This window comes from Mustela lutreola, chromosome 14, assembly GCF_030435805.1.
Source record: "Mustela lutreola isolate mMusLut2 chromosome 14, mMusLut2.pri, whole genome shotgun sequence".
NCBI classification, from domain to species: Eukaryota; Metazoa; Chordata; class Mammalia; order Carnivora; family Mustelidae; genus Mustela; species Mustela lutreola.
Window position 1 is genome coordinate 70,802,269 of NC_081303.1, and position 143,343 is coordinate 70,945,611.

Sequence of the window (143,343 nt, forward strand, 5' to 3'; positions counted from 1 at the left end):
GGACAGGTATGCATACTGCTTGTGTTTCCTCTGCTCATGTGCACGCTCCATTGTCCCAAAGGACCTTACTTAAACAACACAAGTTGAAAGATGAAATGATTAAGAATTTCAAGATGGTGACAGCAGAGTATCCAACCAAGTGAAGGGCCCTCTGGACATAGGGTTCTGTTTGACTGATCGGGCTGCCTGCCTCTGTAGCCAGGTGTGCCTCAAGGAGACCTGGTACTTTACACCAAGCCAATACCATCTCTGGGAGGCCAGTACAGGGACCAAGCCTTATTCTCATGGATTCCCCAGCCCCTCATATGTTTGTATACATCAAAACTCAGTCCAGCAATTTTCAGTATTTCAAAAAAGAAAAAGATAGGGCCCCTGGGTGGCTCGGTCGGTTAAGTGTCTACTTTCAGCTCAGGTAATGATCCCAGGGTCCTGAGATGAAGCCCTGGGTTAAGCTCTTGCTCAATGGGGAGCCTGCTTCTCCCTCTCCCTCTGCTGCTCCCCCAGGGCTTCCGCTCTCTCTCTCAAATAAATAAAATATTTAAAACAAACCAAAAAAAGACTACAGACTCCCAAATGGAGTCACTTGTGCTAAGCCCATGTTGCCAAACCGGTACTTAATAATTAACTTAATTACAGTTTCAATCTCTTCTAGGTTGAACCAATCAATCTGGAATTACCAGATTACCTCATTACTAGCGAGGTAATCTGCCTGACAGAACTCTGCTGCCCCCTAAAGGAAAGTGCCTGAGATATCCACTTTTTGCTAGTAACTTTTGTCCTGCTCTCTTCTGCTTATGAAAGTCTCTCATTTCATATAGCTCTTCACAGCTCCTTTGTATCTGCAGATGGGATGCCGCCTGACTCCTGAATAAGGCCAATAAGAGCTTTAAAATGTACTCGGTGGATTTTTTTTTTTTAAGATTTTATTCATTTATTTGACACAGAGAGATCACAAGTAGGCAGAGAGGCAGGCAGAGGTGGGTAGAGCTCTCTGCTGAGCAGAGAGACTAATGCAGGGCTCGAACTCAGGACCCCAAGACCATGACCAGAGCCAAAGGCAGAGGCTTAACCCACCAAGCCACCCAGGCACCTCTGTAAGGACCTATTTAGAAACTGTCCCTGCTCCCCTTCCCCCAGGGGATTTACTTGGAAACAAGTCCCGGAAACCAGCTCCAGGTAACAAAGCCCAGATACAAGGGTGGGTCAGGCTAGGTGGAGAATTCAATCAGTGAGGGGGGTGGTGCACACTGTCTCCCTGGTTACCAAGGAGTATGGGCCCCATCCTTTGGGAGCCTTTGGGCACCAATCCCAATCAAGGTGTAATAGGCTAGTTCAAATGTCTACTAGGATAAATTGTAACTCAATTGGTCACCTAGCATCACTGTGGAGTTTCCTGTGTGTGTTACAATCTCATTGGCCACCTGTGCTTGGCCAGGCCCGGCCGCATGGCCTTTGCCCTTAAAAGCTAGTCTGTGAAACAGAGAAGGGTTGCCCTCTCTTGTAAGAGGTGCATCCCCGAACGTTCGGTTAGATTCTTGATGCTTGCGTGAAATAAAGCTTTGCTTGACCTTCACTTTATATCAGTCTCGTTTCTTTAATCACGGACCCAATATTGGGGCATAACACCCCTCAGTGGAATTTTTAAAAAACATTTCATTTATTTATTTAGAGCCTGCAGGAGCAGGGGGAGGGGCCAAAGGAGAGGGAGAGAAAGAATCTCCAGCAGACTCCTCACTGAGCGCAGTGCCCAATGGGGGCCTCAATTCTATGACCGACCCCGAGATCATGACCTGAGCCAAAATCAGGAGTTGGACACCCAACCAACTGAGCTACCAGGTTCATGAAAGAGCCATTTGTCTTTGTGCAAAGATACTCCAGCATTTGCCCCCAGTTCTTACTGTGCATGGCCTCCTGAGAAGGAAGTCTCAAGAGGACATCTTGGCAGTGGTCCTTTTCAGTATGCTCTGCTGAGCTCTGCAGCACCGCCCTCTGCTGGTACCAGCTTCAGTAAAACGTAAAGATGGGGATGAGGTCAGGGCTATGAGAACTTTCACTTTAACTGCAGCAAATCTGGTTAAAATACAGACCCAGTCAGTAGGTCTGAGGTGAGGACTGAGACTTTGCATTTTAAACAAGGTTCTAGGAGATACTGTTGCCCTTGTCCACAGACTGTTTTTTTTTTAGCAGGAAGGTGCTAGATGTCCCTGAGCTCCCTGGTTCTGGGCCTGTTTTCTCCCACTTCCTGCCCTGCTCTGCTCCTGGACACCACACTCCTTCCCTTCTCAACTTAAAATGTTCAGTGGGACATTTGGTCCAATGGTTCCAGCCAGGTTCCCACAATCCCCAGGTGCACCACTATGGCACCAGCTTGTCCCAGAAGGCTGCCCAAAATGACACACAGAAGGTTTGAAAGACAAAGACCTCCTGAGAAGTGAGAGAACGCAGCTTTCATATCCTGGTGGTGGGAACTGGGCCACTAAATTAGACCTGGACCCTATGACCTATGAGCTCATTCATTCCCCCCCATATTTCCCCAGCGCTGGGCCCTACTGGGTGCTGGAAGCTGCTTAATGAGAGCTAACGTTGACTGACATCATCAATGTGCCTGGCTCTGTGCTGAGCGATTTACCTGAATGTGCTCTTTTAAGGAATGGCTATGGATATTGGAAGAAGAAATGTTTCCAAGCTTTTTTTTAAGATTTTATTTATTTATTAGAGACAGAGCACAAGCAGGGGGAGACAGGCAGGTGGAGAGGGAGAAGCAGCCCCTCCCTCCCCTGCCAAGCATGGAGCCCCACGCATGGCTAGATCCCAGGACCCTGGGATCATGACCTGGGCCAAAGGCAGACACCCAACCGACTGAGCCACCCAGGCACCTAGGGATTTGGAGTTAAGATTTTATTTATTTGAGAGAGAGAGAGAGGGAGAGTGTGTGAGAGCATGCGCGCATGTGCGCGCGCACAGCAGTGGGGAGGTGCAGAGGGAGAAGCAGACTCCCCGCTGAGCAGGGACTCTAAAGTGGGGCTCAATCCCAGGGCCTTGAGATCACAACCTGAGCCCTACACTTAACAACTGAGCCACCCAGGTGCCCCAGGGATTTGGATTTAAATGACTTCCTTGACCCTGTTAATTCTACACAATTCTTACCGAGACCAAAGCAATCTTAGAAAGATCCCATCCCCCATCCTTACTTCTTACCGAGGAGTAAGTATCAACCTCCTGCAGTGCCTTGGAGCTAAGTTCAAGGGCAGTCTCTCCACCCAGAGAGAGGTGCTTTCCCCTCCCCCTACCTGCTGCTCCTGCCGCCCCCATCCCTCAGAAGACTGCATGAGGGGGGAGGGGACAGATTTAGTCCAGAGCCACTTGTGTCAGCTGCAGAGTGGTAACCACAGGCCCCTATTCTCGTTCAGCAGCTGCCCTGCCTCTCTCCCCCCCACCCCGCACCCCAGGGTCCTGCTGAGCCCGCTGTGGCCTGTCTCCTTGGGCAGTCTCCTCCCTGACTTCAGCTCCTAATTTCTTCTCCTCTCCTCCGCCATCTTCTCCATTTCCAAGATTCTGTCACCTCACTTTCGATTCCCATCATCTTCTCATCTCTCATTTTTTCATCCTTCTGGTCCACATTATCCTGGGGACTGTTTCTGTCATTCCTTCTGCTCTTCACCCGGACGTTCCTGCCTCTGATGTCTCATCTGCCTATGAGGGTCTGCACAGCCCTGCCAGGTGATGCCTTGCCTGGTTTCTTTCCTATTTCCTATTTGTGAAATAGGAAGTGTGGTCCCCCCAGTAAATGCCTTCTAGTGCTGTGACTTCTGTGCCTGGGGCCCAGCTGAGGCAGAGCTCCCTTTGGAACAGACAGCACCGCAAACACACTGGCTCATTCTCTCAACAGGTATTTTAATGTTATTCCAATGCGACGTTCATGCCTCAAATTCAGAGCTAGGACAGAGAGACTTCACTTCTAAAGAAAGCTACAAATAATCAGGGGTGGTACCACCTCCAGGGGGCACTGAACGGATTTTGCTACCCAGGCAACCATCCAGCACTTCTCCTCTCCACTCTGATGTGGGACACAGAGGCAGAAGAAAATCATTAAAATTCCTTACCTACTGACAAGCCCTTGAAACAGACAGAGTGGCTTTCCCCTGAGGACTTAAGTGCCCTCACCTTGAGTTTTGCTAAGGACAATCCTAGCCTGACCAAGCCCCTACCCCAAGAGGTCCGACGAGGATCCTGTAAGTCTACTTTAACAATTACTTTAGGAAACTTTATCTCTCAACCTCCAAGCTAGTATCGAGAATCATTCCCAAGCATATGGCCCACTGATACACATCTAAAGGGTCCACGAGAAGATTTTTATTACTGGTAATAAATAACCTTTCTCCTAACAATACCTAGCCCCTCAAGGTCCTGGAGACCTCGCTTCCAAAAATCCTTGGAGACTTACATCATCCATAATCCCCTTTATCCTCACCCACTGCCGAGTCCACCCCTACTCTGCCTTTAAAAACTCTGTAATCTGGTTCGTGGTCCAAGTCCCTACTCCACTGTGTCGGGTATACTTGGGCCCAAGCTTAAGCTTGTCAAATAAACCCTCGTGTGATTGCATCGGTGTGGGCTCCTTGGTGGTCTCTCAGACACAAAAACTCCATAACAACTCCATCTAAACAGAGGACTGGGGAGGGAATAGAGAAAGGGAACCATCAGCATCACAGCTGTTGCATTTGGGGACGACCTGTGACTTTTCCCTCTCCTCCTCACAACTGAGGTGCCCTTCTCATGATGTCCATTGAGAGGGGCCTCTGCAAGCACCACTTGGGAGATTCAACGTATGCCAAAGACGTGAATACTAATGTCTCACTTCCTGGCCAGGCAGTGGGTCTGCTGATCTTCCCTACGGTGGAAGTGTGGCATTGGATGGGAGCACACCCTTGACTGGAATGGCAAGGATGTTGTTTCCCCAGAAGACGCTGCAGACAGCAGCCAGGCTTCACAAGGTAGGTGGATTCCAGTGGCGAGAGGGAGCTACATCACCGGTGGGAGCTGAATGGGAGCTGAGTGGAGAAGAGAGGGCCAGGAGAGGCCAAGTCAGAGAACCTCTCCCACAGCAACACCGTCTTCAGTGAAGAGCTCCCCACCCCCACAAACCTTGCTGGGCCCCTTAAAGCACTTACAGGTGCTTCACAAAAAATCATATTCAGGTACCTCTGCAGTGGGTCAGTATCCGCCAGAGAAACAGAAATGACCGACAGCCACCAGGCAACAGTTGGGCTCTCTCCTCCCTGCCCTGAGCCACTTGAGAAGCTGGAAATGGATGAGGTAAAATGGGAGGGTGGGGAGCTTAGGTCATACTTCCCTCCCTAGTACAGAGTTTCTGGACCATGAGATAAGCCTGTGCTGGAGTGACAGGAAGAAGTTAAAAGGGAGTTTTACATCGAACTGTACTATTAAATTACTAGAAGTGATAAAAATGAAACTGAGGGATTTTCCCAAAACATCCTTAAGTGACAGAAGGCCAATTTGACATAGACTTGATAGTGGAAGGAGGGAAAAGATCATTCTTTGATGTTAGCTCCCAACCGAGTTCAGAATATTTCTGAAAATGTGGTAGTATTTTGGATGTGTGTGTGTGTTCGTAAAGCGCTGCTATGAGTCAAACACAATCTTCGATTTAGTGCTCAGAAAGAGAGACATGGTTCTTGCCTTCATGCAGATGATATTCTAGTCTGGAAGTCTACCCTAAGGAAAGTTAGTAATTTAATTTCAGTTAAGACAGTGCTACAGGAATTAGATATGACAACTTCCAGACAGAAGAGCCAGTAAGGACTGAGCTGAATCAGGAAGATGGGATCTAGTTTTGAGGATCAGGGAGAAATTCCCTTTGGAATAATCAGAGACTGAGAAAATGAGCAGGCATTAGATTAGTCAGGGGAGTGTGTGTGGAAGAGGAGCCCTCGGGATGGAAGAAAGGAGCATGAGACAGGGATACTCTGGAAGAAAAAAACAACCTGGTTGCTGGAGAGATTTGAAAAAAAAAAATCCAAAGAAAGCTATATTTCTTTTTCTTTCTTTCTTTCTTTCTTTTTTTTTTTTTTTGGAGGGGTGGTCAAGATACCCCCCCCCTCAGTGTTCCAAGATTCATTGTTTATGCACCATCATATTTCTAGATGCCAGAAGAGAGAGCCATCTTGGGTGGTGGTCCTAGAAAAATAAACAAGTTCTCAAAGAATTGGATGTTCCTTCGCATAATAATCCTGGGGCTTTAATTTCACAAGAGTCAGGGTCATACCAAAGAAAATCTCCGTTTTCCTGATAGGACTGAGCCTGTTTATTTCCTAGGAAAACTAGTGAGAAAATTAGCTGCCAAATTTCACTGGCATGGAGACTTGATTAGTGGTCTCATCCTTTAGACTACAGTTTACTTTTCCCTACTCCCAAACCAACTTTGATTCAGCAAAGGAGAACTGCAGTCACATCAGGCTAAAGCCAGAGCCTCTGTACTTGCAAAAGGCAAGGGGTGTGTGTGTGTGTGTGTGTGTGTGTGTGTGCAAGATACCCAAACAAAAGAGAATTTCATTGAAGGGTTTGGGAGTAACCGGGAGAATTGAGGGGAAAGTAAAACCTGGTGTCTAGGTAGCAAGATTTAGTGGGCAAATTTTTAGGGTTCCCCATCAAGATGAATCAGTTGTAATTATTTTCCAGACTTGTGACACTGCTTTGTGTGCAAATTCCTGTAACTAAGCACTGTTTCTTCTAAAGTATCCTGGGCTTTCAAGATCTACTAGGCGATTCAATAAAGAACTTTATTTGCATCCATGGTAGAGAGGGCATTATTTCTCTAAGAAAAACAGGAAATACAGGAGTTACTCTGGAAAAGGCCAGTAATCCCTTTCCAAACTCTTGTGAGGGGACTGGGAGAAGTAAGGTGGGAGGAGAATCAGCACCTCCCCCTTGTGAATCTCCAAGTAATCAACAAAGATAGTTATTGGTAACAGATCCATAAGTCAGGACCTACAGAGACACTGCCCTAATTCCCACTTCCCACCTCTCCGGCTTTGCACCAGCAGATAAAAAACTGAATTCAGGAAAGCCTAACTCAGGAAAAGGAGGGAAGCTTTGCCACTCCTGAGATATAGGCTGAGATCAGTGGGTCTGGGAAGGCTGGAGAAAGTGTGGCAGGAAATGAGACTGATGGGACTGTGGGGCCCATTTCATACAGGGTCTTGGGAATTTTATCCCAAGAACATTGACAGGCAAATGATGGGCTTTCAGCAGGGAAGGTGCATAGCCAGATTAACAGTTTGTAAATGGGGGAGCCTGGGTGGCTCAGTGGGTTAAGTGTTTGCCTTCAGCACAGGTCAGGATCCTGAGGTCCTGGGGTCTGCCCTGATCCAGCTCCCTGCTTCCTGGGGAGCCTGCTTCTTTCTCTCCCTCTGCAGCTCCTCCCGCTTGTGCTCTCCCATACACGCGCTCTCTCTCTCTTTCTCTCAAACAAATAAATAAGATCTTTTAAAAAAAAAAACCTGTCATCTCTTTTTTTCTCAAACCAACAAACCCGATATTTAGTTGGCCATGTTGCCATTCATCTAAAGGTTGCATTTCTCAATTCCTTTACATGTAGATAAATTTTAGCCATGTCTATACAAGCAGAAATTGTGTGGGATTTCTGGGAAGGGATAGGAAGATATTTTCCATTTCTTTTTTCATCCTGTTTTTTGAGACAAAAATGCATGGATGGAGTTTCAATAACCATTTTGAAACAGAGCATAAGGGCTCTGTTTCACCATATCCTAGAGATATCCCAGATATCCTAGAAATATACAAAATATCGTTATACTGAACTAAACTGCCTACCTCTTTTTTTGTTGTTGTTGGGAGAACAATAAACGTGCATCTTGTTTAAGGAGCTCTTTTTCATTTCTCTTTAACTCATCTAGTCTCAATCCTAACTGGTTTTCATGTGGACTTTCAAGTAAATTTACCCACTTCCCAAAAGGAAACAACTAAAAGTTATAGCTAACTCTTGCACATAGAAATCATGCCATCCATACAGTCTTCTCTGAGTTCTGTCAACTAAACGATGGTTATTTTCCCTTTAGTTCTCTTTTTTACAGGCCAATCTTACTTTTGAATAGAAATTCCAAATAAAATATTACCAAATTGAATTCATCAACATAGTAAGATATGCTATAGAACTTATTCCAGGAAAGCTAAGATAGTTTAACTTTTAAAAAAAATCTGTTTATGCCATAAGTGACTCTAAATCTCACAAAACAAACTGAGGGTTGCTGGGGAGAGGGGGGTGGGGTTATGGACATTGGGGAGGGTATGTGCTATGGTGAGTGCTGTGAAGTGTGTGAACCTGGAGATTCACAGACTTGTACCCCTGGAGATAAAAATATATGTTTATTAAAAAAATCTGTTTATGTAATTAACCACATTGGCTAATTAAAGGGGGGAAAGCAGAAATCACTTCAATAAATGAAGAAAAAAGGTGAAATATTTATGACAATTAAAAAAATCAACCTCTGTAGCTGAGAATTCTCTTAACCTGATAGAATTTCACACATACACACATACCCACACATGGTACATACACATGGTATGTGTTAGCAAAAATGGCAGAGGAAGGTCCTCCAAAAGCTCTCTCATCAATAAAATCAATGAGAAAAGAGGGATAAAAGAATCAGAACCAACTTTTTCAAAATTCTAGAAATGAATCAAAGGCTTATAGAAATTCAGAGAGTCTTTATTCAAGAAGAATGGCTGAATCCCAGTAAGAGTAGTGACTTTGTGGTATTTTAACTTGCCCTACACCCATCCTACTCTGTCTAGCCTCTCTCTTGCCTTTAAAACCAACTGCCCACAATTATGGTGAAAGCCAACAGTATGGCAGCCACTGGCAGGGCCAAAAGGGGTTGGACCTCCTTTGAAACTTCACTCTCAGAGAATTGTCATTGTTTGATCTATCTGGTGGTTCCTTGAAAGACCCACTTGTGGGGCTGTCTTTATTGGACATGACTGGGAAATGGCAGTGTAAAAGCCTTTATCCTGGGGGTGTTTGTCAAACACAATTAGAGGCAACTGATTAACTTTGCAGCTCTCTCAGGTATTGGATAACAGTTCTCGTATTCTTATTTTTCTGTGGAATCGAAAAAAAGAGAAGAAAGCTTCCATGAATAACAGCTAGGTAGGGGTTATAGGTTGGCTATAATTCAGCGGGGCTCTGCCCCACAAATGTCTTTCCATTTCAGTTCCCAGGCAACAGGAGCAGCTTATTTCTCTGTTGGGCTATTCTCTGGTAGAGGGTATGAATACAAAGTAGAAGGGTCTTTTTTAAAACTCAAGTTTGGCTGTGACATTTTCATGCTTAAAATCTTCAAGGATAGGTGCCTGAAGGTGACTATTAATCCCTACATGACTTGGCTTCTGTGAATTTCTTCTGTCTAATTTCTAGCCTGGCCCCTCCTTTGCATCAATGCTGCAAGCTTCCTGAACTACTTGTAGTTCCTCAAATTCACGCAGCTTTTGCTCAAGCTTTTGTATTTCTTGGAATCTCCCTTCCTCCACCCTCCTTCCTTGCCCAAAAACTCCTACTCATTTTTTAAAATTCAAACCAATTGTTGCTTCTCCAAAACCCCAAAACCACTTCTTAGGGATGACACTCTCTCCTTCCCCATACATTACTTCTTTATATCCCCTGTGAGATGGAGATGATTACTACGGAGAAGACTTGGAAATCATCAGTAGGGAAACCCATAAAATTTGTATTTCCCCGTATTTTCTTCAGTCTTGAAAGACAAAGAGAGGGAAGTGAAATGCCCAAGGCCATATAACAAGTTACCTGATAAGTTGAAGCTGGAAGTCAAAGATGTTTTCTCCTTCTTTTGGGATTTGCTGATGCCCACTTGGGCACTCTGTAGAACTTGACATATTTTCTCTTCTATGTTCATATAGGTATCCTGGGATTCTCTTAAATCCAAGACCACTGAATCTTGCAAGACTTGCTAAGATGGCAACTTTGGAACACTTGTTGTTACATCAAGAAAGCCCTGAAATGAGTTCCACTTTTAGGCTTATACCTGATGTCTAGAACCACAGTGGAAACCTCTGGAAGGCTGCATGATGTGAGGGAAAGAGTATAAACTCTGGAGCCAGACATCTTATGTTTGACTTCCAACACCCACCAATTGTCAGTTTTAGAACCCCAGGAAAAGTAAACTTTCTAGACTCAGTTTCCTCTGTGAAAAATTGGATGCTCTTTTCATCCAGATTAAATGGGTTAATAGTAGATAGATCTTGGTAGATCATTCAGCACAAGCTCTGGCATACAGTAAGTACTTAGTATTAGTTGCCTTCTTTTGTCTCATACTGCTCCCTCCTCTTTCCCAGGCACAAGACTTTAATTTGAATGAGGACAAGATCTCTTGGCCTCACTTTTTGCAGGTGTATAATAAGAGGGAATTGATTATGTGCTTTCTGTACCCCAAATAATATCTCTTTTCTATTTTTCTTACTTTTGACAATCTTTCCTTCAGGTCTGTGGACATGGCACAAAGCCTGCCCATGGGTGTGACTTACATGACAGAAGTTTTGCTCTCAGAGGAAGTAGAGGGGAGTTGGGAGGTACCTGGGGAAATGCAAATTTGTGGCTAAGTAGGAGTTCCCTGGGTCTGATGATTTCCAAGATGCTGCTGAGATATAATTCCAGTGATGACTAGAGAGGAGAGGCCAGTCCTGCCTCAAACAATGGTTGTAATTAGCGTGTCTATTCTATAGATATTTTTAACACCTACTGTATGTAGAGTATTGTTAGATTGGGGAAACATGCATATAAATAGAGCAAAATGAAACTTGGGGAGGGGGGTGGGTAGATTGACTTAAACTGAAGAGACCTGGTTTCTGGTCATTGCTTTATAAAAACTGGCCATGTTGCTTCTGGCAAGTCCCTCAGTAGTAAGTGTTAACCTCTAAAATATGGCTTTCTGATAGTGAGATGAAGGACATGGAAAAATAGTTTCTAAGGTTTTGTGTGTGTGTGTGTGTGTGTGTGTGTGTGTGTGTGTGTGTGTTTCCGCAGATTTATAACTTCTCTGAAATTGAGCTCTGTATATTCAAGTACTCTCTGGAAATTTCTATCTGGAAGAACCATAAACACTTCAACTGAACATATCCCAAGCTGACAAACTAATCTTATACTCTTGCTCCCAATTTTGACCCAAAGTTATCTTTACCTCCTATACTTCCCATCTTAGAGACTGATATTGTTATACTCTTGAAGACTATACCACAAATCTAAAGGCCATTGTATATGGGTTCTTCTCTGTCACACCCCATGTTCAATCAGTTGCCAAACTTTACCAAATCCACCTATGAAATGAGTCTCCAATGGACCTCCTTCTCCCCTACCTCACTGCCACTTCTTTGATGGAGATTATTATCTCTTCTAATCATCTTCCTATCTGTAGTTTTACCTAAATCTCTCCCATACCGTGCCTGAAGTGATCTTACTGAAGGAGAAATATGGTTACTCACCTGCTTAAAACTTTTGGTGTTTCCCATCAAGAGGATGAACAACTTTCCAAGAATGTATTTAATTGTTTATGTCTGAAAAAGAGTTTTGATTAGGTGGAAGGAGGGACATTATCTGTTGCTGGAAGGTCTCAGTTCCCTTGGTAGAGTATCCTTAGGAATGAATGAAAGACAAAACAATGAGGAAGAGAAGGGAACTAGCAAATATTGATGCCCATGCTCTATCAAATACTGTACATTATATACACGATGTTGTTTTACCCCTTGGAAAATATATGAGACATTTAAGGTCAGGTTCCCTCCGAAGCAGGCTCTGAGATGGAGATTTGTGAGCAGTAAGTGCACTGAGGAATACTTGTGAAATCACCTGTGAGAAGTGAAGGACAAAGGACTGAGCAGAGGGAGAAGTTGAACTCTGGAAGCAGTGGGAACAAAGGCCTCAGCTGACTATTTGAGGTGTTCCAGAGCCGGGATGGCCCCTAATGGCTGCTCCAAATTGAGGCATGGGGACTAGACTTTTATACCCGTTCAGTGTCCAGATGACCAAGTGTTAGATGCAGGTGGTGTTCATAGATGGAATTGCCTGAGGGTGTCTCCCAAGGAGAGACCTGACTGCAAGCCATCAGGCCCTGATGCTTCTGGCAACTGGGAATGGTTGTTTTGGTTCTCAGTCCCGAGCAACATACCCTAAAATCCATTACATGAATAAACTTGTAGTGCACTATTTTATAGATGGGAAAACTTAGTGTCACCAAGAATGTGACTTATGCCAGGTCATGCAATTAGTGAATGAAATCCCTGTAGTTACACTTCATATTTTTCTGACCCCATGCTCATTTGACTACAAATATTTCTGCAATTAGAAAAGCCTTCATTGGCATCAGGTCAAACCTGAACCCTTAGGGACTTTGTATGGCACCATAAGCTATCACACACATTAATCATTAGAGGAAGAATTAGAGCCAACCCATAGTGGGGCCAAGTATTTAAGGACTTAGAGATTTCTGAGAACAGACAGTGTAAGTTTCAAGATCTGTGGGGCCTCCAAGTGAACGCCAGGACCTGCAGAGCAGGACCATGCTTATGGAAGGCCCAGCATGGGTCTTTGTAGAGGACTGGTAGCTGGAAGAGCCATCAAGGCAGCAATCACAGACGTGGGAGCTGGTGACCAGAAGTGAATGGCAAGCTAGAGAGCTCAAAAGACTGATGATAGTGGGACCAAGGGGAGGGTGGAAAGGGCAGATGGAGGCAGTTCCTAAGAAGACAGAAAGTACCAAAGCAGTCAAGGGTCATAGATACTTAATGATAAATATATTGGGATATGGTGTGCAGAACTCAGAAAGAATGATGAAGGCTTTGCTAAGCAACATGTCTCCCAGGCCAGTGTGGCAGGAGGTGATGGAGCTTATATCCAAGTGCTATTCCTGTTCCTTATTTACTGTGGGACCCCAGACAAGTTATTAGCTGTCTATGACTGTGCTTCCTCATCTGTGAATTGGGGGTAGTAAGGTCTAGATCCAGTGTGAGCTCATGGGAAAGAGAAGCTGTTTCTGTTGTGGAATTCTCATATTCTTCCATGCCCATGACATAGCATACTTATGTGAACAAGCCAACTTTAGAACCCAGGCTCTTAAAGTAAATTCTTGTATTTTGAAAAGTTCAGTAAGCAACATAGGAAGCACTGTTATTGCCCCTCTTTCTCCCAGCTTCTATCTCAGTGCGGAATGGTGGACACTCTGGGATGCGGGTACACATGGCAGGTACTAGCTGGAAGGAAAGCTGAGAAGGACAGCTAGGTACCAGGGTACCACCTGAGCCTGCAGGGTTTTATATTCCAGCTGCTTGCATCCAGATAAGATCAGAATTTAGCATTTTAATGGCCTTAACCCTGGTTCTATCATCAGAACAGGGAGCTGGGAGCCATCCTTCTTAAAGGCTGTACAACAGAAACAGAAGCCTGTTCTCAACTGAATTATTCATTCCTAGAAAAGGATCTCAGGGTGGAACCCAGGGCTTGCCATTTTAACTCTGTTATGTTGCTTAACAAAGCAAACAGTTAAACTAAGGAAAGAAGCCTCTGTGTCCAGGTATGGTCTGTACTGTCACCCCATGGAAGGCCTTCTACACTTTAATGTTTTGAACAATTTCATGATCTTCTTTTGCTCTCTTTTTAAGTCAAGATAATTATTCATACAATATTCTTTAAGAAATCCTTGTTCATTAAACTAGGAAATAGCATATAATCATACATTTTTATGTATTATGTTAAATAACAAAGAACACAAAAGTGTGTGCAGAACTGTGATTTTAGTTACACACATGCTTGTGGAAGGGGTAGCCTACTGAGGCAAGAGGGAAACTCACACCAGCCGTTGCTCAGGAGGGATCATGGCTTCCATGGCGGGCTCCAGCGTCTTGACCATGACTGTTACTTACAACGAGCCCAACTACCGGGTGTTTACTTAGGATGACCCCCAAGAGGCATTTTTTACTTGAAACTTCATAATACAGCAGAATAAATTGAGGTGTCCAACCCATCTCACAGAGAACTCTATAGGTATTTTTATAGTCACGGTTAAATTAAACAATAACTAATTACTATGGTGTATAATTTTGATCTCGACTTCAAATCCTTCCACACGTAGATTTTGCGAAACTGAACTAGGTGTGGCTAATGGTTCAGTTCACATTTTCATTCTGTTTCACATTTTCTCTTCTGATTTTTGTGTAATGGTACAGTTCCTGTTAGGCTTTACATGCTGATGTTTTTCTTTATGAAATGTGATTTTCTGTACTGAGGTGTTCAATTCCTTTATAACAGAGTTTTTAAATACTTGTTGCAGAAAATTCACTTCTCTGCCTTAAATTGCTAAAAGTTTTTAATGGCTTATAATGTGCTTCATCTCTAATTTATGCCACAAAGCTACTGTTGTCTCTCATGGGGAAGCCCAGGAAAGACATCCATTACCAGAGTGCCCATAGCATTCTGGTCCAGTCTCTGAGGATTGTCCCTGATCTTGACCATAAGGTAGTACTTCCTGTGCATCACCTGCTGCAGCTATATGGGGTTCATCATTGAATCACTCATCCCTACTTTCAGGAAATGATGAAACCAAGAGATACCAAATTCAAAATGGCCGCCACACGTCAAGCTCCGAGCTGAGTGCCTTACTTGCACTGATGTCATTTAGTTTCCCACAACTCTGTGAGGTGTTTCCTTATCTTGAGGTCACTGATGAGGAAAGAAAGGTTCAGAGAGATTGTGCAACTTGCCCAAGGTCACCCGACTTATAATTAACAGACTGGGGACTTGAACCCAAATGTCTCTGACCACAAGTGGAGTTCTGAGCCAGACTACTCTAGGGCCTCCTAAACAAGGAGTTGGAGATCTACAAACTTGAAAGCAGTTGCAAAAAAGGTAGAAGATTATGGAAGATTTTACTTACTTTCTCCTTTAAAAAAATTATTTATTTTAGATAGAGAGCAGGGTGAGGAGTAGGGGGAGAGGGAGAGAGAGAATCTTCAGAAGACCCTCCGAAGAGTGCAGAGCCTGACCCGGGGCTCCAACCCAGGACCCTAAGATCATGACCTGAGCAGAAATCGAGAGTCAGATGCTTAACTGATTGAGCCACCCAGGCGCCCCTCTTTCTTCTTTTAAAATGTTCAATACTGTATTATATTCGCAATTTTAAAAAGAAGAGACAGAACCCTAATTTTTAAAAATCCCACTTCCTACATTTCCCACTCTTAACTAGAAATATTATTTGATAAATTTATTCAGGTGGTTGATAACTAAATGTGTAAGTCCTTGTTATGGTTCCATCATTAAGGGATGTTGAGAATCATTATATTTAAAACTGATAGAATGTTTTCCTCGTGGTTAGCATGGGGTCAGGCAAGTGCATGGAGAAGAGGAAGATATTGGACTTCCTTGCTGTGTGTCATTCCAGGGTATCCCCATACTGTCCCTCTCTTCAGTTATGCCAACTAGAGTTCTTCACTCGAGTCCCCTAGTCTACAGCTCCATTTTCCAAGCTGCTCAAGTGTCCTAGCTTTTCCTTCTTCCCTGGACTTATTTCAGGTCAGCCTACATCATTGGCATGTCAGTGCCGGAATCCCACTACATTCATGGCTTGTGAGCATATCAGAAGTTCATTCAGTGACCCATGGGGCATTCAGTCCTCCTCCCCATCTGTCTTTGTCTCCCAGGAATGTGATCACTGGTTAGGAACTGGGACTACTCAGAAAGGAATGAATCCTTTTCCCTGATGAAAAGGAATGAATCCTTTTCCTCATCAGCTTTGCAAGATGAGTGCTCAGTGGACTTGACCAAGAGCCTTCTAGAACTGCCAATGACGAGCCCTTAGTTTGAGCTTTGTATGAAGGAAAGAAGAAGGCTGACCACAGTCATCCAGGATTTGTAGCATGCTTTGCAAGTTATTGTCATGTTTATAACTCTATCTAAGAAGGGAGATCAGAGCTATGGGAGGCAGCTTTTGGCACACAGAAAAAGTTTGAGGTTGGTGACTCAACAGCACTGTTGCTGGTTCCTAAACTCGGTTCCTTCCTAGAAGGAGTGGAATTGCGTGGGCATTTCCCTCTCTGTAGCAGCTTATGCCAGTAGAAAGCAGGCCAGAAAACTATATGGCTGTCATGTAGGATAATTTGGGGGATACTAGGAAGGACCCCCAACCCTACCAAGAATGTGTCTCAAAGAGCTATGGGGACTGTGGGACAAGAGAGACTTAGTCTGTCCAGGGCAGGCCCAGAAGGAAGAGATCCCCACATATTGACTCTGAGGTCTGGAAGGAGGGCAGGAGCATCAGTGGAAGTGACAAGAGTTTGGGGAGGTAAACTCAGATTACAGATGCCCGTGGATATCTCTCCTCAACCTCTAGATTCTAGTGTTCTGACCTGGATCTGAACCCTGGAGAAGGTGCTGATGTAGGAAACATGTGGAAGACCTCGAAGATAGCAATTTCAGCCTTACAGGCTAGGTAAAGGCCAGAAGGCACTTCCAGTGGCATCTTCACAAGCCACACTGGGCCACGTCCCCAGCTTCCCTTTCTGAGCCTTGGTCACTCAGTACATCCATTTGCTCAGATGGGTGGCTACTGGCATGAACATGTTGGGCAAAACCTGGGTCTCGGTCTGGGATAAAGCCACCTCATAACCTGGTTTCCCCACTCCCCCAACCCCCAATGCCCTTCAACCCCTACAGGCCCTACCCAGGAGGGCTGTCTGCTCCACTGGTCTGCTCAGTCTCTGTAACAGACACCTGTCCCATGGGCTTCCTCATCTCACCCAACAGAGCTGAGCTACGGTGTTTTTTCCAGTGATTTCCCCGGGCTGATTTTAGACTTTGCAATCCGGTCTCCTAGGAGATGTTTCAGATTTTGGGGGAATTTTGTATTTTCATTTTGGTTTTGTGGGGTTTTTATTGTTTTTTAATTGTTTTATTTATTTATTTATTTATTTTTGATTTTTTCTTATTCCAATGGAGATGCTTATTATGGGCTCCAAGCAGCCAGGTAGTGTGCTCTGCCCTTGTGAGATCCCTCCTTGAGTTGCTGGCTCATGTTATAGGGGCCTCTTTGGTCAGAGGCCTTGATAAGCATAGTCTTAAGCTGGGATGCCAAGATGTTCAGGGGCAGCCCAGACACAGGCACTTTCAGGCAGGTCACTCTGCAACCCTTGCCATAAAGGGTCAGGAGGGAAAGTAGCAAATCTTTTTTTTTTTTTTTTTTTTTTTTTTTTTTTGAAAGTAGCAAATCTTAGGGGGATGTTACACCCTTCTGTTTAGGAGATAATCTCAATGTGCAACCTACCTTAGATCGGGGGAAGGCTCTTTTCCATAGACATATGGTCTTCCTCAATCTTAGAAAGGAGTTCCATAAAGCCAAAGGGAAGGAAGTGCAGCTTTGTCCCAGTGATGGAAGTCAGGGGGAGGAAATACTGGACAGGGGTCTCCTGTCGCCCATACCTTCATCTGTGCCAGATGTTCCATGGATAACAGGCAATTGACTAACATAAGCCCAAGGATTAGTTAATGTTCTTGCCAAGTGTAATGGAAGTAGTATGGTGAATGGAGAGAGCAGAGACTCTGGAGTCAGGTAATGCAGGATTTGAATCTAGTTCTTCCATTTTGGGCACTCTGAGCCATTAGACAAGTTATTTAGCAGGTCTGTACCTCAATTTGTAAAATAGTGATAATTATACCTGCTTTTTTTTAAATTATAAAAATTAATGAAATAACATAAGTGGAAGCTACAGGCATCCAGGGAGTTTAATTAGGAGGATTTTTTTCCTCCTTACTTTCTTGAGTATTCATGGGGATAATGAATATACTCCAGAGAAAGAGAAAGAGGTTTTGACCTGGAGACAGGGTTCCCAAGTTTTGTCCAGTCCCTGCTTTCCATCACCACCAGATCTGCTTCCTTCATAGAACTGTTACAAACATCAAATAAGGTAGTGAATATAAAGGATTTTGAAAATGGACTTATGAGTGTGAGACTTTATCACTTGTACATCTTTAGTTGTGAGTTTGTTCAAATCTGCTCTTTATAGCTGATGGAAACAGCTTGATGTACCAGATACAGTACAGGATAGACTGATTTTTGAATGTTGAACCAGCCTTGCATGCCTGGGATACGTTCCACGTCGTTGAAACATAACACTTTTTATACATTATTGAATTCGATTGGACAGTACTTTGTAGAGGATTTGTGTACCTATGCTCATGAGAGATATTGGCCTCTAGTTTTTTTCTTGTGATATTTTTGTCCAGTTTTGATATCAGAATAAGTTATATATTGAATAGAATAAGCTAGAAAGATAGGATAGAGTGAGTGAGTTAGTATGCATTCTGATTTGGAAGGTTATTTAATTGTTGGTTCAATTTGTTAATAGAAATAGACTTATTTAGATTGTCTATTTCATCTGTGAGTTCTGGCAAATTATGTCTTTCAAGGATTGATCCATTTTACCAGTGTTATCAAATTTGTGGGCTTGAGGTTGTTCATAGTATTCTTTTATTGTCCTTTTTTTGTCCATGGGTTTGGTAGTGATGCCCCCTCTTACATTTCTGATATTAGTAATCTGTGTCCTCTTTTTTTTTTTTTTTTTAATTTATTTAGCCTGGCTAGAGGTTTACCAATTTTCTGGTCTTTGCAAAGAACAAGCTTTTGCTTTCATTGATTTTTCCCTATTAATATCTTGTTTTCAATTTCATTGCTTTCTACTCTAGTTTTTATTATTTCTTTTCTTCTGCTTACTCTGCACTTAATTTGCTCTTTTTTTTTTTTTTTTAAGATTCTATTTATTTATTTGGCAGACAGAAATCACAAGTAGGCATAGAGGCAGGCAGAGAGAGAGGAGGAAGCAGGGTCTCTGCCAAGCAGAAAGCCTGATGCAAGGCTCAATCCCAAGACCCTGGGATTATGACCTGAGCCGAAGGCAAGGTTTTAACACACTGAGCCACCCAAACGCCCCTAACTTGCTCTTCTTTTTCTAGTTTCCTAAAGTGAAGGCTTATATTGATTTTAGATCTTTTTTCTTTTCTATTATATGCATTCAATGCTATCAATTTTCCTTTAGGCACCACCTTTTTTTTTCCTGATTCCTACAAATTTTGTTAAGTTGTGTTTTCATTTTTATTTTGTTCAAAATATTTAAATTTTTCTCTTGAGATTTCTTCTTTGGCCCATATGTTATTTGGAAGTGAATTGTTTAATCTCCACATGTTTTGGGATTTTCCAGTTATTGTTTTTTTTTTGTTGTTATGGACTTCTATTTTAATCTCTCTGTGGCCTGAGAGCAGACAATGTATGATTTCCATTTTTCCAAATGTATTAAGATGTGTCTTACAGCCCAGAAGGTGGATTATCTTGGTGAATGTTCCATATGAACTTGAGAAGAATGTGTATTCTGCTGTTACTGGGTGAAGTAGTCTATAGGTGTCAGCTGATTTGTGGTGGTGTGAATTTAGTAGTGTCCTGATTTTCTGCCTGTTGGATCTGTCCATTTCTGATAGGGGGATGTTCAAGTCTCCAATGATGATAGCAGATTTATCTATTTCTCATCATAGTTCTACCAGTCTTTGCCTTATGTATTTGAAGCTCTGTTGTTAGACACATATACGTTAAAGATTGTTATGTTTTCTTGGAGAATTGACCCCTTTGTCGTTATATAATAATTTTGCTCTGTCTGAAATTAATATGGCAACCTCTGCTTTCTTTTAATTAATGTTATCATGTTTTCTCTTTATCCATTTACTTTTAATCTTTATGTGTCTTTATACTTAAAGTAGGTTTTTTATAGATGACATAGTTGGGTTTTATTTTTGTTTTGCTTTGTTTTTTTGAATAATATTTCAATTTATTGTCATGGTTAGTCTGTGAATAAGACATGTATTTAGAGCAGATAGTTTTCAATCTGCCCTAACATGTGCCCACATATCTTCACCTGGAAAATGCAGCATTTCAAGCTTCAGTCAGAGTAGATTATTCCTTTTTCACTTTCACAACTTTTTTTTGCCGCTGCCGGAAGTCTTCTTGTCATTTGTTTCGAATTCTGTAGTCAGTGCATCTCTCACTGCTTTTGCACAGATCTGGGAGTTTCAAATGTAGCCGAGTCCAGTCTGTCACCAGTACACCATCATGATGTCTCAAGAGTGAGTGCCTCTGGCCAACTTGTAAGGACATATCTATGGGGAGCATCGTGGGCAGCCCAGCTACAGGAAGATCAGGCCTGAGCAGCAGAAAGGACAAGGCTCTGGACCTGCCAATCCTGCCACTTCTTGCCCTGGTCTACCTCTCTAATGGCCCCTGCTGTCCACCAAAAGCCAATAGGATCTTGTTTTTTGATCCATTCTGACAGTCTCTGTGTTTTAATTGGTTCATTTAGACCATTAACATTCAAAATGTTTCTTGATATTGTTAGAATAACATTACCATATCTGTTACTCTTTTCTATTTGTTGCCCTTCTTCTTTGTTTCTATTATTGCCTTCCCTCTTTTTCTGCCCTTTGTGGTTTAATTGAGGATTTCATTTTCTCTCCTTAGTACATAATCATACTTTTTTTAAAAACTTTTTTTTAGTGGTTGCTCTAGATTTTGCAATATACATTTACAACCAGTCCAAGCACATTTTCAAATAACACTATACTGTTTCATGGGTAGTGTGGGATCTTATGTAAGAAAATAATCCTAATTCTTCTTTCCTATCCCTTGTATCATTGTCATTCATTTCACTTATATATAAGCATTCAGAAGCACGTATATACATAAGAAATATACATAAGCACACATAATTGAATACATCGTTATTGTTATTATTATTTTGAATAATGTGTTATCTCTTATATCGATTAAGAGTAATAAAAATAAGCTTTTATTTTTATCTTCACTTATTCCCGTCTCATGCTCTTTCTTTCCTTATGTATATCTGAGTTTCTGACATATATATTTTCTTTCTCCCTAAAGAACTTCTTTGACTATCTCTAACAAGGCAGAGCTACTGACAAAACATTCCCTCAACTTCCGTTTGTCCAAGAAAGTCTTTGTTTCTCCTTCACTTTTGAAGGATAATTTCTCAGGACTTGGAATTCTAGGTTGGTGGGGTTTTTTCTTTCTCTCAACTCTTCAAATATCTCACTCTCTTCTCTTCTTGCTTCCAATCACTTTTTTTTTTTTTTATTTAGGTTAAAGAAATATGCAACATCAAAGACATATATAGCAACCTCATTTACTGGTCAGTGACATTAGTGACTTTTTGCTGAATAAGACCGTAGTTGTTAAATCCTGGAATACTACTTCCTCAAATTCTGTGTTCTATTCACAACATCGAAGCTACAGTCATGATATACTTTTAAGTTTAATCTGAATTATCACCTTTTCTTTATAATTTTCTTACATCCAGAAAACCAACATAACATTAAATCAGAGCTCTGATTCTATCATTTGCCAATAGGCTCCCACCCTGGCTGATTTCAAGCTACAAACATGCTGTCATTGAAAGTAATACAGAGCCCATATGATACCTGGTATTTTATTTCCACCATAGAGATACAATAGGTGTAAATGTCCTCAAGACCATAGATAATAATAAAATGTTGTGAACTAATTAGGAAGTAATTCATTTTGAGTTTTCCCCTTAGTTATTATTCTCTCATCTACAATTAAATAAATATAGTAAATTCATATAAATCGAATTCTTAATAATGGTAATATTTATCAATCACCCAGCTTGTAAGATTCCTGAAAATTTAACAATCAGCTCTCAGTAGTTGGTACATGCTGGCTCCCACACCCCACCAGGTAGTATTTGGGAAGGATGCTTGGGTGTTAGATGAGGGAAGGAGAAAAGCAGTGAAGATAAAGGGTAAGTTCCCATATATCGCCAGGTCTTGTAACCTTAATTTCCTCAGGAAGGCCCATTGGAGAGTGCCTCAGATCTGTTAAAAAATGTTTTTTTTTTTTAGATTTTTTTTTCATTTATTCATTTGAGAGAGGGAGAGACAGAGAGAGCACAAGCTGGGGGAGCAGCAGAGGGAGAAGCAGACGCCCTGTTGAGCCAGGAGCCAGATGTGGGGCTCAATTCTAGATGTGGAGATCATGACCTGAGCCAAAGACAGATGTTCAACCATCTGAGCCAACCAGATATCCCTAAAATGGACTTTAAAAACAAGAAGCTGACCTTTCAAAATCTCTTCCTGAACACTGGTAAAAGTATCTTCCCAGTATTTTCATTTTTACAGCTTAACTCGTGGAAAAGTATGTCTTTCTTCTGCCTACTTTAGTCCCTCCCCCTCTACAAAAAGTTAGATACAAGCTCTGAAATAAAGGTACCCCCTCAAACACAACCGAGAGCTCACTAAATTCTACCACACTGCGCCATCTGGGAAGTTGGATTTCTGCCAGCTGATCCACCCTTGCCTTCCCCATGTCTCTGGGGCTTTGACATCAGGACCCGACTGCGTGTGGAGGGGTTCAATGAAGTTATGGAACAAATCAGACATGAAACACAAGAACTCTTCAAAGTTTAGTCATCCAAGTTCAGCCTTGAACTAACTGACCCAGATCTGACAAGCCTTCTTTCCACTCTAAGAAGGGTTACCAGACAGAACTACCAGGGAAGGCTGGGGTTGGGAGGAGGGGGGTCAATTTCTGCTCAGGGCTGGGTTTGCTGAACTACTTTCCCGTCTTAGGCAGTCTGAGCATTTGACACGGACTTCTTGGGAACAGCAAAGTGATTTGAAGCCTAAAAGGAGATGAGCAATCTCCGACACTCAGGCAGAAAAAGTCCCAGTGATACAGGAAGCCATCTGGTTCCTGATGCATAACTAGGCGGCAGAGGCACCTCTGCCTGACACGGACCTCATTCCGTCGTGGCGTCTGCAAGCAGTTGTAGGGCTCCTCACGGGCTCCCTTCCCTCTCTTCGCCAGCTGATGGATCCCAAGAGGCTTCTCTCCTTGAACTTCCTGCTGTTTCTCTCCCTGGCTTTTGAGCTGAGCTGTGGAACAGGTGAGTGTTCATCTGTTTGAGGATGTGAGTCCCACCATTACCTGCCAGGAGTCAGCCAGACCATGGTTGGAGAAAAGTCACAGGGGCTGGGGGCTGTGGTTTGGCTGCCTCTCTCTCTCAGGGACTGGCTCTAAGTTCCTTCTGACTCTTTCAAAGAGGAAGGAATATTGTGGGTTCCTGGATGCCAAGGCTCAGCCCCACCAATCCTAGTTTCCAAGGAAACCAGGAGCCCTCAGCCAAAGGCACAGGTAACATTGCAGACCAGGGTCTCAGGATGGGACACTCTGGTCAAGGTTCTGGTTGAGTGGTTGTTTTTGCATCTGGCAAATACCCAGGCTAAGGGGCTGAGGTGGACCGATGGAGCTTGGGAGACGATGACTCCTACTTCCCTGCCCTTGAAGGGGATCCTCACACATGTGAGCAGCCCAGCCAGAACCACGGTCCAACAACAAGGAAGGGCTATAGTGTAGAAGTGAAGTGAAAACCTCAGGCATCAGTTGAGATCAGACAGTGGCTCCAGTGTGGTCATGCTGGTGGCTACTTTCCTGGAAGAGAACCTCCCAAGGCAGTGAGATGGGGGAGAGGCCAGGATTTCTGGAAATGCAAATTGGGAACTCTCAAGGGTCTGGGGAGCTCTGGCAGTAGGGCCAGACACACAACACAGGGTTTGGGGCTGAGCTCTGCTCTTGTCTTTCTGGTTTGTGTCCCTCCTGGAGGTGAGCTGGGGTGCTCTGTAGTAGTATCAGGGCTATGAGAAAAGGTATTTGAGAAAGAAAAGCCATACAAGAAGTGGACTTTGGGCTCACTGGGAATGTTTCAGAGCCTGGAGGCTGGTTAGACTAGGGGAGGCAGCCCGGAGTGGAAGCGGTATTAAGGAAGGGGGGAAATCCTGAGGCTTTGGGTGTTTTGCACTTGGGGTTTTCAAGACCGCAAATCCATTAAGGACTTTTACAGGAAAAGTCCAGAGATACTCTATGGATGTCGGAGAGGCTGTGCATGGGATCTATCTTTTACTAGACTCCTAGACTCCTAGATAAAGAGGACCTTTCTCGACCCCCATTTCCCTCAGAATCAGGGAGACCTAGAGCTCTTGCTTTCTGAGGTCTAGGGAAGGGGTGATTGAGCTCAAGGTTCAGAAAGCCAGACTGAACCACTTTAAGCCACCACAGAGAAAGCCAAACCATCCCAGATGCACTTCATATGTGGCTACCACTTGGGGATATTTCTTAGTGACTATCAGGAGTGATGGGGTTGAACAGTGGGTTGGACTTTTTAAATCTCTGTGTTTACTTGCCAGCTAGCCAGCCTGGCCCACGGTGCTCCCATGGCACCAGGTGCTGGCAGCTGCTCCGCTGGAGGCTTGACAGTCCCTGGTCAGCAAGAAGCAGCCCAGCTCCGTGGGGTGTGTCTACCCAACCAGCAGTGCCTGTCTTCCTTGCATTCCGTTTTCTCTGAAACACGCACAAAATTTTTAGTGTTTTTATTTTTAAATACACACTCTTTTGTGAAACCCCGATTAAACACAGATGGAAATGCTTTGCAAGTGGGACAGGTCAACCATGACAGTTACTCAACCAAGAAGTGCAATTCTTGTAAAATCAGGAGCCACTCTCCTCCTTATCTCTACTCAGCTTACCTCCCAATTCCGTCAGAATTGTAGAATCAAAAGTCCACATGTCCCTTCCCCCAATAAAGTGAATTTTCCATTCCTCCAATGGCATTTAAAAGAAATAGACTTTATTTTTGGAGAAATTTGGGGCTCACAGCAAAAATGAGCAGAAGGTACCAAGATTTCCCCCACTCCCCCACATACATACTTCCCCATTATGAGCATCCCTCACCAGAGCGACGCGTCTCTTACAACTGATGAATTGCCCCAAGGGGATGTTGTATTCCTCCAGGTGGGTCCACCTCATTCACACACATGAAGGATAAGTGTGTGGGCTTCAGACTTGGCCCATCTTTGCTCACTGGGCCATTCTCTCCCAAGGTGCCGATCGAAGCTTCTCAAAAGATTTAATACTGGGATACTTTTTTCTCTAAAGATTTAATACTGGGAAATAAAGCCATCACCTTTGCATCTCCAGCACCAGACTGGAAACCATAATGTCAGGGCTGATTGGTTTTATCCATGGGTTGGTTGACTTTGGACAATCCCATTGAGTAACTATCTATTAAGGACCCCTGATGCGGCAGGCATTGTGCGAGGGGTGGGGGAAGCACAAGGAGCATCCACAGCCTCTGCCCAGGACCTGCCCCAGTATCTGGTATATCAGAGCCCTTCCACAAATGATTGTTGAATGAATAATAATAGTATGCAAAGCCTTGTTTGCTATATTAGGCACTGTTCTAAGTGCTATGTGTATTCACTTAATTCTCACACCACCCCTAGGGGATATGTTATTATTGTTACCATTACAATTTTATAGAAGAAGGAATGAGAGCCACAGAGAAGTTTAGAAGTTTCTCTGTAGTTATACAGCCTGACTTCAGAGACCTCAGTAAATGAGCCTGGATAAACTTGTGTTTGGTGGGGGTGGGAGGGATGTTAAAATTTGTCTCCAGGTCCCATGGTAAAAATTAGAATATGCTATCTGTAATTGGAGCATGTAAGTTGATTTTAATTGAATTGAAATGAAGTGTAGGAATCTTCAAAAGGTGAGAGAAGCTGATAAAACTATAGAAGGAAGTACAGGCACATGGGAGTATTTGATCTGGATAGGAACTCCTTTCATCACCTAAGTTTTCATTTAGTTTTTTTTTGTTACCTAGTTAGTTTATTGCAAGAGTATCACACATACATCTACTTAAAACCTCAGCAGTACAGAAGGGGATGCGATGGAGACAGGACAGCAGCTATCACCAGTTCCTTGTGTGTCTTCCCAAATATATACACTGGATTATTTATAAGACTTGATGAGAGTATTCCTGATGAAGATGTCAGTGTAGAGATGAGGTGTCGCGAGGGTTCAGGGGGATGGCAAGTGGTCTGCTGAGCTTGAAGCCTGGGCTCCTTAGCCAAGCGTTTTCCATCTGCTCCCCTGGCAAGCGGGGAGAAGGGTCACCATCATTTCCCAGACACACTGTCCTTCTCAGGGACGTTAGAACGACGAAACAGAGTACATTCTGATTTTGGAGAGAAGGGTTCTGAGGTTCTGTGTTGCTCGCTCATTCAGTTTTTCATTCTCTTGAGCAGCATGGTTTTACTGAGTTTCTACTGTGTCCCAGGTGGGTGTAAGGACTCTAAGTGGACAAGCAGACACAGTTGCTACTCACAGAAGCTTATTCTTGAGTAAGGGTGACAGGCAAAGAATCAGAGTTAAAAGGGCAAGGAGTGATATGAAGGGGACATAGTAAGGCACTGGAGGCACAAAGCAGGGAGGCCTCGAGGAGGCTAGGGTTCAGAGGCAGAGACGGGACGGAAGGAATTAGTCAGGGAAATAGAGGGCAGTAACCGGCAGTCAGCCCGGGGCATGCAGATGCAAGTCCTCTGACTCAGAAAGACTCAGTAGCATCAAGGAAGGGGGGTGGGGAGAGAATGGCTCTTGGGAGTGCAGGTAACAGAACAAACGTCTCTTCTGGGGCCTCGCTCTGCTGCAAGAAGTGTGAGGCCTGGTAAGACCTGCCCGCGTCCTCTCCCTGAAAGCTACGGCAAGATGGCGTGAGCCCCTGTGAGCGGGGCATGACCTGGCAGTGTAAGTGGGTGGTTCTCATTAGGTAGAATCCCATCTTGAGAAGGGTCGGCCACATGGGGCTCATTTCAGGAAAATATCCATGGGCCCATGTGAATCACTCTACTTTCTAAGTAGAATTAGCCTTGAAGAAAACGAGTTGGTGGTAATGGCTACGAACATTTCCTCCAGACTCTTGAGCAAACAGGGTTGACTGAATCACGGCCCCGCTGGAAAAGTAGCATCAGGCCGTAGGATGTTTCAGGAGTGGGGACTCCACTTGAAGGGCTCTCTGAACCACTTTAAAGTTCCCACTTGTTTTCCACTTGTGCTTAGCTGGTACTGGTTTCTAGACCCAGCCACTCACACGCACTCAGTTGTGAGATCACCATTCTTCATGTGGGTTGCAGGGTGTGAAGGTTGCTTGCTGACCGAGTTTCGATCCCACTCCCCGTGCGTGAGTGTGCTGATACCACTCAGCCTGCCCTCTCATCTGTTCCTTCTTCTCTTTTTTCTCTCTCCCTTCCTATTTTATTTCATTGGTTTCTTTGGTGGTGCTGGGGGTGGTATGGGGGCCCCTCCCGATGCCATATTATATCCTCCCTTCCCCTCACTTCTCTTCATCGTTATGAGTCTCCACCAATCTCACCCTAATTTCACCCAAGTGGACTGCCCATGATTTTCTCCCCATTTCTGGATCTCTAGCCTGATACTAGCTGGGCCCTTTATGGGCCTGTGTTGGGATTTCAGAGCATTTTGATATCAAGAACATCTGGACCAGTTTGTCCAGTTCTCTAACAACCCACGTGAGCCACAAGTCAATGGTGTCCTTTCTAGGCAGTTGCACTACTCAAGCAGGTGATTTTGTTTTACTTCTCTGGCTTCCTTATCAACTAAAGCAATCTATGTTCTCTGAGTCAAGGGCTCCATTTATGAGATTTAGCTTATGGGTAAGTTCAGTTACATATTGGGCAAAGCTAAATAAGAGAGATTTGAGTCAGGTAATATAGCTTTCTGCACTCATATTTTGAACAGATATTTATTAAAAGCCTACCATACACCAACTATTGTTGTAGGTCCTAGACACAAAATTACGAACAGAATGAAATTCTTCCTTTTGAAAAGTTTGCATCCTAGCCAGGGACACAAAAATAGAATAGAATAATACACGATGTATCTTCAGACAGGGGTAAGTGTGGAATCAGAAGGGGCGCTTATTTTGTATAGGATGGTGAGAACAAGTTTCTCAGAGGAGATAACTTCTTGAGCAGAAATCTAAAATAAAGTGAGGGAGTGAGCTACCCAGATATATAAAGAAAAAGATATCCAGAGAACAGCAGAAGCAGAAGCTCTGATGTGGGAATGTTCTTGATGAGGTGTCTGAGCCAGTATGACCATAGGGCAGTGAGTGGAGAGAGAGGGCAGTAGAAGGGTCAGGGAAGGGACGGGGTTGCTCAGAGTCTTTGAAGCCATAACAAGGCCTGTGGCTATTTCTTCTATGGTTGCTAGAAATCCCTGGAAGTTTCAAAGCAGGAGAGAGACAAAATCTGGCGTAGGTTTGAAAGATGAGTCAGTCTACTGTACAAATGCCAGAAGATCAGTTGGAAGCCAGTGGCCGTGCCAGGCTGTGACGACAGTGGCAGAAATGAAGGCGGCTGGAGGCGTTAGGATCGCAGACATATCCTGAAGGTAGAGCCAACAGGGGTTGTTGATGGACTCGATACGGCATATGAGAGAAGGAAAGGAGTCAAGGATGATTCCAAACGTTTTGGTCTCAGAATCCGGGGGAGTTGTAATGTCGTTGGTGGGAGGGGCTATGGAGCCAAGAGTCCCTTTGCTAAGTTTGCAATGCCCTTTTGACCTCCAAACACGGATCCATGTGGGCAGTTTGGGTGCGAGGTCCATCTCTGCAGGCATTCCAGAAGCATGTTAACCCACGCACCTGGATGAGCACGGCTGGGAGAGCGGGGCTCTGAGTACTGAGTCCCAGGATGCGTCCGTATTTAGAGATCTTTAAGAGCAGCAGGTTCCAGTCGGGGAGGCTGAGAAGGAGTAGCCAGTGAAATAGGAGTGAAACCAGGAGAGTGGTATTCCAGGGGCTGAGCGAAGGCCGTGCTTCAAAGAGGCAGTGACGAACCATGTCAGGGGCTCCTGAGAAAGCAAGACGAGGATGGAGGATAGACTCGGCGCGACGGCGCACACAGTGACCTTGATGAGGATAATTCCAGGGAGCGGTAGGGAAGAGCGCCTGCTAACGTGGGTGCAGGAAAAATGAGTCAGGAAACAGAAACAGAAAATATAAACACACATTAAAGGACTTTGCAATAAGGGAAAAGAGAGAAATGAGGCAGCCGCGAGGGATGAACCTGGGGTCAGGGGAGGGGTTTGTACGAGGAGGAACGTTACAGGTTGGTATGTTGTGTGTTGATGGAAAGAACCCACAACATTCTACACCAGTAATAAAGCTGATGGTGCAAAGCGTGGGGGCTATTGTAAGAGCAAAGGCCTGAGGTGGGTGAGTGCTCCATGATGGAAGAGGCTAACCTTAATGGGGGCATAGACCATCCAGCTGGGGCGGTAGGAAGTTCTCTTCTCGTTTCTTCTGCATTTTCAGTTCAGTGAGAAGCAGAGTCATCAGCGGAGGCCATGGGTTTGGGGAGAGAGGAGGTGTTACATAGTCAGCAGTAGGATCCCTTACCCTGATCTGAGAGGGTGGGGTTTTGTGTGTGTGTGTGGTTTTGTGTTGTTGTTGTGGTGGTGGTTGTGGTTGTTGTTGGCTCAGCTCTTTTGAAAAAGAGAAATAAAATAATTTCTCACCCTTGATATTAGGAACGATCTTTTTGAGAACAAGCGTTCCACAGTTTGAACACTGGGCTCACCACGCTCCTAGGTCCACGTCCCTCAGACTTTTTCTTCTTTTTCTGAAATGATGATGCTCTGTAGCCTTGGTCTCCTAGGCTCGCGGGCTCAGAATCTGTTCCAGTTGCTCTCTGACCTTCATAGTAGGTACCTAGCGGTGGTAAGAAGTCTGGTCAAGGAATGAGCAGACCTGGCTTCTAGTCCAGTTACTGGTTATGTGATTTCAGGGATGTCATTTAACTTCTCTACGTCTTAACTTCTCCATGCCTTTACTATAAATCTGAGTTGATAGAATTCTCTCCCAGATCAAAGAACCCCAGTGTCCTAATTAGTCTGTACCTCTCCTTTCTAAGCAATTTTAAGATTTCCATGGGGTTTTTTCAAACATTAAGAATATAGTAGGATTGTTATGACCATTCCTATAGGCTACTAGGGACCTGGCAACCCCGAGGAGAGCCTGAGAGGAAGAGCGAGCACCTTTAATCTGTCACTCCTGATGCACAGAGAGGATGAGATTCTCAAAGAGCTCTGCAATCACAGACTTTCTTCTTCCTTGCACAGGGGAGAGCTTGCTGAACTGCCCAGAGATACCTGGGCAGTTGGGAAACAGTGTGCTGCTGCCCTTGGCATCCGGAGGCATAAGTAAGAGCATGAACAAGAGCGTCCACGTCCTTGTCACCAGAGCAGAATCGCCAGGAAACAGTGTCAAGAAGAAAATAGCTTCCCTGGATCTGCCCGAAGGGGGGTCTCCGCGCTATCTGGAAAATGGCTATACCTTTCATCTGGAAAACCTGAGTCTGGGGATCCTGGAAAGCAGGAAGGAAAATGAGGGCTGGTACTTCATGACCCTGGAGGAGAACTTTTCAGTTCGACACTTTTGTCTGCAGCTGAAGATCTATGGTAATCCTGGGGCTTCCGCAGTCTGCACGGGGAGGGGGGCACCCGAGGTCATTTCTTACCTAAGATTTGGGCATCTCTCAGAAGCAAGGGTATCCAAGGTTGGGCGCGACTTGAAAGATCACCTAGTCCAGGGTCTCTAAACTGTGCTTTAGGAAGGGGTTTCAGAGATTCAAGTCTTTTTCATCCAAATCGCTCACTGATGGTAGTTGATTAGCACTAGTTAGCCCTACCCCATTTCTCAAAGACAAGGAACCCAGCTGCCTATGGACTACAGGGCCTGTGGCCCCAAGAGTCTCAATTTGCAAATAAGACTTGGTTTGAAAATAAGTTTTTTCCCCCCCAATTTTTAAAATGTTTGAATACCACAGATTCAACCCAATCTTTTTTTTGTTGATAAGGACACTGAAATCCAGGGAGAAGTGGTTGGCTTGTGTTTTCACGAGTCCTCGTGGGTGGTTCCCCACATGGGGGCCCAGGAAGAGGAGAGCTGAATCAGTCCATGCACTGCCCGCACACCCCATGCGACCGTATCTACCTGGTGAAAAAGCACCTTTTTCTCATTGAAACAGAGGCTCTGGTTATAAGGTCACTTAACTGCAGAGCTTAAACCAGAATCTAGGTCCATCTGAACCCAAGGCCAGTGCTTTTATAAGCCTCTTTAGCTGCCAGCCCTTCTGGAATGCACCCAGATTTTGTATCTCTTAGACCCAGAGACTCTTTGAATTTCCAGGAATCCTGACAACAGCCATGTGGGTTGTCCTGATTTCTCACAGAGAGACTTCCTTATATTTGAGCTGGTACAGAGAGCCCCACCTACCCAGCATTTCTTTGAAATACTCAGGTGCCTACAGAAAAGAGGGCAATACCCCTCTCACTCTTCCCCTAGTCCCAGCATCCCCTTCCTCCACATAGTTTATGCAGCCTCCCCTCAACCCTCTGCCAGGTACAGAGAGTTCTGACTACTCTTAGAGGGTTGACACATCATGAATTTTCTAGAACAGTTCACTGCCTTTGTCACATCTTGTCACATAAACTCTTACCTTGGAAGACACAGTCTCTGCAACCATGATATTCTTCTCAAGTCCAAGAAAGAGGAGAGCCAGACAGCCTTAGGTTCTGATCTCAGCTTAAGTGATACTATATGAGACACTCCACCTCTCTGGGACTCCGTTTCCTCGCCTGTAGAATGGGAGTACTTATAACTAAGGTTATAATTGTTGAGAAAGTTGTTGAGAAGATTAAAGACTATGATAAATGTAAAATTCCAGAATCATGCCCATCGTACAGTAGTTATTGAATAAGTACAACTTGCTTACTTACCTTGGCTATTTCATAGATTAGAGTGAGATCTCCCCTAGTCCCCTCTGCATACCCACACAGATGCACACAGACACACATACACTCCTATACACACACAGACACATAGACACACACTCAGACACATACCCACCTACCCACACACTCCAGGTAAAACCCCACCACTATGTCATTCTTTCAGGTCTAGAGGTAATACTTTAGCCAATGATAATTAAACCATGCAGATTAGTTTGCAGAAAATGCCACAGGTAAAAAAAAAAAAAAAAAAAAAAAAAAAAACAGAAGATTGGGAGCATCACCAAGAACAAGTGGATTCCTTAACAATAGTGGTGGGAGGGAACCAGAAGATAAATTATTTTTCCCTATTTTGTCCTGAGGTCATACTGGGAAAGAGTATAGTAGAGAGAGGGATTTGGGGGAGCCAGCAGATCGCCACAGCAAATAAATCACCCTGCACACCCACAGGGAGGGGAAAATAGCATTAGGCTGTATTTTCTTCTAACAAGAAGGTCAAGTTAGAATCCCAGGGGGTTCACTTTGGTGATGGCTTCCTTCCTCCCCCTCTTGACAGAGCAGGTCTCCACTCCGGAAATTAAGGTGTTGAACTTGACGCGGGGGAATGGGAACTGCAGCTTGACACTGGCCTGCGACGTGGAGAAGGGGGACTATGTGGTTTACAACTGGAGTGAGGAAGTGGCTACTGACCCACTGACCCCAGCCAACAACAGTACTCACCTCCTGCATCTCAACCTTGGCCCTCAGAATGTCAACAACGTCTACGTCTGCACTGTGAGCAACCCCATCAGCAGCCGCTCACGGACCTTCACCCCGAAGTCCCAGTGCAGACTAGAATCTTTCGGTGAGTGCCCTGGTGGGGGTGGGCGTGGCACATTGAGGATATGGGCTCAGTCCTCACCTGGATTAAATGATCTGCTCCCATAGCCATGGCCTCCACCTCGGTAAAACACTTTCTGTTTTCTCTATAGTTGATAAAAGCCTCCTCATGTGCATTCAGTGAATGTCCTCTGCTCATAACCACCAGGTTGGCATTGTGCTTGGTTCACACTTGAGGACAACGATAAGAAATAATGGAGCCATACCCAGAGTGCAGGCCTCCCAGTTGGGATTCTTCCTCTCCCCTCCTGTCTTGACTCCAAGCCCCCAAGATAGCTAGGTGAGAGAGTGTAGGTGGCAGGTCCCGACTCCCTTGTCCATACTCCACTAATGGTGGGACAGGTCTGCAACATCAATAAGTACTGTTGACCACCCATGCACAGAAATGGAGCAGGGATGTGATACATGATCTCTGCATTCCAGCAACACGTTCTAAAGATAAAACTTGAAACATTTGCTCAATAATGAAAAGCAGGATATAATGAAGGGCCACATTTTATGGAATGGACTGTGACTCTCATAGCAAGTCAGAAGGCCAGGGGAGTCAGCTCTTGGACTGAGACCTGGACTGTGAAGTTTGGGGATAATAACAAATCATATAGTACTCTGTTATTGGCCGAGCACTTTCTATGCTATGATCTCTTTTGATCCTCACAATAGCCATACCATATACATGTTATCATCATCTTCACTGTACAGATGAGGAACTTGAAGGTCGTAGCATTTAAGTACCAGCTCAAGTACAGATAAGGAACTTGAAGGTCGTAGCATTTAAGTAGTCAGCTCAAGTTTCTTCAAATTATAAGCAGTAGAATCAGCACCTGAACCTAGACCTTCTGACTGCTCATTCTCTGGGAAGAACATCATTATTCTGCTATCAGAAGGAACAGAAGGCTGATTAAGTAACCATCTGAGGTTGGGAGCAGGATAGACAGACCACTGACTCTTTTCAATAACAGATCCTGTGTCCGTTCCTCAGGTGGGTTCAGGGACATAAGGACCTGGGTTCTAGGCTTCAAAGCATTACTTATGCCCTGACATTCTCCCCTGCATCCACTATAGGGAACAGGAATCCTTCCAAGGAGACTTCAGCCCAGTGTAGACCTGGTGTCCACGGAGGAGGCTTTGTAGAGTTTTAGAAGGTGGCCTCCAGGAACACTGACGCAATGCTTCTCTGTTTACTTACAAGGATAAGGTCACTTAACCTGTCTAAGACTTAGATTCTTTATCTAAAATAGTAATAACTGACAGATCTTAATGATTTACTAAGTGCCACTTAGGTAGCAACTCGTTTAATCCTTACAGCAACCAAATAGTATGAGTATTACCACTTTATAGCTGAGGAGAGAAAGATATCAAAAAGGCACACATAGAGCAGGTAATAGAGCTGAGCCGTCTGACCCTGGAATCCTCATAGGGGCTAGTGGAAGAGATAATGCACAAAAATCATAGGGTTTTTTTTCTTGGGGGCACAGTCTTCCGTGATTATAGCAACCGTCTTAGAGCAAAGAAAGGTCATCCAGTGTTTTACCCTGGCCTATCTCAAAAAAAGAACTCCCTTCATGCTTCTCAGTGTGGTTTAAGAAGAATTTAATTAGTGCACTCCAAAGTCTTGATAGGTCATGAAGCTTCACCAGAGGCACTTGGCTCAGGACAGTCTAAAGAAATGTGGAGATGCTCTTACTTACCGAGGCTACATGAAGGGCCAAGTACACACAGCATGACCAGATTTATTGAGTATGGAGCAGGCTCCTACAAGGCGTGAAGGAACATGAAGAATAGAAACATGGTCCCATGATAAACCCCATCAGGATCTCCTGTCAGTCGTTAGGAGAAAGCATCTGACATGAGGCAGCCTTTTCACCATCTTGGGCCCCTGTTCCGTTGTCTGTAAAATGAAGAGGGTGACCTAGGGAAGTTCTGTCCAGAGTCCATATTCTATGATTCAGTTTGTACTACGTGCATAAGAAGTGCTAACCAAAGGTTACAATGAGTATTAACCTGCTGAGGCTGCTGGGTCAAAGCATCATAAATGGGGAGGCTGAAACACCCAAAACTTATGGTCTCACAGTCTGGAGGCCAGAAGTCCAAAATCAAGGTGTTGGCAGGGCTGGTTTTTTCTGAGGCTGTAAGGGAGGGGTCTGTGGAGGCCCCTCTCTGGGGCTGGCAGGTGGCTGTCTCCTGTCTCTTCACTCTGTCTTCCCTTGAAGCATATCTCTGTTAAAATTCCCCCTTCTTACAAGAACATGGATCATATTGAATTAGGGCCCCCCTCTAACTAGGGCAGCTATAACAGAGTATGTCAGACTAGATGCTTGAATAACAGAAATTTATTTTCTCACAATTCTGGAGGCTGGAAGTCCAAGATCAAGTGTTGGCAGGGCTGGTTGTTTTTTGTTTTTTGTTTTTTGTTTTTCTCCTTCCCCTGAGGCTTCTCTCTTTGGCTTGCAGAAGGCTGCCTTCTTGCTGTGTCTCTACATGGTCTGTCCTCTGTGCATACGCATCCTGGTGCCTCCTTGTGTGTCCAGATTTCCTCTTCTTATAGGGACACTGTAAGATTGAATTAGGACCTACTCTAATGGCTTCATTTTAACTTAATCACATATTTTAAGATCCTATCTTCACATTCTGAGGTACTAAGGGTTAGGGCTTCAACATATGAATTTGGGAGGGATACAGTACAGCTCATAGCACCACCCTGCTGATGTCATTTTAACTTGATTGCCTCTTTAGAGACCCTGCTTCCAAATAAGGTCACGTTCTGAGGACTTCAACGTATGAATTTTAGGAGGAACATAACTCAATCCATAACACAAATAGAGATCCCTCCTCCCTGCCTGCAAGGACGAGAGACCACAGCACATCAGAAATCACGCAGCTGGTCTGTGGCATGTCATTCCCAGTACACTCGGTCGCCTAAAGACAGAAAGCAGAGTTTTATTAGTTTATTGATTTGTGTTTGAAGATGAATACTACTAACTCTTAAAATACTGTGCTTAGTTTGATAAAACTCTTACTGAGCTTCTCCCTCATTCCAACATTGTGCTAGGGGCTGAGTCCACCAAGACCAAAAAAGACAGGATCCTTGCCCTGAAGGAAAAAGATAGTTTCTGTAAATAACTGACCTGAAATTGTGTGGTGTGATGGGCAAAATGGAAGTAAAAAGAGGGAACAAAGACGGACGCTATCTGGAGGAATCAGAGAGAACAGCACAGAGGATGTGACATAAACTGGACTTTGGAGAATAAACAGAAATTACCCAAGCAGGTAAAAGAAAGACATTCCAGGCAGAGGGGAAAGCAGAGGCAGCTGGGCCTTGTCCTGTATTATCCTATAGGCAGGAAGTAATAAAGCCTCTTAGGTAGAGGAGTAACATGATCAGCTTTGCTTTCAGAGAGAAAATTCAGGGGTGCAGACAATAGGTGGGGGCAGGGCAGAGGCAGAAGAAAGAGAAACTAGTTGTGGGGAAGAGCTCCCGTTGCAGGGATCCATCAAGAGACGACAAGGCCTGGACCAAAGCGGTGACCATGAGTTTAGTGAAGACTTCATACAAGGGACTTTCCTGCCTTGGGATGAAGAGGTAAGGTCTGAGGATTTATTAAGGGTCTCCTCGCCACGCCATTTTTCTAATGACACTTGCCCAGGCTCTCAGTCATAGATTGGTCCTTCTTCCAGCTGGCACGTCATTATTCTACAGTAAGAAAATTCTTCATGTCTCTTGCTATGAAGCATCTTTGTTGCAACGTTCAAGTCTTGGTTTCTACAGAGCGCCCTGGGGAGTCATGAGAAGCATGTTCATGTGGGTCAGTCGTGTATGACCTGCTGCCGTCCTTTTGACCATCTTCTGAAATAGTTGTATCTACGCCAGAATGAATAATACGAAACCTTAGGTAATTCAGCTGAAAGGGAATGCCCCTGGAAGCTCATCTTGAAAAGAGGGCCTTTTCAGTAGATTAGCAGAAAGTTGGCTCAGCAAGTCTGGGTTAGCTCAGAGGAAGAGACAACTGACACCTACTAGTGAGTCCCAGGGGTTCCCCCTTTCTAACAAGGCCTTTCTAATAATGGGAGCACCCATTGATACAGAGTCACCTAGATGTTCCACACACAGAGGCAAGGCCCTCTTCGTGGTACTCCCAGTCCAGGAAGCAACACAAGAGTGGTAGGAGGATGAGCCTGTTACCTCTCAGGAGCCTTGTCACAGGGCCACAGCTGCTGCGAGAGGAACTGAGATGACTGGTCCTTAGCTGGACAGCCATGTGGCTGGACAAGGTTTGCGAGGCCGCGGAAGCATGGGGGCAAACTATGCCACCGCTGGTAGCCTCTGCCCTACAGCATTGGGTGGGACAGACAGGTGGAAGGGGTTTTCTGGGAACTGTGAACTCTGTGAAAGTGTGTACTTGGATGGTCCCAGATCTTCAATTAGTGCAGGGTTTGTGTGAGCATCCTTTACCTGCCCCCAACTCTGAGTGGAAGCCATCATCAACAAGAAGATGTTCTTTTTTGAAGATGGCTGGCTTCTTCAGGTAGTGCCTTGCAGACCGCCTTGCTGACAAAACCACATGAAAGGCAGGAAAGAGATCGGCATTCTCAGACCGTTATGGTCGCATCTCGGATCTCCTGGGAGCAGACTTTATTTGTTTCTCAGCCTTTTCTGTTTACTTCTTTATCTCCTTAAAGAATAAGTTTTGGGGACTTGAGGAGGAAGAGAAGTTTTTGTGTTTCTGTGGCAGTAGACTCTTAGAGAGAAAACAGGCCCTCCAGTATTTTTCTTGGAGGCATGGCTACTTGTCAAGTTGTCACGGTTTAAACCACAGCCAAGAGGACTTAGGACCAAAGAGTGGGGACTCCTCGTAAATGGCACTGGAGTTCTCAGTCCACCTCCTTGGTGCTTCTGGGAGGCTCCACTGGGGAAAAAGGCCCCAATCTCATGCATAGGAATATTCAGATTGGGTTTCTTTGTGTGTGAACAATGGGGCCCAGGGGCCTCAGGAGGATATTTCTCCGATTGCTGAACAGCACCATTCTGAGAGTCCTCAGTGAGGAAGAAGAGGGAGGGCTGGAGTCTTCTGTCACAGGAAACGGTGGTTTGAAAATGGGAACACAGGTGGTGCTGAGGGCACAGGCACTCCCTCTCTTCCTGGTTCCATTTCATTGTTATGAAGCATAGGCTAAGTAGGTCATCACTCATTCCCTTCCATTCCTGCTTTGAGCCTTTCAGAAGTGACCCTGCATTCCTTCTGAGACCTCCTGATGCTCAGCGCTGTGATCCTTCTTAACCGAAGGATAGAGGATACAGGATAGTCTTCCCCCCGGCTTTGTTCTGAGACTTCTAATTTAATTTACCTTCCTTCATCATGTGTTTATTAAGTGCCCCCTAACCCTACCTCATATCAGGTGTGGGGGTGGCAGAGAAAATAAACCATAAGGAACAGGGTCTACCTTCAAGCATTTACAATCTAGGTGTGACTTCTATACCTTACTAGGTAGAAAAATAACATCATCTTAAGAAACGTCTATTAGAATTCTTCTTGCAAGGAACAGGGTACCTTACTTTAAATGTTAGGGGGCAGAAGGTGAGACCCTCCCCAAGGAATCCAGCCATGGGTTAGATGATTCTGTATGAGAAAGAGAACAGATGTGGCTTGTGCAGGTGTAGGAAGAGAAAAAGAGGGTCTGAGCCTGTCAGATTGTGGACACCTGCCCAGTTCACCATGGAATCTGCTCCCTGTGACCTTCCAGCTTTTCAGTAGCGGATTCATACCCATACATTCGTAGTGTCGGTGTTTGGCTCTTTTGTTTGGAAAGTGATGATGGCACTGCGCCTTGCACCCAGGATAGCCCGGACTATGGCAAGCAGAGCCGCGCAAGCAAAGATTTGGAGGACCGCAAGGAAGCTGTTACCAGAAATTGCAGGGATCATGGGCAGCCTAACCCCAGCAAGCCATAAAGTACCATTTTGTCCATATTTATCCAATTTGTTAAGGGCATAGAGTTTCTGACATTCAGTTTCAGTTTCAGATATGAACCTTCTTATCCCTAGATACTAGTACCAAACAGATGAGCCAGACCACCCGGACCCACTAGATCGGGAAACGGAGTCATAAGCAAATAAGATGGGGCCGCAGTGTCCCTGAACACCAGTGAGGGGCCTCTCTGGATGTGAGATCAGACCTATCTTCGATCCTTCCTGTACTGTGCGCCACATCCTAAGACAGCCACAGAAGACATAGCTGTGCGGCCTCTGGCCTCTGAGGGGTTAGCGGCTGGGTGGGGGAGTTGAGGCTGGTGGAAGGAGCTGGCATTTCTGCACCACATTTGTCCTCCAAGCATTGCTCTGGGCACGTCCCATCATTACTTCCTTGGCTCCTTTTTTTTCTTTTTAGATTTTATTTATTTATTTGAAAGAGAAAGAGAGAGAGTAAGAGAGAGCATGAGAGGGGAGAGGGTCAGAGGGAGAAGCAGCCTCCCCATTGAGCTGGGACCCCGGTGCGGAACTTGATCCCGGGACGCCGGGAACATGACCTCAGCCAAACCCAGTCATTTAACCAACTGAGCCACCCAGGCACCCACTTCCTTTGCTCTTTAGAAAGACTCTGTGATCTAAATATTGTTGGGCTCATTTTGCAATCAAGACTGAGGCCCCAGAGGTTATGAGCAGTCCGTCTGAGGTCACAGAGCTATCAAGTGGTGGGTTCAGAATCTGAATCCACCTATCTGGTTCCAAATGACCTCGCTGAAAATGGTCTACACAGCATCAGTAGTGTCGCAAGTCAGGTTCTAAGGCACATGACGTAAACCAAGGTGCTGCAGAGTCCCAGGGCGAGGGAAGAATGAGCGCTGGAATGGTCAGGGAAACTGACACAGAGCGGAGAGGGTTGGCCTGGGGGTCAGCACTGGACAGGCCTGGTGGGCAGCGGAGGGGTGGGGAAGGGGAGGGGGCACAGCACAGAGGACAAGAATGGGCAGGCGTTGTAGGGAGGACGTTGATGGCTCGGGCACCTCCCAGGGCTTTCCTTGTGGGGGTCCATCGCCATAGGCAAACACTCAAATGTCGAGTCTACAGTTCTCATTCTGCTCAGTTCTGCCGTCAGCTTCTCTGTGACTCTGGGGACACCTTTGAATCTCAGTTTCCTCAACAGAAAATTAGTGAGTAGGGTGAGAAAGCGCAATAGCTCCTTTAACAATGAAAAGCCTCTGTGGAGGTATCACTTAAATCTTGAACAGATTCATATTACTTTGTGTCCAAAGACTAGGAGAAACATTAGGGTTTATGAACTATGTCTCAGGACAAAGGCCAGCTTGCCTCTCAGGTTCAGCCGACAGGCAGAAGCTGGGTATTTATGTTACAGGACAAAGGTAGCGGATGGCTTTCATCCTCCTGACTCCCTGGAAACGACAGAGGGCTGCGGCGCAGTCATTTTTAGTCTATGTGAGTGGGTGAGCCTGTAGCTTTGGTCCACTCTGTGAATATCTTGAGTCTGCAAGGACTCTGTTCTTCTGTAAACCACCTATTCCTTTTAGCTTCTCCCTCAGAAACCCACCCCATGCTCCCCAACAAGCAGGCTGATTCCACAATCATCCTTATAAACGATCCTGACACATTAATGTTAACACCTACTATCATGCTACAGTTGACCCTTGAACACACGGGTTTGAACTGGGCAGGTCCATTTATATATAGATTTTTGGGGACAAAGAAAGTACAGTAATGGAAATGTATTTTTTCTTCCTTGTGGCTCTTTAACATTTTCTTTTCTCTAGCGTACTTTATTGTAAGAATACTGTGTATAATCATATAACATACAAAATATGTGTTAATCAACTATGTTATCAGGAAGGTTTCTGGCTAATAGTAGGTTATTAACAGTTAAGTTTTAAGGAAATCAAAAGTTATATATGGGTTTTTAACTGTGTTAGGGGGCTCTGTACTCCAAACCCCTGTGTCATTCAAGGGTCAACTAACTGTAGTTAGATCCTTAATGCTATTACTTTACTTAGAATCCTGGTGCTTCAGGCTGACCCCACTGTTCATTACCCTGGGGTAACTCACCCCAAGCCCATAAGTCTTGCTGACTCTCCAAGAAGTCTGTCTTCAGCATTCAGCCACGTTTCTACCCCCAGACCAAGCTCTAGTATGTGAAGGTCTCCGTGCCTGCTTCCTTTGCACAAAATCGGAGTAATGGGAGTAACTACCTTGTAGGATTATCAGGAGGATTAAAACCATTATCACACACAGTGCACTAAAAATAAAACGTGGGCCAGTGACGATGCTCCGGTAGTTGTCTGTTATTCACTCAGTGAGCTGAATGTCTTGTCTGCTGGGGCATTAGTTCTCATTCACTATTTTCCAAGGTACTGCTCCTGGCTTGGAAGGATTCGGTGAACTGGGTATAGGAGAGAAAGGAAAAAAAAAAAAAGTGGCTCCATGACTTTGCGCCTGGCTGACTGCTACTCTAGGACCTGTGTTAAGCACCGGAATCCAAGAGGAAAATATACATGCTTTTCTTCCGGTTCAGGCTCAGTGGTTTCAGTACAGTTATTTGCATGGGAGGACAATAATAGCACTATTATGTTTATTTTTAAAAAACAAAAGTCAGTTGTTCTTCCTCCCAGCATCACATGAGCGTGGTGTGGGAGTGTGGGGACAGCAGATGGAAGTGTCATGTTCTCTCTACCAAAACGGATGCAGGCCCGCCCAGAGACTTAGAACCAGGGAGACGGGCAAGAGATGTTGACCTGAGACAGACAAAGATGAGTCTGATTTGGGGTATGTGGTCATCCAGGTGCAAATCAAACGTTTGAATAGAAAAACCCCTATGGAAGCTAGGACAGTCCCATAGGCAATTAGGAAAGTCAACACGGTGAGAGAAATTAGGATAAGAGAAGGGGCAGGAAATCATCAGTGGCCTGCAGCTGTTGTCTGAAACCATCAGAATGGATGTGTCCCCTGAGACAATACAGACAGAGAACATGGGGCTTGGTCTCCCCACTTCCGTGAAGGATGTTTTTAAACTTACAGTACTGTTGAGTTTGCCCTTTGACTTTTTTTTTTTTTTTTTTTTTTTTCAGAATCAACACAATGGGGACTTTATGCTGGGCTGTTCATAGGGGGCATCATTGGTGTCATCTTGATTCTCGAGGTGGTAATATTGCTGTTGAGAAGAAGAGGTATGTGTCTGACAATAAAGAGATTCGTATCAGACTCTGCGGTAAATGGGGAACCTCTCCGCACAGGCAAAGATTTGCTTGCCCCATTCCGGCTCTCTGCCGGAAACACCTTTGCAATAACACTAAATGCACATACTTGGGACCTTGTTCAGTTCAGTCTAATTCGCTATGTCCTGAGCCCTAATTAGGCCTTGGGGTTGGAAAGAGGATTGAGCCGCAGGGGTTAGATATGGGAGACGTGACACAGGTCATTCACATTCACTAGCAGTAGCACTGCACAAGGGAAGGTACAGGATGCTGAAGGGGTCCGGCAAGACAACCTGACAATGTTCACCAAACATAGAATCCAGGGGACCCTTGGATCTCGTTCAAGAAAAGTTATAATTACGGACCTAAAAAAAGACGTTACAATAAGATGTTTTCATCCAAGGGTTGAAACCTTTCTACAATCTCTTTTTATTCTTCTACTATCCTTTTGAGAATAGTAAGTTGTTTCTATGTGAGTTAGCAGTGGGGTAATGGAGGCACAGAGAAGCCACACGACTTGTGCAAGATCACCCAGCTTGAGATAGGAGAACCAGAGCTGTAACTATGTCTCCCAAGAACCAGACCACGTGCCACCAGCAAGGCTCACGTGTCCCTGGGAAGACCCACAGCAGAGGGAACACTCTTTACCAAGATTTTTGCACAAATTCTGACTCATCTTGGGAAACTGTACAAATTGTGAGGTTGCTTAAGGCCAAACTAAAAAGTATGAAAGATCACCCGGGGTTGCTATTAAGGCCCAATTCTCCCCTTGCAGTTTAAGTGCCTACAGGGATATGTCTCCTGGCCTCTCCTCCAAGATGTCCCCTGATTCCACATCACAGGGCAATATGTTCGGCCACACTTACATCACCCACCCACACCAGAGTCAGAAGGTCCTGCCCCCAGGCAAGGACAGGTCCCCGGCCTGGGTGTCCCCTCTCAGGGTGAGGACAGGACTTGGTCCTTACACCACCAACCTGACGGCTGATCTTTTTCTCAAGTAGATCAGTGTTCTCACGTGTAACCTTCTCAAAAAAGCCCTTACCACAGCACTCTTGCTGGGTTTGCTTGTGTAAGAAAGTCTAGATCACAGCACAGCTTACTTTTATCTCATTTCCTCCAACTAAGAGTTAGATGGGGAGGTGTGGGGGAAGGGTGATTCAGACAGAAACCGTGATAAGAGCCTAAGGCAGTGGGGGCAGGGCACCCACATTTGGCTTGGAAAATAAGGAAACAATGAGATACCAGGATCAAGAAAACAGAGATTAACGCAGCCTTGCTAACCTATCGAGTGTGGGTGCGGGTACCCTAACTCACACTCTTTCCTCAACCACATTCTGCCCTTCACATGGTTGTGCTCTGAAGGAAATGATGCCCTCCATCTCCACACAAGTCCCTGTCACCCTCCTCTGCACACATAGCCATTCTTGTCTCCAGCCGCCCTGTATTCCTTGTAAACCAGGAACATGAAAGCCTTGCCTCAAACCTGAGGGAAAATCTGTATTAACTGCTGTGCCCTCTGCAAGACTTTGCTCAAGAGGTTCTGTTGGCACCTTCTAACACTGTCCCCTCCAAAGGTTTTCAGATGGTCTCCCTGGCAGTTTCATATCCAGAATACAGTCGTTAAAACATAGGGTTTGGCATCAGACAAACATACATTCAAATGCAGACTTTGCCCTGACAAGCTGTGTGACTCGGTGAATGAGCTCTTCTCTGCTAAATGGGGATGGTATTATGGACTACATGGTGTTGTGGGGACGCATGAGTCCATACACAGAAAGTACCCAATACAGTGGCATCCATGGTTAGACGATGGGTCATGAACAAGTGTGTGATGGACGGATGGATGGATGGACAAATACACCTAAATCTTTTAATGGAGTGAAGGAACACATCAATGTTTAAGCCCTATGGCCAGCAGGGGGCGGCACTAGGAGCAGCTGGGAATAGTCGTTAGGGCAGACGTAAATACATGACGTCCTGTTAACAAAGGATAACTTCGTGCTTCAGGACACAGTCCTATGCACAGCCTACATCTTTTACGGTTGTGATAAGAGGTCATCAAGGGCCCCAGAAACAGAGGGGTGAGAAAGCCGAGTGAGGCAATGCACGATAAGTGGGAGAGTACAAAAGGATAATGAGCCCTATCTCAGAGAACTCAGAATCCTATTAGGAGACTAGATATGCTCATTAAGCAGTAGAGATCAAAATAATTGGATGGCATTCCAATCGCATGTAACATATGCAGGGAATTTACTATGTGCCAGGCACTGTTCTAAACATTTTACAAATAGTATCTCCTGTGATCACCACCGCAACCCTGGGGGGCAGATACTTCAGTCCCATTTCACAGATGGAGAAGTTGAAGTAGAGAGATGGAGTAACTAACCTAAGGTCATGTGACACATAGGGAGGTGGGGCCAGGTTGGGACTTGGACTTGGCATTCGTTCCTTTGGGATTGCTTGGGGAAGGTGGGTATGTGGAGGGGGGTATAGACCACACAGGTCCGAGCAGAGTTTGCGGGCAGGTCAGGCAGAGATAACCACTGTGGTTTCTTTTCCTCAGGTAAAGCAAATCAATACCAGCCAACAATGGAAGCAAAAAGCCTTACTATTTATGCCCAAGTCCAGAAATCAGGGGTAAGTTGTATATTTTCTTTTGTGGGGTGGGCCTGTCCTGTTTCCCGTGGGATTCCTGGCCAGTCCACCTTGCAAAATGCATTAAATTTCAGTGCCAGATGGGACTATTTGTTACTTGAAATAGTGGAAATCACGGGGTAATCTTCTGGTCATTCTTGTCTTCATAAGGGAAAAATGAGGAAGCAAGAAGCACATGACACATGACTCCTCCAGCCCGGGCGTTCCAAATGTCTGTGGTTCTCTGTTACCAACCTCTCTCCTCTCTAGAGACAGGGGTGCAGGCTTGAGGGCAGAGGGAAGGTCCAGAAAGACTGCTGTCTGATGTGCTGGTCTGGAAGTGTAGGAGTTTGCAAAGCACCATGGAGACAGAGGACTTTGGCTGGGGAGATGGAAGGTGATATACAGGCGGAGAAGAAAGAAGGCAAAGCTTGACCGAAAGCGACTGGACCAGGGGAGAGGGATGAAAAACTAGCCATGGTGAAGCCGAGGAGCAGAGCTGTTAGAGGAAGAGGGAGGCTAAAGGAATATGGTTAGATGGGAAGAGATTCCAGTTCTTCAGACACGAAGGCAATTCTAGGTAACGGCATAGGCCAGAATATGGCCATTCAGAAGACTCTAGGACAAATCTCTTATTTCTGCTGCCCCCTAGTGGCTTGGAGGATTTAATGCCTAAGCCAGCACCACCTCTGAGAACCAAGCTCCATTTAAATACAGGAGTCCCAAGAGCGAGCTCCACCTTTGCAATTGCACATTTAGGTAACCAGTTTCAACTTTAGCATAGTGCCTTCCCTGTCTACTCTATCCCATGCTGTTCTTTTTACTGTAAACTATGACGTATATCCCAGCAGCGCACCAGGTATAAATGTCAACTCAATGAGTTACCCTATCGTGTTATCTACTAAAGCAGATCTTCCCACCTTGTTTTTCTCCAACACTTTTCATCTTGTCCCTTTATACTTCTGTACATATTTCAGAATCAGCTTTTCAAGTATCAGAAAAGGGAAAAATTCCTATTAAGATTGCATGGAATCTACAGATCTAGTTGAGGAGAAATTACCTCTTTCGGTACTGAGTACTCTAATACCATAGAAATACCACCCAGATCAAGGAACAGAACATTGACAGCAACCCCCACAAGACCTCCTGTGCCCACCCCTTCATATCTATTCTGTCTCTCCTCACCAGACATATCACTATCTTGACTTCTAAAAATATATTTTAGTGCATGCTCTCTCTCTCTCTCTCTTTAACTTTATAAAAATAGGATTCTATAGTATTTTTCCTCTTGGGTCTGTTTTTAACCCCTCAATAGTACTTTCATGAGATTTGTATGTCTTTGTGCTTGGATATAATGCATTCATTTTCATTACTTTATAGAACATCAGTGCATGAATATACTGGAGTTCGCTTATGTAGTTGACTATTGATGGACATTTGGGTTATTTCCAGTTTGAGACTATTATAAAAATTCAAACTATGAACATTCACATGTGTGTCTCTTAGTAGATACGTGCACTATTTTGTTGGGTATGCACCTAGAAGTAGAATTGTTGAATCACAGTGTGCGTATTCTCAAATTAGCTAGATAAGGCCAAACTGCTTTTCAAAGTGAGCACACCAATTTACCTTTAGGCCAGCTACACATTCTAATCAAAACTAGGTGTTATCAGCCTTTTAAATTTTAGTCATTCTGTGGGATGTGTCTTTTTTTTTTTTAAGATTTTATTTATTCATTTGATAGATATCACAAGTAGGCAGAGAGGCAGGCAGAGAAAGAAGAAGGGAAGCAGGCTCCCTGCTGAGCAGAGAGCCCGATGTGGGGCTTGATCGTAGGACCCTGGGATCATGACTTGAGCCAAAGACAGAGGCTTTAAACCACTGAGCCACCCAGGTGCCCCGGGATGTGTCTTTTTATAGTTTTATTTTGCATTCCCCTAATTATTAAGGAAGTTGGACAATGCTTCTTTTATTTATTGGTCATCTTAATATCCTCTGTCTTCAAGTTCCTGTTCAATCTTTTGCCCATTTTCCTTTGGATTTCATGCTTTTAAGAAAAAAAAAGATTTTATTTATTTATTTGACAGAGATCACAAGTAGGCAGAGAGACAGGCAGAGAGAGAGGAGGAAGCAGGCTCCCTGCTAAGCAGAGAGCTGACATGGGGCTTGATCCCAGGACCCTGAGATCTCAACCTGAGCTGAAGGCAGAGACTTTAACCCACTGAGCCACCCAGGCACCCTGAATTTCAGGCTTTTTAAAAAGTGATTAGTATGAGTTCTTTAAGTATTTTTAGCTTTTTGGCAGTTACATTTTGTTTTCTTTTTTAATAAAAAAATTTTTTTTGGCAGTTACATTTTAGCAGAGACCTTCACCCATTCTGTGATTTGCCTTTGCAATTTGTCAGTGACACCTGATAAAGAAAGGTTCTTAACTGCAGTGTAGAGCAATTCAGTAATCTCTTCCTTTACAGATAATGCTTTTTGTGTCCTATTTGAGAAATCGTTCTGTACTCCTGGGTAATGAAGATATCCTATCATTTTCTAAAAGCTGTGTTGTTTATCTTCCACATTTATATCTGTTATGTACCTGAAATGACTTTTGGAGTAGGGTGTGAGATGGGTCAGGTTTCATTTTTCTTCATCTGGTTGTCCTATCAACCACATATTGAAAAGATACCCCTTGCCTCTGTCAGTGCTGCCTTCATCACAAACCAAGGGTCCGTATACGTGAGGATCTCTGTATTGTTTGGTTCTCCGTCCTGCACCCTTTCCCTGTGTGTTTGCACTTGTGCTGGTGCCACGCAGCCTTTACAAATCCATCATAGATTACAGATTCATCACAAGTTTGATGTCCAGCAAAATGTCTTCTCATTTGTTCTTGTTCTTCATCAAGAGTTCTTGGCCATTTTCATTCATTTGCATTTCATATATATTTTAGATTCAGTTTGTCAAGTTCCACCTAAAAATCCTGCTGGCATTTTAATCAGAACTGCACTGATCACTTTGAGAAGACTATAATTACTTACAGTAATGAGCCTTTCCATTCACAGAAAAAGACATCTTTTCCTTCATGTCGGTCTTCTTAAATTCTCTAAATGATGTTTTATCGTTTTTTGCATAAGAGGACTTGTCCATCATAATTTATTACTTGGAATTTGAGCATTTGAGATTTCTGGAATACTATCATCAACATTATCTTTTTAAAAATCTTGAGTTTCTATATGTTACTGATACATAGAAATACAATTAATTTTTGTATTTTAACCTTATATTTGCAACATTGCTAAACTCACTTATAAATTCTAGTCATTTATCTAGAGATGACTTGGATTCTCTCTGCACACAATCGTATCATCTGTAAAAAGAAATTACAGTACATTTCTTCATTTTCAAGTCACATAACTTCTCTTCCTGTTTTTACTGGCTGAGATTCCCTACCCAGTGCTGAATGGAAGTGTTAAAAGAGGCATCCTTGGATGGTTCCAAACCCAAAAGGGAAACTTTCAAGATCTGATCATCAAGTATGGTTTTTTGCTGAAGGCTTTTATAGCTACATTTTCACCTGACTGAGAACATTCTCTTCTATTCCTAGTTTGCTAAGGAATAGACGTCGAATTTTATCAACACTCTCTCTGCATCTGTTGATATAATCTTTTGGATTTTTTATATTGATCTTTTTTATTTATCCGCGGAACCACAGTGATCTACAAAGACTACACTGCATTCGCATTCCTGGTACAGAAATGATCTAGTCTGGCCCTTTTTAAATATTGCTGGGTCCTATTTTATTAATACTTGGTTGGGAGGATGCTGTTACTGACCGTTTGGTTTCCAAGTGCAACTGGCCTACAATTTTCCTCTCTTGTGATGCCCCAGTGAGATTTTGAACCAAGATTATGCTAACCTGACAAAATGAGTAGAAGTGCAGGCTCATTTCCTAGTGCTACTATAACAAACATCTGCAGACAAGGAGACTTAAAGCTATAAAGTCATTCTCTAACAGTCATGGAGGCCACAAGTCCGAGATAGAGGTGTGGGCAGGGCCATGCTCCCTCTGAAAGTGTTGCTTTGCCTCTCGCAGCGTCTGATGGTTCCAGGCACCCTTTGACACCCGTCGGCTGTAGCTACAGAACTTCTGCTTCCACCTCCACATACATTTCTTCTCCCTGTTTCTCTGGGTCTTCTCCCTTCCTGTCTCTTACAAGAACCCTTACAACCCTTACAAGAAATCTCTGGATTTAATCCAGTGGGACCTGAGTTTGAAATCCTTACCTTAATTACATCTGCAAAGACCCTCTTCCAAGTAAGGTCACATTTATAGATTTTGGATGGATCTATCTTTTGGGGATCACAGTTCAACCTCCTACAGGGTATATTTCCTTTGGGCAGGATTGATGTTATTTTTTCCCTTAAATATTTGGTAGGATTCATGGGTGAAGCTATCTGAGTCAGGGGTTCCTCTGAGGGAGGAATCTTTTAAATTACACTTTTATTATCCCATTCTCTCCCTTTTGTTAATTAAGCAACCTTTTTTCCTGTTTTTTGGTTGCTAACCTGGAAATTACAAAATGCATCTTTGACTCACCAAAGTCTAATAGTTAGTCTCTTCCTGGACAATACGTCATCTTCCCTTTAACGTCACCCTCTGATTTGTGTACATTTTTTGGCCATTATTTTAATTTTATGTACGTTTTCAATGTGGGAGACATAGTTGTTATTGTTTTACACATCAATATGCGTTTACACTTGCCTACGTTTTTATAGTTCTCTTTGTTCGAAGAGAACAAAGAGAAAAAGCTTTTTGCAAAGCTATATGTTATGATATAAAGACCAATAACGTGGAAAATAATAAAATGTTAATATTTCCCTTGCTCTTATTCAAAATGGTGGTATTATAAAGACTAGGGTAACAGGGAAATTATGTAACACACATTTGCTGTCCGCTAGAGAACTCTCATAGGTCTTACCAGGACTGTTGCCTTGTACAACTCTGGGGGACACTGCTTATGAAGAATATGTGAGAGTAACACCCCTGGGGCTGCTTGTAAGTCATGCTCCCTGGACCCATGCCCTAACTGAAGACACCTGCATAAAAAATGTACTAAGTTATTACAACTGTGTTTAAGAGAATTCCCTAAGTCCTGGTTAAAATCCTGAAGGGAGCACTAACCACGCGCTAACCATGTTGTGTTGAAGTGGAAAGACTATAAGTGGTTTCCTTTATGCTTTTTTCCTCCTTTCCAAAACTTCTTAACTAAATATTAAAAGCATAAGTTATTAACTTCTCCCCTGGGCCCCTAAGTCAGGTCATACCAAAGTCCTTGCAGACAGGAAGACAGGCAGGGGTGGATAAAGGTCTCTTAATTAAATTGTTTCACGTTGTCTTCATCTATCTCATTATTAAAAGTACTTCTCCCTTAAATTCATTTTTTTTTCTCCAAAATATGGCATCTATGAGCTGTATGGGATCTTGAAGGTCATCTATTTGAATCACTCAATTGCTGCTTGAGTTATCTTCTCATTATTACTTCCAAAGTGTTGGCTAGCTTCTTTTTACTAAAATATAGTCTGTGAACAAGCAGCATGAGCATCACCTGGGACCTTATTAGAGATGCAGAAGCTCAGGGCTTACCCCAAGTCTTCTGAAAGAGAACCAGCCTTCTAACAAGACAGCCAGGTAATGCATATGCACATTCAAGTGTGAGAAGCCCTAGTCTACCCCAGGCACTTCTGGTAATGGGGAATTCTCTGCATCCCAAGGCAATCCACTCCACGTCTGAGCATCTCTTAGTATTAGAAAGATCTTCACTATTTTGAAACAAAATGTTTCTTCCAAATCCCAATCTTGGCTTAAACCTGAAGGACTCTACAGAACAAATCTAATTCCTCTTCTTCAAGACAATCCAGCAAATATATAAAGAGATTCCCACCTTGAATCTTCTTTCCTCCAATCAATTTTTTCAATTCTATAATTCTGAGCTTCTTCATGTTAAAACCCATGTTTAGTTTCTGGTCTTGCTCTACATCCAGGAGAAGTGGGGGGCAGCACTATGCTAGACCAGAGTTCTGAAGTGTATTGAAAGGATGACTTCCCTGAGATAAGTCTTGTTGCCTCTGTCTTACGGGGATGTGGTCTCAATTTACCCCTACATTGACTTCATCCTGGTATTATGGATTGTAAATCATTTAAAGTAACATCAACTGATTTTTTTAAAAATGTGCCGGGCACTACTTTTGTGGGGAATGGGAAGAAATATGGGAATAGTCTGTTTGAAAAAACAACATGTAAATAAGTGAGAGTGTTTTAAATATCATACAGTTACATGCCAGACTTTAAATATCTGGGAATCCAGGTAGAGGAGAGGTCATTACAAGTTGGGGTAAGGAAAGAAGAACAGCCTGATGAGAAGACCAGGCACTTAAAGCTGACGAGCCTCTGGGGACTCCTGGCTTTGATACTTCGTACACATGCACACAGGAGAGTACTAAGTCTTTTGGAGCCTTCGCTTGTCCATCTGTGACAATGGGATTTAAGGTGCAGAGTTGGCGGGAGACAAATTTGGCACTTGTGGAAAACACTGTAAACACTCAGAAATGTATACTTACTACGAAGTTCCTCACTGGGGCAGGAGAGAGACGTTCCAGGAAACCATGTCAGAGTCCAGAATAGTGGGAGCGGCAGCATGTGCTGGAATGAACTTGGTGTGTTGTAGGTGACAGGAGCCAGACAAATGTTAGGAAGATCCTGTTCCCTTCCACTGCGCTGGTGACAGCCACACCAGTTCCGGTGCACTGCGAGGAAGACTTAAAACATCTGGGGAGTGTTCTTGGTGCCGTGGGCTGCCTCTCGAGGCTGTGAGCTCCGCGAGGCCACTTGGGGAGTCCAAGCAAAACCCTGGGAATTGAATTCTGGGGAATCTGCAGGAGCATTTCCACCTGAGAAGGAGGCTGGGCCCGTGGACTCGGAGGGGCTTTCTGGCTCCAAGTTTCTGGATCTTGTGTTTCTCCGTGGGCAGACTCGGATGGGAATGACTCTGCTCAGCTGATTTCCTCCTCTTTGCGTCTCTTCTAGTCTGTTCAGAAGAAAGCCGAACCCCTGCCGGCTCAGGACCCCTGCACCACCATTTACGTCGCTGCGGCAGAGCCTGTCCCAGACCCTGTCCAGGTGAGGCATCCCTCGGAGGCTCCTCTCCACAGGGAGGGAAGAGGTGGAGGGAGGGGGTGGTGGGACCTGGGGAGAGCCACGATCCAACAGTCCTGAAGTGGAGAAGGCAGGCCCTAGCAAGTGTGTCACAGGGGTCCTCCGTGGCCTCGGCTGTGGGACTTCCGGGAGCCCCTCCTGGCTACTCACACGGGGACACAGCTCTCTGTTCGCTAGTGTTTCTCTGAGAGCTGTCCAAAAAGCTGTCATCAGAATCAGCTGGCATATTTGCTAAAAATAAAGATTTCTGGAGCTTTCTCCCAGGATTCTGTTCAGTCAGAATGTCCATGGTGAGCAACCAGGCATCTACACATTAAAAAGCAACCTCCCCAAGGAGTCCCAGAGCATGTTTACCTTTGCGATGTGCATCTTGATTCCAAGAGCTCCTGACTTCAGCTGCATAACAGCATCGCAGGACAGCTTTGTACAAAAGGCTCATGCGGGGGCTCCATCCAGCCCAGCCGCATCGGAGTCTGTAGGAGCGGAACGGTGCCTGGCATAAGCCCGAAGACAGTGTGGTGCGCGGCCGGGCGGAGCCTTGCCATCTACGCCCACTGCAAGATCAGCATGGGTCCGGTTTCCGACAGCAACTGTTCCTTTTCCTAAAGGGACAGACGTAAATTCGGGGCTGCTATCTTGGCTCCAGTGGGGTTCTGTTAAAGAAAGGATTTTAGAAGATAATTGAGGGTCAAAAGTCCACAGAAATGCCTACATGGACCCCTCCGCCTGAAAGCGCTTCCTGGACAGATACCTGGGAATGCCTGGAGAGGATGCCCTGTCTGCATCTGGAGGTCTAGTCTCAGAGCACTGTCCTCTCCTATGGGGGAAGTAAACATGTGAATCCAACTTTTAAAAGCTTTAAGAAATAATGCAGATTTTTAGCGATGCTTTCTTCATCAAAAAACAGCCTGTTGTATTTCACATTTCACAGCAAAACCTCCTGAATTCCTCCATTCCTGTCTTTCTCTGACTCTTGAATCTACTCTACCTAGAAGACACCTTTGCCTGCAGTCCCGTCTCTCCCCCCTCCCTCTCTGCTCCAATTCTTCCTTCTCTCTTTGGGTCTCACTATCCCTTTCCAAAGTTCAGCGAATTAGGGTTCTCTTGGCTTCCCCAACTGTGCCCCATGCCCAGTAGCAAAACAAATGGTTTTCCTTATAAGGCAAGGTCAGGGAAGAAAGCAAAGAGAAACATCTCCCGGGTCTCCCTGACTGACGGGGAGTGATGGGGTGCACACACCTGGATGGGATCTGGAGCCCTGGGGTGCGCCTCCCAGCAGGTCACTGCACCCCCTGAAATCTGAGACTCTTTCCCTTTAGTCAGCAGCGCAGTTCCCATCTGTAGCCTGTGAAGGTGGTGCCTCTCCTCACAGACTTCTGTTTTGCCCCCAGGAATCAAATTCCATGACAGTCTATGCCAGTGTGACACTTCCTGAGAGCTGACACCACAGACTCAGCGAAGGGACTTTCTGAAGGAATCTGGAGGGACCACAATAAACACTGAACTTGGCTCCAGGTCCCAAGCTCCCCGTGACTCTCTGCACACCTGTACTCTTCTCAGATCAACTCCTCGGTGATGCTTTGTCCGCAGCCACCTGCGGGATGGACAAGGGACTGAGGCTTTCCGAGCCCTCAGCCTGCTCCTCAGGAAGAGAGAGCTGTAGGATCACTTGCCAGCTCTGTAGCAGACGGAATGAGTAACGTGGGTCCAGGGAGCCCAGACCTCCCGGTTCTTGCTTCTTGCTGGGACTGGACAATAAGAGCCAAAGGCAGGAAGCTGGGACCTCCAGGACCTCTGACAGCTGACCCACCAGCCGCAACATCTGGAACATTTTACGTCTCGGCTGGCGGTGCTCGGTCCCGGGAGCTGACCCCGCTCCGCACAGACCTGACCAGGGCTCTGTGCCTCGCTCTCTCTCCGGACGGGCAGTGAAGGGTGAACTCCTCATCACAGGTGGAGCGCTCTCAGATTCTTCTATGAAAGAAGCTAATAGAGTCAGTATTTTATTTGTGAAACCCGGAAGCTGAAGGATCAATAAACTGACAATGTGACTGTGAAGTCTTTGAGCTCTGAATAATGGAAACAAAATCACCCAAGATTCTTAAAAAATTCTAGAATATTTAATTTTAATATTATATAACACATATACTTACATATGTAATATTTAAGGATTTAAGAATACGTAAAGGTATTCCGCTGAGGTTTAAAGGGACGTGACAAGCGTTTGGGGGCGCTGTTGCCGAGGCACGTGGCACCTTCAGGACTTGTCCCAGGCTGACCTTTTACTTCTACTTCTCAAAGTGATCTTTCAATCCCTACTTCTCTGTTTACTCGGTTGAACAGCGCCTGCGGAACATCCACTAAAATGCTCTCACCACGCTCGGAATCCGCTCACACCCATGGTCCACCGTCCTCCGGGTCTTTACCGGGGCACCTGCCCTCCCCTTCTCACACAAAATGTAACCTGATCTAGAAAATTAACATATGGTGACCCAACAGCATCCGATAATTGCATGCTGGGTAACTTAAATTGCAGGTTGCAGACAGAAAGAGCCTCTGTTGGCAAAGTCCTCTTTTTCCCTATTCTCTGCTCTCAGGCAGGCCCGCTTCAAGGTAAGCTCTTAGTGAAACCTGCTAAGTCGGTTCTTGGAAGACCTTGGTGAACCTTGGTTCGGAAATCACCAGCCATGTCGCAGCCGTGTGAGGCCATCAACTTGCCAGCGCAAGGACGCCGGTCCCAGCTGCTTGACTGTCGTCTTCCTGGATCCAGACCCCGGCCCCCCCAACCCTACCCTGCCTCCTCTGGACCTGGAAACTCAGGGTCGCGGGCGCACTGTCTGCGCCAGAGTGACCTCTCCCCGTGTCCCTTCATCTCCTGCTTTCTAGTTTCTAATTCGGACTCTGGGACTGAGTGGCCAGGGCGAGGTCACGCAACCACGTTCTGCCTCCCAGGGGGGCTGGGAATTGAATATCTGACAGGTTCCCCTTTCACATGGTCGGTGGGATCTGCCTTTTACAAGTTAGGGAATTCTACAAACACAAGCAAGTGAGAGGGAAAGCCGAGCAGGCGAAAAAAAAATCACTGTATGTCGTATAAACGTAGGCTCACAGTCTGTTCTCAGAAACCGAGGAAGCTACTAGCGAGGGTCTGTAAGCCTTCGGGTGATGAACCCTCAGACCTTTACCTCAGCTCGGCTTGTTCTAGCCCCTTAGTTCTCACGCTTGGCTTTTCCTTGTGGCCGAATTCTGCCCAATGGAAGGAAAGAAAGGAAGGAGGAGAGAGGAAGCTCTCCCCTCAAAATTCCCCAGCAGAGGCTCAAGACCTCACTGAGGAGGATGGCTGCGTCTTGTGGACTTTCAGACTGTCCTTCAAATGACGTTTAATGTCAGGTTCTGCACCATCAGCTTCAGGGTCACGTGGGAAAGCACGCACCCCTCGGCTCACACCCTTCCCACCCAAGACACTGCTGGTGGGGCCGGAGTGTTCCTTTTCCTCAGGCCTAAAAAATGAAACTGATACTATAGAGTCCAGCTTCCCCATGTTTCTTTTCTAATGTCTTCTTTTGATTGAGCATTTCTGAATTTTAGAGAACTCAAGAGGAACAGGCCATTCCCGGTATTAAGGGGCTGGGCTCCAAAATGCAGCTGGGCGTAGTCCCTCCCGAGGACACGGCTCTGGTCCTACCAACCCATGTGATTGGTCAACGGGGCCTAGGCACACTGGAGAACCCCTGATGACAGTAAGCTACGTCTCTTCCTGAGTTTTTGTTTCTACCTCCTGGAAATGAATAAAATTTGGATAATCGATCAAGGAATTTGCCCTTTTGTCTTGTGTTACCTAGAAGTTTCCTAAGATGGCAATATGACAAAGACACGTCCCACTGCCTGGTGTCTTTGCAGCTGTGAAACCCAGAGGGTGGCTGATTGGGTCTGATAAGGTGTGATGTTGTCCCTTTCCTAGGGTGTGGGCAAGGGTTAGCTCTGTGCCCCCAAGTCACCGAAGTTGGGAGCCACTCTCCCCCAGAGAAGAGGGCTGTATATATGCCAATATTCCCAAGGTGATATAAAATAAATAAATAAATATTCCCAAGGTGATATAAAATAAACACTGATGCCCAAACCCTACCTCCAACCCGAACGAAGTCTGGGTGGACGTCTTCAGAACCAGGCCCCTAAAAGCAGCCCCGAGAGCCAGAGAGGGTTTTGTGACGCGCTCCCTGCGGCAGTCGCTAGAGGGAGATGGAGCGATGCGGTCCCCGCCGCGCCCGCGTCACCAGCGCCGCTTCTCGGTCGGGACCCGCAGGGCTGAGTCCCGACTCACGCAAGCGGCGGCTGGACTCTCATCGGCTCCGCACCGACCGGCTGAGGAGAGCGGACATTCTAGCATTCCTGGATGCTCAGGAAGCAGCTGGGACGCGTGTCGAACTCTGGCTTCGGGAAGGAGGAGAGCAGGTTTACTTTACGCAAGAAGTTGGAAGTAACAACGGAAATGAACTAGAACGTTCCCAGCCAAAGAGAAGACCCTGCAGCTCAGAATTTAAAAAAAAAAAAAAAAAATTGAACCAAGATAACATTGACTTTTACTGCAGTCACTCTCCCGACCTGAGAATAGGAGGAGGGGAGGGGGGGAAAGAGAAGCATGATTTATGTAAATATCGATGCAAATATTTATGCAAATATTCAACTCTCTAAATGTATGCAATTGTTCTGCACAATTTATACTCCTGCTGAGCACATCAGAGCCCCTCCTTTAGCCATTCCTCAATAACACTTGGTATTAGCTGATTTTCTTGGCCAATCAAGTATGTGATGTAGCACAGTTATTTTATTTTTCACTAAAATTATGTCCAATTTTTTGACATAAATTTATGTCTATTTGTAGACAAAATGTTTTGAAAATATTTTATGAAACTCTTTTTCCAGTTCACCATTATAATAAAAATCAATTTGTCATCCCATATATTAATATTTCAGAAAACCAAATAGTATTAATTAGGTAAGTGCCCTTTTAAATCTCAAACATCCTTTGGTTTGGATGATAAATTATGTGATTATTCTAGAAAGAGGAGAACAAGGAATTGACCCATAGAGTTCACAATGTGATCATGCCAGCCTACTGAGAGAAGTAAATGCTAATTCACTTTGTTAGGAGGTAGGGGTATCAATACTAATTAATTCTTATTACTGGTGGAAAAATACAGACTTGTATATGTTTCTTTTTTTTAAATTTTATTTATTTATTTGACAGACAGAGATCACAAGTAGGCAGAGAGGCAGGCAGAGAGAGGAGGAAGCAGGCTCCACGCTGAGCAGAGAGCCTGTTGTGGAGCTCGATCCCAAGACCCTGAGATCATGACCTGAGCCGAAGGCAGCGGCTTAACCCACTGAGCCACCAGGCGTCCCAACTTGTATATGTTTCTTAACATGTAACGTGTAATCACTAATAGAATGGATTGGTTTCCAGATGTAGGCCAGTCAATTAAGGCATTATGACATATTGGCGAGAGAGGGAACGAGGCCATAGGAAAAGTGGCTTCTGGCGGACCTGTTTGTGGGTGTAATGCCCCACCAAGAAGGAATCAGAAGGACATACCACAGTGAGCGGGCCCACGGGCATCATCATGAAAATGTCAAGGGGCCAGGTCAATTTGAATAAAAAGAAACATGGCCATCCTTCTGACAAATTCTAATTGTGTTTCAAGCAATTTTTGTTTCGTGAATGTAAATACTATGCTGTTAGGTGCCTGCAAGTTTTATGAACACGACGTCCTTTTAGCAGATTGCGCCTCCCTTTTATCATGACGCACGCTCTCACTCGAAGCACACCTACGATGTGCTTAGTGCACAGAGCTCACATGAAAAAGAAATTCAGGAATTATGTGGGAGGCTTGATGGCATCAGGTGTATCGACTGGTTGATAGAAGCTCCAGGACTAGGACTCACTAGATGACACACTAGTGATCCACCATTTTCCAAGGACACCAATTACATAAAATGTCTAACAGTAATATTGAGAGTCTGACATTTGGGGATATTCAGTCAATCTGCAACATTGCAACCAAAATTGAACACAGTGTAAATTGAGTTCCAGGTTCCCAGAGCGCTCTCTACTCAAGAAAACATGTGTAGGGAACTCCAAAATATGCTTAAGTGTGTGTATGTATATTTTAAAATATATTCATATTTATATACATATTTTAAATATGTATATATATATGTATCTATATTCTGCAAAACAACTACTGTACCCAAAATAATGAGCACATCCATCACTGCTAAAAGTTATTTTGTGCCTTTTGTGATCCTACTCGCCTGTCCCCCAACCAGGTAAATTTGATGTGCTTTCTGTCCCTATAGATTAGTTTGCATTTTCTAAAATTTTTTTCTAGCTGGAACTCAGAGTATACTTTGTATCTGGCTTCTTTCACTTGGCATGCGATTCCTGCATGCCGGCATGTGCGTTAATAGACCACTCTGTTTCACTACTGAGTGGTCTTCTCTTGTATCAATATAACACCATTCATTTATCCATTCACCTATTGATTGCATTTGGGTTTTTTCTAGTTCTTGGCTATACCAGATAAAGTTGCGACAAACATTCCAGTACAAGTCTTTGTATGGACATATCCTGTCATTTCTTTTTAGTAAATGTCTAGAAGTAGAAGAGCTGAATTATGTGGTACGTAAAGTTAAACTTGTTAAGAAATTGTCACTGGTTTCTAAAGTGTTTGTAATATTGTCTTAGTCCATTCAGGCTGCTATGACAAAAAACTGTAAGCCAAGTGGCTTATAAGCAACAGAAATTTACTTGTCACGATTCTGGAGGTTAGAAAGTGCAAGGTCATGGTGTCCGCAGATTCAGTGCCAGCATGACCCAGTTCCTCGTTTGTTGATGGCTGTCTGCATGCTGTGTCTTCAGATGGTGGAAAGAAGAGGCTCTCTGCACTTTTTTTAAAAATATTTTTTATTTTTTAAAGATTTTTATTTATTTGACAGAGATCACAAGTAGGCAGAGAGGCAGGCAGAGAGAGAGGAGAAAGCAGGCTCCCTGCTGAGCAGAGAGCCTGATGCGGGGCTCAATCCCAGGACCCTGAGATCATGACCTGAGCCTAAGGCAGCGGCTTAACCCACTGAGCCACCCAGGTGCGCCTCTGCACCCTTTTTATAAGGGCATTAATCCCATTCAGGAAGGCTCCATTCTCATGATCAAACCACTTTCCAAAGCCCCCACCCCCTGATACCATCACATTGAGGGTTAGGTTTCAACATACTAATTTTAGAGGGACACAAACATTCAGTCTACAGAAATCATTTTAGGAACATATATACAGCAGTGTGTAAGAGTTCCAGTTCCTCCACAACCTTGCCAACATTTGCTTACAGGGACCCAGATTTCTCCCAAGAAACAGAACCAATTGGCTATCTCCCTGGGTAGCTAGAATGAGGTTTATTATAAGGAATTGGCTCATGATGTTGATGGAGCTGAAAGTCCTACAGTCTGCCGTCTGCAAGCTGGAGGACCTGGAGGGCTGGTGGTGTGACTTCCAGTCAGAGTTCAAAGGTCTGAGAACCCAGAGCATAGACTGTGTAATTCCCAGGCAAAGGGCAAAGACGATGTCTCAGCCTGGGCAGTTAGGCACAGAGAGCCAACTCAACCTTCCTCTGATTTACTCAGTGCACCAGTTCAAATGCTAACCTCTTCTAGAAACACCCTCAGAAATAATGTTTTACCAACTATCTGGGTATTCTTCAGCTTAGTCAAGTTGACATATAAAAGTGAGTCTTTTTAGTTTTATCTATTTTAAAGGATGTGTAGAAGTACCTCGTTTGGCTCTAATTTGATTTCCTAATGGCTAATGATGTTGAGCATCTTTTCATATACCTGTTGGCCATCTGTATGTCTTCTTTAGAAAAACGTTCATTCAGATCTTCTGCCCATTTTTTTTTAAAAGATTTTATTTATTTATTTGACAGAGAGAGATCACAAGTAGGCAGAGAGGCAGGCAGAGAGAGAGGAGGAAGCAGGCTCCCTGCTGAGCAGAGAGCCCGATGTGGAACTCGATCCCAGGACCCTGAGATCATGACCTGAGCCGAAGGCAGTGGCTTAACCCACTGAGCCACCCAGGCGCCCTTCTGCCCATTTTTAAATTGAATTTATTTTTGCTATGGAGTTTTATGAGTTCTTTATATATTTTGGATATTAGCACCTTATCAGATGTATAATTTGTAAATATTTTCTCCATTCAATCAGTTGCTTTTACATTTTGCTGATGGTTTCCTTTGCTGCACAGAAGCTTTTTAGTTTAATGTGGTCCCATTTGTTTTTGTTTCTGTTGCTTTTGATTTTGGTGCCAGATTAAAAAAAATAAATAACACCACCAAGACTTATGTCAAGAAGCTCACTACCTTTGTCTTTTTCTGCACGTCTTATGGTTTCGGGTTTAATATTCAAATCTTTAATATATTTTGAGTTAGTCTGTCTCTGGTGTAAGATAGAGGTCTATTTCAGTTTTTGCATGTGAATATTCAGTTTTCATAGCACCATTTATTGAAGAGACTGTCTTTCCCCATTGTAGATTCTTGGCTCCTTTGTTATAAGTTATGTGACCATATATGTGTAGGTTTATTTCCGATTTTATTTATTTGACCCCTCTCTCTTTTTTTTTGATTGGCGAGAGTCTTTTCAGTTCTGTTTATCTTTTCAAAGAACCAACTCTTAGTTGATCTTCTTCTCTATTTTCTTTTTCATCCCTATTTCTCTTATTTCTGTTCTAGACTTTATTATTTCCTTCCTTCTACTAACCTTAGGCATCACTTGTTCTTCTTTGTCGAGTTCCTTGGGGTAGAACATTATTTATCTGCTTTTTTGATATAGACATTTATGGTTACGAACTTCCCTCTTAGAACTGCTTTTGTTGCATCCCACAAATTTTGGTATATTTCCATTTTAATTTTTCTCAAGATACCTTAACATTTTTGTTTTCTTCTTTGACCCATTGATTATTTAGCAGCATGTTATTTAATCTCCACATACTTGAGACTTTTCCAGTTTTCTTTGCATAATTTTTAGTTTCCTACTATTGGGATCAGAAAAGATGCTTGATACAAATTCGATTCTCTTCAATTTATTAAGACTTGTTTTGTGGCCTAACATATGACCTATCCTGGAAAATATTCCATGTGTACTTGGGAAGAATGTATGTTCTATTGTTTTGGGATGGAATGTTCTGTGTATCTGTCTGTTAAACTCCATTTGGTCTAATGGGTCATTTAAGGCTGATGTCTCCTAATCGTTTTCTGTCTGGATGGTCTATGCATTGATGTAAATGGGGCACTAGAGGTCCCTATTATTGCCTTGTTGTCAGTTTCTCCCTTTTGTGTCTATTCACATTTGCTTTATGTTTTTATGTGCTCCTATGTTGGGTACATAAATATTTACAATGTTACATCCTCCTGTCAAATTGATCCCCTTATCATTATGTAATTGAGTGTACATAACTTTAGATGTAAGGACACACACAGACTGAGGGTAAGGGATGGAAAAAGATATTCCATACAAATGGAAACCAGAAGAAAGCTGAATCAGCTACACTTATATCAGACAAAATAGAATTTGAAACAAAGGATAATATGTATCCAAGGATAATACTTTTTATTCTGCTTTGCTTTATTTATTTTCTTGGGCATGTAACCCTTCCCTCTACATGGCTGTTTGAGGGAGAAGCTGATCATTAATATTTTCCCGAGAATGAAACTGAGCTGGAATAGGGTCACGGTGTTAGATTAAATTCATCTGTAATTAACCTAACCCGTTACTTCCTTCACCATCAGTGCCTTTTAGATCTTGCTACTGTTTGAGGTGGGACAGTGTTGGGCTGTAGTTTCAGTATTTTTTGATCTGCTTTTATATTAAAACTCTAGAATCCAACTATTATGAAATCTGTGGTACCTTACAATGGGTCTCTGATTTCCAGTCCCTCCTCAGTGCCACTTTCTCAGCAAAATTCTGGAGGGGATGGGAATTGCTGGGCAAAATGATTTGGTTTTGCATCGGAGGCTTTCAAATTCCATCCTTTCTTGCCAGTGTACATTGTCATTTAAGTTTCATCCAAACTTGTCCTTCTTCTCAAAGTCTCTGTCTATGGCAGGCTTGCTTTTCTGGCCTGGACCCCAGACCAGCCTCCTGCCCCAATTCTTGAGCTATTTAGGTCTTTGCTCAATTAGAAAGGGCACATTTTTTACTGGAATTCAATACATCAAGGGTTTTTTGCATGCACTACTCATTGTAGGTCCCATAGAAAAGTATGATTTTTGTTTTGTTTTTGCGTTATTATGAAATGGGAGGACTTGTTTTAAACTTTTTTTTTTCTTACAGACTTTATTTATTTATTTGACAGACAGAGATCACAAGTAGACAGAGCAGCAGGCAGAGAGAGAAGGGGAAGCAGGCTCCCTGCTGAGCAGAGAACCCAATGCGGGGCTTGATCCCAGGACCCTGGGATCATGACCTGAGCCGAAGGCAGAGGCTTTAACCCACTGAGCCACCCAGGTGCCCCATGTGAGGACTTTTTTATCTTTTTGCATTGTATTAAAAGAAGAGGTGTCAAAGATTAGTAACGTCTTGATAAAAACTTACTAGTTGGGTCTGGTGATCTAAGGCCGAAAGACAGAAGACATATGACACTGGTCCGGGTTCAACAGGAAGTATGTCTTTGAGTAAGATGCCAATCTAGAATTTCTGAAGACATAGACATGAGACCCAGCAACACTTGTAAATGGCCAGAGAGGATTGAACATTCCTAAAGAGAAAGAAAAAGGAAGAGAGAGAATACAAAGTTGGGTTTTCAGCAGCTCTTGGCAACTTCATATTCTTTCTTCTTTCTTCCTTCTCTGGGCAATGACTAGATGGTAGATGTGTGGTAATACACCCGTAGCAATTACATATTTCAGGAAGACATCTTGCTAGAAGTATGAAAGTAATATGGTTCAATCTTATGAAATGAATGAATTAATTTGGGAAATTTCATTTCTATTTCCAATGTTTCTTTGGCCCCGAACAGATGCCTATGTTGACCGTATACTACCTTTATGTAGATAAATGTATTCCTCTACTCAATTTTGAGCAAGTATACAAGAAGAATGATGAGCATGATAGTTTCATGAATGACTCTGGAGGCCCAGGAGCTGGCAAAGGACACTCCTCAGGGGGAAAACCTTTGCACAGTCTTACTACCGTTAGGTCTCAGGGGCCATGTCCTCAGCTTCTTCCAGCACTTCCTGAAACAGCTGGGTTCAAATTTTTAAACTGCTTGGCTTATGGGCCCAAATATTTATTCACATCACCTCTGACACCCCCCCCCCACCCGTACAAGGCCCCTGTCATTCTTCTAACAGGAAGTGCAGGCTTCTACTAGAGAACGTTCCTGTATTACATGTAGTTTAATCATAATATAATTGTATTCATTATGTTATATAGCATACCCATAATATGTAATTTATATAATCAATATAATCACATAATACAATTATGTATAGTAGAATTATACGTAATATAATTATATAACTGTAATTCCATAATGTGAGTCGCTACCATTTATTGGGTGCATATTGTGTCAACACATTCTTCTTATTCCCTGTCCCCTCACCTTTCACCTAATAATGCTAACTTGCTCTTCAAGTCTCAGCTGGGCTGTCAGTTCCTTCAGAGAGGCTTCCCCACACTCTCCGTGCCTGGGTTAGAGTCCCCTGCTGCTCTCCCAGTTCCCAGTATTTTTCTTTCTTGCAACGCTTAGCAGACATATGGGAATTGTCTATTTAATTGCAATTAAATTAAAAGCAAGAACATGAGCTCCATGAAAGGAGAGGGAAGAGTCGTCCTGTTGCTCTGTCTAGTGTCCATTTGCAGACGAGTGCTTGGTGTGCAGAAGGCGTTCAACAAATAGTTCCCTAATAAATAATTAATTAATGCTAAGCATTTTGTATTATATAATGGGAAAAAAATTATCATCGTAACACATAGACCAATGTTTCTCCAATCGGCTCGCTCACACTTCCTTTCTTAGTGGTTGCTATAAACTGAGCAGGGAAGCTTACTTACAACAGGCTTTCTGTTGGAGGAACATCTTGTTCATCCAGGATTACAGTCTAGAAGGACATGGCTCAGCGCTACCTGTGGATCTTGCTCCTTTGCCTGCAAACCTGTGAGTTCTGACCCTTGTCGATGCTCTCCTAGTTTCCTGTTAAGATTTAGAAATTGCCTGTAAAGAAGACATTGAAATGCCCTCTTCATGTACTTTAACCAGTACACCCTAGGTCTCAAAAAGTGTTCAACGGTCTGGGGAGAGACAGGATCCAAACCTAACTGCTTTTCAGCTTTCAAGTTTGTTTCTGAATTTGTCTGTGCCCAGTCTGCAAACCCTGTCCGGAATAGTCCGCACTTGGGAGGCCCACCCAGAAAGCCCAGCAAAAGAATGTATCATCTAAAACTATGAATAACTTAAAATCATTTCTTTTTGGGTGCATAGTTTTTGACAGGGATACGCCCTTCCAAATTATATTTCATTACTCTATCAGGTTAGAGTAATGCTTACCTTTAATTATCATTGTAAGATCTTCATCTCTCTAAGTCCCCTTTATTTTCAAAGCACATTCAGAGTTATTACTCTGCTTCTATTCTTCAGAAACTCTCCAAAGTAAATGAGGAAGAGACTGTTATCTCCATTTCATAAGTAAGTTAGCTCTCACAAAAGAAATGAACTTGAAATTTTGTTTTTCTTAGAGCTGAACAGTAAACTATAAGGACACATGGATATTGGTTGTTGTTAGTATGAAGAAAACTGTATAACATCAACACAGATCTAGGAGGGGTTTGTCTTTGCAGTTTCTTGCTAAATCCAAACAATTATATTCTCTATATAAAAGTTGACTATGCTTGACATTTCTTTTTTTTTAGATTTTATTTATTTATTTATAGTTGGCTCTTTTTAAGGTTTTATTTATTCATTTGACAGACACAGAGAGCGCACAAGCAGGGGGAGTAACAGGCAGAGGGAAAGGGAGAAGCAGTCTCCCCACTGAGCCCAGAGCCTGATGTGGGGCTCGATCCCAGAGCCCCAAGATCATGACCAGAGCCAAAAGCAGACACTTAACTGATTGAGCCACCCAGGCACCGCTATGCTTGGCATTTCTAAATCTACTTATAGTCTCTCCTATCCATTCTGAAAAACTCACTAGCAAATTCCTGGAATGTGTTAGAACACAGAGAATCTAGTGGGTTGGGACCTCCTAAAAAGGTAGAATCAATACACCTTTGTATCTGTGGTTCCCTTGACTATTTAATTAATAGTCACATGTGACTATTTGATTAATTAAGTCTCATTAATTCATTAATTGGACTATTTAATTTGACTCATTAATAGTTGACTATTTAATTGACTTGACTATTTAATTAATAGTCACATGTGACTAATTAAGTCCCATGACTGTGACTCCTTTAATTTGAGGTTCATGGAGATTGCACCAACTATGCATGACAGCTTTCTGGATCTTGTGCTGACCACCCTGACGTGACAGACAAAAATGCAAGTAGAGGGGAAGAGAGTTGGACAGAAGCTAAGTGAAAATCTAGGGATGTCCCCAGTCTTCCAGAGAAGGGCTGGAGGGTGACATTTGATGCCCCTTAATTTGCAAAGCATTCTGCAACTTTTATGCCTATATTCTTACGTGAGCCACACTAAGACCATTGAAGTAAGCAAAAATAGATATTAATCCCATTATACACAGAAAACGTATGAACTAAGACTCACGTTAAAAAGTTCGCCTGAAGTTTCACAACCTGATATGTGTATGGCTGGAAATTTGTACAGTTCCTCGATGCCAAGGGTCGAGCTCTTTCTGCTCCACCCTTCCTGCCTTCCTCTCATTAGGTTTTCAGTTTCTTGATGCTCTGCAGAGTGCTAGCACATGCAGATCGAATGTGATTCCTATTAAAATACCAACGGCATTTTTTCCACCAAACTAGAACAAACAATCCTAAAATGTATATGGAACCACAAAAGACCCTAAATAAACAAAGAAGTCTTAAAAAAGAAAAAGAAAACTGGAGACATCCCAATCCCAGACTTCAAGTTATACTACAAAGCTAGAGTGATCAAAACAGTATGGCACTGGCACAAAAATAGACACATAGATCCGTGGAACAGAATAGAGCACCCAGAAATAAACCCAGGGTTATATGGCCAATTAATCTTCAACAAAGGAGGCAAGAATATGCAATGGGAAAAAGACTGTCTCTTCAACAAATGGTGTTGGGGAAACTGGACAGTTCTGTGCAAAACAATGAAACAGGACCATTTTCTTACACCTACACAAAAATAAACTCAAAATGGGTCAAAGACCTAAAAGCGAGACATGAAACCATAGAAACCCTAGAAGAGAGCAGAGGCAATAATTTGTCTATAACATTGGCCCTACCAACATATTTTTAGATGTGTCTCCGGAGGCTAGGCAACAAAAAACAAAATAAACTATTGGGACTACATCAGAATAAAAGACTTCTGCACAGTGAAGGAAAGAGTCCATAAAACTAAATGACAACCAACTGAATGGGAGAAGATATTTGCAAGAGACATATCCAATAGAATTCCTCTGAAATCACTGAGATAAGAGAAGTCTGGGTACTCAAACTCATGACTCTTCCACATTGGAAAAGTTTTCTCAAAGAACCAAGACTCATAGTCATACGCTCCAAATTCTGCTTTCTTATCCTGACTTGTGATTATGATTCTGACTGCCTCTGCAAGGGCCGAGCCATCCACCCTCTAGGGTGAAAGACGGAAGAATCCACCACTTTTTTTCCATGCCCATTCTATATGTTCTTTCTCACACTCTTTTAATTCTTCCTTTTCTCTATGCTTTTCTTGCTTCGGTTTCTTCAACCCTTCACCTGGCTCCTGTTTCCTCTCCCCCAGCAATAATGGTAATAACCAACCATTTATGAAGCGATGATGACATGTTTGGCATTACTCTAAGTAGTCATATTTATTATTTACCTTACTCCTCACAATATCATATGAGATGAACACTACCAAGACCCCAGTTTAACAGATGAAACACAGAAAACTAGAGGTCAATTAGCCAAAAAGTGGAGGAGATAAGATTTGAATGCCAATGCCTTTAGACTTAACCACTGAACAAAGCTGCCTTTGCCTTTGCTGTCTTTGATGCTGAAATGGAATAAAAATACTGCCCCTGCTATCAATCATGATCACATTTTGAGATTTTTCACTGGATTTATTTATTTATTTATTTATTCCCATAAAGACAGGATTATTCAGATAGAGAATGGGACTCGTGGGCAGGTCTTTGCCAATAATAGAAGCTTAAGAGGCCCCCAAAGCAGAATATCCAAGAAAAAGAGCATATCCAGATATAGTTCAAGTACCCCATCATATCAATATGATGTGGGTTGACTTGAATTAGCTTCTTCAAAATAAGCAAATGTCCAATATCAACAAGGTCTTGGTATCCTGTTGAATGTGTAGCACAGTAGAAGCATTCTGGAAGTTGATAATCAGAAGTCCAAGAGGTGAGTAGGCCCACGTGGATGTCTGTCCATTGATAGGTAAGTCTTGACCTGAGCGTTAGACACAGGATTTCATGGCTGGAAGGGTCCTGGTGAGATCCAATTTGCCACTAGTCCAAAGTCTTTGTAAAGAGGAGCCTTTGAGATAAAGATAAAGCCTTTGTTCTAGAAAGAGGTTTGAGAAGACTCTTACCACAGATATTCAGAAAGGTCTCAAAAGCAGAAGCCCAGTTATAGAAATGGAAAAATACATTATGTATGGGGGAAACTGGATATCAAGACATCAGCTCAAAAATCCAGTTCCCAAATAGAGGGTAGGAAGGAGCATCAGTGTGCTAACACAAGACTTGTAGGAGGCAGGAGAGAGACACCTCGTCAGCTTGGTGCACTGAAGCTTCTCTGGAGGTCAGCATGGTGATTGACCAAGTGGACAGCATGCCTTCAAAGGGGCTTCAAGATTCTGTGGTGGATATAGGCTGTTCAAGTGCTTCCTGAATCAAATCTTTCTTGTCTTGAACCTTGGAGAAGAATGAACTTGCAAGTTTGGGGTTACTAAGCTCACCTGTGGGGAAGCTGGAAAAGAAAGAGGTATGAGCAATCAGTTGGGAGACTGATGTTGGTGGCGCTATGTACCCATATTTTCTTTGTTATACTCAATTTTTGATTATATAACAGTAGAAGGAAATAGTAATAGAACAGTGGCTGGCCAGGATCCCATCTTGGTTTTGAGAACTTGTGTGTTTCTTTTGTTTTGAAGAAACAGATTCAAGTCAACTCAGATCTCAAAAACGGTGATAAAAGTTGGGGCACCTTGGTGGCTGAGTCAGTTAAATAGCCAACTGTTGATGTAGGCTCAGGGTCCTGGGATGGAGCCCCACACTGTGCTCTGCACTCAGCGGGGAATCTGCTTCAGGATGGTCTCTCTTATCTCTGCCCCTCTTCTCCAAATAAATAAATAAACCTTTAGGGAAAAAAAAAAAAAAGAAAGCAAAAAAATCTAGTCGATAATAGTGTACTATTGTGTGGGGTGGTGGGTTCCTTTTCTTAAAAACTCATGACAAAGGGCTTTCCACCCTCATGGAGAACGACACAAAACTGGCTGCTCAACTCTTTGCTTCCTCTTTGCTCGCAACTCCCTTTCACTCAGTATAACGTGCTGTAACCCATTCTACCCTGAGGAGTGCAGGATGCAATCATCTCCATCCACCCTTCCGTGCCTGCCGTATCTGGGGAGGTTCTCCCCCCACTTACTGATCTCGGAAGCAGTGGGTGGAAGGAAAGGAGGAATGGTGAGCTAGTGTCCCCAAAGCCCAAGAAATGCTTACTTGAAGAATCCTAAGGAAGCTGGGGGAGGGGAGTGGTCAGGTGGCTGTAATTAGCAACACATTCTTCCTCATCTCTGCTCTGTTCCAGCTCCCTGCTCTGGACTCCAGGGCTCTGACTCTCCTTTTTCCCCCAGAGTTGACTGGGGTATTATTTTCATCTCTCTAACCATGGGTCTTGTTTTATATAGCACACACGTACAAGTGCCTAGTAAACGCCAGGCATCATTCTAAGAAATTTATAAATATTAACGCCTTTAACTCTTATAATATGTCTATGAGGTAAGTGCCACTATTAACTTCATTTTAAAACTGATAAAGCTGAGCGCAGAGAGGTTGCTAACTTTCCTAAGGTCTCAAGCTCATGCAGTTAGGTTCTTCTTCACTAAGTGAACCCAAACCCACACCCTGAGGTGCCGGCCCTTTCTTGCTTTACTTCTCCTCTAGTGTTGTCTTTTTCACCGCTCCCTTCTCTGGTCTGGTGTATGAAGTCGGGAAATCACAGTCACTGGGAGATGTGGTAAAAGTGGGTCACGTCTTCCTCAACCGCTTCTTCCCCTTAGTCGATATCTTGTTGACTCCCTAGGATGTTCCTTACAGTAGCATTTCCTCAGAATTTTTACATGCATCAAAATAATAACAAGGACTACCATGTATATGTGCCAGGCGTTGTGTTAACTGCACAGCCTCATAACTGAATTTTAATAATTATCCGCATTTGAGAGGTGAGGAACCTGAGAATCAGAGAATTTCAATAATTTTCTCAAAATAGCACAGCTGGATTCAAATGTACCTGGGTTCGACACGTGTGCTCCTCAACCTTCCGCGTCCTACCTCACCCCACGCTCCTCCCTTCACTCTTAGCAGAGCTTCACCTTCTGCATTGCTGAGCAGATACAGGTCCTCAAGCATGACTGTCTTCTATTTCATTCCCTCTACTCCAAAATATCCATTGTGTTTTAAGCACCTCGAGATGCCCTCAGACATTCTTGTGGGGTGGGTATTATTACATCTCATCTTGTAGTAAAGTAAGACAAGGACCTCAGTAAATGTCAGGGGTTGAATTTGAGCATAGGCCCACCTGGCTCAAACCTGTGTTGCCTCACCTCAGAAAGCAGCCTTTCTTCTACCCCCAGCCCCAACAATACCTAAAAATACTCTGTCCTTTTGCTCATCATCTCATTATCCCCTTCCACCTCAGACAAGGCATGAACATCTTCTGATTGAAAACCTATGCCTTCCACTGCCTGCCTCCATCTTTTTTTCCGTGACAAGCATTGGTGGTCCGTGTTCCTGCACTGTTCTGGGTCTGGGGATTGAAAGGTATAGACCCTGGACTCAAGTCACTCACGGTGTCTGGAAGCAGACATAGGGGTTCATGACCACCACATAACATCGCAAGTACCGTGAAGGAAAAACAGAGTTCCAGAGATCCCATGAGTAAGAGCACCTAACCTAGAGTAGGGCTGATCAGGGAAATTTCTACATGGTCTTCTTCCCTACCACCTACCCCAACTAACCTTTTCCCTCTCTCTCTCAGGTAAAACTGGTCTATAACAGTATTTAAGTTGCAGGTGCACAACACTATTATTTGACATCTGCATACCCTACAAAGTGATCGCCAACAAAAGTCTAGTTACTGTTTATCACCATATGGTTGACCTTTACCCATTTTGCCCACCCACCCTCTAACCCCTTCTGGTAACCATCAATCTGTTCTCTGTATTTATGAGTTTGTTTTTGTAGTATTTGTTTGTTTGTATTCCAGATATGAGTGAAATCATACAGTATTTGTCTTCCTCTGATGTATTTCAATCAGCATAATAGCCTCAAGGCCCATCTGCTGCAAATGGCAAGATTTCATTCTTCTTTATGGCTGAATAGTATTCCATTATATATACTATATTATAAATTATATATATACATATTCCTGTGTGTGTGTGTGTGTGTGTGTATACCGTGTCCACTTATCCATTCATCTATTGATGAACAATTAGATTATTTCCTTATCTTGGCTATTGTAAATAATGTTGCAATGAACATAGGGATATATATACCTTTTTGAACTCGTGTTTTCATATTCTTCAGTTAATTACCCAGAATAGCTGGATCATATGGTAGTTCTAGTCTTAATTTTTTGAGGATTCTCTATACTATTTTCAATATGACTGCACCAATTTACATTCCCACCAGTGGTATAAGAGGGTTCCTTTTTCTTCACTTCTTCTTCAACACATATGATTGCCTTTTTGATAATAGTTGTTCCAGCAGGTATAAAATGATATCTTATTGTGGTTTTGATTTACTTTTTCCTGATGATTAGTGAGATTGAACATCTTTTCATGTGTTTATGGCCATTTATATGTCTTCTTTGGAAAATAAGATCTTCTGACCATTTTTTAGTCAGGTCATTTGTTTTTTCATTGTTGAGTTGTATGAGTTCTTTTGTATATACCAGATACCAACTCCTTATCAAATATATGATTTGTAAATTCTTCTCCCATTCAGTGTGTTCCCTTTTTGTTTTGTGACGGTTTCTTTCACTGTGCAGAAGCTTTTTAATTTGATGTTGTCCCACTTGTTTATTTTTCCTTTTGTTTCCTTTCTCTTTAGTGTTGATCTACAAATACATCACTCAGATTAATGTCATGGAACTTGCCACCTATGTTTTCTTCCAGGAGTTTTATGGTTTCAGGTCTTACATTCAAGTCATCAATCCATTTTGAGTTCATCTTTGTTTACAGTATGAAGTAACGGCCTAGTTTCATTCTTTGGCATGTGGCTATCCAGTTTTTCTAGAACTATTTTTTGAAGAGACTGTCCTTTACCCATTAGATGTCCTTGGTTTCTCTGTCATAAATTAATTGTTCATAGATATGCAGGCAATCTCTTCTGTATTAAGACAAAAATAAAATAAATTAGTTTTGCCAGCTTTTCTAACTACCATTCTATTTCATCCCCTTTCTTTCACTGTCAGGAGTTTCCACTTACTTAGCACTTATTCTATTCTCGATCCTCTAGACTCTGGCCTCCACTGAAATCATCTCACTTGCACCATATTCTCATGGGTCATCAATAACCATCTAATGGACAAACGTAGGGTCCATTTTCAGTCTTTATTCCACTTGAACGCTGGGAATCACTAAACATCTGTGACAATCTCCCTCTCGAGACTCTTTCTCATCTTGGGTCCCATGATATTGTCCACTACTGGTGCCTCTCTTGCCACTTGTTCTATTTCGTTTCTTTTGATAATGCCTCCCTGTGACCGTTCACAAAGAAGCCTTGGACTTTAGCCTTAAGCTTCCTGAATAACTCATCTCTCTCTCCATCACCTCTTCTCTGCAGAGGGAGGATTCATAATCTACTTGGATTTCAGTTCAAAGGCAAGCGACAGTTCTCAAAAATGAGAATAGCCTAAAGAAGAAGAAGAAGAACTCTTGCCCATGTGAAGAAGTCTGGAGTCGGCAGTTCCATTGATTGAATAGTTGACAAGGCAGTGAGAGATACATACTTTTTTCTGTCTTTCGGTTCCACCATTTTCAGTATTGGCTTCCTCTTCTCGATCCAAAATGTGTGTCTGAGATCTAGCTGTCGTAGCATTTCAGCCTGCAAGAAGCAAGAAAGAGATGAAGAAAGCAGAATACCCTCTTCTTGAAGACAAAGTAGTCATATGCAACACTTTTGCTTTCATCCCATTGACCTGAATCTCGTCATATAACCAAAGTTAGCTAGCAAAGAGCTGGACAATGTAGTCTTTATCCTGGGTGACCATATGCCTTGCTAAAAATTAGGCATTCTCTTACCAAGAATAAAGGAGAGAACAAACATTGGAAAATAACCGACAGATTTGGCTACAACCCCCAAGCAATATTTTCAGACCATTCTCTTTCCTTATCTTCCATCCTTCCAACTACTTACCAGGATGGTCCAACATAATCTTAAAATCAGTATTTCTTTTTTGACATTGGAGAGGGAGAGGAGAGAGAAAATCTTAAGCAGGCTCTGTGCCCAGCACAGATCCTGATGTGGAGCTCAATCTCACAACCCTGAGATCACGACCTGAGCCCCAAATTACAAGTTGGACCCCTAACCAGCTGAGCCACCTAGGCGCCCCTCAAATTCAATATTTCTAACACTAAACCTATTTTCTCCTTGGGACTTTTTTTCAGCATAATCTTAGCCAGTTTTCCAGTATCTATCAGTTTTCACTGACACAAAGTAGATGCTCAAAATATATTGTTGAACAACTGAATTCTATCAGGTTCCTCCTTACTCCCTCTCTTTCTTTATACTGTGTCTCAAATTCAGCACTTCCATTCCATTCATCTTATCATCCTCTGGTTCATGCCCAGATGCCTATAGAAGCTTCCAAAATGGTCTCTCAAGTCCAGTTTCTCTTTTTTTATTCTTCCTACCCAACATTACTATATTACTATGACCCTAAAATATAATTTTAATCTTCATCCTCAAGAACTTCAATAGCTCCCCTCTGCCTGTGATATAGATCTCAAACTCAAGGCTGTCTCAGACCTAAACCAGATTTGTATCTCCACCTTATCTTTTTCTACTCTGTTATGCAAATCTATATTTATTCAACCCACATCCCATGTTCTCCTGCTTCTAAATTTTTACTCAGGACCTGAGGACCTGAGACACTCATCCTTTCCCTTTCTCTTCAGTAAAATTCTATTCACTCTTTCAAAATCCTCCTCAAATTCTACTTTCTTTAAGAAGTTTCCCCTAGGGGTGCCTAGGTGGCTCAGTGGATTAAAGCCTCTGCCTTTGGCTCAGGTCATGATCCCAGGGTCCTTGGATGGAGCCCCACATCGGGCTCTCTGCTCAGCAGGGAGCCTGCTTTCCTTCCTCTCTCTGCCTGCTTCTCTGCCTGCTTATGATCTCTGTCAAATAAATAAATAAAATCTTTAAAAAAAAAAAAAAAAGAAGAAGAAGTTTCCCCTAACCACTATAATTCAAAGTGATCTCTCCTTTCTTCGTATTTGTACTGTAACTACTGTCTCTACCATTACATGAATTTACCATTTACTACCTCATTTTTCAAAGAAGAGTTATGTGTATGTGTGTGTATCTTATTTCCTAAGCAATTATGAAATTCCTAAAAAATGTCAGAGAACTGGTTTTCTCATAGACTTGCCTAGTCCATTATGTGTCAAGTCCTCAAGACATTTTTGTGCTACAAGTTCTCTCTGAAGATGGGTTTTCCTTAGGTCCATTCCAATATTAATGTAATGTTTACATTTATATTATATTACTGGATTTTATGGATTATATTACTCTTATGTTATATATTATTATATATAATTAACATAATATACAAATATAAAACATATAAACTAATACATAATATATATTATGTCATTAGTATATTATATATACCCTGCACCTACATTTTATTACAGCACTTGCATTATATTACAGCCCCTAGAAAAATAAATATTGAGGTAGCTCAATATGGAGATTCTCTTTTAAAACCTGAAGTCTTAAGCATAAAGTCCATCAAGTGGAGTGGTACCTAAAACTATCTCTCTAGGCTTTACTTGAATTAGCCCTTAATAATGGCCCTTTATACATTCTTCAGTATGGTCCTGCTACCCCCCAGCCCCGCCCCGGGCCATCATGGGGGTGGCCTAGGAAGCCTTCAAAGGCATGTAGCAGTTATGAGGATGATGATGAAGCAAATGATGAAGATGAGAGTTATTGTCATCATCAACTCCAGAAACAACTGACATGCATGGTGCCTTAATGGCCACAAGACATTCCACTCCTATTGTATGATTTTCTGGTTACTACTTAGGTAGAACAAACTTTATGGTTATTATTTCCATTCTATGGATGGAGCCACTGAGACTCAGAAAGGTTTTGTAGCTTTATGAAGGTAGTCAGCTTCTAATCAGAAGTGCTATCACCCACACCTCCAGGCTCCTTGTCTTCCCAGCCACCTGACTCAGACCACAGTCAGAGGGTCTGGAAGTGACCAAGGCTGCATCTGGTGCATGGGTGATCCCTAGCCTTTCCTCAGCAAGTCCAGGATTCTCACCAACAATGCAAGCAGCAAGAGGGGCTGCAGGACTTTCCCCAGTCCGATCTACCTGCCAGTGCTCCTCTCCCTCGCCCTTTGATGCACCACATCACTCCCTGAAAGACTTGCTATGGGGGATAAGTCACAACAACACGACACACACTTTGCCTTGTGGCTACCCAACTGCCATGAACCCTAAGAAGTTCTGTTTTCACAACTCGCCTACACACTTCCTGGGGCTTGGGGAGAGAACCCACATCCTCTTCACACATTTAACTTTTATCTACAGAACAGAATGGCAGTTAGGTGCCAGGGTCTGATTTTAAAAAGTTCTGCAAGACACAGGCTACCTGGCACCAGGATCAGTTGTGTAATTTGCAGAAGCCATGGCAACATGAAAATGGGCGGGGGAGAGGGGTCCTTGTCCAAACAATAGTAAGACTTTCAAGGTGGCACAGCAGCCTTAAAGCCACCTCAGAGTCCTTTCGAGCTCAAGGCTCAGGTGGCATGCCCATGTCTGAGAGGGACTCAGGCTGGCACACACCAAGGGCACCTTACCACACCCCATAGCCCAATGGAACAGTTTATCTGGAGAGAATTAATGTTCAAGAAGCTGGATTTTTGTAAACTATGACTCTTGCCCTGAAGGCAGCCTTAGTCTCTCCTTTGGTTCCCAGTGGTTTGTTTCTTTTGCTTTTACCATTTAGCACTCATCAGATTGTGTTATTTTTTACTTGCATACACATTTATCTTATTCTCCAGGGTGTGAGCTCCTCAGCACCGCAGCCACATCCTATTCTTCCCTGAGCCTCTAGCATAGCATATGACACATAGTTAGCACCTAATAAATGTTTGTAGGTGCAGGTCCGTAGTCTCTCCCTCCCCCAGGATCCCATTACATCTTCTTCTGTACTTAACCCACCCCAACTAAGTCATCATGCATGACCTGGGATGGTCCTCCTAAGGCAAAATCTTGGTTGGTCTGAAAGGAAAGAGATTTTTATTAGCAATCTCTAGTCTCATTCAGGAGCTACTAGGCTGGAGGGCAAGGGCGGCCATTTTATAATTATATTGCCTTTCATTTTACAAACTAGGTATCAAGTCAGTTTATCTTCATAAGGTGAAAGAGGAGACGAGAGGAAAAATAAACTTCTCATTCCCCCCACATTGGATTTTAAAAGCATTCATCCTTCAGCTTTTACTGGAAAGTAACAGGTCAAGTCTTGTTATTGTCTCTCAAAGCACCATAATACTTACACAGTTGACCTTGAACGATGCAGGGGTTGAGGGTACTGACCCCTCATGCACTTGAAAATCCATGTATAACTTCAGGCTCCCCTAAAACTTCACTTACAGCCTACTCTGGACCAGAAGCCTTACTGATAATAGTCAGTTAACACATATTTTGTATGCTTTATTGTGTTACAGACCTCATTCTTACAATAAAGTAAACTAGAGAAAAGAAAATGTTATTAAGAAAATCATAAAGGAGAGAAAACACGTTGACAATATCGCATTGTATTTACAGGAAAACTTCATGTATAAGTGGACCCACGCAGTTCAAGTCTGTGTTGTTCAAGAGTCAACTATATATATCATATCTGTACATCTGTGATGATCTGCTCACTATTGATCTCTTCCTTTAACTGTGAAGTTCCAAAGAGCAGGAAATTTGTATCCATTTTCACTCACCTCTGTATCCCACAGCTCCTTGCATCGCACTTAAAAGAGTAGATGCTCAGCAAACATTTGTATTGGAAATTTGATTAATAATTACCTGCTGTAGTATCTGGGACAAGGCTGACCTTGAAAAAATTCATGCATTCATTCATAAATGTATGAATGAATAAATGAATTTTGCTTACATCAGAAGCTGTTCCAAGAGATTCTAGGCAACATTTATTAATTCATTCCACAAATATTTATTAAGCAACCACTACATGTCATGGACTAGTCTAGAGGCTGGAGATAGAGTAGGGAACAAAAAAGACCTCCCCAAATCATTAACTTGGGAAATACTTACTCGAGAACCTCCAAAGCACTATAGGCCTGTATCTTCCGGAAATAAAGGTATAAAAGTAGCTTTCTTTTTGCAAAGACCACAGCAGCCAGGCTCTTGTTCCAGCTCTTCCGTCGCTTGGCAATATGATCTTGGGAAAGAAAGACCCTTAATTCTCAAACCTTCTGGAGGTGTATGGTCTTTGTCCCCCCAATCTCGTAGACCCTTTGGTCTGTAAGTCCAGATAAATGTTTTTAATGAAATAGACCCCTTGAAATTCACTGGAAATTTCGTTTTTTTTTTTTTTTTATGAGAATCTCTTAGAAAATTTAGCCATCATAACATATTATATGTAGAGTAGAATACCAAAAACAAAAAACGAAACGAAACAAAACAAAACCTAAAAAACAAACAAACAGAAAAACCCCACAAAAATACAAAAGAAAAACAAAAAACCCCTCCAGAGGTTGGATGAGCTGCATCTGGGCAGCTCTTCAGGGAGACTCAGGCCTGGGAGACAGGAGACTCTAAAAAGTGCAACAGGGAAACGGCAATGGTTTTCTATTTATGTCCGCAGGTCTGGGAGCAGACAGAAGTGACACAGATGTCGTCACATTGATTGGGATACTGGGGGAGTTGGTCACTTTCCCCTTAAATATCGAAAAATCACAGCAAGTTGTCAACATCGTTTGGAACTCTGAGACATCTGTTGCTTTCATAACACCAGGAGATGCAGGAGCAGCACCCAAAGTTACTGTGACCCACCAAAATTATAATGACCGAATAAATGTCTCCTCTCAGAACTACAACCTGGAGATCAGTAATCTGAGGATGGAAGATTCCGGCATCTACAAAGCTGACATAAATACAAAGACCTTTGAAGGGGTGTTCACCACCACCACCAGGCGCTTCAACCTTCAGGTCTTCCGTAAGTAGTGCCAGGATAAAGGGCTTGCTTTGTTTTGCAAATTTGCTATCTACAGAACGCCTTTATCTCTTTGTTGATGTCCCTAATTCTTTCTGTACCTGTAAATCCATACGTAAATACATCAATACTAATGAAGAGCTTGTGATTTCGGTTGTTTTTAGCAATGTAACCTTCAGTCAGCAGGTTGTTCCATGTGTCTGGTTTTTCTTTTCTATAAAATGTGAATAATCAATCACTTCCCTTGGTCACTGAGAGGATCCAGTGAGATAGTGTATGGAAAGCACTTCTTTAAAAACAAAAACAAAAACCATTTTATTTTAAAATAAGTGTAGATGCATAGAGAGGTGTAAAAAGCCAGGCAGGGAGGGGCGTCTGGGTGGCTCAGTCGGTTAAGCGTCTGCTTTGGGCTCAGGTCAGGATCCTGGAGTCCCGGGATGGAGCCCCATGTCGGGCTCCTTGCTTAGTGGGGAATCTGCTTCTCCCTCTCTCTCTCCCCCTCACTCTGCTCATGCTCTCTCTCTGTCTCTCTCTCTCATACATAAGTAAGATCTTTAAAAAAAAGAAGAGGATCTGTGTGCACGTTCTCCAGTCCCCCCAGTGGTGGCATCTTGTGTAACTATAGGACAGTATCAAAGCCAGGAAGCCAGCACAGGCATCCCTAGGAAGCTGATTCAGACGTCAGCAGATGTACGGGGTCTCCTCTATGTGTAAGTGTACGCGTAGCTTGCAGAGTTTACTCACCTGCGTGCGATCAAGGTCCTGAACCACACAGCACCACTGCTGCAAGAGTCCCTCAGCCGTTCAGAGCCACCGTCTCCCTCCCCAGCTCCTGGAAGACCTTACTCCGTTCTTCACGCCCAACATTACGTCATTTCACACGTGTCACATATATGGACTCATGCATATGCATATGCTTTTGAGACTGGCTCTTCTCACACAGCATAATTTCAGAGTCATCCTAATTATTGCAAGGATCCGTAGTTTTTATCTTTTTATGGCTGGATAGTAGTATTCCATGGTGTAGACGGACCAGTCTGTTTAACCATTCACTGATGAGGGGATATTTTAGTTAGTTCCAGCTTGGGAGTATTACAAATAAAGCCTAAGCACATTCATGTACAAGCTTCTGCATGAAATGACTTTTTGCTTCTCTAGGATAAATGCCCAAGAAGGAAAACACGTGGTAAATTCATTTTTTCATTTATTTGTTTAAAAATTTTTATTGTGATAAAAATATATGTAACACAACATTAAACACTTTAACCATTCTTTAAAAGATTTATTTATTTATTTTAGAGAGAGTGCATGTGAGCAGGGGGGAGGGGCAGAAAGAGAGGAAGAGAGAGAGAGAGAGAAGCAGACTTCCTGCTGAGCATAGAGCTCCCACATGGGGCTCAATCCTAGGACTCCAACATCATGACCCAAGCTGAAATCAAGAGTAGAATGCTTCGCCAACTGAGCCACACAGGCGCCCCTGCTTTCATCCCTTTATATGTTCAGTTTTCCCCACTCAATCTCTGGGAGGTGTTATACCATGTGCAGGTAGAGCAGACCACCGGAAAGTCTCAGAGAAAGCCAGATCGCCTACCTAACACAATCTGTACCTCTGGGGGAGTTAGTGGAGAAGATAATGAGACAGAACTGACACTTACTGAACTCTGTGTGTCTGCCATTTTACCACCTAATTTTAAAAAATATGTAGAGATCACATACATTTACGCAACACATGCACAGAGTCAAAGACAATACACAGCGCATTGCAACTCTCCCTTCTCAGAGGCAGTCCCTGTTGCTGGCTTGTTTTGTCTTTCCCATAGATAATTAATATGTCTAGACAGATGATAGGCAGATGGACGGAGACAGGTATTAGGTGCTCTTTAAACACAACAGCTCATTTAGTCCTCACAACAAACAACCCTAGCAGGAGAAAATTCTATCAGTGCTTAAGGGGTGGAGCTAAACCTCAGTGAGGCTGCGTGTGTCCCCTTTCTGGAAAGCAGCAGAGCCTGGTCGGATCCAGGTCTCCAGGGGCTTCCCCACTCTTAGCCACAGCCTTGACCTTCTTCTCTGTCCAGTAGCCTGATGCAGGTAACATCTCTGTTCCTGCTGACAAGAATGAGACGGGATCCTATCTTTCCCACTATCCCCCACCTTGACACTCAGCAAAAGAGTTTCTCTAAAAATAAGTAAATATCAAGCAGAGACTTGAATATTCCTGTAAGTCCAGTTTCTAAAGAAAAGCACACGAGCGTGCGCACACACGCGCGCGCGCACACACACACACACACACACACACACTTTGGCTGGTTTTTGCTGTAGATGTTCTGTATTGATCACTGTTGTAGCACATCAAGGTCCCTCCAAACTTCTTTAGGAGTTTTTTCACAAGTCACCACTAATTCTGGTCTGGAGTAGATCCCTCCAAGAGACTCACAGGACCAGGCTTTCTGGTGCGGTTGGAATGAAAAACATTTATAGATTCTTCTTTACCATATTCTACTTCCTTGCAGGCACAGACAACTTTAAAAATACTACATGAACCAGAAAGCCACATGCCCCCTCCTTCTGAGCCCTCCCCACGTGGCTAGGATAGAGGGAACAAAGCCCAGCACAGCAACCTGGCCAAGAATTAACTAAATTTACCAACTCGCAACATGGGCACTTTCTTATCTGCCAGTAAAGGGAAGAACTTCCCTTTCCTTCTGCCGGCCCCAGATAGCTCTTAACTTCAACCTAAATATACTTGCTCTTCCGTAATTGCTCAGCTTACCATTTGGACAGTTAACCTTTTGATTGCTTTTATAAAAACATCTTTTAAAATGAACTTTTGAAGGGATTTTAACTTTTTACTGTGGCACTTTAGAACAACACAAAACAACTCCATGAAAACACACCAGAAAACACAGCCAAAACATTTTTCATAGAGACTTTCATGCAGCGGTGCACTGGTTCTTGATGGCATGGGTGACCCCAAGGGCGTGCGGCACATGATTTCATAAATGGTTGTAAATATACACCGGTCTTTATTGTGTATCCCATAGAGCTAGCCATATGCACAGAACGTTTTCATTGAATTTTGCTGTACGTTTCTCCTTCCCAGGCTTCAGGTGTCGAAGAAGAAGCCAACGGGAATACTGGCAGATAGTTTTGTGAACTGAGCTAATAAGGAAAAAGTAACCCAACAAACATATACTTCAGACCTGACCTTGCAAGTCAATGCAAGAGACTTCTTTGCTGGATCGGATAATGGTTTTCAAACACTGGAAGAATATTTCCTAGTTTCTTTGGCGCTCCTCACAGTGTAATGGCCGCAGACAGGAGGCAGACTGAAGTTTGACTTTAACCATCTTTAATGTTCTTAAGGTTTCTTCATCTTTAATGTTTCTTCTTGTTTTCTCCAGTCTAGAGTGACAATCTGTAGACCAGTCAACCCAGCCCAGGTCTGAGCATTTGCCAATTTCTTTTATTTGAGGGAAGGGTAAAGAGGAGGGAATCCCAAGCAGGCTCCATGCCCAGTGCGGAGCCCACGCGAGGCTCCGTCTCACGACCCTGAGATCAGGAACTGAGCCGAAATCAAGAGTCGGACGCTTCACCGACAGGACCGCCCGAGCACCCCCTGATTTGTCCGTTTCTGTGGTGTAAAGCCTTCCACTATGTTTTAAAGCTTGCACAACTGGGAAGACTTTGTGTGTATCATTACACAAGACAGATCTGAGAGATGTAAATCACTTAGAGCGTAGGTAACAGCAAACTGGCCAAAAAAAGAGAAGGCAGTGAATTTTGAGCCTGTATTAGCTTTTTTAAAAAGTGATTTATTTTGTTGTAAGTTGTTATCATTTCATTTTTCACGATGGCTGCACTTAACAACCCTCTTGAAAGAATTTCTGAGAACCCAACAGCTGGCTCTCCTGAGAGAGGTTAGCTCCCGCTCAGCCCGGACACCTGTGTCTCCCTGTCCTAGGTCGGCTTGGGAAGCCACAAATCACGCAGAGTTTAATGACGTCTCTGAACAGCACCTGCTATGTCACCTTGACGTGCTCCGTGGAGAAAGAAGAAGGGAACGTCACATACAGTTGGAGTCCTCTGGGGGAGACGGGGAATGTCATTCGGATCTCCCGGACCCCCGACAGCCAGGAGCTGACTTACACGTGCACAGCCCAGAACCCCATCAGCAACAGCTCGGACTCCATCTCTGCCCAGCAGCTCTGTGCAGGTGACCGGCGCCGTCTGGCTCCCCTGAAGTCTCCAAGACCCACTCAGAAGAGCGGCCTCAACTGGGCCTTGTTTCCTTGTTTCCCCGGGGGGTGCCCCTCCCTTAGGCCAGGCCTGGTCCGCAGGGGCATCTCCTCCCAGGAGGGCCTGGAAAAGAGGCCAGAGCTGTCTGAGATAGGCCGGGTGTTTGCGGTGTTCTGAGGCAGCCCCTGCTTGGCCCTCTGACTGTTTCTAACGCTGACTTTGAATACCAGAAAGTCCAGTTTCCCTTGGAGCTGTGGCACCCCCCGGCGGGCACCCCTTTTGACAGTGTCCCTGAGTGTGGCCAAGTCTCACTGTCTCTTCTGTTTCCAGACACTGCAACAGGCCTCCGCTCTCGCCGCATCGGGCTGCTGAGCGGGCTGGCCGGGCTCTTTCTGTTGATACTCATCGTGCCTTTGGTGCTTTTGTTCCTTTTGCGCAAACGAGGAGAAGGTAGGATTTCTCCAGAAGGTAAAATGTGCAAATACACCTTCCTTCTTCCCGGGACGGGACTCATCTATCCAAGGTGGGGTAAAGAGGTGCCTTGTTCTGGGGAGTCTGCCTTCCTCCAATCCGCACTCACGCACCCTCTCCGGAGTGCTGACCCCTGGACGCCAGTGCTCTGAGTGGGCTCCGCAATCCGCTCCTGCTGCCATCAGTATCTGGTGGGCCCAGAATGTGGGTGTGAGTTCACTACTGCCACGGAGGAGCTGTGCTTCACGACTGTGTCTTTCCTTCTCTAGCTCAGTGCTCTCACATGTAAAATGAGATTCGAACTATAGGGTATCCTGAGTCCCTTCTAATTCCTCCACATTTTGACTTTGGAGAGTCCCTGACGGACATGTACTAACTTTTCATTCCATGGACGTCACTAGATCCCTCTGGATCCCTCTGGATCCTCCTGTAATTATGCTATTTGCAATGCAGAAAACCTAATCTTGGGCCCCCTCAAGGATCATTATGCCCTCCTATTCCTCCTACCCCTACGATCTCCCCAAATCTTCCTTCCCCCCCAGTCACAGTAACAAGCCTGGGTGTAGAGAGCGCCACATCTGTTTCCATGTTCCTGACTCTCCTTTGGGTCTGATTCCTCAGGTTCCTTCTTGAAGCCCTTCAGTAAGAACTCTGGTAAGTTCTCAGCCACGAGTTTCCACGGATGACAACTGAGAGTGATGAGTTCACGGCAGATGGGTTAAGACTCAGCTTCTGTTTCGTGGAGGTCTGGGCCGAAGGTCCCAGCTTGACCATTTATCTGCTATGAGTGATCTGTCACCACAAGCCTCAGTTTTGTGGGTGGTAAAACAGACATACATACGTATTCGGGATTAAATGGAATTACCCACATTAAGTACTTGGCCTGGAGCCTGGTGCCTAGTAAGAACTCAGTAAATATCAGCACGATGCGTACAACTGACCATCCAGCCTTGGCACGGAAGGAGGCTTTCCAGGGCAGAGAATTTAACTCAAATGCGACCGATGGGGAGAAGTCCCGTAACCTGACTCAGGCCGTAGATATCTTCAAGGTTCCTCCAAGAGACCTCTGTCTCCAATCCCTCACGGTCTCTTGGGAAGGAAGCAATGCTACTTTTTTCATCTACCAATGAGATGACAGAGAGTGCCCGGGCTGACTCTCTTGGCGAGTCGGAGGTAGGGTCTGGGACAGGACTTGCCTCTGTGTGCCACTCAGCTCGCTGCTATTTGTGGATATGTTGGTGCCCTGAAACAGCTCTTTCATTTATTTATTTATTTATTTTTTAAAGTTTTTATTTATTTATCAGAGCGGGGGGAGAGAGCGAGCACAGGCAGACAGAATGGCAGGCAGAGGCAGAGGGAGAAGCAGGCTCCCCGCTGAGCAAGGAGCCCGATGCAGGACCTGATCCCAGGACGCCGGGACCATGACCCGAGCCGAAGGCAGCTGCCTAACCAACTGAGCCACCCAGGCATCCCTGAAACAGCTCTTTTTGACTTTGCCCTAAAATGTTGCATGTTAGGAACAAAAAGAGGGGCACACTGGGACAGATGCCTTTACCAGCCCAGGAATTCTTTTTTTTTTTTTTTTTTTTAAGATTTTATCTATTTATTTGACAGAGAGAGAGAGAAATAACAGGGCGGGGGGGAATACAAGCAGGGGGAGTGGGAGAGGGAGAAGCAGACTTCCTGCTGAGCAGGGAGCCCGATGCAGGACTTGATCCCAGGACACCTGAGATCATGACCTGAGTCGAAGGCAGATGCTTAACCGACTGAGCCACCCAGCTGCCTCAGCCCAGGAATTCTTTTTTTTAACATATGTATTATTTGCCCTAGGGGTACAGGTCTGTGAATCATCAGGCTTACACATTTCACAGCACTCGCCATAGCGCATACCCTCCCCAATGTCCATCACCCAGCCATCCTATCCCAACCCCCCACCCCCAGCAAGCCTCAGTTTGATTCCTGAGATTAAGAGTCTCTTATGGTTTGTCTCCCTCCCTGGTCCCGTCTTGTTTCATTTTGTTCTTCCCTACCCCCCAAGACCCTCTACTCTGCTCTCAAATTCCTCATAACAGAGAGATCATGTGATAATTGTCTTTCTCTGATGGACTTATTTTGCTTAGCCTAATACCCTCTAGTTCCTTCCATGTTGTTGCAAATGGCAAGATTTGGGGGTTTGATGGCTGCATAATATTCCACTGTGTGTGTGTGTGTGTGTGTGTGTATGTGTGTGTACACCACATCTTCTTTATCCATTCATCTGCTGATGGACATCTAGGTTCTTTCCATAGTTTGGCTACTGTCAGCCCAGGAACTCCTCAGAGTAGAGACTTGTCTCTGTGGTCTTTGCCTCCCACGGAGCCCGGCGCACAGAGGAAGCCTCTCATCAGAGTTTTACCATGTGGCTCAATCGAGCAGACAACGAATGTCTGTAGAGTATCTGTTCTGTGCTTCTCCCTGGAGATAGTCACAGGAAGGTAGGGAGCAAAGGAGCCTGACACAGTGTGTAACTAGAGAGAATCAACCTCACGGAAAAACCAGGACCCTCACATGCGAGGACAGTGAGCCCAGGGGAGGCCGTCAGCTCCATGTGCCAGAGGTGCCATGTGAGACCCTGCGGGGCGGGGCTGCCTCTGACTGCCCGCCCGGGCCGGGAGAGCCTCGTCAGCCTCCTGTGGATTCTGGAGTAGAGCCCTGGGTGAGCCAGGCCTGAGCTCGGGCCTCCCACACCGCGTGAAATCCCGACAAGAGGGAGAGGCCGTCCCAGGACCCGAGCATCCGTCTCAAGGCGATGTTAGCCCTCTGACCTTTTAGGGCTTCATTTCTTTACCTTAAAAAGAGAACCTCAGAAGAAGTCATCTCTAAAACCCATCCGCCTCTCACACGCTGTTTCTATGTTTCTGTGTGACGCAGATGCCGCCTCGAAGAAAACAATATACACCTACGTCATGGTGACCAGAGCTGCCCCCCCAGCAGAGGGCAGAATCTACGATGAAATCCCCCCGTCCAAGGTGAGCTAATGCCACTCACGGGTCCTCACACCACCCCCAGGGAAAGGGAGTTGGGGGCAGCAGGCCAGGGATCCAGAGGGTCTAACCAAGCACTGTCATGTCAGGGAAATGATGCCAGGAGTCCCTCTGTGGGGACAGGAACATGGCCAGTCGTCCCTGCACAGCAACCTCCAGGGGTAGAGGCCGTCAGCTTCCACACGGGGGTCTGGTTCTGGGTGACGTGAGAGGCCTGACTAGGTAGGAGTGGGGTGCCCTCCACGAGGGACAAACAGCAGGGGGGCTGTTTAGGTGAGAGGTGAGGGCTGCTGGGTGGCCACCAACATGGGAACAGAACTGAGAGAGATTCCCTCCTTTTTTAAGATTTAGTTTATTTGAGAGAGAGCACCAACAGAGTGGAGAGGCAGAGGGAGAGGCTCCCCACTGAGCAGGGGGCCCGATGCGGGGCTCAATCCCAGGACCCTGAGATCAGGACCTGAGCCGAAGGCAGACGCTTAATGACTGAGCCACCCAGGAGCCCCAAGAGGGTCCCCTGGAACTTCGTGGTCTGGCAGCGACACCTCCTCCTCCCACCTGCCCCGCACCTGCCTGTCCTGCCCTCACCTCTACCCTGAACCACTTTCCTCTGTGCTCCCAGGCCCTGGCCTGCTCCCCCAAAGTCGACAGGAGTGGAAGGGCGCGGAGGTCCGCCTGGTCCAGCCAGCACTGAGCTTGTGCTGATGGGCGACTAGGTGTCCAGAGCCAAAATCTTCAGTGGGCAAGACCCAGCGTGAACCTCTTGGCTCCTGAGGGTTTTACCCAACTGCTACCCACTCCTCCCGCCCCACACCCTGCCCTGGGCCTCTCGAGGCTGGATGGAACCAGAGTGGAGGCGGGGAGCGGAGGTGACCTGGTGGGAGTGGGAGCAGGGGGCAGCAGGCCAGGCAGAGGCGGGAAGGGGCCTCCTGAGGTTTTGCCTGGGCCCCTCACTGAGGGGAAGACGGGTGTTTTACAGGAGCTCCCTGCCAACGAGGACCCAGTGAACAGGGTTTACGCCACACTGCAGATGGAGAAGGTAAATCCTTTTGATTTTTTATCCCAACCTGTCTGTTCCAGCCATTCTGCCGTGCCCTGTCCATCCGAGCAGGGGCCAGCTGGTTCTCCTGGTGCTTCTTTCTGTCCCTCTCAGGACTAACTGGTGAGGACCTTGGCCCACAGTGTTCCACCCCTGCACAGAACCTAGCTCCAGGTCTGTGGCCATCCAAAAGCTGGCTCACTTGGGGTGTTGAGCCTGCCTCTAAATGCAGGAGCCCCAGGGCCTCTGAACTGCGGGGTTCCAACTCTAGCCTCTCAAGCGGCTGGGGCCATGTGGGCTCACAGAATAAAATCAGACAACCAGGTGCCCCCCTCTGGACAGACACAGGCCCACATCAGGTGCCCAGCCCGGGGAAGTAGATGGAACACAGGCTGAATTTCAGTTCCCACTTCCTCCACCAGCTGACTTGCACAGTGTGCAACCTGCACCACAATTTGAAATGGAGCAGCGACACGCACAGTGCCCTGTGCCTCGATGTCCTGCTCTGGACTATGCATAGAGGGCAGATGAGACTTTCCGTTTGGGGCATCGCTCACTGTCTGTGAGGATCCTCATTTCTGCTGCAGTCAGAAGGACAGCTTTGGGGTGTCTTGGGGAATCAAATGTTTTGTCAGTGTTCCTGTGTGATAGCTGAGCAAAATCATTGTGAAAGATAAACAGGAACCCGGGGGCCTGGGGGAAGGGAAAGTCGAGAGAACAGATGAAGAGCGGGAGAGGACATTAGGAAATGGGCCGCTGATGGGTGGGGAATGAGAATTAAGAGCTGGTTCGGTAGAGGGCATCTGTGAGCTGCAGAAGCAGGAGGCTTGCAAGAGAACGAGTGCTCGGGTGGTTGGGGTGTGGGGCTAAGCCCGTGTCCTGGAGCACAAGACAGAAGGGTCTTCGCTCCCTCCGTGCTCAGGACAGGGAAGGAGGGAGAAGGAGACCGAGGGACAACGGAGGGACAACGGACAGGCGAAGGGGAAGGAAGAAGGGAGGGGCAGGGCCGCAGGTGTGAGCCGGGATCTGCAGGTTGGGGAAGGACACAGGAGGAGACATTAGCGAGGACTCCACGGGAGGGATTCACCAGGGCGGCGCAGGTTGCGGCATCTCAAAGCACATCCTCTAGATGAGGTGGGTAGCAATTATTGATTGCTCATTAGGTGATTTGAGAAGAATTTTTTCCCTGTCCTGTCGGGTTCACTTTGCTTGGGAGTAGAGTGTGGGGAGGGCTTTAGGTCTGTCCGCATAACTAGAACAGAGGACATGGGTGGAGTTAGTTCCCTAGTACATGGGGTGCCCTTGTGGGGGTTCAGAAGGAGCTGAGGCTCAGCCAGGAGCAAGGAAGGCGGGTGGATTGAGCCTGGTGTTGCCCAAGCCAGTCATCAAATCAATGCAAACACCCCCATTCCCTTCTGCTGCCTTTTCCCTGGGCTCCACTGCTGATTCCCCAAGCGCTTGCAAGTGCGCAACGGGAGCATCTCCCCGGGACCCGGGCTGTCTCTCTGTCCTGGTACCGCCTGGGGCCAGGCTTCCCATGCAGCATCTCTCAATTAACCTGCCGCTCCAACTCCCTCTTGTGCACAGATGGGGAAAACCAGCACTCAGGACGGCAAACCTCCTGGGATTTCAGCCTACGAAAATGTGGTCTAGGCTCCCGGGCAGCCTTCTCCCTGCGGACAGAGCTTCAGCCACCATCGACAGCCCAGCAGATGCCCCGGACCCAGACTTTCTTTGCGCATGTCTTACATGGAGACTGAAGCCATCACTTTTTGTGACTGGAGGTGATGACCCTTCCCAGCAACCCCCTATGTAAGAAAGACTGTTACTTTGCACACCTGTGCTACGTGGTGGCGCACCACCTGAGATGCTCTTATCACACTCAATGTCTGCGAGGAGCCCTGATGCAGAGCCTCCAAACTCTACACAGCCCCAGCGACAAATGAGACAAAAGCACCCTTTCCCTGAGGCAGATGCAGCCCCTCCCAAGCACATGGCTTGACGAATGGAGTGTGGGCTGCATTTCAGCCTCTCTGTGCCCCTTTGCCCAGGAACTTTTGTGTAGGGGACAGCTGGCTGGACCAGCCCACTCGTGCATGACGGGGTCACATAGGAAGCCATTGGTGGTGTGGCTCTCAGCTGTGTGGACACACTCTCCAAATGGAGCGTTGGAAAATGCTCTTTCCATAGGGACTAGACAGCTGGGGCATTTTTCTTCAGGCTCTACTTCAGAAGCCTCGTAAGATTCTCATAAAAGAATCATGGACTTCACACTGGTTAGATGTCCATGCCCTTCCTACCAGCGCTGAGGAGGAATCGCCCGCGGCTGAGCAGAATTTTCAAGTGATCATATGAAGAACTGTTTCCCGTATGTGTGAGCCCCCACGGCCAGCTAAATCCCAAATCCCCATCAACGATCCCAGACTGGGCAGCAGAAATGAGCTGTATGTAGGTAGAAGGGAAGTGTTAGTCCCAGTGAATGGGTCCATAGCACCGTCTAGCCCTGACCACCATTAGCACTGTGTTGGGGGCTGCAAGACCCCCAAAGTATCAGATGAGCATAATGTCCGCTCTGGTCTAGCTGCTCTGTGCAAGGCAAGCATGGGCACTCGTGTTCAATGCTGAATTACACGTTTCAGGGAGTGGCAGGAGCTAGCAAAATCAGGGAAAGCTTCCTGAAGGAGGTGGGGCTTGGAGGGTTGGAGGTGGGTTGAAACTGGGCTCTGGAGGAAGAGTAGGATTTGGCCATAAATGAAATGGACAGGTGGCATCCCACTGAGGAAAGCCCAAGAAAGAAGCGGAGGCTGGATCTGTGTGATGTGCTCAGGGCACTGCCCCAGATGCACGGGGCACACTCACCGTCCCTTGTCTTTGACAGCAGAGCGCCTCTGCTTCAGTGTGTGCCCCCGGCCCCAGCCCTTTGCACACACATCAATGCTCAGCTCAAATGTCACCTCCTCTGTGAAGCTCTCCCTGGCAACATGGGTCAAATTAATTATGGCTTTTTTGCCCTCCCTTCCCCCACTTTGTCCTTATATCAATCACTGCAACTCATTTCCTTCTGCCTCACAGTACAGAGGCTACTTGCATCCCTCCATACTGTGCATGCTGAAGGGCAAGGTCCGTGACTTCAAACCCATCGAGACTGACTCTGAACGATGAGAGTTTTGTTCCCCTGTGCACCCACCACCAGCCAACGTCGTGCCCTGCACCAGGCTTGTGAGCAATAAATTCTTTGAATAGAATTGAAAATGACCAGCCAGCTCAAACAGAAGGTCTATGTTTCAAGCACTGATAGACAGATGCATAGCGGAATCCCGTTATGGCAAGCCTTCAATGTCAGAACGCAGACGTCAGTGTAAGGGCACTTTGGAGGGAAAAGACTTTCAGAGTTAAGACCGGTGGAGACATCACCGGAAGCAATGAACCACCTGTGAGTGAAAGGCAGTCACCCAGGGAGGAACACCAGGGAAGAAACAAAGAGACACATCATAAGGATGGAGAAGCTCCAAAGGGACACTGAACAGGCTGGGTTTCCCCTTAAAAGCATGGCTCCTCACCTTCATGTGAGCTGAGGGACCACTCCTGAACATGGTCCTTCTCTAGCTTGCCCCTACTCCTTCCTGGTGCGCTCACCCAGTCAGATTGCTAGTTTCCTACAGTCCCGATGGCAAGTGGAGAAGGAATAGAACCAGATGCAAGTGTTCCTTGGGTCTTGCACGAGAACAAACCTGGAAGGGAACCAGTGCCCAGGAATTCTTCATGTGGCCTTTAGGACTTGGGACCACCAAGCTCCCATCTCTCACTTTCTTCCCTAGTCTTCTGATTTAATGAAGATATAAGCTACTCACCCCATCCCCTAAGGGCTTGGTTCTCAGATTCTCCTTCTGCAAAATGGATGTGTGTTCTTATGGACCACACCAAGATGGGTCAGTTTTTACGAAGTTTCATTGAAATTGCAATCTGGAGGGGCAGGGCCCTCTAGTGGCAAGTACCGGTAAGGCAGCACAAGCCCCGCACCTGCAGGTGCACTTGAGCTTTCCACGGAGAACAGGGAACAGAGAACGGGAGGATCCGCGCAGCAAATGCCTCTCAGAAAAAGAAAGCGAAGCTGAATTAAAATGTGATGCTTTTTGAAAAGCTATAGAACGCTCTAAATTGCACATCCCACAAGAGAGGAGCTTGTCTGGCCACTCTGGAAACCCGGCAAAGGAAGGAAGGAGCCTGATTGGTCTGGTGGGTGTGGTGGGTTTTTTTTCCTCTTTTTTTTAAAGATCTTATTATTTGAGAATGAGTGAGAGAGAGAGAGAGAGAGCGCGCTCAAGGAGGGGGCTAGGGTGGGGGTGTGTGGGAGAAACAGACTCTCCGCTGAGAAGGGAGCCTACATGGGCCTCCATCCCAGGACCCTTAGATTATGACCTGAGCTGAAGGCAGGCACTTAACCCACTGAGCTACCCAGGAGCCCCTAAGGTACTAACAACAAAATACCAGCAAACCAAATGCAGCAGCGCATTAAAATGACTATATATCATGACCAATTTGGATTTCCTCCTGGGAGGCAAAGATGGTTCAACATTTAAAAAAAAAAAAAATGAATGCAATAGAACAGATTAATAGAATGAAGGGTGAAAAAAAACCCCATATGATCATCTCAACTGATGCAAAAAAAATGTTTGACCAAATTCAATACCCTTGTCATGATTAAAAATAGTGAACAGAATAGGAATACAAGGAAATTTCTTTCACATGTATTAGTTTGCCATAACAAGGTACAACTGGCTGGGTGGTTTAAATAAGAGAAATGTATTTTCTCACAATCCTAGAGGCTAGAAGTCTGCAATTAAGATGTCAGCAAGGTCAGTTTATTGTGAAGCCTCGTGCCTCGCTCACTGGCTTGCACGTTGCTTTCTTCTCCCTGTGTCTTCCCACGGTCTCTCTGTGCATGTCTGTGTTCTAATCTCTTTTTCTTATAAAGACATCAAGCTTATCGAATTAGGGCCAACCCATATGACCTTATTTTAATTTAGTTACCTCTTTAAATACCTTATCTCTAAATACAGTCACATTCTGAGATACTGGGGGTTAGGACTTCACCATATAGATTTTGGAAAGACACATTTCAACCTATAACATTCTGCCTTCTGCATCCCCCCAAATCCATGTCCTTTTAACAGGTAAAATGTGTTTACTCTGTCCCAATAGCCCCAAAGTCTTAACCCATTCCAATATCAATTCTTAATCCAAAATCTCATTTAAATATCATCTAAATCAGCTAGGTGGGAATCTCAAGGTATGATTTATCCTGAGGGAATATTTAACTCCAGTCGTGAATCTGTAAAACTGGACAAGCTATGTGCTTTCCCAATATAATGGTGAGACAAGCAAAGGATAGACACGCCCACTCCCAAGGGAGAAAGAGAAAAAAGGAGTCACATTTTTTGTTTTGTTTTTTTCATTTCCATACATAAGCGAAATCACATGGAGTTTGTCCTTCTCTGTCTAACTTATTTCATTTAGCATAACGCCCTCAAGGACCAATGATGTCGCTGTGATTTCCCTTATATGTGGAATCTAAAACACAACAAACAAACAATCAAATTATGATGTTAACAAACTTTGAAATTATGACAATACTCATGGATATAGATAACAAACTAGTGGTTGTTGGGGTTGGGGTGGGGGCATGAGGAGAGCGTGAAGTGGGAGAAGCTCAAAAGACAAAAACTTCCAGTTACAAAATAAAGAAGTCATGGGGATGTACTTAGGGAAACTGTAGTTAATAATACTGTATTGCATATTTGAAAGTTGCTAAGAATAAATCTTAAAAGTTCTCAACACAAGAAAAAAATTATAGCTGTGTATGGTGACCAATGATAACTAGACTTGTTGTGGCCATTATTTCCCATTATATACAAATACGGAGTCATGTTGTATACCTGAAGCTAATATAATTATATAGAAAAAAGAAAAGGGGTCACAAGTCCCAAGCAAGTCTAAAACGTAGCAAGGCAGATTTTATTAGATTTTAAGACATGGGAGTAATCTTCTTTGGCTCTATGCTCTGCTCTTTGGTCCCCCTGGGTGGCCCTGCCTTCTGGGACAACGAGGTTCATCCTCTCCACCTTCACCAATGGTCCCACCCCTCTGTAACTGAAAGCAGTCCTGACCCCTGAGCTGTGCCCTAGGGCCCATAGTGGTAGTATCAGCCCTGCCTTTTTTCTCTTTTCTGGAAGGATAACACACTTTTGTCACTGGATAAATTCATTGGTCTGTCCTGTAGGATTCCAGAAATACCGTGGCTGTCCTTCATCTAGTCCTGTCCCTGTCTCCTTCAGTCCAAGATGACAGCATTTCTGCTGGTACAAAATCCCCAAAAGCCTTGCCAGTCTCCCATGCAATTCACAGAGGTCTATGCCATTCAGAGAAGAGAGTCCTCCCCAGGTCATTCCTGGATAACTCCATGTCTATTCTTGGCTTCCACTGAAATGACTAATTGTATCCCTAAGTCACACACCTATAATTCAGCCCCATAATAGGCCATATATGAAAAAGTCACAGCTAATATTATACTCAAAGGTAAAAAACTAAAAGCTTTCGCCCTAAGATAAGGAAGAAATCAAGGATGTTAGTTTTTACCATTTCTATTCAACATAGTATTTGAAGTTCTAGCCAGAGCAATTAGGCAAGAAAAAGAAATAAAAGGTATCCAAATTGGAAAAGAAGAAGTGAAATGATCTCTGTTCATAGATGACATGATCTTATATATAAAAAACCCTAAAGATCATACACACACACACACACACACAACCCAGTAGAGGGTGCCTGGGTAGCTCAGTGGGTTAAAAAGCATCTGCCTTCAACTCAGATCATGATCCCAGGGTTCTGGAATTGAGCCCTGCTGAGCAGAGAGCCTGCTTCCGCCTGCTCTGCCTGCCTCTCTGCCTACTTGTGATCTCTGTCTGTCAAATAAATAAATAAAATCTTAATAAAAAAAAGACCAGGGGTGCCTGGGTGGCTCAGTGGGTTAAGGCTCTGCCTTCAGCTCAGGTCATGGTCTCAGGGTCCTGGGATGGAGCCCCGCATCAGGCTTTCTGCTCGGCAGGGAGCCTGCTTCCCTCTCTCTCTCTCTCTACCTGCCTCTCTGCCTACTTGTGATCTCTTTCTCTGTCAAATAAAGAAATCAAAATCTTAAAAAAAAACTATTAGAGCTAATAAATGAGTTAAGCAAAATAGCAATACACAAAATGAACACACAAAACAGAGCTGTTTTCATACACTAACAATGAACCATACAAATGGAATTGTGAAAACAATTCCACTTACAATAACATTAAAAAGAATTAAATACTTAGGAATAAAATTAACGAGGAGGTAAAAAATCTTAAACACAGAAAATTATAAAACATTACGAAATGAAGTTATAGAGAACTCCTACAATAGCACAATAAAACCCAAACAAACAAATTTTAGAAGGGGCAAAGGACTTGAATAGGTATTTCTCCAAAGAAGATAAACAAATGACCCATAAGCACATGAAAAGATGCTCAGCATCACTAATCATTGAAAAAATGCAAATCAAAACCACCAATGAGATGCTACTTAACATAGATGAGGATGACTATTATCAAAAAAACCAAAATGACAAATGTTGCTATCAAATTTTTTGTTATCAAAAAAAAAAAACAAAAACGACAGATGTACAGTACAGAACCTGGAATGTTCACACGTTGCTGGTACAAATGTAAAATGGTACAGTCACAATGGGGAATCATTTAGTGGGTCCTCAAAAAGCTAACCACAGAATTTCATATGACCCAGCAATTCCAATCCTAGGTATCTATCCAAGGGAATCAAAAGCAGGGCTTCAAACAGATACATGTGCTCCAATGTTCATTGCAAAATTATTCACAATATGCAAAAAGTGGAAACACTCCAGAGTCCACATATAGATGAATGAATAAAGAAAACGTGCTATATAAAAACAATGGAATGTTATTTAGCCATAAAAAATAGAGTGAAATTCTGATACATCCTATAATATGGATATACCTTGAAAACATTATGCTATTAAAATAAAACAGAAACTAAAGGGCAAATATGGTATAATTCCACTTATAAGAGGTATCTAGAATTAGCAAAGTTAGAGAGAGAGAAAGTAGATTAGGTTACTAGAGGCTGAAGGAAAGGAGAAATAGGGATACCTTAGTTAACGGTTATAGAGAGTCTTTTGGGGATAATAAAACCTTCTCCACCCAATCCCACTGTGTGCTCTGGTAGGGGGTGGGTATCCAAACAAACAAGGAATTTTCCAGCACCAGTTGGGTGTCCTATAATTCAACTGAATTCTGAAACCCTCTACCTGGAGATAACATCAGGTTCTACAAATTAAGTGTTTAGTCCCACAAGTCTGCCCTGCACCCCCATTCCAGATGCCAGTCACAAATGCAGGTTACCGTCAGGGCTTCTGGCCCATGGGCTATAGACTGAAAGTTCCTACAACACCTCCTTAGGTTCAATTACTTTGCTAGAGCAGCCCGCAGAATTCAAGGAAACTCTTGATTTACTAGATTACCAGTTTATTATTAAAGGGTGTAACTCAGGAACAGCCAAATGGAAGCGATGCACAGGTCAAGGTATGGGAAAAGGCAAAAAGCTTCCATGTCCTCTCTGAGGTTACCGTTCTCCCAAATCTCCACATGGTCACCAACCCAGAAGTTCTCTGAACCCTCTTTTGTGTTTTCATGGAGATTTTGTTATGTAGGCATGACTGAAAAATTCACTGGCCATTGGCAACTGATTCAACCCCCAGCCCCCTCCCCTCTCAGAAGGTCAGGAAGTGGAATTAAAATTTCCAACCCTCTAATCACATGGTTGGTTCCCCTGGCAACCAGGCTTCATCTTAAGGTGAAGTCCAAAAGCCACTCATTAACATAAATCCGGTTGTGATTGAAAAGGTTTGTTATGAACAAGACACCCATTTCTCTTTTAAGGCTCTGAAGAGATTTTTAGGAACTGAGGACAAGAGACCAAATATTATAACAAAAGATATTCCCATGAATATCAAAGCACTGAGGAAATTCCAAGGGTCATGGAAGCTGTGAGACAGAAACCCTGGACAAAGACCAAATATATATAAGAAATGAGTGACCAAATATATATTTCTCATGAATCACAGTATCACAGGTAATGAAATCATTTTGGAAGTAGATACGGGCATATCTCAGAGACATTGTAAGTGTACCTCCAGAGCACTGCAATAAAGTAAATATCGCAATAAAGCAAGTCAAGTGAATTTTTTGGTTTCCAAGTGCATATAAACGTTATGTTTATAGTGGGGCACCTAGGTGGCTCAGTCAGTTAAGCGTCTGACTCTTGATTTCAGTTCAGGTCATGATCTCAGGGTCATGGGACTGAGCCTTGAGTTGGGCTCCCTGGTCAGCGGGGAATCTGCTGGAGATTCTCTTTCTCCCACTCTCTCAGCCCCTCCTCCCGTTCACACACATGCACCCCCTCTTTCTCTCAAATAAATAAATAAATTTTTTAAAAGTTACGTTTATACCAAATTGTAGTCTATTAAGTGTGCAATGGCAATATGTCTCAAAAACGCACACCTTCATTTAAAAATACTTTGTAACAAAATAAAGAGCTCATAACACTCTATACCTCCCCCCCAAAAAATCAATCCAATTTAAAAATGAGATGAGGGGCGCCTGGGTGGCTCAGTGGGTTAAAGCCTCTGCTTTCGGCTCAGGTCATGATCCCAGGGTCCTGGGATCGAGCCCCGCATCGGGCTCTCTGCTCGGCAGGGAGCCTGCTTCCCTTCCTCTCTCTCTGCCTGCCTCTCTGCCTACTTGTGATCTCTGTCTGTCAAATAAATTAAAAATATATATATTAAAAATGAGACAAGAACCCAACTAGACATTTCTCTGAAGAAGACATACAGGTAACCATTGGACACATGAAGAGATGGTCAACATCACTAATTAGCAGGGAAAAGCAAATCAAAACCACAATAGATGTCGCTTCACATCAGAGTGGCTAGTATCAAAAAGACAAGAAATAGCAAGTATTGGTGAGGATGCAGAGAAAAGGGAACCCTCATGACTTGGTGGGAGTGTGGACTGGTGCAGCCACCATGGAAAACAGTTTGGAGTTCCTAAAAAAATTGAGAAGAGAACTACCATATGATCAGGATGTTCCACTTCTGGATATTGATACAAAGGAAATGAAAAGACTAATTTAACAAGATATATGCATTTCCACACTTATTGCAGAATTACTTACTATATCCAGGATACAGAAGTGAGCATCCACTGACAGATGAATGGATAAAAAATACGAGAGATGTAATGACGATGACTCCACCATAGAGACGAAGGAAATCTTGCCATTTGCAAGAAGATGAATAACCAAGAAGGTATTAGGCTCAGTGAAATAAGTCAGGCAGGGAGGGATAAATACTAGATGATTTCACTTACACACGCACTCTAAAAAACAAACAAAAACAGGCTGATAAATACAGAGAACAAACTGGTGGTTGCCAGAGGGAAGGGGGTAGGGGCATGAGTGAAATAAGTGAAGGAACCAAGACATACAAACTTCCAGTTATAAAACAAGTCATGGGGGTGAAAAGTACAGCACAAGAAATATCAGTGGGACGTCCGTGTGGCTCAGCCAGCAGAGCGTCCGACTCTCGATTTTGGCTCAGGTTATTGTCTCAACGTCGTGGGATCAAGCCCTGCCTCTGGCTCTGCACTCAGTGGGAAGTTCGCCTCTCTCCTTCTCCCTCTTCCTCTGCTCCTTTCTCACTTGTGCTCTCTCTCTCTCCCTCTCTCTCAAATACACTTTAAAAAGAAGAAATATAGTCAATAGATTGTGGTAACCTTGTACGATGACAGGCAGTAACTATACTTATAGTGGTGAGCATTTCAAAATGCCTATAAATGTTGAATCATTGTGTTTTACACCCCAAACTAGTAATACTAGTTTGATTTTTTTTTAAAGATTATTTATTTATTTGAGGGGCACCTGGGTGGCTCAGTGGGTTAAGCCTCTGCCTTCAGCTCAGATCATGATCTCGGGGTCCTGGGATCAAGCCCCGCATCGGGCTCTCTGCTCAGCAGGGAGCCTGCTTCCCCCTCTCTCTCTGCCTGCCTCTGCCTGCTTGTGATTTCTGTCTGTCAAATAAATAAATAAAATCTTTAAAAATTCCAGAGCTGGGGAGTGGCCAATAATGTCACTTACCAAATTCTAGGTAAGTGGGGAACAGGACTGCCATGGCTTACATCTGTGGGGAGTTCATGAGTGTGTCTTTCAAGCATGAGGGACATTTATACCCAGAGACAAATGACATCATTCCAGGTGCACTCTCTCTCTCTCTCTACTCCTTGACTCTCATTATCTCTGCTCCTCTGTGAGTGGAGACCTAATTCTTTTCTCCTGCAAACACCCTTACGCCAGCATCTTTAAATCTGAGCAATGGAAATATGAAATCCTATCTCTTTATCTCTTAACACTCATATATCAGATACAATAAGACTCTTAAGATGTTTTACTGCTAAAAAAGGCTGAGTTCTCAGAAAGTAGCAATCTTTTTTGCTGGTGGGGGATCTTGCCTCGATGTTGGGGACTGCTGACTGATCGGGGCAGTGGTGACTGAAGCTTGGGTGCGGTTGTGGGAATTTCTCAAAAGAAGACCATAATAAAGTTTGCCACAGGAATGGTTTCTCTGTATTAGGTGATGCCCTTTGATAACATTTTACCCAACTATGTCTACATCATATTCTAAACCCTTTGTTGCCATTTTGACAATCTTCACAGCACCCTCACCAGGCATAGAATCCATCTCCCAAAAAAAAAGGTTTTTTCCTCTGCTCATCTGTAAGGAGCAACCCCTCATTCGTTAAAGTTTTGCCAAGAGGGGCGCCTGGGTGGCTCAGCGGGTTAAAGCCTCTACCTTCAGCTCAGGTCATGATCCCAGGGTCCTAGGATTGAGCCCCACATCGGGCTCTCTGCTCGGCAGGGAGCCTGCTTCCTTCTCTCTCTCTGCCTGTCTCTCTGCCTACTTGTGATCTCTCTCTGTCAAATAAATAAATAAAATATTTTTAAAAAAAAAGTTTTGCCAAGAGATTACAACCATTCAGTCCCATATTCAGGTCCCACTTCTGATTCTGATCCGCTTAACTGTTTTTACCAAATCTGAAGTTCAAGAAGTAACCTGAACATCCATGAGAGCTCAGTCGGTTAAGCATCTGCCTTCAGCTCAGGTCATGATCCCGGGGTCCTGAGATCGAGCCCCCGAGTAGGGCTCCCTACTGAGCCGGGAGCCTGCTTCTCCCTCTGCCTCTCCCCCCTTTCATGTTCTCTCTCTCTCAAATAAATAAATAAAAATCTTTAAAAAAATAGTGACATCAAAGATCAGTAATCACAGATCCTCATAAAAATATAATAATAAAAATATTCGAAATATTGCGAGAAGTGCCAAAACGTGGCACAAAGCAAGTAAGTGTTGGGGAAATGGCGCCAGTAGACTTGCTCGACCCAGGGTTCCTAAAAGCTTCAACTTGTAAAAAGCAGCATGTCTGCAACACTCCGTAAAGTGGAGTGCAAGGTATGATTGTGATGTTGGTGGTTACACAACACCATGAGTGTAATTAACACCCCTGAATTGAACGGTTAAAACAGGAACTTTTTTTTTTTTTTGAGATTTTATTTATTCACTTGAGAGAGAGAGAGAGAAAGAGAATGAGCATGGCAGGGGTCGGGGGACAGGCAGACTCCCGACGTGGCGCTCGACCCCACGACCCGGAGATCGTGACCTGAGAGCCAAAGACAGACACTCAACCATCTGAGCCACCCAGGTGTCCCTACAACAGTAACTTTCAGCTTACAACCTCACCACATGTCACTTAGGCCATTTCAGCACAATTTTTTAAAAAATACCGAAAAATGAAAAAAGGATCTAGATGAAAAATGAAAATGCCAATTTACATTTCATTCTTCAGATCTTTGCCCTATGCTCAGAAGAAAAAGTGAGCAGAATAGCAATAAAATCGGGAATGCAGTATGCAGGAAGAGGGCTTACCACACCTCTCAGAGGAAGGGGAAGTCTTCGTGAGAACCAATTTCAATCTGTGACAGAGCACTGAAGGGCAGATGCCAGGCATCGGAGGCCACCGGCACCAGCCCCTGCCGCCGACGGCATGTTCTGGCTGCTCCCGCCCCTCCTGCTTGTCTTCTCCAGCCCAGGTAAATGCCGCAGCAGACTGGCGTAGCCACGGACGGACTCCCGCGTTCTGTGCTGCTTGCTCAATCTGAATCACTTATGCGTATTGTGTGTCTGTCTGTCTGTCTGTCTGCTGTGGACCGGGGCGGGGTGGGGGGTAGGGCGGGGAGGTTCTCGGTGGTGCCCGAGAAAGTGCCACCTCCTCTCAACTTGGCACACTAAGTGCCCAAGTTCCTTCAGAGTTCACGGCTTCACCTGCGTAGGGCTGTGAGGGGGTCTCTGCGGAGCACGGGAGGTGAGCTGTTTCTAAGACGAGACAATGTGGCGTTTACAACCATCATGTTCTGGAAGAAAGAGTACTGGGATGAGGAGAGTGAGTTCTCCTCCCAAATTAGCTGCTGTCTTGCTCTGGAACCTTAGGTAGGTTACTGACTGTGCCTGAACCTCACTGTCCTCATCAAAAAGACTGAAAACCTATGGCTCCGTGTAGCCAGAATTTCTGGGCATAATGAAGACCTAGAAATAGTCGTATTCATTTCTGCTCCCTGTAAAAAAAGACATCTCCCTTCCTCTGATGCAAATCAGGGTCTAGGCAGCCCAGCAGGACTGTACGTGCCACAGAGAAAGGAACAGGAGCTGGTCCTGCCTCCTGGTTCCCTGCTGTCTGCTACTTGGAAAACAGGAAGGGATTCTGTTCCAGGCCCTGGGCTAAGTGCTGCACACACAATATATGCATAAGCCCCAGGACAGGCCTGTGAGTTGGAACTGTATTGACCCACTTTGAGGAGCCAAGATGATTTAAATAACTTGTCCAAATTTCATTAGCCAGCAGGTGGCAAACTCTTGAAATAGTTGCAAAAGTTTTGAGAAATAGTGGCAACCAAAAGACAGAAGTGAGAGCATCACACAGACGTAGAATGAACTGGAGTGACTGGCAGCAGGAGTGAGGGGAACGCGCTGGTTTTCCACGTTCCGGGGACGTACCAGGATCAAAGCAGGCAAAACCTTCCCACCTTGTGGAGTTCACATTTGAGCAGGGGAAACGAATGAGTGAAATGGCAAATTGCACAGAGATAAAGGACAACTAAGTCGAGCAGAGAAAGAGGGTATGAAGTGCCGTGGAAGGGGCAGGGAAATTTCAGACAGAGTAACCAACGGTGGCGAAGTTGGGTGACAACGGGGAGCGGAGGAGGGAGCCGCCATGGAGAAGGGGAGCCTAGTTCAGGACCTGCTGATTTTAAGACATCAATATCCATGAGAAGATTTCCGAAGAGCAGCTGGAAATTGAGGACTAGGGGCTGGAGGCTTGGAAGTCATGGCACCGAACTGATAAACAAAGCTAAGGACAAAGTTCAAGGAAGACAGCACCCTGGGCAGTGGAGGGAGAATTTGTTTGTATAGTCGAGAGCCGCTCCCTGGCCTGAGAGCAAAGCCCTGCGTCTTTGCTGCACTTTTCCCTCCTTGCAAAATTGAACCCACTCTAAAATGCAATATGCTGAGTGTCCTCAGGTTAAAATTGCCCTGCTCCTCCCCATTTCCATCAATACCTCTTGTAAAGACCCTGTGAAATAGATCCAGGGAAGAGGAAAGCAGGCACAGGACCCTTAAGTAACTTACTCTGTGTCACACGGTTATGGGCTGGGGTGGCGCCCTGGGCCCTGTAGAAAAAGAAACACTTGTGAATGCACTTGCTGGTGTTCTGGAGCCCAGGAGAGGAGCGAAGGTTGCCAAGGTCGGACGTCAGGGAGCCCTGCTCCAGAGTCGGTGCTCAGAATCACCTGGCTGTGCTACTCGGTTGACGTGCAGCTATAATGCACATAAAATGTGACACTGGGAAGAAAATCAGCAGGTTGTCATGAAACAGAAAAACAGGGGTATCTACTTTGCATGGGGCCAGAAGTGTGCAAAAGCCCGCTGCTGGGAAAAGTTTGAGGAAGGAAAAGAAATCTGCTGTGGCAAAGATCTGGCACAAATCAAGTCAATTTTGAAAAGACGCGTGAAGGAAGTTGACTCATACCATCAACCTACTTTCCAGTTGGTCAGACACTGTGACTTGCTACTTTTTTTTAAAGTTCACTGAAAAGATAAACCATGTTAGGAAATAATCCCAGTAGGTATAACTAAAATCGGGCATCTTTGTGCCCTCGAGAAAATGAATTTCACTCGTTTCTCCATTTTGTTCTTTCTAGATGAGAACTTACCAAACATTGATAGGCATACAGGTTCCTAGGGAATCGTATAATACTGATTCTGAACGCAGACAAACACTCTGCATTTATATGAGCTTCTCTGGTAACCCCAGTGAGGCTCCGTGGGCCACACCATGAGTAGCAAGGCTCTAGATTTCGTGGGACTTTAGTCATGTTGCGGCTGAAGGGAGGGAGAAATAGGGACTGAGTCTTTGCTTATGTTTGCCAGAAGCAGATACAGGTATGCGGATGCTCAGGAGAGAAGTGGTTGCTGGCGTAGGTAGAGCCAATACATGGGAGCTGGCCCTGTGATTCTGAGGTCTCCTGAGTCCAAAACTTGAAGACTTTCCTGCTCAGAGATTACATCCGATGGCTCCCAGCCCTTGAGCAACTTCTCTTACCAACCGTGCACAGCTGCCAGGAATTATCATTGCTCATTGTCATTGCTCACTACGGGCCAGGAGTTGTTTTGCATTTTGACATTACCCTCAAGGACAGCCGTGCCTTTCCAGCTCTGAGTCCGCCGTCTGTCCCCATGTGACCGCCGTCTGTCCCCATGTGACCACCGTCTGTCCCCATGTGACCTCCAGCCTCCCAGGCTCCATCTACCCTCAGCGGGGTCTCCGTCGGCAGGCAGCTTTTCTTTCTTTCTTCCATGAAGGTAAAATTCACAAAACATAAAATAACTCTCAAGTGTATAATTCAGTAGCATTTGGTACGTTCACGGTGGTGTGCAACCTCCTTTATCATCCCAAAACATTGTAACACCTCGAAAGATGACTGGATGTCCATTAAGCAGTGATTTCCCGCTTGCCCCTTCCCCCAAGCCCCACGCCCCCCTGGCAAATACCAACTAGCTTTTTGTCTCTGTGGGTTTACCTATACTGGACATTTCATATCAATGAAATAGTAAGATATGAGATCTTTCTGTCTGACGTCTTCCACGTCGTATAATGTTTACAAGGTTCATTCATACCGTACCATGTGCCAGCCTTTCATTTCTTCTTATTGTTCAGTAACATTCCATTGTATACATGTAGCAGATTTTATTGACCCACTCATCTACAGAGATGAGCACTTGGGTGTTTCCACCTTTTGGCCCTTGTAAATGAGGATTTTCATGCAGGTATTTGCTTGAGCACCTGTTTTCAATTGTGATCCGATTCTGGGTCATACGATAATTCTAGGATTAATCTGAGGAATCACTAAATAATTTTCTACAGTGGCTGGTCCGGTTTGTATTCTGACCAGCAGTATATAGGGTTCTACTTTCTCCAGCCCTTACTAATTCTTTTTTTAAAGATTTTATTTGTACATTTGAGAGAGGGAGAGAATGAGAGTGAGCGAGCGAGAAAGGGGGAGGGTCAGAAGGAGAAGCAGACTCCCAGCGGAGCAGGGAGTCCAATGCAGGACTCCATCCCAGGACTCCAGGATCATGACTTGAGCTGAAGGCAGTCGCTCAACCAACTGAGCCACCCAGGCATCCTATCTTGTGAATTCTTAAGAGCACTTACTTTCTGATGATGCTGATGGCGATGGTCACTGTCCTGGAGTTGGTATTCAAAAGGTTTCTTTTCCTGTTCCAGCAATTAATTAATTAGTTTCTAAAAGATAAAATTCACAGTTGGGCAGGAGCTTCTAGAAGTTTCCTGAGTCTAGGAGGTCTCACTGGTGACAAAATCCCTCCTCCAGCTTCTCATTCTTGAGGTGAATGGGACAAGAGATCGTCTTTTGTAGCTACTTCCTGCTGGATGCGGGCATCCTCTGGGGGCTCAGTGGAGGGGCAGAACCTCTTTCCAGCTAGTCTGAGATATGTGGGTCACTGGGCTCAGCTCTGAGCTCTTCATACCCTTGTGTTATCACCATCTGCAACTGTATGGCTTCCACATGCTCGGTCACAAACTGTACCAAACTGGTGGGTATGCAGGTCCGAGAAGTAATGAGTGGCAGGATTATTAGTGGCCGCAGGAAAGAGAGGAAATCTGTGATACTGGGTTATGCCGTTTGATAGTTGGTCGGTCTTAACTGGGAGATCTTTCTCTGGTTGAAGGTATGCAGTCAGGACTCCTGATCAGAGTTTTTTAATATTCACTTCTACTTCACCCGCAGGTACAACGTGACGTATTAGTTTCTACACAGATGCCCCTTCCTTCTGCTAACTAGTTCAGAGCTGGTCTATTATCACACACTACATTAGCTAAGAAGTCAAGGACAATTTTTAAATTCTTGAGGGCACTGCCTGTATTTCTAGCCAATGTTTCTGTTGTGCCAATTCTTTAGGGTGGCTTCATGATATAAAACCTCCCAAGGGGCGGTTAATCTGATGGTCAGTCCAGTGCTGGCCAGAATCAGTCCCAGGGCTCTCTTTTCCCAATGAAGGTTGAGTAGGATTATGGAAGGTCATTCACACGGGACTCACGAAGCCTACAGTACATTGTCCAGTGAGCTGGTCATCGTCAACAGACACATGAGCATCAGCGAGACGTGGGGAGATAAGAATCCCAACTGGAGATGTGTCCTTGGGAGCCGGTGGTGAGGTGACCCACCAATAAAAGCACATCCTGGATGCACAGGCTCAGGGAGCTGCACTGAGTTAAACCAGTGAAGCAGTTCGGGGCCCCAGCTGGGGGACACCCTTGCATGCAGGAGACAACAAAGGTCCGCTCCACAAGACTGTGTAATGGCTTGGACCTGAGGCTGCCTTTCCAGGGGCCTGATTACATAAATAGGTCTGTCTCCAGCACCCCTTAGGCTTGGTCAGTCTTGTCCTTGCCTTCCATTGACTTTCCTATGTCCTTGTAGTGCTGTCGCAGCCCTTCGATGGCACCGATGAGCTTCTCTTGGACAGCAATCCTCAGTGACCTTGACAGTAAGAGGGGCTGTGGCTGTTTCAGGGGTATACCCACAAGCAGGCCTCTGGTGCTGAGGTGCGACATAGGTCTCACACCCCTCTTCTCCCAGTATCATTAACAATGAGGGTAAGATTTACACAGAGAATTTCTCAATGGGAATGACTCAGCCATACAACGAGGGAAGGAAATTTTTTATTTTCCTTTATTTTTAAAAATTTATGTATTTATTTGAAAGAGTGCAGCCATGAATGCGAGGGGCAGAGGGAGAGGAAGAGAAAATCTCAAGCAGGCTCCCCACTGAGCACAGAGCCTGACTCTGGGCTCAGTCCCACAACCCTGAGATCATGACCTGAGCTGAAACCAAGAGTCAGACGCTCAGCCCACTGAGTCACCCAGGTACCCCTGGAAGGAGAATTTTTAGAGGAATTCAGGGAGCCCATAAAAAAACTTACATTAGTGCTCTCTTCGACAGCACATAGACTAAAATTGGAACGATACAGGGAAGATGAGCATGGCCCCTGCTCAAAGATGATGTGCAAATTCCTGAAGTGTTCCATACTTTTATGTGTTAATCAAAATCAAATTTTGCCTTGTAATTATGTGTTATTTCCTAAGCCCAAAATGTATGTATTAAGCATAAAACCTGTTATAACTTTAAAAAAAAAAATTCTAATGGCAGCATTAGGATAGAGTGGACCTTACATCCTTTTTTAAAATTTTTATTAAAAGATTTTATTTATTGGGGCGCCTGGGTGGCTCAGAGGGTTAAAGCCTCTGCCTTCGGCTCAGGTCATGATCCCAGGGTCCTGGCATTGAGCCCCGCATCAGGCTCTCTCCTTGGTGGGGAGCCTGTTTCCTCCTCTCAATCTCTGCCTGCCTCTCTGCCTGCTTGTAATCTCTTTCTGTCGAATAAATAAATAAAATCTTTAAAAAAATAAGATTTTATTTACTTATTCGACAGAGAGAGACACAGTGAGAGAGGGAACACAGCAGGGGGAGTGGGAGAGGGAGAAGCAAGCTTCTTCCTGAGCAGGGAGCCCAATGTGGGGCTCGATCCCAGGACCCTGGGATCATGGCCTGAGCTGAAGGCAGATGCTTAACGACTGAGCCACCCAAGCTCCCACTACATCCTTTTTTTTAGAGTAGATTTTTTTTTTCCTGATTTTTACCCTTCAGAACATACTACTAGCAAACAGGACATTTTTTAAAATCTTTTTTAATTAATTTTTTAATTCTTTTATAAACATATAATGTATTTTTATCCCCAGGGGTACAGGTCTGTGAATCACCAGGCTTACACATTTCATAGCACTCACCGTAGCACATACCCTCCCCAATGTCCATAACGCCACCACTGTCTCCCAACCCCCCTCCCCCCAACAATCCTCAGCCTGTTTTGTGAAATTGAGTCTTTTATGCTTTGTCTCCCTCCCAATCCCACCTTCTTTCATTTTTTCTTTTCCGACCCCCCAAGCTCCCATGTTGCATCTCCACTTCCTCATATCAGGGAGATCATATGATAGTTGTCTTTCTCTGATTGACTTATTTTGCTAAGAATAACACCTTCTAGTTCCATCCATGTCATCACAAATGGCAAGGTTTCATTTCTTTTGATGGCTGCATAGTATTCCATTATATATATATATATATATCTATATATATATCTCACATCTTTATCCATTCATCTGTTGATGGACATCTAGGTTCTTTCCATAGTTTGGCTACTGTAGACATTGCTGCTATAAACATTTGGGTGCACGTGCCCCTTCAGAGCACTACATTTGTATCTTTAGGGTAAATACCCAGTAGTGCAATCGCTGGGTCATAGGGTAGCTCTATTTTCAGCTTTTTGAGGAACCTCCACGCTGTTTTCCAGAGTGGCTGCACCAGCTTGCATTCCCACAAACAATGTAGGAGGGCTCCCCATTCTCCGCATCCTCGCCAGCGTGTCATTTCTTGACTTGTTAATTTTAGCCATTCTGACTGGTGTGAGGTGGTATTTTATTGTGGTTTTGATTTGTATTTCCCTGATGCCGAGTGATATGGAGCACTTTTTCATGTGTCTGTTGGCCATCTGGATGTTTTCTTTGCAGAAATGTCTGTTCATGTCCACTGCCCATTTCTTAATTGGATTATTTGTTCTTTGGGTGTTGAGTTTGCTAAGCTCTTTATAGATTCTGGACACTAGCCCTTTATCTGATATGTCATTTGCAAATATCTTCTTCCATTCTATCAGTTGTCTTTTGGTTTTGTTAACTGTTTCCTTTGCTGTACAAAAGCTTTAATCTTAATGAAATCCCAACAGTTCATTTTTGCCCTTGCTTCTCTTGCCTTTGGCTATATTCCTAGGAAGAAGTTGTTGCGGCTGAGGTCAAAGAGGTTGCTGCCCAAACAGGACATTTTCAGAATAGATTCAGTAACATTTTATTAAAGGACTTGTGTGCTAAGTACTGTGTATATTCCTATCTTAGGTGGTCTCCTCTAATAATTTAATGTTAAAAGTTTTGGTCTCGGATGTCCTGATTTCCACTCTCTTGGTGTGCTTGGAAAAAGTATACACACACACATATGCTAATATATATATATATATATATATATATATATATATATATATACACACACACATATATATATATGGTTTTTCAGGACTTTTAAAAAAAAAACATATTGAAGCCTTGAAAAAAAAAGATATTCACACATTCTCAATGTATGGTAAAACAGACAGAAGTAACATCTCGAGGTCCAGAGTGGAGCTGTACTCCCCAGGCGCCCGCCTCACTCTCAGCCAGCTTCTGACGCCACCCAGGTCCCCTGCACAGGGCACTTGGAAAACACTGGTCAGGAACATTCCTTATTCTCCTTAGCCAGATAGCAGTACCGCTGTCCCCGGTGTCAAACTGATCTGGTCTTCATCATTTTGTATTCTGGTTTCAACCGGAATCATCCCAAATTGCATCTTATTTTTCGTTCCAGTTTTCCAATTAATTCTTTCTACTCATTCTTAATCAGGCTCATCAGTAGACGCTGTTATTTGTAAGAACAGTGATTCCAGCAAGTGAGGAGAACTGATGCCCTTTTGCCGTCTGAATAAAAGCATTTACAATTTCTAAATTATTATTTTGTAAAATTCTTAGAGCCTCACTATTTCACCTCATCACAGGTGGATTTAATATTGTTTTGTGTAAAAACAGTCCTTTCCTCATTGTGTCATCAGTTCTTAAAATGCATTACAGAAAAATAATCAAGTTGACTTTCACACCTTATATAATCACTGGTGTTACAAACACGAACTGGGGAGACAGCGTCCTAGAAAGGCATACTCTTTCTCACATATGCCCTTACTGAGAAAATAATATACCAATGAGCATGGCCATGTCAACTTGTGCTTCAAACTGAAATTTTTAAGATCATAAAATTACAAGTCAGATCAGGGATTTACAACCGTGGTTTCGGTAATGCCTGAGGCAGCCTTTCCAGAGTAAATTCTGGGCCCTATTGGTGTTTATGCTACATTTGACATATATTGCCTTTCAATTTTATCCATTTCCTGGAAAACCATCTGCAGTAAATTTTCCCTAGTCTCTTTAGGCGTGCGGCTGGTAGTCATGGGAACGAGACATAAGGGAGGCCAGAAGTTGGGCTGAGATCGAAAGAGACTACTTTGCACTTTAATGAAGTCATACTTGATAATAAGTGTATAAGTTACTAATATATGAATTGGTGTTAAATGTATCTTCCATTTGAATTCCCATTGGGTAAAGTTATTTCTTGAAGTGACAAAAATTACATTCGGGTCCCTCTGGACTGGATGGTACAGAAGCCGTCCAGTTTCAGTCTGTGGGCACTGGTGACAAATCCCACAGCTTTTGGTTTAGCTCCTTCTGCTATGAGTTTACTTAGTTTCCCTTGGGAGTTCCAATCCCAAGGTGCCCTAGTGTGTCTGTAGCCTGAGATGTTCCTAGAGCCTCTATGACAATAAACAATATCAGGAAAGTGTTCACACTAAGATCTTAAGGGCTAAAACATGGTACCCAGCCTCTGGAGTCTGGTGAGCAGGGCCAAGAGGATTGAAAACCATCCATTTTCACCATGTATTAGCAATGAGCGGCTGCATGTCTTACTGAGCAGTCATAGGGGAAATGGGTTAAGCTCTCAAAGGCAGCAAAGCTGCACAGCGGTTAGCACAGTGTGGACTGAAATCACTGTAGTTCAGATCTGAGCGTCCTGCCCACTGGGGTTTTACTTTTCTGCATGTCCCTGGAACAGAAGTCTCAGACCAGAGAGTGGCTCACGGGTGTGCTTGTTGTCATCTGTTGCTTGGAGCACCTGGTCTCTTGAGTGCCGGTGACCTTTCCACTCCAGAGTCGGGGATCCAAGGCACCATTCCTTTTCATTTTACAGGGGAATGCATGGCCAACAGCACTAGGTGGGTCCCCGTGCTTATTGGGTGTGCTTAATCCCGGAGTGACCCACTTTTCCAAGTTTGGAGGTACACCCAGTGCCAGGTTGGTCGGGTGAACCCTGATTTCAGTAGGTAGGTGAAGGGGAAAGTCCCAAGGATTGTGTTGGAGATTAATTGGAGGCTTAATTATTAATTATTATTATAAATTATGATAAATTATTAATGCTATTAGTTATATATTTAATGGGCAGAGAAACCTCTGGGTTTGGTGGTGAGGAGGAGTGAGAGACCTTAGGAAAGAGCTTCCCGTAAGTTGTTTTGAACTCGCCTGATTTTGGTTTACCCTTTGGGGCAGCTCTTACCTTGGTGGGAGCTATCAGTAATAATTTTAAACAGTTTTGCTGTGTTTCTGGACACAACTTCACCGGATCTTTCCCAAGGGGTTCTTTTAGTTTCCCCTGACTTTCTAGAGGACTGAGGTCTCCAGGCACAGAGTACAGCCTCCATTTGATGTCCAAAGCTCTGGCTACCCCAGAAATAACCTTTGAGATGAAAGCCGACCCATTATCGCTTATTTGTCTGACAGTAGACACACCGGTTTGCTATTTTTAATAACCTTTCTCATCCCCGGAATGTCTGTAATCTTTGCTAAAGCTTACATAGGCATAAAGCTTCTTGGCCGTAAGGAGTTGGATCACGTGCACTCTTAGGACCCCACCCCCACCCCATACAGTTTGCCAGGTGCCCGGACTTTCCCACTGCTCTTTTGTCATCCAGTCTCTGATTATCAGGGACTACAGGGAGCCCATTTTTGCTGCCTCTTTTGTTTCATCACAGGAGTAGGTTGGGATGGACTGATAAAGTGGCAAGGGAGAGATTAATGGCCTCAGCAAATTCTCCCCTGATCTAGGCCTTTCCATGCCTGTGTCAGCCAAACAACCTCCCTGTATCACTTCTGAATTTCCTTCCTGGTGGCCCTTACAGTGAATGGCCCACTGCCACCTTTGGTGGCTTGTGCCCTGCTTCTAACAGCCTGTTTGGATTTCTTTGCCGTATCTGATTTCTTTATTTCCGGCATTTAAGAACCCTCTTCCTTTTCATATGGCTCCATGAGCGTGGGTTACAGAGAAGGGGTATTTAGAATCAGTATGAATAGGTAGCACTCGATCTTGACCCCATTCTAAAGCTCTGCTTAGCACAATCATGTCTGCCCGGGGCCAGCCTCTGAGCCTCCACCAGAGTGTTGAGGGACAAAACCACACAACATGCCTGTCCTGCCCATTCTCTATGAAACCGCCACCGCCTGCAAACCAGCCTTCCTGGGCACTGGACAGGGCTCCACTTTGGAGATCTCTGGGACTAGAGCCTACTTGATCCTTTACTTCTGGGCAACTGTGGGGTGTGCGTGGATGAAGATCAGGAAGTAGGGTGGCTGGGTTGGAAGTGTGACATGGTTTCAGCTGTCACTGAGGGGGGCTTCTAGCAGCATGGCCATCGCAGTAGTCTCCGTTAGGACAGCCCCAGAGGCCTCTCGGCTTCCAAGAGACCAGAGGCCGGGCATGGGGTCCAGACTAATAGGCTGACTTGTAGTTTTTCTCTGCCTCTTTGATCGAAAAGCATGCGGCCGCCACAGCCCTCAGACAGGGAGTCCGACCGCTGGCCACCACGTCCAGCTGTTTAGAGAAATAATACTGTTCTCTCCAGGCGCCCCAGCATTTGGGTTAACAGCCCCATAGCCACTTCTTGTTACCACTTCTTCTTATTACCCTTCTGAAAGAGGGTATTTAAGTCTAGTGAAATCTTGATCCCATGCTTTATCCCGCTCAGACAGGTTGGTCTCATGTCCCTGAAGCTGACCATAAAAGCGTTTCACGGTTAGCCCAAAGTTAGGAACACAGATGTGCAAAACCCAGCCATTCCCCAAATCCCACAACATTGCTTGCGGGTTCTTGGTGGAGCTGCTGGACATACTGCTTTTTCTCTCTCTTGAGGAAAACCTTGTTGCCACCCGCTCCACCGCCTTAGAAATAATGAGCCCCAAGCATTTTACAGTTTCTTTAGAAATTTGAGCTTTTTCTTTTGATACCTTATACCCCTTGCTAAACAGGACATTTAACATGAATATACTTATTTTTGTTCAGAATATCTTGAGTGAGGCTGGCTATTGGAATACATCCATGCATGGTCTGAGAGCTCTCTTCTAGAGTTAACTCGTTTAAAGCTTGTTCTAGGATTTTTACAGAGATAGTGGCGGAATTTTTTTAAATCCCCAAGATAAACCAGTCCAGCAGTATTGTTTTCTTGGGGGTGGGGGGCGAGGTCTTCCCACTCAAAGCAAAAAATTCTTGGGATTCAGAATCTAGTGGGAAGTAGAAAAAGGCCTTCTTTAAATCTAACACAGTGTAATGTGTACTATCACTTGGCAAATTGGCCGATAGTGTATATAGATCAGGTATTACAGGATATAAGTCTCAAATAGACTCATCAATAGCTTGGAGACCTTGAACAAATCTGTTCCTTGGTCCCTGGCTTTCTTTCTTTCTTTCTTTTTTTTTTTTTTTTTTTAAGATTTTATTTATTTATTTGTCAGAAAGAGAGAGAGAGAGAAAGCACACAAGCAGGCAGAGAGGCAGGCAGAGGCGGAGAGAGAGGCAGGCTCCCTGCTGAGTAAGGAGCCCGATGCAGGACTTGATCCCCGGACCCTGGGATCATGACCTGAGCCGAAGGCAGCGGCTTAACTCACTGAGCCACCCAGGCGTCCCTGGTTCCTGGCTTTTTAACAGGTAAACTGCGGTATTGCGTGGGGATCTACATGGCCTGATCAACGTTTGCTCTGAGAATCTATTACCCAGAACTTCCCTTGTATAGCTTCTGGCTTTAACGGGTGTTGCCTTACCCCTGGCCAATGATCGATCTGTCTTCTTTTATTTTTCAAGATTTTATTTATTTATATAAAAGAAAGAGAGAGAAAGAGCACAAGCAGCGGAAAAGGCAGAGGGAGAAGCAAGTTCCCTGCTGAGCAGGGAGCCCGATGTGGGACTTGATCCCAGGACTTTGGGGTCATGACATGAGCTGAAGGCAGACGCTCAACTGACTGAACCACCCAGGTGCCCAATCAATCTGTTTCAATTCCATCATCACGAGTGTGGCACTATGGGCACATCTCACTCATCCTTGTGCCCAGACCTCTGAGTTAACCTGGCTTAAAACAGTCTGTGCAGTCTTCTCTCCTGCAGACGCTAGCAGACCACGTAGTAGAGCTGTGGCTTTAGCTCCCTGGGACCTGGACACTTGGATCTCTCTCCTGTCCTGCTCCTAACTGAGTAAGGCTCTCAATTAGGATAAAATGTCTCCTCCTAAAAGAGGAATAGGACGTTCTGGTGCATAAAGAAAAGAGTGTTTGAGTCATCTTGACCCTATGCTGCTGGTCAGAGTCTCCAGAAATCTTTCAGTTTCTCCTCCTCCCGAGACTCCTTTTATACTACATTTTGTGTTAGAAAAGCTACTCTTTTGGGTGCTCAACACAGAGAAACTGGCTGCAGTATTGGGCAAAAATTCAACCCACTCTCCTCCCCACTGAGAGGGTCACTGAGGGCTCCTCATGGGAAGGGAGGATCTGGTTATCTGAAGCTGGCCAGGGAGCCCCATGGCCCCGTCTCCTCCCATCTTCACTGAGGGGCAGCTGGGGTGATTCCGTTTTGCCCATCCTCCTATTGGGGGTGGAGTGAGCACTTCTGTCTCCATTGCCCTTCCGTTTACAGGAGGCCCCCTGACCGTAACCCAACTCTGTCAGCCGCCTCTTGATCCCACGGGTGGGGCGCAGGTTGGCAGAGGGGCCGGGGACAGTCACCCACAACGTCTTCCTTCCTGACCCTGGGTTACCTCAAGTGGCCTGGAGCACCACTGTCAGAAGGCAGCTCACTTTTCAGCTTTCTGGACCGCTCTCCCGCTAACTCCCCCCACCCCGCCGGCATCCGCATTGAACACCCCAAAGGCTGCTTCTGCTAGCTGAGCGGAGTCAGTTTGGGGACCTATGGTCAGTTTTTGAAGTTTTCTACAGATTTCTGGAGTGCTTTTGAGATATGAAATAGGTATTAAGGACCACTTTGGCTACCTTGTGCCTTGAGGGCCCAATTTGTAGGTTATCTCAGACTAATTCTGGAGCCTGAGAAGGCTGGTGATTTTGCATTTTTTCCCTGGTGAATCTCCCTCAATTTGGATGATTTATAGGAGGTCTACCCACTTCTTGCATATATTTCAAAAGCAGGCTCCAGAAAAGCCATATAAATCCTCTCTCCCATCTAAGGAGTCAGGATCCCACTGAGGGACAACTCCTGGCACTCCCTCTTCACTCTCTCTGGGACCACGACCCAGGCCGATAGTCCCTTTCAGCCCCTTCTCTGGCTTTTGTCACTCCCACCGACTGTTCTTCTGGCTTTAGGAGGATGGTTGGTAAAGCTTGGATGTCCGCCCAGACGGGGCTGTGCATAGAAAATATTCATAAATTGGCTAATTTATGAATTCAACTAGATGAGCTCGTAGTCCCCAGGTGTGTCTTCCAGTCGCACAGGTGTGATGTTGAAAAGAGGACATTAATGAGACGCCTGTGACCATTAAGAACTTGTCCAAATGGAATATTCTGGAAGTGGGTCCTTAATCTAGTAGTCCTATCTAGTAAGGGAGGAGATATTGGGACCTGCTTGGGCGGGGCGGGCAGTTAATGGGAAACCAGGGGTTGGCACTAACAGGGTTGGCAGAACTGGGGTCTAGGTGTCACTAAGGATCTGGGTACCAGGGAAATAAGGCAGAGGTTTATTACGACTTCATGGCTGACTTGGAAATGTAGAAGGGATTTGAGGCTAACTGTTTCTAGCTTTTATGTCCTCTGACTTAAAGGACTAGTTCTTCATCGGATTTAATATGGGAAGTATTTTTGAGGTTTTAGGTTCCACCTTAATCTTACAAATTTTACATTTCCTTTGTAAACCTTCATTTCAATATAGTGGCATAAAGCGTTGAACATATAGGCTCCCTTCCCATTTTCTTACCTTTCTACAAAATACTTTTAATTGCAATGTGTTATTGAAATTTAAAGTTCCATTCCCTGGTCATTTTTCTTAGTCCTCTACAGTATGTTGTGGTCAGGCTATGTTGCAAAAGGAGATCACTTGCTTTTAAGTCCAGGGGGAGTATCCAAACACCTTCCAGTCCTGGAGGTTACAGTCCACAGTCTTTCCCTCAGAATGGAACTTGTCCCACGTTCTGGGAATTTTCCTTAGAGTCTCCCTCTAACCTACAAAGGTAACTTACAGTGAGTAGTGGTGATGCGAATGCCACGCCATCTTGCTCACAGAATATTTAAGACTCCAGTGGCTTGTCCTTAAGAGAAAAGCTAGAGAAAGAAAGGTGCCCCAGTGGCTTCTTAAAAGATGTTGGGAGACTGCCAAGGAGTCTGAGATTTCTATCTTATCAGTTAGTAAAAAGGGAAATAAACCAGAGAACAGGGGACCTCTACTTACAGATTGCCGGTAAAGAAAGAGAAAGGAAAGACAAGGTACACAAAGGCCAAACCCTAGGGGAGTGAGCCAAACAGTCAGCAATGGTCTATTGACTAAAAGCATATGACACAGATATTAGGTCAGCCAGGGCAGAGATGTCTAGAAGTCTCCCAGACTCTAAGCCCCGGATATCAGAACATAGTATCCAGGGTCCTTGACAAAGGGACCAACCAAATTTAGCCTGTGGACTGGTCTTTAAAGAAAAGCTCTGGTTTCACCAGGCTGGAACGTCCAAGCCTCTTGAAGAGCCAGGTGACACCAGCTTCCTGTCTTTCCCGATTTACCCAGACTTTGTGAGGTGATTCTAATTTACCTCTAAAGCCTGTGCTGTCGACCCAGCTTATGCCAGCAGCGATCATTTTGAATAAACACACTCAGTGTGGCCACTGGATTTCAGAGGCGGTCCCAACACCGGTGGCAGTTACAAGCACCGAGGAGGGAAAGCCCCTTGAGGAATCCAAGCCCGGCCAGTCCCCAGGAGTTTGAATGGGTTAGCCCAGGGCGAGATGTCACTGTCCTCTGCTCTGCTCCTCAGAAACCAGGGAACTAGAGGGCAGAACCACCAAAGGACAAGAATCCATCTGGGTCATCAGACTTTGTTACTGGCCCCATGTGGGTCAGCCCCATGGTGAGTTATAGAGAGAGACTACACTAGCTGGAGATGCCTTATGAAGTCTTCTTTATTTGCAGCAAATAAAGAGAACATGGAGAATCTCCAAAGTCGTGACTCCCCAGACAGGAGCAAGCAGCCTCCTTCTTTCCTTTCTTTTAACGCAATCTTTTAAAATTCCAGTATAATTAACATACAGTGTTATATTCGTTCCCGGTGTATAATGTAGCGTTTCAGCAATCGCACACATCACTCAGTGTGCATCAGGATAAGTGCATTCTTAATCCCCTTCACCTACGTTAGCCCTCCCCCCAACCTACCTCCCCTTGGGTAACCAGCAGTGTGTTCTCTAGGGTTAGGAGTCTGCTTTTCGGTTTGTCTCTTTTTTTATTTGTTTTGCTCTTTAAATTCCACATGTGAGTGAGACCATATGGTATTTATATTTCTCTGCCTGACCCATTTCACTTAGCATTATACCCTCTAGATCCATCTCTGTTGTTGCAGATGGTAAGATTTCATTCTTTTTTTACAACTGAATAATACTCCATTGTGTGCATATGCCACATCTGAATCCCTTCATCTGTGGATGGACACTTGGGTTGCTTCTGTGTCATGGCTATGGTGAATAATGCTGCAATAACAGATAGAGTGGTGCCTATATCTTTTAGACTTAGTATTTTTATTTTCTCGATGTAAATATCCAGTAGTGAAATGACTGGATCATATGATAATTTTATTTTTAATTTTCTGAGGAACTGAAATATCCATACTGTTTTCCACAGTGGGAACACCAGTTTGCGTTCCCACCAATAGAGCAGGAGAGCTCCTTTTTCTCCACAATCTTAGCAACACTTATTTCTCGTGCCTTTGATTTTAGCCCTTCTGACAAATGTGAGGTGGTATCTCATTGTGGTTTTGATTTGCATTTCCCTGATGGTGAGTGACGTTGAGCATTTTTTCATGTATCTGTGGGCCATTTGGATGTCTTCTCTGGAGAAATGTCTGTTCATGTCTTTTGCCCATTTAAAAATTGGATTATTTGTTTTGGAGCTGTTGAGTTGTATAAGTTCTTTATAGATTTTGGATACTAATCTTTTATCAGATATGTCATTTACAAATATCTTCTCCCATTCAATAGGTTGTGGCTTTGTTTTGTTGATGGTGTCTTTCACTGTGCAAAAGCTTTTTGTTTTGGTATAGCCCCAATCATTTAATTTTACTTGCCAAAGGAGACATACTTAGAAAAATATTTCTATGGCTGGTGTCAAAGACATTACTGTCTTTGTTTTCTTCTAGGAATTTTATCTTATCAGGTCTCACATTTAGGTCTTTAATCCATTTGGGGTTTATTTTTGTGTATGGTATAATAAGAAAGTGGTCCAGTGTCATTGTTTTGCATGTAACTGTCCAGTTTTCCCATCACTTTTTGAAGAAACTGTCTTTTTCCCATTGTATATTCTTACTTCCTTTGTTGAAGATTAACTGACCATATAACCTGGTTTTATTTCTGGGCTCTCTCTTCTGTTCCATTGATCTCTGTGTCTGTATTGGGCCAGTGTCATACTGTTTTGATTGCTACAACTTTGTAGTGTATCTTGAAATCTGGAATTGTGATTCTCCAGCTTTGTTCTTCTTTTTCAGAATTGCTTTGGCTCTTCAGGGATTTTTGTGGTTCCATACAAATTTTAGGATTTTTTGTTCTAGTTCTATGAAAAATGCTGTTGGCATTTTGACAGCGATTGCATTAAATTTGTAGATAAGCAGAATCCTCTCATTGGGGTCTGGGATGAATATTCGGGGGGAGTTGCTCCTCATCACACGTCATGGGCAGACATAGAGTTGCGCACGCATACTCAGAAAATATGCCTATACATACAGTTATGCATGTTATGCTCAAGAGGCTTATGCTCTCCCAGGGCAGGGATTTTTAAAACTGTGATGAATCTGAGTTAACCGTTAGGCGCTTTATGAATCATCTGCCCTGCCCTGGGGGCGGGGGGCAGAAGGGTTCCTACTCAAAACGTTTCTTTTCCTGTTCCAACAATTCTTTAGCTAGTTTCTAAAAGACACAATTGATAGCTAGGCAGAAGCTTTGAAGATTTTTTTTGAGTTGTGGGATTCACTGGGGACAAAATCACCTGGGCCCTGAAGAATCTTCTCTTTCCTTGTGTCCAAAGCCTCACAGAAGGGTTTTGGGACATTTTTTCTAGAATTTCTGTCCTTCACCTTCCCCAAGCAAAGTGCCTCCAGCCTTTTTCTTTATTTGTAGACCTTCAGGGACCACTATCTTCCCTTCCTCCACCTTCTCCCACTTTGTCTCTTCTGCTGTTATGGACTCCTTTCTCATTACCTTGTACCCAAGCAAACTCTCCACAAATATAAGCAGAGGCCAACAGATATTTGAGCTCATCCTTGAAGCAATAACTAGGAACTCGCCAGGTGGAAAAGGCGAGGAAGGACATTTCAGACAAAAGGAATAACAGAGCAGAGAAAGAGCAGGGAGGGCATTCTTGGAAGAATCACAAATAATTAAGCGCTGGGAACCTCTTGTTTTTATTCAAACCCTGCCACAATGCTTTCTCCCCTGTGAAGTGTTCCCTGACAACCCGCAACTCTCCCAGCCCCTGATGCTCACTTCTTTGCCCCACAGAGCACGGCATTTATTGAGCTAGAAAGGGTGCTATGTGCTAGGGATAGAGAGAAAAAGCACAATCCCTATTCTCAAGATTCTGGAAAAGAGAGGAAAACCATTTCATAATAACAACAAAAAGAAAGAAGGATTTGGTACTGAGTGTACCCGGTACCAGGCAGTGCAGAGGTCAGCCCATCCTAGCTCAGGGGCTAGCTCACTGCACCAAAACTACTCCCTTACCTACCGGACTCCTCTTCCACATAGTAAGCCCAGAAGACCAACATTTTCTATTCACATTCCCAATCTTTAGCCCCAAAATTGGTCCATAAAAGGAATCTAATACATATCGTCTGAATGCCATGATTTCTAAGGCTTCATTCACTGAGTTACCATAGAACTAAGCAAATAGTAGAAGAATGTCTTGTTAAATGCATAATTGCGATCAATTTCTTAAAAAGGAGATTTCAAGGAATATGCTAGGCAGAGAGGCAACAGTTCCTGGGGAGTCCTCGGGCCCCAGGGTACTCCCAAACTCCTTACAAATACTCATTGAATGAGTCATCTGTACCTACAACGTGCCAAATATTGTTCCAGAGTGATCACAACAATGAAAAACACACAAAAATCTTTGCTCTCATAGACCTTACATTCTAGTGGAAGGGAGAGAGAATTTTTTTAAAAATGAAAATTATAAAGTATGCTAAATGGTAAGCATTATGGAGAAAATAAATTCAAGGGCAGCTGAATGTATAAGGGTGGGAATGCAAGCTGGTACAGCCGCTCTGGAAAAACAGCATGGAGGTTCCTCGAAAATGTTAAAAATAGAGCTACCCTACAAACCAGCAATTCCACTACTGGGCATTTACCCCAAAGAATATAAACATAGTGATTCGAAGGGACACAGCACCCCAATGTTTATAGCAGCAATGTCCACAATAGCCAAAGTATGGAAAGAGCCCAGATGTCCTTTGACAGATGAATGGATAAAGAAGATGTGGTATATATGTGCAGTGGAATATTACTCAGCCATCAAAAAACAATGACATCTTGCCATTTGCAGTGATATGGATAGAACTAGAAGGTATTATACTAAGGGAAATAAGTCACTTAGAGAAAGACAAATACCACATGATTTCACTCATATGTGGAATTTAAGAAACAAAGCAGATGAATATAGCAGGAAGAAAGGAGAAATAAAATCAGATGAAAACAGAGCGGGTGACAAAACATTAGAGAGTTAACTCTGAGAAACAAACTGAGGGTCACTGGAGGGGAGGTGGGTGGGGGGAATAGGCGTTAAGAAGGGGGCACTCGATGTTATGAGCATTGGGTGTTATATGCAATCTATGAATCATAAATTCTACCCCCAAAACCAATGATACAGTGTATGGTAATGAAACTGAATTTAAATATTAAGAAAGGGCAGCTGGTGATGAGGGAAGAGTGGTCCTCTTTGGAAGGGAATGTGTGCATTAAATACCTTTTTGAGGTGAAAAAGTGAGCCCCATGCACCCCTGGGGGGAGGGCTTCCAGACGGGGGGAACTGCACATGTGTGAGCCCTAGTCTAGTCAAGGATAGCCAGGCCCGTAGAGTTGGAGCAAAGTGAACCAGTCTGGGGAGAGGGATAGGAAGTTAGTTCGGAGAGATAAAAATGAGCAAATTATTTTGGTCCTTATAGGCCATTGTAACTCTTTTGGTTTGATTTTTTTGTTGTTGTTGTTCTAACATTTTTAACTGAAATATAACACACAGTGACTCCTTCCATAGTTTGGCTATTATGGAGGTTGCTGCTATAAACACTGGGGTGCAGCTGCCCCTTCTGATCACTATGTTTGTATCCTTTAGGTAAATATCTACTGGTGCAATTGCTGGGTCGTACGGTAGCTCTATTTTCAACTTTCTGAGGACCCTCCATACTGTTTTCCAGAGTGGCTACACCAGCTTGTGCTCCCACCAATAATGTAGGAGGGTTCCCCTTTCTCCACATCCTTGCCAACACCTGTCGTTTCCTGACTGGTTAATTTTAGCCTTTCAGACTGGTGTGAGGTGGTATCTCACTATGGTTTTGATTTGCATTTCCCTGATGGCAAGTCACGTTGAGTATTTTTTCATGTGTCTGTTGGCCATTTGGATGTCTTCTTTGGAGAAATGTCTATTCACATCTTCTGCCCATGTCTTGACTAGATTATTTGGTTTTTTGGGGGTGTTGAGTTTGTTAAGTTCTTTATAGATCTTTATCAGATAAGACACTTGCAAGTATCTTTTCTCATTCTGTGGGATGCCTTTTAGTTTTATCAACTGTTTCCTTTGCTGTGCAACTATCTTGATGAAGTGCCAGTAGTTCATTTTTGCTTTCATTTCCCTTGCCTTTGGAGACGTGTCTAGTAAAAAGCTGCTGCAGCTGAGGTCAAAGTGGTTGCTGCCTATGTTCTCCTCTAGGATTTTGATGGATTCTTGTCTCACATTTAGGTATTTCGTTCATTTTGAGTTTATTTTTGTGTGTGGTGTGAAAAAATGGTCCAATTTCATTCTCCTACAAGATGCCCATCAACAGATGAGTGGATAAATATGTGAGTATAGATATATATGTGTATCTCACAACGGAATATTACTCAGCCTTCCAAAACGATGAATTCTTGCCATTTGCAATGACGTGGATAGAACTAGAGGATATTATGTTAAGGGAAATAAGTCAATCAGAGAAAAACAATTATATGAGTTCACGCATATGTGGAATTTAAGAAACAAAGCAGAGGGACACAGGGGAAGGGAACGAAAAATAAAATAAGACAAAATCAGAGAGGGAGACAAATCATAAGAAACCCTTAACTCTAGGAAACAAACTGAGGGTTGCTGAGGGGAGGTGGGGGAGGTGCTGGGGTAACTGGGGGATGGGCATTAAGGAGACCACTTGATGTGATGAGCATTGAGTGTTAAATGCAGCTGGCGAATCACGATACCTCTGAAACTAGTAAGACATTATGTGTTAATTAATTGAATTTAGATTTTAAAAAAATAAAAGAAATATAACACACTGTGAGAAAACTATACAAATCCTAAGTGTGAACTCAATGAAATGTCATAAAATGAATAAATCTGTGTATCAAGTCACAGGTCAAGAAATAGAACGTTAGCAGCAGCCCAGAATTCCCTGTCTACGCTCCCTTCTACCTGCTCTCTCCTTCCTCCTCAAAGGGGACCACTGTCCTGACTTCTAGCAGCAGATTTGTTTTGCCCGGTTTTAAACTTTCAATAAATGGAATCAATAATAAAAATAAAAGCAAAATAAATCTTTGCTCGAGATTTTGCTTGTGATACTCACCCATGTGGTTACTAGAGGGTAGAAGGGCTAAGACAACTGACACGAGCACGGAGCCCGATGTGGGGTTCGATCCCCACACCCTAAGATCATGACCTGAGCCAAAATCAACAGTCAGACACTTGACCAACTGAACCACCCAGGAGCTTCTTATATATATTACTTTGATCTTTATCAGTTTTATCTCCTCAATTACACTATAATCTTTTTGAGACTAGAAAAGGTATCTTCTGGTATCATAAAAAGAGCACAAAGTCGTGCAGTCAGAATAGTTAGGTTTGAATTCTGACTCATATTCTTTATCTGGACAACTCACTGGGGAAATGAGTTAAACTCTTCATGCCTCAGTTCCTTTATCTATAAATGGGGATAGTAATATCCATCCGACCTGCCTCCCAGAATTGTACCAGCATCAAAGGAAATAATGGATAAGAAGAGCTATAAATTCTCATGATCAGTCCTCTAAGCCCCACAAACATACTACGTTGAGCAGCGTAGGTAATCGGTAAGGGTTGAGCTTTTGTTAAACATCATCAGCAAAGACTGGTGGTTTCTAGAGCCCATGCCAGGGCATAAATGAAGTTCCGTGTCCCCGTCCGCCTCATGCCCAGAGAACTGAGAAGCTGGAGTCAGATATCGTGGTCATGACCCAGGAGTGACTGGCTCGTGTGGGAGGGTGGAGCGGGCCAGAACCATCTGGGCCAACTGCCCATGATCCAGGAACGCCACACATTTTGTTGGGGGTAGAACCTCTGTGATTGTCCGTTTCAGCACTTCTCCTAACCCCTGTCTGTCTACCTCCCATTTCTGGGCTTGGGTATCAGAAGGCTCTCGCAGATGGGTAGAGTTAGGGGAAAGGGTGTGGGGAGCAGGGGTAGGCCGAGGGGATGGTCATAGCTGTTTCCCTTCTGTGCTTACAGGGAACACAGCTTCGCAAGACAGCTCAAAGCCACTGAGAGTGAATGGGGTCTTGGGGGAGGCGGTAACCCTTTCCCTGAAGCCTCCTGTGCCGACGGGTATTCAGTCCACCACCTGGCTTCACAATGGAAACTCCATCGCCTTCATACTGCCGAAAGCTGTCTCAGATTCCAACTTTTTCGTGACTGACCCAGAATGGAAAGATCGACTGCAGCCAGCGGAGAACTACTCCCTACGACTCAGCAACCTGACCGGGGCAGACGCAGGACGTTACTGCGCCCAGATGACCATTCAGACCTCTAAAGAGTTCTCCTGTTACACTCTGCAGGTCTTCAGTGAGTCAAAGCGTGGGGTTTAATTGTGTATGGGCTGAAAGATACTACAGAGGTCAGATCCTATGTGACCACAGGGACGCACTGTAGCCTAGTGGTAAAAGGCATGGCTTTGTGGTCAAACTGAGGTCTGGCAGAAAAGCAAGCCCACCAGTTCGTGGCAGAGTGGAGAAGAGAACGTAAGTCTTGTAACTCCTGGCTTCAGATGCCATCACTCTCGCTCACACTGTAAAACAGTTCCTCTTGACCAGCACGTCTCCGGAAGTAGCAGAAGTGAAGTCACTGTGACTCTCTTACTTTGTGCATTACTTGTATCTCTAGTATATTCTTCACAACAGCGTCATGAGGCAGGTGCCACCCTTACGCCTGAGGCCTCGAGTCAGTGCCAGCAACCTGCCGGCAGTCATGGAGACAGTGCCTGACATGATGCCTCCTTTTACACGAAGGCCGCTCTGCCCCCGCAGAGTGATCAGTGTAGAAAATAGTGCCCTGTAAAGATGAGGGGATAATAAGAAAGATATCAAGGTTGTTTAACTTTTTTTTTTAAGATTTTTATTTATTTATTTATTAGTCAGAGAGAGAAAGAGCACAAGCGGTGGGAGCAGCAGGCAGAGGGAGAAGCAGACTCCCCACTTAGCAAGGAACCCGATGTGGGACTTGATCCCAGGACACTTTGATCATGACCTGAGCTGAAGGGAGATGCTTAACCAACTGAGCCACCCAGGCATCTCAAGGTTATTTAATTTCTAACAATATTTCCCCCAGATGGCTCAGGTCCTCAACATAAAGTTATAAAAACTACGAGACAGCTTATGAATCAGATTGGGGTAGGGGAAAACCTCCTTTTGGCAATCAATGCGGTTCAGAGATGTCATGAATGGCTTTAAGACAGTAACTTGGTGGGGATGTTGTACAGGAGATCCAAGCATTCAGTTGGCAACTTTAAAGGCCACCAAGATTCTATAATTCTTATCTCCTCCAGAATCCATGGTATCTAAAATTCACCCAGAGTCCTTTGTGTTAAGACATGGAATCCAAAAAAAGCACTTTAGTTAAAATAAAATGTCACCACAAATAGGTTACAAGTGAACCTTTAGAATCCCCCAAAAGGATTTACCATTTTAGATTGGTCAAAGTCGTGTCCCTAAAAGAATAGGACGCAGAACATGTAAATATGATGGGAAAGAGAGATTGTCTAGAAAGGTCTGCAAGAGGAATTCCAACCAAAGGGGCAAAATCACCCTGGGACAGTGTACTCGTTTTTTGAGGCTGCCAAAACAAAACGCCACAAATATGGTGGCTTAAAACAACAGAAATTTTATTCTCTCACAATTCCAGAGGCCTTACAGGCAAAATCAAGGTGTGGGCAGGGCCACACCTTCCCTCTGGAGGCCCTAGAGGGCAATCGGTTCTTTGCTTCTTCCAGCTTCTGGGTGTTGTTGGCATTCCTTGGTGTTTGTTGGTCTGTGACAGCATCATGCCAGTCTCTGCATCCTCCTTTCCCTGTGTGATCTCCTCTTCTATCTCAAATATCTCTGTTTTCCACTTACAAGGACCCTTGCCATTGGATTTAGGGCCCCTCCAGATAATCCAGAATCCTCTCCTCATCTCACTTAATTACATCTGCAAAGACCCTTCTCCAAAGAAGATTTTGGGAATTAGGACAGGGGGATATCTTTGGCAGAGGGATGGGGAAGGGAGGGTGTCATCATTCAACCCACTACAAGCAGAATCACGCAGGGTGACCAGGACTATCAAGGCAGAGCTAGGACCCTGGAGAGAAGACAGACATCCAGTTAAAAATCTGAGAATAGACCCCATATTGGGCTCCACTATACTTGTTGAGACAATGTTCTTCTGCCATTCTTCAGAAGACCAAGCGTGACTTCCTCTGCAGTAACCATACTCCCCACGTTCAATGCCAATCCTTTCTCAGAGCCTCTTGGCTCCGGAGTGCCAGGGAACAGGGGTGATTTCTAAATGGGGTGATCATAACAGGCCTCTGAGTAAATAGCTTTTGAGCCAAGACCTGTTGGAGGTGAAAAAGTGAGCCATGTAGATGTTTGAATGAAGAACCATCTAGCATAGGCATTCCCTGTGCCCAGCATGCTCAAAGAACACTAAGGAGGACCAACACCAAGGAGCAGAGCGAGGGGAGAGTAACAGGAAACAAGATCACTAAAGAAATAGGGGCCATGTCTGCGAAGGCTCTGAGAACCATCACAGATACTTTGCCTTCTACTCTGTGAGGCTGAGGACCATCAGAGCATTTTGAAGAGCAGTAATATGATTTGGCTTACTTGTTTAATGTATCCCTTTGACTGCTCTCTTAAGAATAGGCTCCAGGGGACAGCAGTAGAAGCCAACTCCCAATTAGGCCACTGTGACAAGCCAAGCAAGAGTTGCCGGTGCTTTGCACCAGGGTGGTAGCCGTGGAGGTAAGGAGAAGGGGCTGGACTCTGGGTATAGTTAGGAGGTAAAGCCACAAGGATGTCCTGATATGGTATCAGAGGAAGCGGTGAATCAGCTCCGGGGTTTTTGGCAACCGGAAAGGCGATTACCAACAAGGGTGCTGAGCAGGCTTGGGAGAGAAAAACCAGAATGCTTTTGAACATGCTGGGTTTGAGACACACATTATATCCAAGCGGAAATGCCATGTGGGCAATTTTATATTCATTAACTGGAAAAAGGTAACAAGATAGATTGAGGTCAGCCGCGAACACAAGTTGAGGGAAATGTGGCATTCATGCCAAATATTTGCCATTGCTGTGCTAGGCACAGTCTCAATTAATCCTCATAATTCCCTAAGGAGTTGGTATTATTGCCCAGTTTTACAGATAAGGAAACTGAGGTTCGGAGAGATTAAAAACCTATCCGTGGTCGTGTAACCAGTAAGCGACAAAGCCATGAGTCTAACCTAGGTCTTCCTAACTCCAAATCCGACACTTGCCATTACACAAAATCTCCTTCCTCTAGAAATATGTCCCACCTCCTGCTCCATTAACAAAGCTTGGAGCATCCTTCAATCTCTTCCTACCAGATCCGGTGGGGGCAGGGGGGTCATGAAGTTCTCCTCTGGGTCACCATTACCCTCCGGCCAAGTCCATGTCGGTGGCCTTTTCTGTACTTTCCCATTTCCCTGTTGATTCACAGCTACTGACCTCTTAATAGCCAATATTTTCTGGCCTCTGCTCTCAGAAATTCCCACAGCAGATGTTCTCTCACGTGTCTGAATGTACTTCTTGCTCCCTCGAGTTGCTCGCTCGTTCAGTTTCCCTCCTTTCCCTGGTTTCTCGATTCTCAACATTTCCCTCTGTGACTTGCTGGTGTTCCACACCAGAGTCTCTTTGCCACCGTAGGAGCCAGCACCGATACAATGAGTCCGGGATTCCTGCAGATTGGTGAGAAATACAGTTCCGCAAGGACGTTAAGCTTTTATTTCCCATCCCAACCCGGGAAGGGAATTGTGATGGTTGAGGAAACAGGGTTCTTGAGTCTGGTCTCCTGGCTTCTGCCCTGGCTCAAGTACAGTCGACCCTCAGCAGAACTCCCAAATGTCTTTACACGAGGCTATGTGCAAGGCTAGAAAGGACTCCAGGAATAAACTGGGCCCAGAAAGTAAATCAAGCAGCCCAAATCATCTAACTAGTCGGTGGCTGCCCTGGTGTGTCTCTACCCGCTTCTCCCTCTGGCTGCTCTGTCTCGTGTGGAAGCCCTTCATCATTTGGTCACCCCAGACCTTGGTGTCGTCAATTAAGCAATAGAAGCCGACTGACTTACAGAGTACACAGACCATAACTTGGAGTGTTGAGTGGAATGCAGAATCATTCCGTGGCGGGAAGGATATTTTTCACAGAGGGCTGAAGCAAGCCATTTGTTCTTAGTTCGGGTCTTCTCTCTGCTCGCAGGACGGCTGAGGAACGTACAAACTGCCAGTCACACTTGGCTGTCTGAGACTGGGACCTGTGAGATCCATCTGACCTGCTTTGTGGAGAACTCAAAGGACACCTTCATAAGGTGGCAGGTTGTAGGAAACACATCTGTAAATGAAGCAAACCTCTCCATCTCCTGGGACTCCAGGAATTCCGGGGAACAGGAGTTCACCTGCATAGCTGAGAATCCTGTCAGCAACATATCCCTCTCTGTCTCCACACAGAGACTCTGTGAAGGTAACAGTCTGTCTCCGGTGCCTCTGGGAGCTTTGAGCAGCTGTGGGGTGGGGTGTGTCCCTCCTGCCCAAGGTGATTCCCCAGAACAGTGGCCCAGTGGGAGGCAGCCGAACACTGCTGGGAGAGTTCAGACACTCCTGCAGGCTCTGTGCCTCTCACCACCTCCAGAGGCCTCGCCTTCCTCCCTCCCTCCCCCAACCCCACCTCCAGCTCTCTCAAAGCTCAGGAGCAAGGTCCCTGGGGAGTCAGAACTGCTCCCCACTCTGGCTCTAGCAGGCTCCTGTCCTGTCTGCCACAAGGACTCCCACTCTCAGAAAATCGACCCAGAGCCAGAGCCTAGCCAGCCCCCAAAAGGGGGCCTAAACGAGGCTCAGCAGAGGCTCGGAGGAAAACGCTCCCTGTGTCTCAAATGCAACTTCCTTTTTCCTTTTTCAGGTGTTTTGAGTACGAAAAATCAGCCTGATGCCAAGTGGATTGTAACTGTGGTTGTGGTTGTTTTGATGTGCACAGCCATCATTGTGGGGTTATTTGTTTGGAGGAAAAAAGATCGTTTGTGGAGGACAGGTAAAAGGAGGGAGGCTCGTCCACTGGGACAACCCCTGGGATGCGACCAAAGACCTGCTAAGTTTCTAAGGGGAGTGGGTCCGACCGGCAAATGCCCAACCAAGCTTCAAGGTCTAGCTGCATTGCACTTCCCGTGCAGCCCACCTCCCCCACATCCTCTAGAGAGACACCTGTGGGCATGGGGTAGGGTGTGGGAGCCTCTCTCACTACACTCACAAATTTCAATTTACCTGATTTTATTTTTCAGGCATCTTTCATTTCTCTACTCCACAAACCCTGAGTCCTGGTGAGCTTGCAGAATCTTAGCTCCCAATCATAGAACAGATGGGGAGAGCCTAATGGAGGAGGAAAGGGCTAGTCAGAGGGCTGCATAATGAGAGAGGAGGGAGTCGGAATGTCATTATTGAGATGGACCAGATGGTGCAAAAGGATATGACCTGTTACTACGCGTGTCTCTCCCCTCTGGGACCTAAAGGACCCCTTACAAGCATGCAAACCAGTCACTCACTCAGTTTCTTTGAGCGGGATTAAGGTCATTCCCCGCCCTGCTGATGAGAAACCAGGTGCCAGTGAAATGTTCATGGCCTGTCCATTATCAACCAACAAGCCTAGGGCAGGAACAAGGTTAGAGCATCAAAGGTCCAAAGACAAACTGCTTGAGCCATCACTCTTTCAGCCAAGGTTTGAACACTGAGTAGATGCAGTCTAAAAAGAAAGTATGATATAGAGTCAGGAACACAGGTTCTGGCTTCAGATTGGCTGTGAGTCTCATTTCCTGGCTGAGAGATATGACACTGTGTGTAGAGGACAAACATGAGGTTCACAGTCAGAAGGCAGGCAGCACTTTCTGTTCCATCACTTCCTGTTGGACTTTGTACCAAGTTAATTGAACTTTCTGAGCCTCCAGTTTCTATAATAGAATATAATATAAATAATAGAATATAATACAGTCCTCTAGAGTATAATCCTCTAGAGTATAAAATCACTTACAATATAATCTGAGAAGTTTAACAATATTATATATGTGACCTAATCTGGCTCCATTAAAGGAGCCAAGGAGGTTCTCTAGCCCTTGTATAGGCAGTGCTATTTGGTCCAGGAGCTCCCTGGCCCAGTGCAAACCCAGAGGTAGACTCCGAAGCTTTAGGGTACCTCTAAGAGGTAAGGTCAGAAATAGAACACATGGCTTAGAAGGTTCTGATTCAACCCAGAACTTCAAAGACTGTCAAAAATGAATAAACCCTAGGGAAGGGCATTGCCTTGAGCAACTGTCTCTTTAGAACCAAAAAGTGCCCTGGTGTAGGCAAAGGTCCCAGGAGAGCAGGACACTGACTGCACCTTCCTATGTTAACAGCAGAGACCATAAGGAACATAGACTATGTCTCCGTCTCTCCAGGGAATACCGTGTATGCTCATGTCACACATCCAAACAGGGTGAGTCTTTTCAGCTTTATACTCCATCATTGCCATGATTTGTATAGCCTTTATTCACAAACTTGTCACCACAATCATCTGACTAATCCAATGATGCACACCATGAAGGAGAGGAGAGGCAGTGGCAGGAGCCATGGCATTGTATGTGGGACGTAGCTAGCCCCCAGGGCTCAGCCCCATGGTGTGTTTGCTCATACCCTGCTTCACATGGTCCTCTAACTGCTGATGCATCAGCAAGTCTTGTCCCTTTTCAGCTTAATTACAAGCTACCTGAAGTGAAAATTACGTCTTCCTCTCTCTTCCCAATGCATAGTAAATAGTTGCTGAATGGATCAGAGTTCACTTAAGTCAGAGTTTCCAGAGCAGACAATTCGGTCGCAGGGGATTTCTCACCCTGGATACAGTGGAAATAGGGGAACTCAGAAACAGTCTCTCAAGAGAGGAAGTGGGGCAAGGATTTGCAACAGTAGAAGACGGTAAGGCATGAGCAGGCTTCAACCCTCTCCCCCCGCTGCAACATAACAGATGGCCTTGGTCAGCCACCAGGAACTCTCCCGCCACACATCAGCAATTTCACAGCCCCCCCCCCCCGCACCCAAGTGAAGCACCTGGAGGTGAACATTTCTGAATAATACTATACGTCTTCTGGAAAGTAAGCCAAGATACCTCAGCATTCGCCAACTCATGGGAGCAATGGTCCAGCTAGAAGTCTTAGATTCCCCAAGTGAGTGTCAAATGTCACACAGCCCCTCACCGTTACTTGCAAGGTAGGCCCCTTGAAGACAGGTAACAAGAAGGGGTACTCTCGCTTATTCAGACATTTCTTTCAAGGTCATCCTGAAGACAAGATGAATCGCCCTCAACAAACCAATACATGAATCTCCAGCAAATTTTCTAACTTTTTCTTTAGCAATAATTATACTTTGCAGTGTCCCAGAGGTTTTAATAAATATCTTAAATATTCCTTAATTAGTTTTAAATGTCAAAACGTGTGAGCACAGGCACTTCTGCTGTTACTTCTGTGTTTGTATTCCAAGCAGAACCATTCTTCGGACTGGGGGGTTCCTCCTACTTTTCCATTCCCCGGGCTTGAGGAGAACCCAACGGCATGAGGACAAGGCAATTCGAGTCAAGGGACACACTAGAGCAGACAATACCTCCAGTTGTAACGAGCAAAGATCTAAGACAAAAGACCCAATATTTTTGTACACCTCAGCTATAGAATCCGTTCTTAAAATGGAGGAAGGAGAGCAGAGTTGGAGGCAGGAAAGAATCCTTCCTTTTGTTCACACCACCTACCAACAAGGTCACCCTTCTGCGCCTTTCTGGCTCTTGAGCTACTGGTTTGCTGGGCTGTTGTGCTTCTGTGTGGGCCTCAGGAAGTGTCAGTAAACTTCTCAGGTTGGAGAGCTCATGGTGTTTGGTCTCCAGCTCCTCTGGCCACACAGTCTCTAGCCTTTTCCTCCTGAAGAACTTCAACATCATGCCTCTATATCACATTGCCTTCCCTCAGAATGCATCTGTGCATGAACATCTCTTCGTCTGTGTGAGACAAATGTGTGTGGTTATTTTTTGCAGCAAATAAATAGCCCAATACCTGTGAAAAGCAGTGATTTCTCCACCATTTACTCCACAGTTCATCAGTCCAAAGAGGTAAGCCCATGATTGCCCCCTGTTCTCACATCTTACCTCTCCCCCAGACTTGTAAGTTTACAGTCAAAGTACAAGTAAAGGGGTCATTCTATAAATGCAAGAATACCAGCAGGGTATAGAAAGCCTCAGGACATCACCAAAACATATCCAGAAGTTATCTTGTATTTCAGGATCTCCACCCATAAGTAGGTTTTCAATGTACCTGAATTTAATGAGTTTTTTTAATTCAAATTTTAATTTAACTTTGCCTTAGCTATCAATATCCTTATCCGCCTGTTAGTGTTCTCCAGACCTTCTCTACAGGCATGAGAGGTAGCCTGGGAGGCTCTGGTCTCTACTAACCTACTTCATTTTCCTTTTTTCCATTAGAGTAAACCTATTTCTTCCAGGACAACTGCCCTCAACAATGTCATTTAAGTTGTTGAGAGGTCTCAAAAGGAACTCAGCTTCTTCTCAGACTCAGAGTGACACAGCTTCTCCCGATCCCATCGGGGAGATCACAGCTTGGTTTCTGCCTGGCAACAGAATTTGAATATTTAGGATTATCCCTTCCAGTTCCTCGGACTAGAACCTGCTCAAGTACGTCAAACATCTTGGGAATAACGTCATTTCCAGCGTGTGATCCAAATAACATGTTCTAATCTGCTCCAGGCCAAAACATGCTTCCGTGAACAAGCCTGGACATTGACTTTCTCTTTGGGAACTGACAGAGTTGTGTTTGACAGAGAGTTATAATTCAAGGACAACCCCTCTTCCCCTTTTAGAAAGCTGGATGTGATTCACTGGGAGGGAGTACAGTGGATTTGTTATGTATGTTGTCTCTGGAACTGGCTGGGCCTATTTCCAAACCCTCACATGTGGTTTATAGACATACCTCCTGGGACATGTTCTGCAACCTCTTGAGCTCTGGTCTCCTAGACTGAAAAATGGGGATCAGCCTGTTACTCAAACCAGGAACCAGATTTAGCCTTGACTTCAGCTGTTCCATCACCAGGCCCAAATATGTACTGTAGACGGACCCCGTTCTCTCCAAACCTTATCCACCACCCTGTATTAACCCATGATCATCTCCAACATGAAATGTGACAGTAAGCACATTTCAAATTTCCCCAGTTTTTGCTCTTATCTCCCTCTGATCCATTCTCTACAAGACAGCTGGAGAAATATTTTTAATATAAACCAGATCCTTCACTTGACTGCTTAAAATTGGCCTTGCAAAGGCTTCCCAGGCACTCAGAAAGAAACCGAGTCTCCGTAGCTCTGGATGGCTTGGCCCACCTGCAGCTTAGCCATCACGCCTCCCTCCCTGCCCCGCTCTGATTTGGCTTCTCTGATTCTCTTTCAGCCCCTCCATCAGAGGAGAGAGTTTCCTCACATCTGCCTCAAGACCCTTTCTGCCTGCCTCCTTACTCTACAGGTCTCAATATATACATGTTACCCTCCAAGAAAGACCTTCAGGCCACTGGACCTAACCCTAAACCCTGTTATGCTGCCACACCTTATGTGTCATTTATCATATGCCATTAAATATTTATTTTTATTTAAGGTACTCTACTGTACCCTCTCCAGGAAAGGGACCATGATGATTTTATCTCTGTATCCAGAGCCTCTGGCACATAGAAAATGTTCAACAGATACTTTTTAATAAATAAATGAATGTGTGGTAGAGTTTTGTGAGAATTAAAGGCGAGCTACCTGCAGCTCCCTGTGTTGGGGCTTAGCACACGGAACAGCTCGGTGAGTGTAAGCATCTCTTCTGCTGCTGTTGTTTCCCTTATGAAACTGCATCCCTCCTGAGCTGACAGAACCTTCTCGCAAACTCCCAGCACAAGAGAGGAGATAGGATACATCCTCCGTGTCCTGGTTCCACATCATTTCCTACCTTTTTCCTCTGATCAGATTTTAAAATTTCATTCTTTCATCTCTAGGGAAGAATTTTCTAATTTTTTGTGTGAGTTTGAAATTTTTTTTTTTTAGATTTTATTTATTTATTTGACACAGAGAGTCAGAGCAAGAGAGGGAGCATAAGCAGGGCCAGTGGGAGAGGGAGAAGCAGGCTCCCCGCTGAGCAGGGAGCTTGATGCGGAGCTGGGATCCCAGGACCCTGAGATCATGAACTGAGCCAAAGGCAGATGCCCAAGAACTGAGCCACTCAGGCACCCCAAGTTGGAGATCTTTAAACAAATTATTTTCAACACTTTATTGAGGTAGGATCGACACACAAAAAGCTGTCCATACTTAATGCACACAACCTGATGAGTCTGGAGATAAGAATACATTCGTGAAACCATGACCACAACTGGTACAATAAACATATCTGGCACCACAAGAAGTTTCCTCTAATCTCTTTAATTTTCAGGTTTTTATGTGATAAGAACACTTAACATAAGACCTATTCGAGTAGCAAATTTTTAGGTGTACAGTACGATATTGTTCATTATAGGCTCAGCGAGGCACAGTGCCTCTCTGGGACTTACTCCTCATGCAGGACTGAAATTGTACACCCTCTCTCCTTACTCTGCAGAACCAGACTAAGGGCTGAGTCACCGGTCCATCTTCCCCAGAGTAGTACTCAGCATCGCAGGATAATGGGTACAAGCTCCATTATTCTCCTTCCCTGCTGAAGGAGCAGTCGTGGGAGGCTGGGGGCGGGGGAGGTTGTGCGCTTTCTCCCAATCCTGCAGAGCCAACCAGCTGCTGGCATCCCTGCTGACTGCTGCAAGCTGGGTGCTGTTTGTAGGGCCGTGCATGGTGGGGTGGAGCGTGCCCGATGGGGTGACCTCTGCAAGGGCCAACACAGGCCAGCTGCTGGGCTCCACCATTGGGCCAGCTGATGGGCAGGGCCCATGGGCTGGTTTTGGAGATTCACATGTCAGTCGCCATGAGCCCCATCCCCTTTTCTTTGTTCTTAACTGCCCCTCCATGAGGCAGAAATGCACATTCCCAGGCCCGTTTGGAAAGGCTGGGAAAACCGGCACACTCGCTTCACTTTCTGTGTCTCCTGTGAGAGGAACCACAGACTGAGGGAGTCTCTCCAAGCACTGGGCTGTGCCAGCCTGGGGGCTGGCGGATGTCCGTAAAGTGAGACTGTTCTCACCCTTTGCAACATGGCTGTTCTCCGATTTTGGGTTCCACTGGTTCCTAGGACCTCTCAACGAGACCCTGGACCTCTAGTAAAAGTGTATTTGTCCATGAATGGCTCTTCCATCGGTATTCCTGTGGGAGGGCAAGGCTGGGGCCCTCTTATCCCACCATCTAGCTGACGTCACTCTGCTACATCTTTCCTTGGTGTGTCTTTTTCTGATCACAAAAACAAATAATCCTCATCATAAATAATTCAAACATTCCACAAGCAAAAATCCCCTACAATCCCCAAGATAAATACCACAAATGGTTTCCTATTAAAGAACAACTTTTTTTTTTTTTTTTACCAGAATGAACTATTTTTTAGATTGCCTATTTTTTTTTTTTCTTAAGAATTTCTCTACAGGGGCCTGTGGTTGGCTCAGTAGGTGGAGCCTGTGACTCCAGATCTCAGGGTTAGGGCTTCAAGCCCCATATTGGGTATGGAGATTACTTAAACTTTTTCTTAAATCTTTTTTTTTTATAGAGTTTTTATTTATTTATTTTAGAGAGAAATAGTATGTGAGCGGGGGAGGAGCCAAGGGCGAGGGAGGAGGAGACGATTTCCAGCAGACTACTCCCTGAGCACAGAGCCCAGGCAAGGCTCAATCCCAGACTCCAAGAGATCATGACTTGAGGCAAAACCAAGAATCAGTCATTTAACCTACTGAGCCCTGCAGGTGCCCCAACATTTTAAAAATTCTTTAAAAAAAAAAAAAAAGAATATCTCTTAAACAATATCCCAATGTTAGAACCTGTTGTTGTCCTACATTTGTTTTTGCTTTTGATTAATTTTTATCAGTTTTATTTTTTGATTAATTTTTATCAGCTTTATCCACAAATCCAGTTGTGGATTTTTTAATCCAGTTTTATCCACAAATAGTTTAAAGTCAAATAGTGCTTTAAAATGTGTATAACAAGGGGGCTTCTTGGTAGCTCAGTTGGTTAAGTGTCTGCCTTCAGCTTGGGTCATGATCCCAGAGTCCTGGGATCAAGCCCCTCATGGGGGTCCCTGATCAGTAAGGAGTCTGCTTGCCCCCTCCTCATGCCCCCCTTGTGCACACTCTCTCTCAAATAAGTAATATCTTTAAAAAAATAAAATGTATTTAACAACTAACTACAGTGTCTTGTTTCCTACTCGCCTCTCAGATGCACGCACCACCTGTTGTCTACTGACTTCTTACCTGTTTACATTTATTCTAAACTCCATCCTCCTAATATGAAGACGTCTCAGTTTGGGCCAAATACATATTCAAATGCTTTCATCATTACGACCATGTAAAATATTGTTGGTTACTGAGCCAAGAAGTGACTATGATTACATGTCTCCTCTTGCACAGTTTTTAGTTTTTCTTGGAGTTAATTGTCTCATTTCCCTCTTTTCTCTGTTTTCATGAAACATCTAGATTCCCATGCCCTCCGTTAGCTCTGTAAAAGTGATTCTCAATATAATTCTCCACCTAGTTAAATCTGTTAAATAACTTATTAGCTTTATGTTCTTCTAGAGGCATCCCTCCCGGAGCATCTGACCTCCTACTCCAGCCTGAGCTGGTTATTTTCTATGCCTGATGCACAGCCATTGTCTTGGGAACTACCTTTGCTATTACCTTCATTAAAACGTTTATCTGTCTCCTCTGTGAGATATTCCAACTTTTGTATCTATGATTTCCTTTATATATTTCTGAATCATTTAAATAACTATAGTAATAGTGTATTGATTTTTTTATTTTAAATGAATAAAATTCTTCTTAAAATTTAAATCCATTTTTAAAGTTAAATGCAAAATTTTAAACAGGCCAGGACTGTTGGGGAGAGCCCATGTGATGGAAACTATGTGATGGAGACCAGCTTTTAAGATTTAGTGGAAAAGATTCAGTGGGAAAGGGTGAGCCAGCTTGAATAGGGAATGGCCAAAACAGTGGTTGCAAACAATAGGTGAGCCAAACAAAACTCATCAAAGTTAAATTAATCTCACATATTGGCCATCAACTATATGCTCAGTCAGTGGAATAGGAAAGGACTGAGAAAATTTGATCAGGAAGAAGGAAGAACTTCTAGGAACAGAGTCGTGGAGGCATCAAGGAAAGAGAAGTTTACTGCCATGCCCTACAAGATGGCGTCAAGCTCAGAGGAAATCTCTTTGGGTAAAATTGTGCCTTCTACACTGAGAGGATCAACCAACAAAAAGGAAGACTTCTGAAGGCAGAGAGGAAGAAGGAATAATCTGTGAAATCAGGGCAGGCAGAGAAACGTTTTCAACATCTAGGATGCCAGAGAATTGGAGACCAAGTCATGGAAAGGGATACTAATCTATCTAGAGCAGGAAATCTACAAGAACCCACCCTGAGCCTGGACAGCCCTGGACAGGATCACTACTAAAATGGGAACTAGAAATGTGTCCATGAATATCTAAGAAGTGAGTGAGAAAAAAGTTTTAAGAAAAACTAAGCTACCACTTCACCATAAACCAGGTAATAAAATATAGACTTCTTAATTCTTATATTTCCTTAAATCTTTAAACATCTTCCATATTTATTATCAGTGTCACACTCTCTTCTGTTGGCTTCTGTGAAACCACATTGTCCCAAGTTTTCTTCTTCTTTACCAGCTGCTTCTCGGTTTCCTTCTGAACTTCTTTCTCCTCTGCAGGACCAGTAAAGACTGGACTTAAGCTTCAAACCTGGGCCCCTTTCACTTCTCCATCTCCATGTTCTTACATGATATCAACCATTTCCATCGTCTTAATATGATTTATATGCTAATGGTTCCCAAATTTAAATCTTTAGCCTGTCCTGTTGGCTTACATCACTCCTTGGCATCTCCACTTAGATGTCTAACACACATATCAAATTTAGAATGCTGAAAAAGAAAAAGAAAAAAAAAAACCTTTGGATTTCGCTCTCCAAGGCTCTTCTACTACTCTTTCCCATATCAATAAGTGGAACCATTGTTAATGAGAAACCTCCTTTACAGGCCTGAAGACCACCCAATGTTCACCATATAATTAATCATTTTATTCCCTTTCTTGTGGGAAACAAAAGGAGTTAGCCAACTGTAAGTAATCTATTGTTATGAAGGTAAACACATTAAGACCTGGATGCCCCATTCCCAAAACATAGAAAATGCATTTTGCAGCCAGTGAAGAAAACATTCTATGCCTACAAAATTCCTATAAAGCAAAAACGAAAACCTTGCTTTGTCCAGAAAATAAACTTGTTCTTCAATGTTTTCCTTGCAGAATGGAGGAAACTGCACCACCATTAAACTGCTTTGATTGAGGGAAGGAGACTGTGGTTGGCTGTTCTGGGAGAGTCATGAAAGAGAAGTCCTGTCCCCTTTTAAGCAGCCCAGTCCAACCCCTGGCAGTCCCAAACCTTTGGCATGACCTGCAAGACCCCTACTTACATCTCCACTCCTTCCACAGCACCCCATCACATTTTTATTTCAGTCCTGGAAGAGTGCAAACTCTGCTTCTGTGCCTTTGTATATTCAGTTCCCTTTGTGATAAGTTCTACACACACACGCATGCACACACACACACACACACACACACAGGCCACCCAGCTCCTGGTCATCCTTCAGGATTCAGCTTCTATATCATTTCTCTAGAGAAGCCTTCTCTGACAAATTAACCCTCACTATTCCTGAACTGTGGTTTTATAGCTCCCTCTGTCTCTCCAAACACGTACACAAATTGTAATTTAATAAGCATTTATGTAATTTTATGTCTGATATATCTACCATACTGCATTCTGAGTTTCAAGAGAATAGTGACTGTGTCCCCAGAACCTCACATGGTACCTAGTCTATCAAAGTAGACATTCAATACCTACGGGTTGAATAAAGGAGCAAACAATAGATCAGAAGTAATTTGGTAGATGGGGAATTTAAAGACTGGAGGAAGGACCAGGGTACAGAATGAGTGACATTAAGATTGTTAGAATACAACCAGTGTATGTGAATGCTGGGAACACAAGAGGGGATTCCTGGTATAAAGAGAGACAGCTCTTCAGTGGAATCACACCAGGATGGCAAACCCCAAACTGTCTCATCACAATGGCCTCTGGAATCTGAAATACGAAATTACCCCTCTTCCTTACATGCCCCCTCTACTCACTGATGTTTCCTCCCTCCCTCATTCATTGGAAGTCATCCAGACCCTTAGTCCCTATCTGATAGCTTTCACTGCCTGTCCACACATCAATAAAGTCATTATTAACACTCTGGGCTCTCCATTTTGCTGAGTCAGCATCCAACCCAAAGGCTTGCCCTGTCCCATCCTAATTTCCCAGTGCAACTTCCGACATCCATAGGAGAAAGCCAATGTCCAATGGACACACCACAAGTCCACGCAATTTCTCGTTGGACCTTTGCTAATCCAAACCCCTTCACCCTTTCTATATTTTCAGTAATCACCTATACAGTGGTTCTCAGCCGTTGACTGCTCATCCAAACCACAAGAGGAGCTTGTAAACCCACCAATGTAGGATCTGACATCCAAAGATACTGATCTAATTATTCTAGGCTGGGATTCAGGTGCAGCCTTTCTGAACTCCCCCGCTGACTCCGAGGGAGTAGACTCGGTCTACGTACTGGCAGAAACATTCTTTTGCACACATAGATTACACGGTGTGGTCTTTGAGAGGAGAGTGGTCTTCTTGGCGAGGTAATGTGTTGATCTTCAGGTACTTTAATAGAACATTGATGGCATGCTTGCAGACTCAAGAGACCAAGCTGGAGATGAAGCTTCCCCAGCTCTTCCCCATTCCTATCCACAGGCTGCTGCCCACCTGCTGCCTCCCTCAGAGTTAGCACATAAGGGTGGAGGAGAAAACAATCAGAGTCATGGCTGGGAAAAGGGGTTTGGGATCGATGATGGAGGTGTTGTGGGGCTGGGGAGTCAGTAATGAAGTGAGGAATGAGGAAAGTATTCCGTTGGCATACTTTCTTAAGTCCTAAACCAGAAATCACAAACTGGCAGCTGAAGATGAAGATCCTATCTACAGATATCTGGCCCCACAGTGCTTTAATTTTGTTGTTGTTATTACCCTGTGCTCACTACAAGCGTAGCTGCCATCTGTCACAGACAACGCTATTACAATACCATCGACTAGCTTCCTATGCTGTGCCTTTCCTCCCCATGACTTATTCATTCCATAACTGAAGGCCTATATCTCCCAGTCCCCTTCACCTTAATTTTTTATAGAGGATCATGAAAAATTGAGACAATTTATCTCGAGATACCCACTTCTCACTTTTCTTTAAAAATGGTTTCCAGATCCCTGACCATACTAGGAGCACATTTCTATAGGGCAGCAATATCTGGTGCTAAGGGACATTTGTCCTATTCTAAATGGGGCTCACATTCTACACTTCATCCCCGGCCCGGCCCACCCACCTCACTGACTTATTTGATATGCCTGATATCTATAAAGATTTAAATCTCCAACCTCTAGATTAAGCCATGAAGCTTTGCCCCACTCCATACTGGTCCAAGAAGCAGATTAGTAAGTCAGGCAAAAGGCCTGACCTCCCTTCCTCACTCCCATCTACCCCTAAACCAATAGTTGGATCCTGTGCGGCTTTAGAACATTTCTCCAAAGCTTTTAGTCAAGACCCACAGAGCCCCCATCCGGGTCCAATGTATATGTTTCTAGGAGGAAGATTGCCACTGATGGAGGCAGAGCAGAGAGAAGGCAACCCTGCTCCAGAGTCCCTGGGCAGACCTTTCATGCTGAATTTCACTGTGATGACAATGAGCTGAGAAATGACTTCTCAAGTTGAGAAGGGGGGAAGTCTGAACTCCTGATTCTCCTCTTCCCAGATGTTGCCTGAAGACACTTTCTGTGGGAAAGAAGGAAGAGGCCATTGTCATTGACCTCTACCAGACCACTAAAAGGAATGACTTATGTCCCCAGATTTCACTTCTTCATACCTCGTCGTACCACTCTTCTGAAGCCTCCTTCTTAAAAGCATCAGTATGCCGGTGCCTTCTGGGGCATTTGACATTACAGAGTCCTCTCCACTCCAAAAGTTTCCCACTTCTTAGTTCTCAGTACATTGTGCCAGCCTAGCCCTCTCCTCTCTCTTTCTGGTCCTTCTTCCCTTTCTTTGGCTTGGCTTCTCTTAGGATTCTTTTCTCATAAATAGATTTGTTTCTCATGATTCTGCTGACTGGATGTCCCATAATCACCTTAAACTCTGCCCCTTTCTCTCTCTTTTTATTCATTTCCATGGACTATATGTCATTAATACTTCTAGTGACTCAAAGGAGAAACTCCCTACAAAAGACCCTCCTGGGATATGATAACAATCCAAGTCATAGGGTGAGTTCACAGCAATTTAAGACAAAAGGGAAGGTAACTTAAGTTTTTAACTTCTTACAACAGAGATTTTCAAGAAAGGAAGGGACAGGAGCCTGCTTATGACAGAGGGCAGAACGTACAGTTTGAAGAGACCTAGTCAGTGTCACAGGCTTATATTTAGAAAACAAAATGCACCTCTTCAACAGTTAATCCTATGAATAATTGCATTTATTAAGCAGTTGACATTTAGCTATTCATTAATTTGGTAAACATTTAACTGCTCCCTGCGTGCTAGGTACTAGGTATTAACATTTAAAAAGATAGACAGGGCCTCAGTCCTCAGGAATCATGGGGATAACGGACACTATACAAATATGCAACAGATCTGGGTGAGTAAACACAAATAAATACAAAATTACCTCCGTGGTAAGTGCTATATGAGTCCTTCAGAGGTACAGGCATGTTGAACCTGCCAGGCTCTACGGCCTCAGGGCTTTATACTTGCCACTCTCAGTTCACATCTCTCTCCCCATATCCTTGTATGGCCAGTTACTTCTCACCAATCATATCAAAGATTTCTCTGATTTTCCTACCTAAAATTTCTCCCAGCCTCCCTACCCCCACTCATTCTGTCCTGTACCCTTTGTTTTCTCATACCACAGATCACTATTGGAAAATACATTATTTATTTCTATACAGGTTTCTTGCCTAGCTCCCCAATTAGTCTAAGTTCTGTGATGGTATGGATTTTGTCCTTTTTCTTCACTGTATTCTTAGCACTCAAAATAGTGTGTGAGACGAAGGGTGCCTGAGTGGCTCAGTCATTAAGCGTCTGCCTCAGCTCAGGTCAATGCTGGGATGGAGCCCCGCATTGTGGACTCCCTACTCGGTGGGAAGCCTGTTTCTACCTCTCCCACTCTCCCTGCTTGTGTTCCCTCTCTCACTGTGACTCTCTCTATCAAATAAATAAATAAAATCTTTTAAAAAAATAGTGTGTGAAAAGAAATAGATACTCTAAACTTTTGGTAAACTGATGAAGGAACAATTATAGAATAACGAGGAGAAGCCTACCCAGACAAAGGGATCAAGGAAGTCTTCTCTGAGTTAGTGACTTTTAAAAAAAATTAACAAATAATAATCTGAGACCAAAACTTCTTATCTGGTGTGGATACATATGCACACACACACACACACACACACACACACACACACACCAGTTCTCAACCTAGAACATTCCCTCTCCTGAATCTCAGGATGACTTGTCAAGGCAGTGGGCTGACATTCAACACCCATCCCATCTTCCTTCTATGGGTCTTCCTGTGCTATAGAAAGAGAACATCTAATAAACTACATATCCTAGAGCTCTATGAAGTTGGGCAGTACCTTTCTGTTTTTCCTCACCAACTTTTTGTTGCACAGATAGAGGTTTGAAGGAAGCAAAGTGTCAGACTTAATCAGTGTTGACATTCAGATATAAGACTCAGAGCTTGGAAATGGAATTCACAGAAATCAGTGACTTGACTATATATGGGAGATGAGGATGAGACATATGACTATGATGAGTCAAATATATCGATGATTGGCTGAAATTCAAAAATGAAGAGGAGGAAGTTTGGAGAAGATAATTAACATGGTCTTGAATGAATTTAAGCCACCTGAAGGACATCCAAATTCTCTGCACTGATCATCAGAAATAGAAGACTAGAGGGATGCCTGGGAGGCTCAGTTGGTTAAGCAGCTGCCTTCGGCTCAGGTCATGATCCCAGCGTCCTGGGATGGAGCCCCACATCGGGCTCCTTGCTCAGCAGGGAGCCTACTTCTCCCTCTGCCTCTGCCTGACTGTGCTTGCTCTCTCGCTCTCCCTCTCTCTGACAAATAAATAAATAAAATATTTTTAAAAACAGAAGAAGAAGAAATAGAAGACTAGAGCAAGAGAGCCCATTTGGGGCTGGAGCTACAGATCTGGAAACCACATGCATTTGGGTGGCAGCTGAAGCCATGAGATTGGTGGGATCACCCAGTGAGAAGAGAAAAGAACATGTAGGGAGCCCTGGGTAACTGAGAAGTTACCCATGAGAAAGAAAATCCAAGAAAAAACAACAAAGAGAGTTGACAGAGAGGTAAGAGAACCAGCAGATCTAGAATCACAACAGTTCAAGATAAAAGAGGTTCAAGGAAGTGGAAATGATGACAAATTCTGCAGAAAACTTAAGTAAAAAGTTTGCTAAGCAGGAGATCATGCATGACCATACAATGAACAGTTTTAGCTTTGAATCTCATGCTATAAGACTGTAACACCACCAGTCTTCCTGTTAGAGTCACATGCATTCCTCGAGTCATTGTCCTTCAACTCCTTGAGTTTAACTCCCGGCTGGCTAACTTGTACGCTCTTCGACACTGCTCCTTTTGAACTTCTATCCATGCACGTGGTCCTTCCATTAACCTTGTTTTCCAGATCCCTGACCTCCTGTCCTCCAATTACTTTGTCTTCCACTCCTTTCACTTGATTAGCTTTTCAGTTGGTCCATCCTGGTCTTCTCCTCTGTCTTTCTGTCTCTTCCTTACTGCTCCTTGGCTTGCTTCCTCTTGTGATTCCTGTCCCATAACCTGATTTGTTTCTCTAGATTCTGCTGATTAGCCATCTTCTGTAGTCATACTGAGTACCAAAAGCTATAATCTTTCTGTAATCTTAGTTTCAAGCATTCTACTCTTTCTAATCTCACCTTCTATCTTTCTATTTCACTCCTTCTTTAGCCCCAGCTCCAATAATCCTTTCATTTCCATGCCCCAGCCAATAGTCCATTGATCCAACTACCTTTCACTGTCCCTCCTGCCCCTCATGACATCACTTTCCTCCTTACCCAGTTGAATAACTACAGTAAGTCATTGTCATCACTCCCTCTCACACACCCTCAAGTCCCTTGTTCCATTTTGAGTCGTATCACCTGGCAAATAAATAAATAAAAATTCAATACTGCTTAATTCCAACTTGGGCTTATTCATGCCTGAATTTGTACAACTATCTGGAAAAAGAGTATACAACCATGCTATGATTAGTCTCACTTAAATTTATGATTCCTAACTTCAATGCTACCAAGCAATTATACTTTATTTCTGTCATTCATTCTCTCACTCTCTTAAACAACTACGAGGTGAGGGCAGAGAAGTCATAAGGGGCACCACCTTTCAATACTTAAATTAAGAATGTCTTAACTTAAGAATGTCTTCATTCTCAAGTTCCTTACTGATAAAACAGAAGGTATATGAAGAGCATTTCCACATGCTTCCATTATAACAACCAGCCACCCACCTTCATTTGTATCCTACTCTGTCTTCTCTTCCTCTCTGTATCTATCTTCATCTTCCTGTTACTATGGATGAATTTAATTAACTGTGTCAAGTGAGGGACAGCTCCTCTACTTGTGCACTAGAACCAACTCTTCTTGCCTGCTCAAGGACATTGTTCTAGTAGTTCTCCCCCTTTAAACCTCCCCTTTTAAATCCCCTTTTAAATTTTAACAAATTTCCTCTCCACTAGATCTTTCCCATCAGATGACAATCAGATTGCAGACATATTATTTCTCCCATCTAATAAACAAAACAAGATTCTCTTGATCCTACTTCTCTCCCTAGCTACTGCTCTATTGCTCCTTCCATTCACAGAGAAATTCCTACTTCTCTTCTCCCACCCTC

At 44.4% G+C, this 143,343-nt stretch overlaps 3 protein-coding genes, 1 long non-coding RNA gene, 1 other non-coding gene and 1 pseudogene across 17 annotated transcripts; 4 read left to right on the plus strand and 2 right to left on the minus strand.

The window, feature by feature from the left end:
- Positions 1-20,030: 20,030 nt before the first annotated feature.
- On the minus strand, positions 20,031-20,188 carry LOC131814395 (ATP synthase subunit epsilon, mitochondrial-like; annotated as a pseudogene).
- Positions 20,189-22,651: 2,463 nt separating this feature from the next.
- SLAMF1 (signaling lymphocytic activation molecule family member 1) lies at positions 22,652-55,533 on the plus strand. Its single transcript, XM_059146194.1, has 7 exons — positions 22,652-23,052; positions 30,144-30,482; positions 32,371-32,658; positions 41,763-41,861; positions 44,455-44,528; positions 51,598-51,690; positions 53,118-55,533. The coding sequence occupies exons 1-7, from the start codon at positions 22,977-22,979 to the stop codon at positions 53,166-53,168; spliced, it is 1,020 nt and encodes a 339-aa protein (XP_059002177.1). The 5' UTR covers positions 22,652-22,976; the 3' UTR covers positions 53,169-55,533.
- Positions 55,534-63,776: 8,243 nt separating this feature from the next.
- Positions 63,777-91,084, plus strand: CD84 (CD84 molecule). Of its 2 annotated transcripts, XM_059145786.1 has the most exons (9): positions 63,795-63,926; positions 75,766-75,886; positions 77,248-77,598; positions 81,560-81,811; positions 82,165-82,284; positions 82,927-82,959; positions 85,216-85,313; positions 86,305-86,364; positions 87,952-91,084. In XM_059145786.1, the coding sequence occupies exons 3-9, from the start codon at positions 77,502-77,504 to the stop codon at positions 88,015-88,017; spliced, it is 726 nt and encodes a 241-aa protein (XP_059001769.1). In that variant the 5' UTR covers positions 63,795-63,926; positions 75,766-75,886; positions 77,248-77,501; the 3' UTR covers positions 88,018-91,084. The 2 variants fall into 2 exon arrangements, with proteins under 2 accessions (XP_059001768.1, XP_059001769.1); XM_059145785.1 differs by lacking the exon at positions 75,766-75,886 and having other exon boundaries at positions 63,777-63,926.
- On the minus strand, positions 67,024-78,642 carry LOC131814641 (uncharacterized). 2 transcript variants are annotated; one of them, XR_009347376.1, is made up of 5 exons: positions 78,340-78,642; positions 76,695-76,821; positions 72,146-72,240; positions 70,689-71,523; positions 67,024-68,270 (listed from the first exon to the last, which is right to left on the minus strand). It is a non-coding gene; the product is annotated as an uncharacterized LOC131814641 (long non-coding RNA). The 2 variants fall into 2 exon arrangements; XR_009347375.1 differs by having other exon boundaries at positions 67,024-71,523.
- An 8,391-nt stretch (positions 91,085-99,475) lies between the features above and the next one.
- SLAMF6 (SLAM family member 6) lies at positions 99,476-131,890 on the plus strand. Of its 11 annotated transcripts, none has more exons than XM_059146310.1 (8): positions 99,477-99,612; positions 122,073-122,405; positions 126,311-126,571; positions 127,007-127,135; positions 127,383-127,421; positions 128,490-128,569; positions 130,148-130,222; positions 130,592-131,890. In XM_059146310.1, the coding sequence occupies exons 1-8, from the start codon at positions 99,567-99,569 to the stop codon at positions 130,637-130,639; spliced, it is 1,011 nt and encodes a 336-aa protein (XP_059002293.1). In that variant the 5' UTR covers positions 99,477-99,566; the 3' UTR covers positions 130,640-131,890. The 11 variants fall into 11 exon arrangements, 8 of the variants coding, with proteins under 8 accessions (XP_059002286.1, XP_059002293.1, XP_059002294.1 ...); XM_059146311.1 differs by having other exon boundaries at positions 130,612-131,890; XM_059146304.1 differs by having other exon boundaries at positions 131,568-131,890.
- Positions 105,087-105,193, plus strand: LOC131815451 (U6 spliceosomal RNA). The gene has a single exon (XR_009347753.1). It is a non-coding gene; the product is annotated as a U6 spliceosomal RNA (small nuclear RNA).
- Positions 131,891-143,343: the final 11,453 nt, after the last annotated feature.

What these genes read in the sequence shown, in the direction of transcription:
- SLAMF1 (XM_059146194.1), top strand. Translation starts at nt 22,977, where the DNA reads ATGGATCCCAAGAGGCTTCTCTCCTTGAACTTCCTGCTGTTTCTCTCC. An exon ending in TCTGCAGCTGAAGATCTATG is followed by an intron (nt 30,483 to 32,370) that starts GTAATCCTGGGG and finishes CCCTCTTGACAG; the next exon opens with AGCAGGTCTCCACTCCGGAA. An exon ending in CTGTCCCAGACCCTGTCCAG is followed by an intron (nt 51,691 to 53,117) that starts GTGAGGCATCCC and finishes TTTTGCCCCCAG; the next exon opens with GAATCAAATTCCATGACAGT.
- CD84 (XM_059145785.1), top strand. Translation starts at nt 63,881, where the DNA reads ATGGCTCAGCGCTACCTGTGGATCTTGCTCCTTTGCCTGCAAACCT. An exon ending in ATGAAATCCCCCCGTCCAAG is followed by an intron (nt 85,314 to 86,304) that starts GTGAGCTAATGC and finishes GGTGTTTTACAG; the next exon opens with GAGCTCCCTGCCAACGAGGA. An exon ending in CCACACTGCAGATGGAGAAG is followed by an intron (nt 86,365 to 87,951) that starts GTAAATCCTTTT and finishes TCTTGTGCACAG; the next exon opens with ATGGGGAAAACCAGCACTCA.
- SLAMF6 (XM_059146303.1), top strand. Translation starts at nt 99,567, where the DNA reads ATGTTCTGGCTGCTCCCGCCCCTCCTGCTTGTCTTCTCCAGCCCAG. An exon ending in GCTTGTCTTCTCCAGCCCAG is followed by an intron (nt 99,613 to 122,072) that starts GTAAATGCCGCA and finishes CTGTGCTTACAG; the next exon opens with GGAACACAGCTTCGCAAGAC. An exon ending in ATGTCACACATCCAAACAGG is followed by an intron (nt 128,570 to 131,567) that starts GTGAGTCTTTTC and finishes ATTCTCTTTCAG; the next exon opens with CCCCTCCATCAGAGGAGAGA.